Source organism: Chiroxiphia lanceolata, chromosome 2 (genome assembly GCF_009829145.1).
Source record: "Chiroxiphia lanceolata isolate bChiLan1 chromosome 2, bChiLan1.pri, whole genome shotgun sequence".
Lineage (NCBI taxonomy): Eukaryota > Metazoa > Chordata > Aves > Passeriformes > Pipridae > Chiroxiphia > Chiroxiphia lanceolata.
Genome location: NC_045638.1, coordinates 95,007,627 through 95,151,449, shown reverse-complemented (window position 1 = coordinate 95,151,449; position 143,823 = coordinate 95,007,627). Strand labels below are relative to the sequence as shown.

General features: G+C 44.4%; 3 protein-coding genes across 5 annotated transcripts; 2 read left to right on the top strand and 1 right to left on the bottom strand.

Moving 5' to 3' along the window:
* Window positions 1–25,602: 25,602 nt before the first annotated feature.
* TEX55 (testis expressed 55) lies at window positions 25,603–29,583 on the top strand. 2 transcript variants are annotated; one of them, XM_032679371.1, is made up of 5 exons: window positions 25,603–25,756; window positions 26,759–27,215; window positions 27,491–27,553; window positions 28,265–28,329; window positions 29,393–29,583. In XM_032679371.1, the coding sequence occupies exons 2-5, from the start codon at window positions 27,054–27,056 to the stop codon at window positions 29,403–29,405; spliced, it is 303 nt and encodes a 100-aa protein (XP_032535262.1). In that variant the 5' UTR covers window positions 25,603–25,756; window positions 26,759–27,053; the 3' UTR covers window positions 29,406–29,583. The 2 variants fall into 2 exon arrangements, with proteins under 2 accessions (XP_032535262.1, XP_032535263.1); XM_032679372.1 differs by lacking the exon at window positions 25,603–25,756 and adding an exon at window positions 26,006–26,043.
* An 11,199-nt stretch (window positions 29,584–40,782) lies between these two features.
* Window positions 40,783–76,678, top strand: UPK1B (uroplakin 1B). 2 transcript variants are annotated; one of them, XM_032679461.1, is made up of 8 exons: window positions 40,783–40,848; window positions 46,078–46,165; window positions 46,716–46,916; window positions 48,456–48,530; window positions 49,249–49,371; window positions 49,668–49,847; window positions 50,633–50,716; window positions 76,528–76,678. In XM_032679461.1, the coding sequence occupies exons 2-8, from the start codon at window positions 46,097–46,099 to the stop codon at window positions 76,612–76,614; spliced, it is 819 nt and encodes a 272-aa protein (XP_032535352.1). In that variant the 5' UTR covers window positions 40,783–40,848; window positions 46,078–46,096; the 3' UTR covers window positions 76,615–76,678. The 2 variants fall into 2 exon arrangements, with proteins under 2 accessions (XP_032535352.1, XP_032535354.1); XM_032679463.1 differs by lacking the exon at window positions 76,528–76,678 and adding an exon at window positions 51,359–52,735.
* On the bottom strand, window positions 59,003–119,240 carry ARHGAP31 (Rho GTPase activating protein 31). Its single transcript, XM_032679460.1, has 12 exons — window positions 118,343–119,240; window positions 82,613–82,715; window positions 81,968–82,112; window positions 77,332–77,414; window positions 76,611–76,718; window positions 74,772–74,917; window positions 72,868–73,066; window positions 70,964–71,088; window positions 68,468–68,527; window positions 67,040–67,663; window positions 66,417–66,715; window positions 59,003–65,519 (listed from the first exon to the last, which is right to left on the bottom strand). Exons 1-12 carry the CDS (start codon window positions 118,440–118,442, stop codon window positions 63,054–63,056), a joined length of 4,458 nt encoding a protein of 1,485 aa, XP_032535351.1. The 5' UTR covers window positions 118,443–119,240; the 3' UTR covers window positions 59,003–63,053.
* Window positions 119,241–143,823: the final 24,583 nt, after the last annotated feature.

Genomic DNA, 143,823 nt, shown 5'->3' with positions numbered 1-143,823 from the left:
ACTTCTCTGAGCTTCTACACTGGTTAATTATCCTCAGTAAAAAGAGTCTACCTCCTCTGATGACTTTCACGAATACATATTGGAAAACAGGTGTTTGTTCCCCTATCCCTTCTCTTCTCCAGGCTGAAGAAGCTCAGCTTCCTCAGCTTCTCCTTGTTTTCATATGAGGTAGTGAACCAAAGCCTCTACATCATTGCAACACTATTGGACCTCGATCCAGTTTAATCAGTAGAGGATGACAGCAAGCTCATTCTGATAACAGGGCATGCAAGAAGCAAGTTTTCTCAGTGTAGTATCTGCACGAAAACAGTTAAACAACTTAAAGAGTATGTAGGGCAGAAAAGGTCCAAAGAATTTCTCTGGGCACATCACCATTTGAATGACGCAGGTACTACTGAATTTGGGACTGGGTTTACACTTGTGTGTTGGGCACCTCACATGGACTCCTGATCCTCTCCCTAGTCATTCAAAGCAGCTTTTTTTCTGAAGTTATCCTCCCCCATCCAATCAACTTCCAGTTTAGGACAGCACAGATTTCTTCTGAGTATAGAAATATCAGCTCCAGTTACCACGGATACTATTTTCTATAATGATTTCCAGGAGGTGTCATCTCCAAGGATGAATCCTTCTCACTAAAGAGTAAAAAGCAGCTGGCTTTCTCTAGGAAATCAAATAGCTCCAAACCATTCTTTTCTGAGGCATCTCATAAAATGGATCTTGGTGTTATGAAAGAGACAAGAACACAGTCCTTATCTCACCCATACCTGGAGCCCAGAGCCTACTCAGACAAACTACTGAGCAGCAATAAAATCAACTATTGCTAATTCTTATTCATTGGCCCCATTCTCATTACTAACATATTGCTAGTAACAAAATCAGAGGACTGTGCAATAATGCATTCATGTTGTTGGATTGAAAGTTTAAAAGCTTCCCCATTTGATTAAGCAAATGCAGTAAATAACGTGCAATCAAGGGCCAAAATATGCCTTGGCCTGCAGCCCAATAAATGAATTCTTAAGGAGCTGGCATCTCACTTCTGCACAAATATAGCTCTCTGCTCATTACCAATCCAGTCTGAAATACTGGGGAAGGCTACAGGAAAACAGACACCTGGCAGAGATGCTAAGTTAGTTTCCTGCATATTGATTTATGCAGCGATACTTCCTAAATCACTAACAAGGTGAGCATAGGCTGTGCAGTGAACAGCAGCCCCAAGGTGTGACACAGAGGTGCACAGTAGAGCTCCTACAACAGCCTTGCAAATCCTACAGGTAGACATATGACAGCACCGTCTTCAGTGCCATGACAGCAGCATGGAGTTTTGACTGACATCCACTTCTCAGTCATTTGGCAGGGGGTCCTTCCCCACAGTGTAAAGGGGCAGCAGTCCAGTTTAAGCCTGCTTTCCCTAGGCTATTTGATGTTGAGAGTTTGGCCCACCACAAGGGCAGCTTACAGGAACCATAAGCTCCAACCCAGATAGATTTCCTCATCACCTTGGTCATGCCTATGACAAGGCACAGTAACCTGTTGCTGCCTGGGAAAGACCTCTTCCTTTACAGGCAAATGTCCTTTCTCTTCTATAGCCCTGTGTTATAGTTTCAGCTCACCAGAAGGCAGGAACCCACACATTCCTCATGAGCAAAACTCCAGTGACCCTGGTACCCAAAACCTATCATCTATAGCGTCACTGGGCACCCACCTTTGCAATGCTTCTCTTGCCTTCTCAACTTACTTCTCCTTTGAATCAAACTTGGCCTCCATGAAGGAATGGCTGTAAAGACAGAAACTGGGACATTTATGGAAATAGCAAGGAAGTCACTAAGCATGAAAGCTTAATCATCCAGTATTTCACTAGTGAGCAGCACTGCCCTCCAAAATAGTCTCAACAATATTCAGGTGTGCTCTTCCTCTTTCACATTGTACCTTTATTTCTGTTTGTACAGCACAAAGCACGCTATGGCTGACATTCAGTTATGGTATTCCTAGGCTCTACAGTTGTAGAAATAAAGAATGTGATATGCCTAATTGAAGGTGTGATCTGGGCTATAAATTAAACAGTCCTGTCAAAATTGAATTAATCATGTACCTTTCACCAGCTGAGCTGTACTCTACCCATTAATTCTTCTTCACCGTGATGTATTCCAGTGTTACAAATAACTCATCGGTTTCAAAGGTATTTCTCCCCAAACTATCCCCACTCAGGACAGACAAGATTCAGATTCAGCCTTGGGTGAGTGATGCTTTTCTAGGCATTAAATCCCTGTACAAAAAAACCCCTCTCATCTTTAATGCCTGATGGTCATGAAGGGATAGAAATAGGAGCTTCATGCTATTAGGGAAGGGTAATTCCCAGCTGCACAAAGGGGACACATGTCCTGAAAAGACTTGAGATTTTAATGCTATGACTTTTTCTGCATAGAAATGCATTTGAGTAATTTTTAAATGGTTGCACAGTTAATTCCCTTTGAATTCTATGCAGTTGGATTCACTGAAATGGAGGCAACTTTGCTCACAGTAGTAGTATTGTTGTAGTTGTGAATGCTTTAGGCTGTAGCTTAGACAAAGTTTACAGGGAAAGGAATTAAATTTTATTAGATAAGCTAAGAGATGAAAAAAATATATCAGACAATCTTTTAGGCACTCAAAGCCTTCAAGATTTAAAAAACAAAAAAAAAAGTCTCTGGATCTGAACACTAGGGAGTCAAGGAGGAGAGAATTCTTCCAAAAAACGTTTTAAGCTCACTACATTATTTCAGTGGTGGTTTTTTTCCCCAGCAGTTGGCATGTAATAGGCTAAAAAGTTATCATGGCTTCTTCAGGATGAGCCACATAAACAAGTTGTACTTCAGGACACATTAGGAACAACTCCCTTGTCAACTCATTCCAAAAAAAGCTTACCTGGTATGCAACTTGCTCTCATCCACACATCACACCACAGCAAAGGCTTTCCAGCTGACAGCAGGCACCTTCAGGTCACTCTTAGCTGAGAGACAAATGGTTATATCCAAAGAAAACCTTTGCTGACGGAGTTTTGTTGTGTTCTTTAGTTGTTTTGGGGGTTTTTTCCTAGCCATTTAAAAAAAAAAATTAATGTAACAAGTGATGATATGAAGAGAAGTATTATGTACTGAAGAAGCTGAGAGAGAAGCTAAAGTAGCAGAATGTCACAGCTTCAGCTTGGAGCAAGCCAGGATTGCTGGCCAGCCCTAACTTCCACTGCGGTTGGAAAGTACATAACATATACAATTTAATGTTTCTCCAAAAGAGAACAAGCTCAGCAGCCCTTAACCTTTGGAAGAAGAAAAATATGTTGCTTCTTAAGGTCACTAATGGCAGAAAGAACAACACCTGTTACAGAAATAACATGCCTTTAGGAGGAGAAGGCAAGAGGAGTTAACTTGGGAAGATCATGCAATACGTTTACCCACAGGCAACCTGAGCCGAAAGTTCTTTGGTCTCTTCCAAATGTAAGATATTAGCAGTCCCTGCTAACTTTGCATCCCTTGGGCTGTATAGGCATCTTAACACCACAAAGGCGGGGGGGAAACCTCTCATTCAAGATCACCTTTGAGCAGAATTAAACTCAAAGAGGCCACTGGGGACAGACAAAAGTAATGGCAAAAAGTCACATCCCTCAGTGTTTTAGATACTACAGAACTTTTCAGGCTGACTGAGAAAGCACTGCCCCAATCTGGGGCCTAGACAGGTCTGCAACAGGCTGATTTAGACTGGTCATCAGTGAGTGTCAGGCACAGTGAAACAAGGCAGAGCAGAGTCCTCACCAACATATCAAGGCAGAAAGCACTTACCCACCCTTTCCAGAAGCAGATAGTGTAGTAAAACTTATCTAGGATGGAAGCACATCAAAACCCCACCACAAGAGTCAAGCCTTTCTTTTCCATTTTTTTTCCCCCTGCTGTTTAAGCAGACCCACTGACACCAGTGTGTGACCCAACCCAATGTCACAGCTGGCCCTGTTTAAATAACGACCATCAGCAGGACTGCAAGGGAAGACTTTTGAGGCCCTGTCGCTTGTCTCTATTAACAGCATTTCCTCATTTAGCTCTCACAAGTTTCCTAGCAACATCCTTGCATGCACATTAGCACATATATTAGATTTTGCACAAGCACCTGAGGAATAGTCAGAGTTGAAAAACTTTGCTTTTATGTTGACTTGGAGGGGAAATCAATTTACTTCAAGAAGCAAACCCATTCACAGCAGCAAAGGCTACCAACATGCTTATGACATGCTTGTGAAACCATGGAGCTCTTAGTGAAGGAAGAACCCACTGTATCCAATTTCATTATTGGCATTTTCCATGTAAGAAAGCAGCGGGTTATCCTCTCCCTGCAGCTTTCAAAGAAAGCAAATGTCAATACACAACATAATGCTCTGAATAACACATAAAGAAGACCAAGTAGCCAGACAGGCAGACACTGGGCAAAGGGTCAACACATGCAATAATTCTCTTCTACACAACCTGTGTCAAACTATCTATGTGTCTAATGTCTGCCTATTTGGGCAGATGGATGTTACCCTTTTTTTTCTTCACTGCCCAAGACAGTGGTTTTCTTGCCAACACCAACTAGTCCATTGGTTCACCTTCCCCAGCACCATCTCAGTGAATCTATCAAGGAGGAATGACTTGTCCCAGGTCAGTTGAAACTTCACACTTCATGCACAAACAGTGTCTGCACACCATGCAGATGAGGATTCACCAAGCGCCCAGAGCAAAATCTCACTAACTATCAGGAACTCATCTTTGATAAATCTCACTTGCAGCAGCGACACATGGAAAAATAACACCCTGGGCTCAGGTAGGGCAGAAATTGTGCCAATTGCCTCATACCAATAACGTATACCAGCATCTCCCAGGAGGAGCAGCAGCATTTACCTACCACATCTGTGAATAACACAGAGCTGCATAATTGTCTTGGACTGAAATCACTCGGAGGTTCTTAGACAAACAAGGAGCATTCGGAACACCTCTAAAGGTGATCTGGAGGGCTTGGAGGTTACAACACTCCCAGTCCTCCTCATCCTGCGCTCCCATTTCCCTTCTCTACAGGAGTAAGTTGAACTGCAATTTTCACTTGTCTGGACAGTGATTCAGAGCACGCTTTGAAGCCCAAGTGTACCCTGCATCTTGCTCTGATAAAGCTTCACGGAGTGGAGATGTGTATGGTGTGAGAAAATTGCCTTGAGCTGAAATGCACACTTTAGGGAGAGTGCTTCGCTTTTGAGGCAAAGAAAGCCTTGTCCTGCCTGCTACCCAAAAAGGGGTCATAAGAAACATCCTGATTTGCTGCTGTCTTTCAAATGGGGTATCGAGCCCTACTAAAAAATAATGCCAGTGTGCAGAGCTCCTCCACACTTGGAGTGAAGCTGGTGCCTCACAGGGCCGTACGCAGCAGCAGGGAAGCGGAGGGGAGCTGGAGTGAAGCCACTGTTGGGGAGCGTGCTTCTCTCTGATTAATGCTCTCAGGCTGCCTGTTGACAAAAGCAGCAAGAGGATTTGTAATGCCTAAGCTTATCATCATCACGCTTTGAGAAAATCCGTCTCCAAGAAACAGTGTAAATAAGTAAAGTTTTACAAGTTAGTGGACTCGTCTAATTGAGTAGCCCTTGTAAATTAATAACATTGAAGCAAATATGCAGGGACTTTGCTGACTTTCTGGAAGATGTCTAATAAGGTCCAGGTTTACTAAAGTGCCCAAAGGAGCTGGTCCCCAAACATTTTTGTTATTTGTTGAGACACTAATGATAGCTAACTTCCAGTGGTTTATTTAAGTGCATAAGTAAAAGGACAGGAGAACCAACAGCAGGTCTTCCCTCCAGACCCAGCCAGATGCCGATCCTTCCATTCCTATACTACCTTTCAGACGTACAGTGAAGGGTGAGGGGCTCTCTCCTTCCTTCGAGGAGGTCCAGTGAAAAGCCATCCTTAGAGCACCTTTCAGAGTCAAAGTGAAAAGTCTCAGGGGTATATCTGTGTGCCACTGTTCCTTCCTAAGGGTTCCACATCTCACAGACATCATATCCTTCCACCCTGAGCAAATGCATTTAATAGTCTAGCCCCAAAACGTAAAATACAAAAAAATGCTTGGTTTCTATTTCTTTTCCACTTTTTGCTTTGTTTTCCCCTGTTCCAGCCATTAACAGTTTGGTTTCCCTGAGGAGAAGCTGTGGTTGGTGAATAATGCAGAGTGACTATACTTTTTTATTTCTTTGAATGAACTTTGTCTTTCCTTTTTCATGGACACTGACAGCAGTTCCTGCTACTATGTTCACTGTTTGAAACTATTAGGACACCCACTGTATTCATTTTGACTTTAATGGCTGTGAACATTCACGTGCCTTAGTCACATTGCTCAGAGCTTGCCCACCCATAAAATTGTGCTGGTATAACATGCATTTAGTTGAAGGTGTCCCCCCCCCCCAGCTTCTCTCGCACTCTATAGGATTGAGAAAAGCTTATGATGATCCAAGTTAAGTCTGTAAGGAAATTATGAATTAAAAAGCAGATGTAAAACACTTTTATACTGACATGAGAGAGCTCAAGGAGAGGATTGTGCTGCTTTAACTAACCCAGGGTAAGGCCGTGAGTGAGAAAGGCCTCAGGCGATCGAGAGATGCCTTCCCTCAGGTTCAGCCATGCCAGTGGAAGAGCAGATGTACCTCAGCTTCCTCTCCCTCCCTCTGCAAGGATAGAACCTACACAGCACTGCTGGGAGACCAGTTCCCAGGAATCTTCCAGATCTGAGCCATGGAACAAAAAAACAGATTGGTTGAAGTCATCAAAATGGTTGATGTGATCTAAGCTTGAGGATTCTGTACAATTCAGATGGAGGGAAACTTGCACAGCTTCCCAGGAAGATTGTGCAGGGCTGGCAACTCCCAACAGGCCAGCAGTGCCAGTGAGCTGGGACAGCCATTCTTTCCATCAGTACAGATGCCTTTCCTTACCTGTCATCACACTCTAACTAAAACCTGTTTAAATGCCATGACAGCCCACACCACTTGCAGCCCTGTCACCTGCTGTGCCCAACCTAACAGCAGGGGCAGGAAGGAGGAGGGCTTCCATCAGGTGCAGTGCCTGGCTCCTGAGCCAAATAAGCTGGACTAGGGGGTGCAAAGTACAGGACAGTGACCCCACTGCCTGCTTCACCTAAGCCAAGTCACTGACCCAGGCTGGCTACTGCTGTGCTTAAGTCCACATCCTTAAGGATATGGACTTGTCCACATGCAAGGCAAGAGAAGATGAATGCTTCCAACAATACAGCAATGGCAGATCTTCCTGAAAGTCCTGGTCTAGTCTCAGTCCTTCAACCCTGAAGCAATCTTGCTGACATGACTGAGAAGCCCTGAGACAGCTCTGAATTCCATGATTTCTGCATCTCACCTGCCTGCGTGAGATGCAGAAATACTCTGACACACAAGATGGAGCTCACTATGGGAGCACCAAGGGGCCCTGTGTGCACTTGTGTGCAATTGCTGCAGATTAGAAGGGCTGCTACTGGCCAACAACAGCCCAGCTTTCTTTTGCACAAATAGGTATAGTGGGCAAGAGACCATGATTGTCTTGCTGCCTCCTATAACCTCTGGTAGCCCTGTGCTTAGACCAACCCTGATCCTGGAGCTTGCTGGTGCAGCGCAAAGAGCCTGGCAGTGCAGAGCAACTACTTTCATCACAGCTATGAAAACCTCTGCTGCAGATGGGCCTTTGTCCCTTGTGGAGTGGCATGGCCCTCACAAAACCATCCTTCTTTTTCCTCCTCTCCATTCTCCTCTCTGAATCCCTGGTCTCTTTGCTTCTTGGTTCAGTGTAGCTCATGATCTGCTCCCTGGAGGAGTCCCAGAGAAGCACTCCTACACTGAAATCAGCGTAGAAATCCAGCTCAGAAATTAGGATTGAGAGCTCCAACACCTGCAACAGGATACGCAATCTGTGGGACCAAAACAGGAGAAATATATTCCTTTTACACTATTAGAAGCCAAACTTACTTCTGAGCTTCTCAAGCTAGAGACACCGTGCCATGGCAAGGTCTTTTTCTTAATATTTAAAGATGAGTAACATCTCTTCGGCAAGAAAGTGCCAGTCTGGCACTCTGGTAGAACAAAGAGATTCTTTTGCCAATCATCAAGCAAAAGTGAAATTGTAGTTGCTTGCATCCCAAGACAACACAAAAAATGCTCCTGAACTTTGGGTGATATTTAAGTGTCAAAGTCAGTTCTCTGCAAGTGCAATTCTATTCCAGGCCTGTGGCATCTGGAGATTTACAAGCTGATGTGCCACAGGAGAGCATAGAGAAGATGTTCATATAGGGGGAAATACACATTTACAATGCATCCACATTGTGCAGCTGCACTGTGTATTATTAGACTAGCTTCTCTTTTTATTAAATCAGATCACTGCAGAAAGGAAAGAGCTCAGATGTGATAGTCTAATGGAACATCAAAATATGAAGGTTGCTTGCTTGAAGGAAAAAAAAGGCATGACAGCTGCTGATAAATCCCACAAAACTGATCAGTATATGAAAACATTCAAGTCAATAGATATAAAGGTGAAGGAAATGGTGAGAAACAGCTGCTAAAGGTGCTCATAGATAGAATAAAAGAAGATAAAGAAGCAGTGGTGCTTCTCTGCTCCCTGAAGAGCTCAACAAAGCCCCGGAGCTCCCCACAGCCAAATCCCAGGGCTGTCCCAGCTCTCATGAAAGCCCAGCCATGCCAGTTGCTGCTGGTTTGAGCTCCTGCTTGGCTTGTTTGGGGAATAGTTCCTTGCTGTCCCCTTGGTGGATCTCAGTGCAAGAGAATTGTGGAAAAGGTGGGTGACGCAGCTCAGCCTCTTCTGCTCAGCCATCCAGTCCCCCACAGCCCCTGCCAGGAAAGCAAATCAAATTTGTCCAGGAAAGCGAGGCACCACACTTCCCCAGTTTTCATGCTACCAGCTGGTCTAATTTCTCTTGACGTTTCTTCTGTAACAGCAACTGCAATGTGTCAGGATTAATTAAGCCAAGCAGTGGGCAAGTCTCAAAGGAGAACACACATCTGCCGTGACCTGCCCCCACCTAAAAGCCAAGGACTCTTTTCTGCCATGGGGGTGGAAGGGAAAAGGGAAAAGGAAGCAGGAATGCTGAGGCATCTTCCAGCAGAAGGAGCACAGTGAGGAGCCTTGAACTGTCAGAGGAACACCAGCACAGCTACAGCACTCCAGCCTCAGAGCAAGCACTTTGCACCTTGTTATTTAGCCCTTCAGACAGACCCCAGTAGATTTTGCAAGGTGTACATTGGAGGTCTGGCAGGCAATTAAGGCTACTTCTCCCCAGATCTGAACATGGGACAGAGTTTATTGGAAGACTGCTTATGAGAGGGTCAGAGATCAATGTGTGTCTGTGGTCTGGAGGCAAGGCTGACCCTCCATTCACAGCCCAAATGGTGGCCTACCAGTGAGGAGCACAGCTATGCTTCCCACCTTCAGGCTGGGAAGGAAAGAGGATCCCCAATATAATTAACAACCAACACACCTGGTAATGACGACACAAGGGCACAGTAGCTGCTTCCTGTGAAGTCAGCTCTCCATTCCTGACTGTGGCCAGGAGAGGGGTTTGCACCAGTGTGTGCAGTGGTAAAGGATGCTCACACCTCCAGATGGCTGCAATAGCCAAGCAGTGGCACAGTATCCAGCCATTTCCCAGGGGTCCCTTTTCCAGCTGGAAAGCAAGACATGGATCAGCCCCTCAGCTTAGTGGATCTGAGTGGCAGTCATCATGGTCACTAACACCAGAAGATGACAGTTGGAAATGCTGGAATGTTCTCACCTCCCTTTCTTCTTTTTAGTTTCCTCTTTAAATTCCATCCCTGCTGCCATGCCTTCCACACTTCCAGCAGTTGGATGAGGAGCAGTAGATAGTCTGTGTTTTCAGTTCAGCATTAATTCACACAAGCTGAGTTCTGTCACTTTCATCAAGCAGCAGGTGGCTCAGTAATAAGAGAAATTCCCACAATTATCATAATTTTTTAAGCCAGGAAAGGTATATTTTAGTATAAAAAGAAACTGTCTCGGTAAGTAGCACTACATGTAAGACAGAGATGTCATAACAACATGTACAGACATAATTACCTAAATACTAGTGTTGGTTGATTACCAAAAATCTGGATCCATGAATCAGCTTTCTGCTCAACTCACTCGGTGTGATGTTGTTGTATGTCAGGGTCTGGATAGTCGCAGAAATGCTTGGCTGAATGTCTTCTAATTTTAACAGAGATTTACATTTGTCCAAAAGACTTCAACGATAGTGTATTTATTATTATGCTCTCAAAATTAATCCTCTCATCACAGACCACCAAGAGAGATTGCTGCATAACAAAGGAGGCCAACTACAGACAGAATGACAAAGAATGCACAGCAAAACCTGTAATTTATTAGTTAAAATTGTTTATTAATAATTTTTGAGAAAATCTACTGGGATAAAAACAGGATTGAGACACAATTCAGAAAAAAAAAAAGAGGGTATTATATAAGCACTATGCCATTGAGCCCACATCACTAGGTAGTAATACCAGAACAACAATCTCTAAGCTGTGTTGTACAGATGTTACAATACAGGGTGTTAAAGGGTTTGACCTTGTTTGATACAATCTGCATTCTTCAAGTGCTAAGACAAACTCTCAGATGAGATATTCAGCCATATTTCTGCTCCCTTTTTATCAAAATAAGCATAGCCATTTGGCAGAAAATATTCCAGTCAAGCCAGGCTGGGTATAGAAGAGGATGGAGAAAGCTTGGTGGTCAGTGGTTTTTTTCTATACATGATGTTCTTGCAACACATCCATTGCTGCGAATTTTCTCTCTGACACACTCCTGATGCATAGTGGCCTATGTATTATGAATACAATTATTATAACAGTGTATACAACCAATTCCAGTAAATCTCTTGTGTTCAGACATCTCTACATATACCTGGATTGAGAAATTCAAGCCTGACGTCAAATCTAAGTCCTTCCTTGCCCCACAGCTGATGAAGAGCTCCATCTCTGTCAGGGTTCATAACAAAGAGGCACTATATCTCCAGAGACACGGCACACAGTTCTCAAGGTCACTGTTTGTCCTTAGGCATACTCCATCTGCACCACACCCCACAGCTTATTGCACTTTAAGCCTGTCCACATGGTAAGTGGTTTTCTAATACCAGCCATAATTTTGCACCCAGTTGGCATGTGGAAGGCTATATTAAGCCCAGACGATTAATGCTGTCTTTGCTGAGAAGCAAGAAAATAGTCTCTGTGCTATTATACTCTGCCAGCTTTCCCAAACACTTCAGGCAACTAATTCTGAGGACTTTTTGACTGAATTGACATAAAATACATCCTTCCCCTCTTGTTGCTTTTTAAATGCTTTAGGTTAATTTTATCCTGCAGTCTCAGAGGTCATTGGCAAGAGTATGTTCTGCCTCCCACCAGGTACTTAAGGAAATTTATGAAGACAGTCAGGTCCCATTTGTTCTGGCCATCCTCAATGGGTTTACATGTCAGCATAATGTGTATGAACATCAAATTGCTGTTTGTCATCAGAAGTCCCCTGGGTCTGTCCATGGGGAGTTGTTTTGGAACAGATATAGTGGTTACTGCCTTAATAGATATAGGAAGAAAATGTGGACATCAGTAGATGTGAAAGTGGAGAGAGGCCACCTGGAAAGAACAAAGAAAGCTCTAGGAAATCCATCAGAGCAAAGTCATGAGAAGAAGTCATTTATGAGATAGACACAATGGGTGAAAGGTTTAAGAGAAAGACATTTATATATATACATACGTAATACATTTATGAATATATATATATACATATACATATATACACATTTATATATTCTTGACTTCTGAGACTGAATGTGTTGTGAACAAACCCTTCAGAAGACATTCCCATTCAAGACTTAGTTTCCAAAAACTTTCTACATCCCTACAGCGTGAAATTAAGTGGAAGGACCAGTCTTAAATACTAGGCTGATATTCCCAGGGAGTTGAAGATTATGTTTTGGCAACCATCTTGATATTGTTATTGACTGACATGGTGCACACCAAGGCGAGATTTGCAGCTCAGGACTGAGACAAACTGTATGTACTTACTGCCAGTGTGAGATGTGGCTGTCTGCAGTGTGGGTACCTACACGTGAACTTGGGTCCAAACATCTACTCACAGTCAACAGAAAACAAGTCAGTGCAGGCTGCAGGCTCTGGAGAGCCATTCAGCTGATCAGCTGTGTCTGCTTCAGCAAGAGCAGCACAATTCTCCAAACTACACTGCATGCATTGACTGGATCTCTGCTGACTGCAATATCATACCTTTCCACATACCCACATATAAGCAATGCAGTTGGATGTAAATCTTCCTGTCAGTAATAAATTTTGGAAATTCACTCACTGACAGATTCTAAGGTGAAACATGCTACAGTCACTGCATGCCCAATTGGCCTTGCCTTATCATTGTGTTCTGTTTTTCTTGTAGATTGCTCTGACTAACATTAAGTATCTGCCTTCAAAGTGTCAACTGCAAACACAACATGCCCTGATGTCAAAATGTAGGTTATTCTTTTGCAGACTCAGGTTGCTTTATAACATCATAATCAGTGAGACTTTAATTTCTCTGACTCATGTCATCCAGGTAATGGGGCTTCAGCAGTTTTGAGCAAAAATCAGTCTGAGGGCAATCAATCAGACCATTGATTTCTATGTACAAAATGAGATGTTGCTCATCTGCAACATTTTGACATCCACAAAACAGGAGATGCAGTGGTACAGAAGTGAGAACTGAGTATTTAAACCCCTCACTGTAGATAAATTGCCTCAGCAGCATTCCTCTTGTCTACAAAGGTGCCATCTCTTAGCCAATAAGCACTTTCCGTATGGACACTGTATTTTGCTGCCTGTCCTCCTGTGAGATTTGTGAATAGGCAGTTCCAGCGGTGCAAGCTTCTCACTTGGAACAGTGAGTGTGTTGATGAAAGCTGCTTTCAAATCAGTTCAATCCCTCTTGGATCAAATGATATTTGGGAGACAGAAGACCTTCTGTTAGATCAGTCAGAACAAAGTTATCTGTTTTACTGTGGTTTTCGATGTCAGCACAGTCATGTGCAGAACACAAGCAACAAAACCACTGCTGTTGTGCACCACCATCTCAACAAGAATACTAGAATCTGTGTTAGTTCCTTGGCACGTGACCTTCAAAAAGGCCAATGTATAAGGCGTTTAAATCTCATCTCTCTGCATCTGCTTCTAAGTTTTTTTTTTAATGATGGAGAGAGCTAGCAGCATACTTTCTACAGCATCCAAATGACTAAATTTTCCAGTACCGAACAATGTAATCTCTGATAAGGCTAAATTGCCCATACAGAAAATAAGAAAAGAGCAGTAAAGATATCATTCTCTTGCTACCCAAGATGTCCTAATATCAGAGATGTCCTAACATCAGAAGTAACCGTGTACTCAGTCTTTCTCATTCCTGACATATTCTGAACTGGCAAAGAAGTTCAGGGCCTCATCCTCCAGTCTTGCTGGATTGCAGGGACAACTTCTCAGCTCAAGAGCTTACTGGTTGGAGCTCATAGGAGATCACGTATTTCACGTCTGAAGACTATTGCCTTCATGAATCTCATAAATAACACAATAGAAACTTCTGTATGATAGATTGTATCCTTTTTTCAGACAGAAAATCGCACAAAATTTATATGAATGCAGAGTAGTCATTTGGCTTGTAAGACAGCTGAACATTATGGAGATCTTTTCTTGCATGTTGTTGGAAAACTGAAAGGTAGTCTACTACAAAATCCACACTACGGCTTTGGCAAAGAGGGAGGAAATAATCTGTCCTCCATATCCTGATTGAATAGGGCAATATACTGACAAGGGGGATTACAACAATGAAACATTGGAATAGTTGCTCAGTTTGGGGGGTGCAAAGTCTCTACTACTCAGATGCTTTGGGAAGAGGTTATACAGCTAGCAGGAAGGATATTGAGAAGCTCTTCCTGCCTTTTGGAGGGGGATTGATTAGGATAACTTCTCAAAATCTGTTAAGGCCTACAGTTCAGGAAAAACTACAGTATCTCATCAGGATCAAAGCCCCACAGGCAGGCATCATTAGGCCAGGCCAGACAAGATGGTGGATGCATTAGTATGAGACCCTTGGCCCACGCTGCACCAACTTCTGCATTCTAAAACATCTGCTGGAGACAACAGGAGTCCAGATATGCAGAAAAGCAGGACTGGTCCTTGATATTCAAAGAGTGAGATGCTCTAAGGTTTGCGCAGAAAAGAGCTCTCTGCCTCAAGCAAAGACATTGCAAAACCCTTCACTTGAGTTACTTGATGCAAAATATCTCTGCTCATTCGTGCTGGAGCTGCTAAATTAAGTGTGTTACTTTCTATAAATCCTTCCTGTTGTCAGTGGGTTGCCTCTTACTTACGGCCATTGTCCCTTTTGTTGCTACGAAGGAAAGAAACATAGCAGAGAGCTTTTGTTTAATGAGCCATCACATTTAAACATCATTTGTCTCAGTTGTTTTCCTTTTCTCATCTACCTTTGCTCATTAAACTCCACCCTGCATGGCTGTTAACAGTATAATCATGGGGAGCAATAGCATCACGAGATTCCTCATACCAGTGTGATGTTGATACCCCCGCTGCTTTTCCCCTGTTCACCAGCTCTGATGGGGCTGTGCTTGCCTAGCATTACAGCCAGGGTAGCAGCAGCTTCAGAGCCAGCTTACTCTGGCTGAAGGCTGAACAGCTGGAACTGTGCTTCTCCATATGGAGCAGGGTTTCGGATGGATTTTCTTGGTGCTGCCTGTGACGTTCACCTTGTCCTTTTGCACGTCTGTCACAGCCAGTTGCCAGCCCCTTGCCTCTGTGGTAGAGCAAGGGAAAGGGCCGTCAGTCTGTTCTGTACAGATGGCACATAGCTGTGGCAACACCCAGTGGGGACAGAGGGGGAAAAGTGAAGTAGAGGAGTAGTGTTTGTGCCCCTCTGCAGAGGAGCTGCGGGAGATCCTCCAGTTCCTGGTCTTCCTTCCCTGTTTAGAATCTGCAGCAGTCCCAAGCCTATCAACCTAAGCCAAGCAACTGCGGGAAGCAGCAGCCTCGCTAACAGGACAAGGATTTAGGATAAGATAGCTGCTCACTCCAGTCACTCTATGGCTGCAGGTCCTAGCCAGAGCTACAGGTAGCAAAAACAGATGTGTTTTCCACAGTTCTCATCTTCATGGGCACACTCGAATATGAGCCAAAAATTACCCTTGCATCCTCAAACCTCTTTCTGAGTCAGTTTTGGGGAGGGAGGGTACACCCGTTGACTCTTACCATGACTCATTTTTAGTATGAAGAACTATAATGAAAACTTGGAGTCAGCATCTTTTATTTACATCTGTGGCTTATGCTGCTCATCTCTTCTCATCTGTCCAGCACAGGGATACTCAGATCCTGATGGATGGCACTTTGCACCTGTGAGGGCAGTGTTAGGATCAGGAAACTGCAGCAGCACCCCACAGTACCTGCTGCTTGTCATGTTACCTGAGTGAAGGAACACATGTGATGAGTTCAGCCTGCAGTTCAGAACTGCTAAGTCCAGGTGCCAGTGGTGGGACATGACAACTGTGGAGCTGTCTGTGGAGTCTGGAATAGCCATGAGTGGGACAGTGACTCTATGGTGCTAACAGAGGCCTTGTTAACCCTGTTGGGAAGGCAGGTCCTCAAAGGAACTGGCCATGTCCTTCCATTAGCTGGCTCTGTTACGTTTATCGTCTATATCAGCCAGATTGAGGGTTTGTGTGGAATCTCATCAGATAAGAAACCAAAGACCCTAAGTTCAGTAAAGCAGGGAAGACTGGACATGAGGAAGACATTTCTGAGGAAATACTGTAGGGTCAAATCCCTGTAGAGATGGTCAAGTTTGAAGATTCTTCCCAGACCATCAGGAATACTCAGTAGACACTGTGACCTCCCACCAGTGGGAATGTTAATGTCAACCTGAAATAAAGTCCATCTGCCAGTTCTCCAGCATTTCATCCTTCCTGATCTGAAGGCAGTCAGATCAAAAGATATGCACACATCTGGATGTGCATATACTCACTCTTTGCTAAGCCACTGTATGACAACTCTGCCTGGACCTGTGGGTAACCCTGAGCGCCTTTCCTTAGGCTTAATTGGCCATTACAACTACCAAGCTCACAAGGAAAAGCATTCCTCTGGCAGAATGAGGAACCAGAGGCAGCACTTTTTTAATGGGTGGCAAGTGTGCTTCTTTGTCACCACTCAAACCACCCCACGTATACATGCACACATGGTGCTGAGCCCATATTTCTCATGCTGTGGCTAATTTCAGCAGACAGTTCAGCCTCAGAAAGTCGGAGCTGAGCATCGACTTCTGCAAGGCTTAACCCAGTGAGCACTATGAGTAGGGCTCAACCTCTTTCATAGTGCAACACTACTTCAAGTCTTACAGAGGGGCAGAAGAGTTGCAACTCCTCCATACTCACTAGATGCTCCTGATCTTCATCTCTTCTTTTTTCACCCAAGTTGGAAAACACTCTTCCAGCCTTGTTATTCATTCTGTGTACCTTTTCTTCACATGGAAAAATGGCACTTCCATAACATCATGTCAGACACTGTCACAGCAGAGCTAATTCCTCTTTTATGAAGGGCTTGATCCAGAGCCAGGGAAGTCTCTCCTTCTTCTCTTTGATTCTTGTTGTCCAGATCCAACTTATTCTTTTAAAGCTAAGCTCTTTATTCAGTAATACCCCATAGATTTTGTCATTGCAGGGAAATTTTACCAGTGTAAACTAGGTTATGAGATTGAAAACTTGGTAGTTTTACTGGTGAATATATGGATACAAATTCCTTGCCTCCTTTGTTTTAGTGATGTTTTGGAAGAGGCTTAAATTAAACCAAAAAGTCATTTATTCTAAAAGAATGCCTGCAGGGGACATAAACCAATAGTGCCTTAATTATGCCTGTATGCTCATTTTGATTGCTTTAATGTTTCTAATTACAGTGTTAACACTTCTCCCATTTGACAAGCTGGGAAGACAATTTGGCTCAACCAAGGAAGCTGGAGCATGGGTTATGGGAGATGTACATCACCTTCCAAAATGGCTTGCTCCTGCCAGCTTGGAAAGAAAGGATGCTGTCTTTGGCATTGTGTTATTTCAGCCTGTTCTTCCATTGGGGCACTGATGGGGTAGCATTTTCAATGACAATGCAGTGGCAATGAAAATGCTGCTATTGCCTCTTTTGACAAGAAAACTTTGAGGACATATGCAGAATCACAGAAAACAAAGTTGAAAGGAACTGCAAAGAATGATTTCTGCTTTCCTTGTGGGAGAAGACAAGATCCAAACTTCTCTACAGGCAGAAGGCCCCTAGCCATTTATTCCTGTGCTTAATTACTGTACCATTAGTAAAGGCTTCTTAATGTCTAACGAGATCTTCCTTCTGTTTAAGCCAATTACATATTGTCCTATCCCTCAGGAGACACAGCACTGATTATTACTTCAAAGTATGTTAAGGCAGATTCAAATTTAACAGCAAATGCTGGATTGTGAGTGAGGTATCTAAAGCCTGATACTTGCAAATATTTGGAGGGGAGCCATAGCCTGGATAATATTTAAGGGGTCTCCATAGACAGTGTAAGTGCTAAAAAACGTCAACACAGAAAATTTTAATCCAATTTGCTTAGATGGAAGAGAAGGATGGGAGCTTTTAACTAATGCCTGCAAAGATGAGTTTCTCTTATATCCAGAAGAGTGTTAATTCAGATCCCTTAGTAATGTAATCTGAACTATAATTTAATTGATAAGCAATAGATGATATTTATATCTTAGTAAATTTAATCAAAGTATTGGATGTGAGAGGGGCTTTTTCTAGTTTCTCAGCTCCAAGACTTCAGCGCCCAAGGTTTAGACACATCCCGGACAGGGGTTTTGTCATCATGCTATTCACTGCTGAGCTAAGACAGCCCATCTAAAACAGCAACAAGGGCAAGGGAAAGGAAAAAACCACAGAACTCAACAGAGTTAATCTTCAGACAAGTGTATCACTCTCTTTGTAATCAGTTCCAACCCATTTTTAGTCTCAGATTCGGAGACACACATATCCTGCGTGTGCATAGGTCCAAAAATAGAAACCTTTATATTTCCTTCCAAAAACACTGAACCCATATCTTTAAAGGTAAGTGGGCCAACTTCTCTGGAGTCAGTGCTCTCTTTTCCTGGTTAGTTCTCTAATGCCCTCTTTGACCACATCCCAAGAAGGTTACCAGTATCCATACTGCTCCCTCCTACACACCATCTTAGAAGACCACACCTTTGTAGCATCTGGCTTCCTCTGCCCTCAGGAGAGCACATCAGATCTGACTTCTGTAGGCATCAAGACTGCTCCTGGTTTTGCAGAGAGCAGTAGTTATTCAGAGTCAGGTGGAGTGCACATTTGTCCAAGCCCTGCAGATTATGACATTATGAAAGTTAAGGGTAATTACCAAAGATATGAAATGAGCACACATGAATTACAGTGTGTTAAGCCCTGCGTGGATATTTTGGGATAAAGTGACCTTGCTTTGCTTTTGTCTAATTGTCACCATAGTGAACCAAGGCCATTTTCCTTCTATATCAGAGCCCTCACACAGAGGTTTAATGCACTTAGACTTCTGCACTTTAATTCACACCTCACATTAATTTGTCTTAACTCTCCATGTAAAAAAGCCCTCAGAGGACTGATTTTTTCCTCTCTTATGTGATGGTTCACTTTGTCACTAAGTGAAATGTGTTGCAAAAAACTATTTGCAGTGAATTTTCCCTCAGTTGTGCCCACAGTGACATCTTTGTAGTGAATTGTTGCAGAACTTCTCTCTCTGCCTAAGCTTCTCTGTTCTTTTCCTCTTTCAAACACCTATACTGGATCAGCTTATAATTAGTAAAGCAGCATTTCTCTACCAGGCAGATAGGGAACTGCTGGCCTGGTCTACAGGTGAGGTACAGAGGCGACCCAGGGAGATTAACTGCTGGGCTAAGGATTACACAGGCTGTCTACATCTGAGCATAGAAATCATCTAAACCCAGGCCTCCTCGGCCCCTGGAAACATCTTTTCTCCTGCTCTCAGTGGATTTTTCCTCATTAGAAATAGTCAAAGAGCTTCTTCAAACCTCAGGATCATGCCAGTTGTGTGGGAAACAAAAAAAATAAAAATTACTGCCATATGCATGACTCCTATCCAGGGACAAATCTTTCACTCTCCCTCTCTCCTTTTCTGCCATCCTCCCTTTTTACTTAAGAGCAGTAGGAGACCTTCACATTAAAATACTGAACCCATCACAGTTGGAACAGACAAAGCCAAAGTGAAAAGGGAGGTGATGGAGGCTGAGACAATGTATTTTTAGTCATTTCGATGAATTATGGAGACATGAAGTTGATAATTTATTGAAGAAGGGAAACGGGGGACTCTATGTAAATGTTTTCAGATGAATAATTAATGTGCCTTTCTAGCATCAGGGGGTCTTTAATTAAAGCCTCTGTTAAACAAGGGAAGGCAGACGGGCCCAGCTCCTTGCAGCAGCTAATTGCACCTTTCCCATGTACAGCTATGATTCAGAAGACAAAGCATCATTTGCATCAACAAAGAAGGACAGATCCTACCAAGGGAGAATGGCAGGAGACTGTGGAGGCCAGCTGAGTGACCCCAGGGCTTCGGTGGTCTGCATCACATTTTAAATCAGCTTGGCATATGGGCCAAACGAGAAGGTGTGGGTGAGGATGGAGGGGATACTCTGGCCACAAAAGGCTTTGAGGAATGCAGAAAGCCACCCACAGCCATCTGCAGATAACAGCTTCTTCAAGAGGGACCTACTGACAGGGTTATCCAGGGTCTTCCTGTCACTGCATGACACATTTGCCTTCCAGAATCCTGTTCCGTACCATGCCTGTCTCCCTGTTCCAATGGAAGAGATGGGTTCACAGCAGAGGGGAGCACAGTAATAAGGTAGCATTCACAAGGTAGAGCAAAATGGCAAACTTGAGTCTTCCCACTACTCAGCTATTGTCCTTATCCCCAGCATCCTTCACAGGCACCACTTGCTCAGGTGAACATCACACCTGGACTCTTCCTTCTTTTAGGGGTTTCAAAGCTGATGGGGAGAGGATTGGATGAAGGATGAACATTCACTGTGGCCTTCAGTCAGAACACAGCATCCTCTCCCTCTGGTGCCATGTGAAGGTGGGATCTAACTGAAACGTTCTCCCTTACAAGGACTGGGCCTCCCAGAAGGTCTATGATTATTTCCCAAGACAAAGTATAAAATCATAATAGTTTCAGGAATAAGAATGGGAAAATTAAGGAAAGACAGAATTCCTGACCCGATTAATACTGCTGAGGAGCTTCCAGTATAATCCCAAATTTGGCTTATTTAAATGCCATGGGAACAGCAGGTAAATTTCCAAACTGGGAATGAAGTCTTGTTTTTCTTGAGAATGTTGTCTAAATTAGACACAGATTAATTAGTTTTGACACCTTGGCAAAGAAACAGTATCTCACTTTTTTTTCATTCATCCTTATCACCACTAACATTCATGTTAACACCATAAAGTGAGGGAACAAGAAAGAGTCAGCTGAAAATTTATGTTTAACAGAAAGGGTTAAAACTAAGGTAGGCTTAGCAGGTTCACAAAGCAAATATTTACAAACACAGAAGCTAGTAACATGTTTCTTTCCTGCGCTGCCTAAGATTGATCTGAAGAAGACTTCAAGCGGTTACCTAATCCGTGCCAGTCATCTGTGAAAGAGGTTTGCTTAATCTGCTACAGGTATCTCCCCACCTTCTGAAGCCATACTTGAGGCACTCCCTTCTGGCACTGAGCACAAAGACAATCCGGAGAACATCTCCCCCAGAAAGGTCTCTCTGATTTCACGAACACCTTGGTTTTCAGGAAAGCACTGAATCTTTGGGATTGAGAGCACGTGTTTTCTGTTTGCCCACACCAATTCTCTTGACAAGTTTGACATGTGCCTGCGAGCTCAGCGAAGGTTTACTGCTGTGCTTTGTGGAGGCAAGCGCTGCCAGAAGGTCTTTGGAGGATGAGGCACCCGGAGCCCCTGCGAGCAGCTACGAGGCTCTGCTGCTCTCTGCTGGGAAATGCGGGCAGAGCCCGAGTAGGAGGCTGTAATGAGGGAAGAGCTGGATTTGCCAGTATGCTCTGGCACGGTGCCTGCACGCAAACACTCAGAGCCACCTGTACAAATGTAAACACCTGAGTGCAGTCTCCTCCTCAACGTCGCTGTCCAAAACGGACCCACATCAAAGGCTGCTCGTGCAGGAGCAGTCCGGGTGTAAGCCAGCAGCCTCAGCCACCTCTCTTCCCCTTGCATCCCAGCTCTCTCTACTTTATGCGGGAGCTGGCTTTCTCCACTCTGTTGCACTTACACCTGCTTTCCTCCCAGGTTGTAATGTGGTTACTTTCCCAAAAACCCTCTGGACAGAGGGCAGAGCAACTACCTCACCACACAGGTAAGGAACCAATGTGCAGGGCAACCACATGACCCATGCAGAGTCACCAGTCAGCTGGTGACCGGATGGATACACAGAGATGTCTCACCAAGGACCCCAGGCCTCTTCCTCACAGCCTGTTTTGTTTGGTTTTTTTATCATTGCTCCATGCCACAAAGCTACTCTTTGCTTACCAGACCTCAGGAAGGCTTTAACTACATCTGTCTGCAACGGTGCAAAACCACAGGTCAGAGAGTCTCAGGATCACAGCGTGCCGGGAACCTCGAGGCCATGGCCACAGGTATTGACTGGGCTGCCGCAGCCTCGTGGATTGTGCAGCAGGTGAGCTCACTGCTCCAGCCAGCACCCTCAGCCTGGGCCCCGACAGCAGCTCCTGCACAACAGAGGAGAACAAATTCCCCAGCCTGGTGCTGACTGAGGCCCGCTGCTCCCTTAAGCAATGGTGTTTAATTTTCTAATATGTTTCATCTCATGCATCTCGTTATGATTTTAAAGTAGCAGATGAAGCTACAGGACTTTTAGATAGGCATTTTCAGGATTTGGCTATCATATATGTATATTTATAGCTCAATAAAATAAGAAGAAATATTCAAAGTAAACAGACTGTGGAAAGTGATTTCTTCCAACTCTCCACTGCAGACTTGAAAGAAACCAATCAAAGAGGCTCAGGAGTGGTTTGAGCGTAATTTATTAACCCAAAAGGGGCCGCATTGTTAACCAACATTATTTATAGTGAATGTCTCAAACATCTCTACTGAACAATTGTGTGCTACTGCAGGGACAAATGCAATGAGTTACTACAGAGATAGGGCAAAACCAGCAGCAGGTCTTTGTTACAGCTGTTAGAAGAAGCATCCTCAGGAGACAGACACTGAATCCCTAATGGCTATCTTATTTCTCTGACAATTTATTTAAGTTTTAACTTAACAGCAGGAATGATAGCCACAGTTACACAGTGACTCCCAATAAAGGAGCATATTGCTGATCTGCAGCTGGTGTTTTCTTATTTATTTCAAGGTCTTTAAGTTCCAGACTTAGCATATGGTGCCATATAAATAATGATATAATAATACGTTTTTGCTTTCCATGTGCCTGGGTAGAAAAAAGCCATGTGATTTATCTTACATGAGCATTGTATTTAAGGCATTATTTTGCTCAGAATTTTTAATGCATTTAAAATGCAGCTTCTGCTTTTTGTAATCTGTTCTTTTGAAAGAATAAACAGAGCGGTGATGTTTATTTAATAGAGTCATTCATCTTAGTTCCTTGTGCAAAATCCTAGCTTTCCAGTCCCAGCAGCCAGATCCCTGTAGTAGGCAGTGGGGTTGGAAATGGAGAGATCTGCTGTTTACCAGTGAGGCACAGATGAAAGGAACACACGGGGCTCTAGATTTACCCACAGCACAACATTATTTGAAGCCAGCAGGCAGCTGAGAACTGCTTAGTCCCATCCAGTAAAGGACAGAGAGGAGAAACCCATGGGAAAACTTCTGTAGGGAGTCATGCTGTGGAGAACACAGCACTCGGATGGCTCAGCACACAACATACACAAGTTTAATATCAAGATGAGTCCTTCAGATAAAACTGTAACTGCAGTTACCAGAGCAAACACCACCACCATAGAGTATGATGGTGTAACAGATGTAACTGTTCAGAGCTTTCCTTTTAAACCCTTGATAAACGAGCTCTGTGAGCATTACAACTGCAGAAACACCCAGCTAGAGGGCAAGGAAGATCTCAATTCACACCTCAAGTCCTTCTGGATGTTGCTGTCTTAAGTTTCTAGACTGACTGGCTGCAAAATCTCATCAAGCAAAAACTTCTTGACAGTTACAAGAGTCTTCAAAGCTGTAAGTGTTGCAAATGCGGGTTTATAACCGCACAGGTCCTTGCAGAACAATCAGAGTATTTTTAAGGGGCATAGAAGACTAACCAGTGAATATTCTACCTGCAAACACAGGCCTGATCCGTTGGTCCACAACTCCTAGAGGAAATATGGCAGGGTCCACTAATCAAAGACTGACAACCCCGAACACCAGACAGCATGCTGTACCCTCTCCCATCATGTGAGGATTGGATAATCAGTGGAGATTGAAGGAGTTAAATCCTGAAATCTCCCTGAAAGTCCACCCACCCAACAGCCTAAGACCCTTCAATGATTTTACCAATTTTACCCAGAATCTTTCAAGATCTTCCCAAGTGAACACAGACCAAAAAAACCTTCACACTCAAAGAGCCAGAAGTCCCATGCTGTCCGGAACCATCACAATCACATGGCAAAGTGGGAGAGGCCAGATGTGCTCAGGGGACTCAAGTAATGACCTGGCATCCCATGAGTGCAAACAGCTGTGCTCCAGTGCAAGATGAACTGAGTGGTCAGCATGGTTGAGGAGATGGACAGCACTGTCATAAACCTGTACTGGAGCAGTGGGGCAACTGTTCATCTTAAAAGCTCAACAGCATACCCTGAAAAACACACACAAACTGAGCTGCTCTGAATGGAAGTGACATCTGTATGTTTAGAACAGCTTTTGAAGTCCTATATTTCCCTCCCTCTCACCCCACAAAAGCCCCCATGGCAGTTTCAGCCATTGGTTTCAATCCCAGCTCTTGCAAGAACCAGAATATGTCAAAAGCTGGTTACTGTAGTAACCTAGCACAGCTTTTATCTCTATTCCTTTCATCTCCTCTTTGGGGGAAACTGGCAATCTGTTTATTTGCTTTTTCTGACGAAGTTCGTCACGCAGCACACCAACTGTCTGTGTCCGTGTAAAACTGAGAGGAAAGTACCTCTCACATGAATGCACATGTAAATATTTCTCTTGGCACTCTACTACCCCACCTCTTCCTTCCCTGCTTCCCTTTATGAGCTATTTGACATGTCCTTTTCCATCTGTCCCTCCATGCACAGCTCTTCTCTGCCCTTCTCCTCCATGGCAATTATTAACAGGGCCAACAGCAGCAAATGGCTTCCCTGGGCTTTCCTGAATCCCTCATAGGAGCGTGGGAATGTCAAAAGGACACTGGAACTCACAGCGAAGTATCTCAGCTCCTTGCAAAACAGAAGGCCAGTGGCAGGCTGGGCTATGGGCAACCTCCCTGCCCTTCCCTGTACCAAGGGAGGCCCCACAGATGGTTCTCTGGCTCTGGCACAGACCGAGAAACGTCTCCGGCTGCTTCGAGGGGAATAGTAACACAGGCAAGGAGGCGGCCGCCAGGATCAGAAGCAGAACCAAGACCAGGACCAGAGTTAGTGCCAGGACCAGGGCCAGGGCTAGGTACCGCCAACGGCATCCTGGCCTGGATCAGCAACAGTGTGGCCAGCAGGGCTAGGGCACTGATTGTCCCCCTGTATTGGGCACTGGTGAGGCCACACCTCGAGTCCTGTGTCTAGTTCTGGGCCCCTCACTACAGGAAGGACATTTTGGTGCTGGAGCAAATCCAGAGAGGAGCAACAAAGCTGAAAGAGTCTGGAGCACAAGTCCTATGAGGAGTGTCTGAGGGAACTGGGGTTCTTTAGCCTGGAGAAAAGGATGCTCAGGGGGGAACCTCATCACTCTCTACAACTGACTGAAAGGAGGTTGTAGCCACGTGGGCATCAGTCTCTTCTTCCAGGAAGCTAGTGACAGGATGAGAGGATGCCAGCTGCACCAGGGGAGGTTCAGTTTGGATATTAGATCTAAGTTCTTCACATAAAGGGTGATTAGACATTGCAATGGGCTTACCCAGGGAGGTGGTGGGGTCACCATCCCTGGAGCTGCTTAAGGAAACACTAGACGGGCACTTAGTGCCATGGTGTAGTTGACATGGTGGTGTTCCGTCACAGGTTGGACTCGATGCTCTCAGAGGTCTCTTCCAACCTGACTGATTCTGGGATTCTGGAATTTCCTCACCCACCACCCGCCCTCCCCTCTCCCCCCCTCCCCTCTCCACCCCCAGGCGCTTCCGCCCTGACCCAACATGGCCGCGCGGCACCCGCCGCCCACGTGACCCAGCGGCACCGCCCGCCCACACACGTGACGTCGGTTTCCCCGGCAACCGCCCCGGCGTCTCGCACAGCCCCCCACCCCCACCCCCAAAGCCAGCGACGAGCAGCAAAAGGGCGGGCGGCGGCGAGCCGCCCCTTACCTTGCCCTGCCCTGCGGACACGGGGGCAGCTGAGGGAGGGCCCCGGCCCCGGGAGTCGCCTTCTCTCAGGCAGCTATCAGTAAGACAAAAGGGCACGGCAGTTTTGGGTTGGATATTAGGAAGAAATTCTTTGCAGGGAGGGTAATCAGGCATTGGAATGGGCTGCCCAGGGAAGTGGTGGATTCTCCGTCCCTGCAGGTTTTTAAGATGAGGCTGGATGTGGCACTTAGCGCCATGGTCTAGTAACCACGGCGGTAGTGGATCAAGAGTTGGACTTGATGATCTCAGAGGTCCTTTCCAACCCGGCTGATTCTATGATTCTGTGATTCCCGGGCTACACCGAGCAGCTTCCTCGCCGAGCGCCCGGTATCTTTTGTCCCCAGGCTCAACACCCCCTTCTCAATTACAGGGATGGCTTCAGGCAACGCTGCTTCACCCAGACCCCCAAAACCTTGGAGCAGCCGTGGCTGCTGCCTCCTGCCCCGAGCGGGTTTGGAACGGGAGGGAGAAACCGGGCAGGACTCTGCCTGCGCTCAGTCACAGATCTGGGAATGGGAGAGCAGGGCATGGATACAGCACAGCCCACAGCCGGCTGCTCAAGGAGAGAATGGGTGAAGCCTACACAAATTTCGGTGGCTTCCTGCCAGGGAGCAAGACAGGGGATGTGCCAGGCAGGGAGAGGAGCCGGGAGCTGAGGGCAACCCCAGCACAGGCAGGTTGCTGGTGAGAGGGATCACCGACGGCCCCAGGCAAGGCAAGGTCATGAATCGGGTCTGGGATACACCCAAGAGACTTCCATAGGGACAGAACTACCTAGATGTATACTTATAGAGTCCCCCTAGGACAACTAGTCAGTAAGTGAGGATCAGGCACAGACCAATTCTGAACCTGAGCTTAAATGGAGTTCGTGGAATCAGGCAGAAAGTGCAGGTGGGGCCACTCACAGAAATTAAAGCCTATTAGTGCATGTTTTAGGAGGGGTTGCAGCATATTGGCAGAAGGTTACAGTAATGTGATGTATCTGATCTGTGGAGATGCATGTTTAAAATATTCTTTGTTCTTTATTTGTTAAATATTTTAGCAAGAGCACAACAATCATTCAGAATCCAAAGTGGAAGAATCTAGCATACCGTCAGCTGCTGGATCATCTGAGGACCAGACACCTGTAGTTGAATCCCCACCATCACTGGATGACTTACCTGGGTTTAAAACACCAGCTATCTGTAGTGGAATTGCCAGTGTCTGCAGATGAGCTGATTATTGAGAAACTACCAGGTTCTGAGGATCAGTTACTGCTCATTGAATAGTCCACATCCAGGGAAAGCTCACCTGAGATCGGATCATCTGTGGGTGAACTGCCAAGTTTTGAAGTCAAGATGTACATGTCTCACTCCACACAGGATGGTAACACATCTGAGGCTGCTGCATCATCGGCAGCAGAGACTGCGTATGAAACACCAGAGCCAACGATATTTGAAAATGCCTATCAAATGTCCATCGATTACGTGGAGAAACATAACATTATGCAGATATTTCAGGTGAAATATATATTTCCTTCTCCTTCCAGAAGCTTAGATGAGAAGCTTGGCCTAAAGTTAGCTTGAGCCAAATTATCCCTTCCCCAGATCCCTCCTTGTCCTGTGCTTTCCTAAGTGTAAACTTAGAAAAAGCAGTAGAAAAGGACCCTTGATCATCTTTGGGGTTTGAAAGAGATGCTTGCTTTTTAAAATGCGGATAGTGTTGGAGCAGAAAGTGCAGCCACCCACCTACCCAAGGATCAATAATTCTTTCCTTCTGTCTGTCTCTGTCTCAGGAGATCACAGAAAAATTGGTGTACTCTAAACCTGATGACCCCTTGCAGTTCATACTGATGGAGGTATGGTCTTGCTGAGGCTCAGTGGGGACTGCCTGTTAGGGCCACAAGAGAAAGCCAGCTTTGCTGAGCACACCAAAGTCGGGGTCAACCCAGGACTGTTTCTCTCACTGTGTATCTTCTTGGGAGGAGGAAAAGCACAGGGCAGGAGCAGAGTACTTGGGATGCAAAGGGCCGCGTGTGCTCCAAAAGGAGAGGGAGAGAAGGTACGAGAGTGTGGGTGAAGAGTTCGGTTTGGGGGAAGGATGGGATAAATGTGCCCTGGAGTTACCTGAGAAATGAGGGAAGCTTAAGGACAGATATAGGGCCCCTCTGTGACCCTTCCCCAGCTACCTCTATCCTAGACTGGGAGGAAACACTTTTTTGCCCACACACCTCTATTCAGGAGAGCTGTCTCTGCTGATCCTGCAGGGTATTAAAACACAGCTAATTCAAAGTCAGTCAAATTAGACAATAGTTTAGGAGTGAGTAGAAGTATGGGTTGCTTCTTGGGAAAAGGAGGAGGTTAGAGAAAAGAAAGTAGGCAGAGAAAGAGAGTGAATCTTTTCCTTCATTGCCCTCTAGTCAGTCAGGAAAAGCACCATCTTTGTGGTTTGCTGCTGGGTTCATGGTGTACTGAATGCAAAACCTGCAGAGGAATGGCAAGGCAGTTCTGGGCACCAGTGTGTGAGGAAATAAGCTCCCAAATGACCCTTTTCCTTTTCCTTTGTCCAGGTGCAGTCAATGATAGAAGCCAGGCAGGCAGAAATGGAGAGAATATCAGAGGAGAACAAAGATGTGTAGGTGTTTCTAGAAGAGGCCTGCACACTCCTTTGGGCCCCTACTGACCTTGCTATTGTGATATTGCATCATGCTTTTGTAGTCCTTGGCAATAACCTGAAAAAGGTCTGCATGTGTCCGTCTTTCATGTTTTCCCTGTTCTGTATGCTTCTGCTTCCCCTTGGGTTTAAATCCTGCAACCAAATATTGGTATGGAATCACAAACTCAGATCTAAGTGTGCATGGACCTGCATGCACATATGGCACACCTGGAAGAGGCAGGTCTGCTGAACTCCTATGTGGTCTGTGCATACAAATGCATTAAGTCCCATATTTAGGCCACTCCTAGACTCTGCTTTTCCATGCAGAGAAATCCCACAGCTCAGACAACACAAGCACAAAAGCAAGTAGAATATAAGAGCAGCCCTGGAAAACCCACAACCCTTTCTTTTTTTCCTGCTGCATTGGTGGCACACAGCTGTGCAGCTATGCAGCAGCGCCAGTGCCCATCTAATACTTTGATGGGCTGGGTCTGGGCTTTCCCGCTGGCCCCAGAGCTCCTCTGATGCAAGAAGCTTTCTACCTCTTCCACACACTGGGTGCAGGTGTCACACCCTTAATCATCCCTGTTGGGTACCAATCACTCTGCTTCTTGGTGTTGCCCTACTCCTATCATTGCAAGTACAGTGTATATCTTGATAACAAAAACAGTAAAGCAACAGTTGCACACACCCTTAATGGCTTCAGAAAACATTGTCCCTCAGGAATGTGGGAGGTGAATAAAACTAAACAAACCAAAACCAAGCACTGGTAGCTCAGGAAGTTCATCAGAGTCGAGGTACATTTCGCAAACACGTCATTTGAGCTGCTTTTGATTCTTAAAACACAATTCTCATTTTTATACTGTCCAAGTGTCTGTTTCCACCCTGATAAGAAACTTTGTCTTTCTTTTTTTTTGTATCTTGCCTGAAGATTATTGAAAATGTGCAACAGAGCATACTATTGTTTTGGCTTCATGTGTTGTGTATGTGCAGTAGATGCCAGATAGCGGTTTTTTTGTCACTAGACTTTTCTCTTTTTTAGGCAAGTGCTCTAATTTCCTGATGGATGGCAGTGTATTCCCAAATGACTGTCTCTATGACTATGAAGAGAACGCCATAGAAACTTCATCTATCTATTTTTAGCTAAAAGTCTGATGATTAGATTGTGTGATTCTCTGCAGCACAGCTTGGGCCCAAAAAGTCTGGGAATAACAGAGGCAAGTATTTAACATACAAATTCCATGTCTGAGAAGAGTTTCCTTTTTATCTAATGTTCTCAAAAAAAAAAAAAAAAATCAGTGACTCGTGTTTCCAGGTTAAAGGTAGGTAACCACCCCTGTCATTCTTAGAGCAGGGAGGTTTTTAAGGTTTTTTTGAGCCTAGGGGTGGCTCAAGATTCAGATTCAATCTTCGTTGGTTTTATAAGAAGCTAGGTGTAGACTTAGGCATCTAGGTCCCACTGAAGTGGTGAGATGCTTTTGAAATCCCTACTTATCCTTGGCAACTTGAAGAATCAGACACTGAGATTGTTTTTCAGCCTGATATATTTTTGATCAAGAGTTTGTAAGCAGCCCTGTGTATATATGCCCTGTCCTAACGTATCTCTGTGAAACAGGAAACGTGGAAGATGAAGATAGTGGCTGAAGCCTCATCTCTATGGTCATTTGTTGTCCTAGAAGATGGAGAAGTTGGCATGTCTTTGAATTATGTTGTAGAACAGGATTAGGGTTCTTTTGGGTACAGCCTTAACTGTGCGTTTCCTGCTTCTGTCATTTGTGTATTGTATTTTGTTGTTCTGTTTTACTAATGAAAAGCTTTTGACTTGTAATATGTTCTCAGACTATAAGTGTATGCCTTCAACTTCATGTCATGATTAAGGGAGTTATGCAAGGAAAGATCCTTAATCCCTCTGTCATGTAGGTTGAAGTGAACTGGAAAGCAGTCTTCTTACAGGTGACAGAAATTTTGAAAGAGAGGTCCTACCCAGTGTTCCTCAGCAAACTCAGGGCCAAAATTTTCCTTTGGTGGCCTGGCTACCTTATCTCATGCCAGCAAAGTTGCTGTGTGGTAGCAAGAAGTCTTCCCATTGCACATAAGATAGAGCATGTGTCTTTTCTGCTTCTCAGAAAAGTGAAACAGAAACAATGTTTTCTGTTCATTTCTCTCCTCAGAGAAGAGGTCACTCTCCTTTGGGGAGCAGCAGTTGTATAGAAATGAATGAGGCTGTACTCAGGACAGCTCTTTGGGCCTAGATTTGTCATGTGTAAATGGCAAGAGACTGAGGAAGACAGTAGGCTGAGGACAATCCTTCAGCTTTCACTGACTTAGAGGGAGTTGATCAGCTCTGAGCAAGGGCTTTGACCAGAAATCTTGGGGAACAGACCATGAGCTGAGGAGAAATGTCACTTCCTTTCCTTGAGCCTCTCAGATGATTGAATTGTGTTTTGAATTGCAGTTTTTCAAGCAAAAAGAAGCTCAGGAACTTAATTTTATGAAAACAAAAAAGCATTCTCCAGAATGTTGGCAGATTATTGTGTTTAAGCTAGTGTCACCCAGCTGTGCTTTTTTATTTGCTTCAGAGTTCTTCTGAAAAATATACTTTGGTTTTAGAAAAATCCTACTTTATAGTAAAACACTGCTGTTTGTGTATAAGAAGGCTTTCCTGTGGCAAGGAGGCGAGTTAGATTTCAAATGGAAACTTTTACTGTAATCTTAATTCCAGAGTGACTGCCCCTTTTCCATAATTTCTTTCTCAAACCATTGGATCCTTATTTCTTCTTCATAAGTGGACATTTATCAACATGACACTAAACTGTCATTAAATTTCTTGCCTTGAGTGCTCTGAAGGAATTAGCAGTTCATTGTGTGTAACTGAAACTATTCCATATAAGTCCTTATAGCACACTAGTCACAGTATATTTGAATACTCTCCAGAGTGTGCTAAGCAACGTGACTAACATCTGTTGTTTGCTCTTTTTCCTCTCCACAAGGGAGATGTCTGTGCACTGAAGTACATTCTTTCGAAAAGGGTGGTTTGTGGTTTTTTTTACCCACACCTGTGTGTTGCTGTGTGCTTCTAATGGATAAGGATAGGTCATAGAGTGAAAAGCATAGAAGTTGGAGGTAATTTGTAGTTCCCAAGGATGATTACTCCTCAATATGAGCTGGACACCGAGAAAGTACATTATTTTGAAGGAACAGATTTTTGTTTTGGTGATCCATGGACAGGCACAGAAGCGTGACATCCAGTTCATCTGCCAAATGGCGTGACCTTATGGCCCATAGAATGTTTCTGTTGTGAACCTTGTACTCCAGAAGCAGGATGCAGAGGAGCAATCAGAAGGAAAGTGTAGTCACTGTGAAATAGGTCTCTTGGATGAAAACATCAGTTTCTTTTTCTACCATCTCTGTATGGAAGTTAAAATTACTCAGATGCACCAAGCAATACTAAAGTATCCTACGTATTGCTTCTAACCAATGCAAAAAAACCCCAATGTTGCAACAGCTGATTAAAGATCCTTTTGAAAAGTTCACACAGACTCTGCTCTGCTTCTTAGTTAGGTGGAGAGCACATTTTTCAATGGCCAGCTGCTTATAGCATGAGACATTTCATTGTGACTCATTGGATATGAATCATTGCTACATAACACCAACTTCAAGCTAGTTTAATGCCACTGATTTCAAAGTTTCACAATCATGTGAAACTTTTAGGCAGCAACAACTATTGAGGGCTTTCATGTCTAAAATGGAAGAAATTAACCTCTGGGTAAAGTCCGACAAAGAGCTCAAGAGAAAGCTCCAGCTGAAGACTGGAGAACGTGGAAGAGCTTGGAAAGGAATACACCAGGGCAAATTGATCAAACCCTATCTGACATGCCTTTGTGTTGTATTCAAGGGAAATCTGCTCTTGACCATTCTTTCAGCCAGAGGAAATGGAGAAGAAAATGAAGAAACATTCCCTGAAGGTCAGGCATTAATATCCATGGCTGCATTCCTTTTTTTGGGACTGTCCTCATGGACAGAACTTATGTAGTAGCAGCACCACCAAAAGTTCATGGCCATAGCTCAACATACAGAAATGAAAAGGAGAACTTTGAGTTGTTGGGGTGACATGGATTGGATGAACACTCATCTTCTCCTGGGGAAAGGTGGCAGGTTGGAGTGTCACTGCAGAACAGATGAATTTAGGCGAAGCAGATGCAAGAGATTTCTGTATACATAATTCAACACTGGAAACTAACTGCAGACACTGCAGTAGTTGGTCTGTTTTGGAAACAGCTGGTATGAATTAGGAGAATGGCTCTTCCTTTCCCCCTTAAGGGTATCATCTCAATTCCCCATGCAACTCCTCTCACAAGTGGGAAGAGCTCACCCTCCTTTGTCAGACCTTGCTGCTTTCAGGCACTAGGAAGGACATCTCATTGGCTTATTCATCCAGGAGTCTGGGGTAAACTTTCTATCTTCCAGTGCAGAAAATAGGAGAAATCGCTGGTGTACTTCCATAAACTGCAGTGAAATAATACCATGAAAGAAATGAATTATGAGATGGACTCATTTGCTTTTTTACATTGTTACTTTGAGACCAAAAATAAGCATCTTTTTTGTTGTCACTCATTAAAGCAGCAAGAGATGGAGGAACTTGGAACTACATAAAGCTGAACTTACAAAGGTGCATGGCTATCAAAAAAGGAAGGCACTGTAGCTAAGGGAGTGCAACTCTCCGTTTACACTGGCCATAAAAACTTCACTATAAACTTGCAAGCCTTTGAGGCAAATGCCTTATTTGGAATCACCTGATCGAACCTTAAAAATCCTTATTATTGACTAGGAGGAAGGATCTATATTAGGGTTAGGGAGTTTGTAGGAAAAAGAGATGACCTCTGTCCTTCCTTCTTCCTGTCCCCCAGCTTTCCTTCTAGCATAAAACAGGAAACAGAGGTGTATACAGGCATGTGTAAGAGCACAATAGTTTGTTAATGAGAAAAATGCATGTCATACCAGCCCTTGAAGAAAAACAGTTTCCACCCTGAGGAGCTTTTGGTGTTCGGACAGTTGAGTTGATGTTAGGGAGAAGGGTATGTTACATTCAGACAAATGGTCAGAGACCCAAAGATTTTTAACAGTGGCTCAAAGTTACATAAACACCATGAATATACATCACAGCCCCTTTGAGGAGCAGAACGATGCTGGCCCTATCCCGCTATTGTTTAAGTATCCCCTTGGGTCTAGCATAATATCCTGCCTCCTTGCAAGGAGATTCAGGGGAGGGCAGCATTGCCAGTTTGCTGAAACCCCACAGTATTGAAAGCAAGTATTGCCCACTGGATAACCCAGCTTTTGGCCCTGTGGTTTGAATCCTTGGTAGGATAAGAGAGATATCTTGAGAGACTCCTTGACTGTAGTATGGTGCCATGATGCCGATATGTGTTTGGCATGGCAGATAGGAGTGCATATAGTAGAAACTCAGCCTATTGGTGGGAGCAACAGCTCCCTACATTTTGCATCGTTAGGTGTCTAAATGTTTCCAAAGGAAGAGAAAAGCACTTTAGAAATGTAAGAGCTAAGCAGGGTCCAGCATAACTCTAATAGAATCACGTTTTGTAGCTACATTTCATACACCTCTTAGAAGTTGTTCTAAGCCTTAGTGGCTTTTCAGAAGTCACATGTGAAAAACTGGCTCTTGAGTAGCAGGTTAAAAAGCATCTTGAAACAAAAAAGAGTGAAACGTAACCTTTCCTATGTGTGCCCATGAGAGGGCAGCACAGACCGACTGAGCCTTCTCTAAAGGCTATTAAGAGGCAGGGGGACTAACTCGAAGAGTTTATGTCCAGCCATGGAGCAGATACAAGTAGAGAAGAAACGGTCCGTGTAAAAGGTCTGAATTGCCCAAAGCACAACCGCATCCATTCCCCACCTGAAACTAAAACTCAGATACAGCTGTGTACTGGTTTGACTCAGTCAAACCCCAGGTGCATGGAAGGGTCTCAGGAAAGTTTCCAGTTAGTTACTGAAACCTTAAGAGAGTTTCAGAGGAAGAATATGGGACAGTGACTACAGTCCTGTCAAAGCAATGAGTTGGTGTTAGACATCAACCACATCCTTGCCAAGGCAGAGGCTGTCACCCCAGGAGCACTATAAACTCTCCCAAGGCGTGCATACTATTTATTTCCATCCCAGTGTTGCACCAGCCAACACTCGTCTGCTATTCTCCTTTCCTCATGCTGCCAAGACTCTTGTGATGCAGCTTTCAGTTGACTGTCCTCCCTCTTTCCCTTGGGTGCTCCAGCCCTTTGACAAGGTGGATGGTGGAGATGCTGAGATAAATGAGACATAGGCTTGTAGCAAGTGTGTTGGAAACTGGATAGTGACAGCCAACCATATGTAGATGGCAGTGCTCTACAGCCAGCCCCTGACAGCTTCCCACATGAGAGGCAGCTAATGCAGAGGAGGCATTAGCTCCATTAGGATGGATTTGGGAGGAATGAGATATCCCAAAACACCCTTCAATAATAGGATGGAATCAATTAGTGTGAATGGATTTCTTTGGCCCCTTGCAAACAAGCAGTAAAAACCGTTTCTTTCGAGCATGTTGTGGCTCATGACTGACACACAGAATTTTGGAGAAGAGGTTTTTAACCATAAGCAAGAACAATGCAGTCACTAGGTCCAGACAGAACAGCTTGTTCTCAGTCTGTTAGATGAAACTCGACTGAACCAGCAGTAGCAAAGGACCATCACAGTGCCAAGGCCATTTGGTAGCTGGGACCACATCCTAATGGATATATTGACACTGACATATGCAGTCTTTTAGAGGCCAGGAAGCCCTCAAATTCCTAACCAAGAGCAATACAGAGACACTGTCTAGCAGACCTTCCCCGGACATTGTCAGCTTTTTAAAACACAATCAGAAAATTTCTGTCTTCTCAAAAGTCCTTTCTTCTGTTAGAGATTTCTTTGCAAATCCCAGACAATCCTTTGCCAAGACACAATGAGATTTCTCTCCTCCTGTGAGCCTTCCCTGTGAGCACTTCACCTATGAAGACAGGCTGAGAGAGCTGAGATTGGTCAAACTGGAGAAGGGAAGGCTTAGGGGAGACCTCATTGTGGCCTTCCAGTACCTAAAGGGTGCTTATAAAAAGAAGGGAGAGGGATTTTTTATACAGACAGATAGCGATAGGACAAGGGGCAACAGTATTAAACTGAAAGAGGACAGGTTTCTGTTAGATGTCAGGAAAAAATTCTTTACTCAGAGGGTGGTGAAGCACTGGCACAGATTGCCCAGAAAAGTTGTGGATGCCCCATCCCTGAAAGTGTTCAAGGCCAGGCTGGATGGGGTCCTGAACAACCTGATCTGGTGAGTGGCATCCCTGCCCAATGGCAGAGGGGTCAGAACTACATGATCTTTAAGGTTCCTTCCAATCCAAACCATTCTATGATTCCCTCTGGTCAGGCTCCTGTTGAGAGTGAGCTGCCTGCCCTCATCAATCTCATCAGAAGATGAGATTGGAAAGAGAGCCACATCTCCTTTACTGGCACTTTTATGCCATCAAGGGTGTTGGCTAAGGAGCGTCACTCTTGAAGGGCTTGGCTCCCTTTCCCTGCCAGGAGAAACTCCTGCCAGTGGGAGGGGAGTCAGGGCAGGGCTTGACATCAGACTCCTCCATGCGTGTTTTATCATCTGCTCTCTGCGTGTACAAAAATGTGACCTATAGGTTGCTGAAAAACATAGGTGAGATCAGCTACTCTAAGATGCAGATATTTTGGTCTGCGTTTTCCTTTGCAGAAATTAGCCTCAGGCCTGTGTTGAGGCTCTCCTCTGAGTTTCTTTCATAGTCAGCAGAGTAAAAGAGGCATCCTTACGGTGAGATTTAGAGCCTAAATCTCTCTCAGTATGTGCAAGAAGGCACCCTAAGGGTCTTCTTTATTAACAGTAGTAGCAGCCAATAAAGATTAACCTTTATATACATCCACTACTTCTCTAAGCTTTTGGGTTGAGACCACTGAGGTAGGGAACCTAAGCAGCTGGTCTAATTGTTAGCAGTGGGGTACCAAGATTTAATTTGTTACTGGCTTTATCCACGCATGCAAATATCACTATATGCACTAGCCCAAAAGTCCCTGGGGAAGCAGTTCCCTGCCTGAACTCAGTTCTTTACCACACAGAGTAGCTTCCTCCAAATTGTTCTTTCTGCTTGCTCATGTGTCAGGAGAAACAGTCTCTTCTGAAAGGCTGAAAGTACAGATTTCCATGCAATCTCATGACTCCAGTAGCTCAGGCTTTATGCAACCACACAAAATTGCGAGTCTTAATGACACCAAAATACAGGCATTGTTATAAGCTCATTAATAAAGCTACCCTACAAAATTAGAAAAATATGGTGTGTCCCTTTCCTTCCCCAAAATATTTAAAAAAACCAATTCTTGAGAGTGTGCCTTATAGCTCTCTCTTTAGGAATGAAGAGTGCAATGCCATATTCATTGCTAAATGCAAAACACCAGGATTACCAGCGTCACAAGGATGCTTGTTCTCTGTAACACTCTTCACCAAGGTATCTAAGTTTTAGAGAGAAGTCACTTACCGCATTCCACATTATACTAAATATATACATACAGTTGGGCTTTTCAGCCTATATGTTTGCAGGTTTAGCTGGGGTGGCCAGCCCAGTGACCCAGTGGTTTATCCTAACCCACTATAATTAGCCCATGGTTGTTGCTAACCGTATGCCATTTGTCTCCCCACACTCAGCACTGTTTGGTAAACAATTTCAGAGACAGAGTTGCTCTCCCCTGATCTCACTAGGTGGTGTTCACTTATTTATTCTCTGCACCCCACAGTTATTCCTCTCTCTTGAGACTGAGAGTTATAAAAGTGGCAAAAAAGGGCAAAAATTTGCCAGAAGAGGGAAGTAGCTGTAGCAAAAGACACAACTCAACTGGGGAGGCAGGAGGCAAGCCTGGCAGGAGGCCAGGCCAGCTGCAAACCCGAGGGGCACAACGGACATCTGTCCCCCACAGCCCACATCCTCGACCCCCGTGCGGATACACTGAGATGGGAGAGGAGGCAGCCATGAGGAATTCCCTTCTTCTCCGGGGAGGAGCTGGCTCCTGGCCATGGCACGTGGAGGGCTTGGGTGGTAGGCACGAGCCTCAAATCCAAATCTGGCCCAGGGAAGGAAGGTCAAACTGCGGGCTGGGAAGCAGCTGTTTGCAGCCTTCGCAGGAATGCAGGAGCAGAGCTGGGTGGCAGGAACTGGGGCTGCAGCCACGGGGAGCAGTGCCCTCAGGAGGAGGTTGCCGGTGAGGTTGGGACTCTGCCAGGAAAGGCAGCAGCCCCTCCACTCATGGGCAGCACCTTTGCAGCTTGCTGCAGCAGAGATGCTCGGCTTCACTCCCAGCAGGGCTGCCATGCACTGCCACCGTGTGCTGGAGGGGCGATCATCAAAAAAGCCCCTCTCCCTGGGACAAACAGACAGTGCCGGTCAAACTGAACCTGCATATCGGTGCATGGGCTTGGCCAATGCTGAAGCTGCACTGCTGGGGGGGTGCAGGATTTCTTAAGTCCTCTCCCTCAGCCATGAGATCTGATCTTCCCATGCAACATCGCAAATCCGGTCAGGAGCCTCCTGTTCATGGATGGGAGTGGCTCCACCATGATGCTGATGAGACAGTCACAGAAATGACTCCTGGTAATCTACTACCTTAACCATAAGCTCCTTTTCCTCTCTGTGTGCTCTCTCCCTTCCTAAATCCACACTCTCATATTCTCTCAGTCTTAAACCATTATTTCCACGGTATGAAGAAAAGAAATTCAAAGGATTCAGGAAGGTGAAAAAGTATTCTGAGGTGAGGAATGGGGCCAACCCACTGGAATTACCCACAACATCTAATCAGCCCTTTTCAGCAACTTCGGGCATCCTCCAGCATGCCTTCCATGCCAATTTTGAATAAACACAGCATACTTCATGACAGGCATGTTCTCACATTGCCCTGTCACCCACAGAGCACGTTGCAGTAGCCAAGTGATAGATCTGAAAAATTTCATTTTCCACCTCCATCTGAAAATAGACCAGGCTGTGGCCTCAGCATCTGACTGTCCCTCCAGATGAAATCCCAAATGACTGTGTGTCTTCACTCTCAATCCTGCACTTTGCCTTTAACTCACACGCAACAGAGGTGTGTGCATATGTGGACCTATGTCTGGACACGCAAGGAAAGCACGTGCATGTATGGATTTCTACATGTGCAGACACACGTGTGTGTTCATGTGGCTCTGTGAGAGGGTGTGCACACTGGTCAGTCTGTAGCTTTCACAAACGCAAGAGCTTTCACAAATGTATGGGTCTGGCAATATAGAAGTGTTGGTCCACCTGCAGTATGCCAGCACAGATACAGACAAAAACACAGACACAGGCAGGCTAAAAGAGCTGCAGGCACCCCAGTGGAGGTACCCATGGGGGCACTTCCCACTGCATGGCTTTTCAGCCCCACTGCGCTCCCTTGCTCGGACAAGGTCTCTGACCCTCCTCTGCATGGGCATTCAGGCAAACTTACAGACTAACCTTGTCAGCGCACACCAAGAGAAGTGCAAAGAAACAAACAAAACTTCTCACCCGCTCTCTCCTTCTCCATATCAAATTTCGCTCCAGAGATCACCAAAAATATTCTTACCCAGATTCGAAGCCAGATTAACAAATTGTGAGCAGACAAATGGTGATGGCAGCTGAGGAGTGACCACCACCCACCCCAGCCTTACCCTCTCTTCCAGCCCAAAGAAGGATTCACTCTAACAGCCTTTTGCAGTGTCCTGGACAGGGCTACAGAGCTGCAAGAGCTCTGCTGCACCAGTGCTGGTGATTGGCAGAACTATGAACTTCACTGCCAGCTTCCGCTTCCCTCTCTCCTCTTTCCTCATCTGCTTTTCCCAAAACAGTATTTCCAGATGAGAGGTGAGGAGTGTCTTACCACAGCAGGCTTGTGTCTAATCACTGCCCAAGATCAGCCAGACTGAGATGCTCAGGAGGTGCACTGCCTTTTCCCCCACCAGCTACTCCAGTGTCCAACAACAACAATGGGAGCCTACCCTCCTGGAGCTGAGCACACCAGCTGGTGTGAAACACCTGGTCCTGCCAACACTGCCAAAATATGGGGTGGCGGCTGCACCAAAATAGACTTCACATGTAAGGAGCACAAATAGTGGGCAAGGAGATCTGAGTTATTTAAGTCTAGACAAATAAGCATCTGTATGCTTGAGGAGCCAAATGACCACTTTCTTGTGCCTGTCTGCTAGATCAGACTACAATGGCTGGGTCTTCTTTGTTTATAGCTGTGATACCTCATGGCGCTGGAAATGCCGAAAGCACTGTCCTTTCCTCGGGGAGAAATCTCACAGGTATCTCATGCAAGAGCTGAATCTCTCTTCAGTTTTCTCCAGGTACCAAAGGATCCATACAATGTTAGAACTATTTCAGTTCTCACTAATTTCACACAAAATATTTTCCAGGATGGCTACCAATGGGATATATGCATGTTATTTTCATGCTTGTTTTTGACTTGTGAAGGCTCTAACAACATGGAACTCCCCTCACCCTTCCCAAGCCCATTATTTATTTGGCTGGGTTTTGCAGCAGTAGATGAGGAACACTGAGCACAACCACCTGTGCTTTTGCCAGAGATGTGTTCAAGGCTCCAGAAACATGAATCATGGCTTTTGGAAGATTTGGACTGGAATGAGTGAGGGAGAGGAAGGTGAGAGACATTCGTTTTTTTGCCGTGTTCCTCAGCCTTAGTCCTTCTCAGTTCATCACAGGTCAACTAATATATATGTCTGTGCTTGACTTTGCTCAGTCTTAATAAGACTAAATATGTTAAAAATCCAGAGGGCCCAAGGAAATGGGATGGTCTTCCCACTTTTTGTGTTATCCACAGTGTCTTGCAGAGTAGCCAGTGCTTACACTTCTGTTTCCAAAAAAATTCCCAAACTAAATAAGATGAAAATGGACCCAACCCAAAGCACTGGATTTTTTCCCATGCAACATAATTAAATGGAAAATTAAAATTAATTTAATCTGTTTCTATTCAGTGTATTCTTCTTATACTCACGTTCAAATAGCAGTCCAGTAATCTTTTAGTCTAGCAATACTTACGTCCTTCCAATTTACCCATCATGTTTAAAGTTCAAGTACCTCATATGAGTGACTCATTCATCCACCCTTTCAAGAGTATAATAATAGAAATTCTTTAAAGCTTTGTGTTTTCAGCACAACAGCATTCCAATACGATCTAAGAATCACAGAGACACCCTCTGGTCCCAGGAGGACTGGGGAACAGGTTTGGCTAGAAAAAAAGTTTTACTCATGTGATGGGCACCCTACCAATCACACAGCACGTTCCTCAAGCGACCTGGGCTCCTTAAAGCCCAGCGGAGGTGGGAGAAAGGGGCTTTGTTGGCTTTGCAGGTGCGTTGGGATTTCTGCTGGGAAGCATCACAAGAAGAGAGAGGTGAGTGCCTTGCTTTGGTCATCATCTTCCTCTTAATAAGGCATGTGAGCCATAAGTGTCTGTTAGGAGAAAAGACAGCTCTTATGTTTAATGTCTTTTATTTTAGTTCCTGGACTGTGTTTAGTATATGAGAATCTGGTACCTGGATAAGATTAAGTGCAGTAAATTATCAAGTATTTCATTTTTCTTCCTCTGGCTTCTCTAGCTCTTTTAATTTGTTTCATATTTTTTCTCCTAAAGACTGGGTAGGAAGGAATGGAAAAATTAAACCTGTTGTAAATCTGAGTGTAAAAGAAAAAAAGAAAAAATGTTGCAGAGGAAGATGAATCTTGTAATTCCCTCTCACTTGTGAATATAGGAAAGGAAAAAAAACTCTCTTGTTTTGGCTCTGCTGAACTAATAAGGGAGAGAGGAAAAACCTACCTCCCAGCACTATTTCCGAGGTAATTATGCTTGATGATGATTTACCATCCACTCCACTGTTCACATAGGCTTCATTTCATAGCAATCTCTCTCCAAAGGAAACTTAATTAGTCTCTGACCCCTTCTTGATGCCAAGCTTTGGTTTTGCTTTATTTTTCTCCCTGGTAGCACAAAATAACTGTCTGACTCTTCCTTTTCGGAGTGTGGTTGACTCCTAAAATACAAGCAGTTCTCTGTCAGAGCTGGCTGCACTTTGGGGTAGGTGGAACATTGGGAAAAGTCCGGAGGGGCAGGAGGAGTGCACGAGTTTGTGTGCACAGGAGGTGTTTGCTTTAAAATAAGTAAACATATGATGAATTGATATTTGCAAAGCATTTGATTTCTTACAGCGCATCAAGTACAAGCTCATCATTAACATATTAAATTACATCCTCTTAAAACCTGCGTAACTCTGATGATGACCCAAGCACTTGGAAAATACCTCCTTTTTAAGTCCCTTAGGGGCTAAATTTTCCACTGTAACTAATTAAAAAAAAAAGAAGTAGGTTTATCGCTTAATGCATCAGACTCCACAGCAGGTCCGGGTGTGGGCAGGTCTGTGGCTCACAGAGGCTTCCCACAGCACTGGTGCTGGCACTGGCACAGCACCTCCAGCAGCGGTTCCACCTCGGTGACTTCTGTCCATCAGCACCATAGGACTAGCCCAGGCATCTCCCTTCTGCCTGTGGAGACATGCTCTCCCCCAGGGCGGGGTGAGCACAAGGGATGGGAGGTGTGGTGCCCGGGCCTCTGTGCTGGAGGGGTGTACAGGCAAGGACCAGGTTTCTGCCGTTGAACAGCTGGGTTTGCTTAGTTGCGCTCGAGTGGTACAGAGCCCTTCAGCCGAGGCGTGCGGAGCACATGAGTAATAAGGCAAACGCGTCCTTTGTCTCTGCCTCCTTGCACCTGGGGATGGGAATGCAACGCCCTGCACGGGGACGCTGAGGCAGCAAGGGGTGATGTGAGGCCCCTGTAAGCCCCACCACCATGCTGAGAAACCTCCATGAGCAGGGTTTAGAAGCAAATAATACTCACAGAGGTGGTTTTGGACATGCCTTTGTCACAATGCTTGACAAGCACCTCAAAACACAAGACAATCAAAATGCCACTGGCTTCTGCATGTGACAATGCCAAATCAGTTCTTAACCTGTGGCTTTTTTGTCAAGAGGTGGAATAGAGCTAGGCTAAAAAGGGGAACTCATCTGTAAAGCCGCTGAAATCCTGTCCTGATCTATAGAAATAGGGTATGGAGGCTTCAAAAGATGAACCAGCCCAATGTGTGTGAAGGGCGCACTACAGAGCCCAAATTCCACTTGAATCCAGGAACTACTGGCAGAAGGGCTTCCTTTCAAACCCTGTATGAGATTATCACCTCAAACGCAAGGGCAGAAGCCATCCTCTGCAGAAAGAAGCTTCCTTTTCATCTCCCACAGTTGTGCTGCAGGTCTAACAGAGCCCTTGTGAGAAGAAGAAGTGAGGAGAGGTCAAGAAAGCTCAAAGGGCATGGAAGAAGCAGATCTGTCTGCAACTTTTGGAGGAGCAGGGGGAGGGGGAGGCAGGGCTACCACTGCTCCTGAACTCGAACAGGCTCAGCTGGACCCAGGGAGTGTCAGGAGTATTTGAGGAGTCTGAGTGGAGAGGAGTGGGGAAAAGTTGCAGTCTGGGTTGAGACCAGTACGTCAGAAAGAGGAAGAGATATGTGCTTCAGAAGGGATATAGGGTTTTTCCATACAATGAGAAAAACAGACACCTTTCCAAAGCTGCTTGGAGTATGAAGCAAAGTGTCTGAAGTCTTGAATACCTCAGCTAAATTGCAAGGTTTTTGGGATGTGCTGAGAAACACTGGGTCAAGGCTGAAATCTCAGGACCTGGCTGCTTTCTTATGTGGAGCTTTTGGATAGTGGTTGCAGTTGAAGCTCCAATTTCCTCTGGGAGTTCACAGAAGCCCCAGGAAACTGTATTTGGGTCATAAAACTAATCTTAACCAGCCCAGGAAGAAAGCTCCTCTACCTCTAAATGCATTTGTGTCCACAGGCAGAGGCTGATGCACCTGTGTCTCTGGGGGTTGGGAGGAGGGCTGCCTACCAGTGTCACACCCAAGTTGTTGTCAGGTCACATCACAGTTGTTGTGAGTCACATCTCTGTGCAGCTTGCCTTGGGTGAGTTGGCCAAGGTTTGCCTCATGCCTATGTACTCATGTACCAGCACCTAGTGCTGTACTATCTGCTCTTGCTTAATGCAGCTTCCCTCTGAGGCACGAGGAGCAGATAGTAGGTGGAAAGCTCCAGATCTTCCACAGCTTCTCCTCTGGGGCCTGTTGAAGGATTGGCTCTCCAGCTGCCCAGCTATTGTCATGGTCTTGGAGTACCTGCATGGTCTCTGATTGGTGATGATGATACTGGACCACCTGAAATGCAGGAGTCAGACAAAGGGTTGCCATATGTGGCACAGGGGAATAAAGTGAATACCAAGTAATGGACTCTTTCAATGCCAATGACTTGAGGTAGAGGGAGAATTCACAGAAATACGGCAACATCATTACAGTGTTTATTTTTAGATCTACAGTAAAGGCTTTTCCTTCCCTTTTCCTCCTCCTGGTCTCTCTGCTTCCCTCCATGCTGCAATCCTACTGGACTTAGTTAAGGAGAAATAGAAACTTGCCACTCTCCAGCTGATACCTGTGTGGTGGTGACTGTGTCCAGTTTTCTTCACAACTACAGTAGCCTAAGAGATGGGCTAACCCCAGGAGAAGAGGATTGCTTTCTCCAACTCGTGTGACTGCAGTAATAGCTGCCCAAGGGGAGGCAGGAGTAAGCTGGGCTCTGCCTGCCAAGGAGGAGAAGAAAGCCAGCTTCTGGGGAGGCAAGAGCATGGGCCAGATGGACGACCCACATACAAGGTGTGAGCACTGTTGCTACACTGAAGAGGCATCTCACGCTCAACCATGGTATTTACATGGCAGCTGGAGCAGACCTGCTTTTCAATGTGGTAGTCAGAGTTCAAGTGCCTGCATTTGAGCAGGAAAGATTTTCTTGCTTTTTGGACTGCTCCCTGGCTTGTCATGTTTCTTATATTGCAATAACTAAAGGCTTTTCTAAAATCTCTGGAGTTTGCAGCACACAGGTCCATGAGCCAGACAGCAATCTCTCCAGCTTTCAGATGAGTAGAGGACCAGGATCCATCTCAGGTTTGCGAGAATGTGCAGTGCTGTATTGCTGAACATGTGGCCAAACATTGCTCAGATCCAGATTTGATCTGCAAAACAGTTTTTGTGACCCCCTGGACATACTCACTGGTCAGGAAGTTTGGCAGTGACAGAGCTTCAGGTTGACCTCATGAGCTTGCCATTTTCAAATACAGAGCCATACAGCTTCATATATATTGGTCTGGCCTCCAAACACCTGTTTGCGACTAAAAATGGCTTCTCACCCTAGAAATAATGGTCATGCCTACACATGCTATCACAGGAAAAGAGAAAATATTTATGTGCTCTGCTGGTATAATGGTGAGAGCACTGGAGATGCCTCTATGCCTAACCCTCAAACCACTGCAGAAAGAGTAGTAGGAAATACCTGTTTTCCATCTGTCACTGTTGGAAGTCTTGCATACCCCAAATAGGGCAGCTGCTTAGGCGGCATTGTTAGAGAGGTCTCACAATTCTCTGTTCCTCGGGAAAGTCCCCTTCATTGACACCTGTGTCTGCTTATATATTCCCACAGCTTCTTTGAAGAATCATAGAGTCAGTGATCCCAGCAAGAGACACACAAGTGCAGGTACTCTGGCAGAAGTAGGATGTTAAAGCTGCTTTTCCTGTTGTCTGCTTAAGTTGGGCCGACTTCAGCCTTTCTTTCTGGGTTTATATTTTCTTAACCACCTGGCAAATGCAGCTGTCTCTGGGTTTGGGTTTTTTCCCTCCCCCTCTCCATGCAGACACATGTTCCATCCCTTTGAAAGAAGGACTTCATAGGAGCTGGCATTTGAGCTTCTTTCTCCAAGAGGTCTCACAGCACTGACTAGTGCCTTTATGCTCCTCTCTCTGGAAGGGGATGAATTTGACACGGGGCACCTGACTCCAGACTGCAGGATATAGCATTCTCAGGAATTTGGTGGGAACGCTACTTGGCCTGGCTCCCATGAACCAGCTGCAGCCTGAGCTACTCCCTCCCTCCCTCCCTCCCTCACACCTGACATGCGGGGCTCAGCCCCAGTTTCCAACATGGGTGGGATATGGGCTACCCTTAGCAAAGTGCAGCCAAGCCCTGCACCAAAGGTATGTGTATGGGATACAGCTAAGGCACGGTGCTTACCAGTTCAGTCCCATGGTAGTGAAACAGCCAGCTGGGTGGACAGCATGTTCTGGAATAACACTGGCTCCTTTGGAAGAGGAGTGAGGTGAGGGCACTGAACTTGTCCACTGTCCATCTCGATGTAGCTGGTGTTTCTGGCTAGGTGGAAATGCAACACCATGAGCTGAGGTTGGCATGGGTGCTGTTGTGATGATGAAAACCCTACCCAAAACAAAGATGAAGACATGATGCCCTCAAAGTGGTCCCAGTCTTATGTAGCTCAAGTATCGAGGAGAGTTTGAGTTATCGGATTAATACCTGGGGAAGTTTCTCCTCTGAAACTACTATGAAGCAAAGGGTGAGAGGTGTACAGACAGGCTGGCAAGTTCTATCTATCCTTCTCCTCAAGGATAATTTCTATTTCTTTGTGAACCATATTGTACTGGTGGTCTAACTGAAGACTGTATTTGGCTTTTCCTAGGTTGCATGAAGAACTAAAGATGGCAAAAAGTGAGGACTGCATACAGATTTTGCAGGGTCTATTAGTCTTTGGAAATGTGATCATTGGGGTAAGTGAAGTGGAACAAGTACGGTGGAGGCTTCCTTCCAGTATGACACTTCTTAAAAACAGCAGTTTTCAGATGTGAAATCCTTCTTCAAGTGTGAAGTCCACACATAAATAGTCCAATAAAGTGTGAGAGAAGAGGAAAAGGAGAGCTGTTCTAGATGATCAGTTTGGTGGGAAAGGGACAGCAGGGGCTGATCCAGAAGACCAAGGTAAGTTCTAGGGGAAGAGTCCTAGAACTGTCATCAGGAGATGGCTAACATCTTTCCAGCCACCTCTCTCCATATAATGATGGAATGGTTCTGTTCATTCTTTCATAACAACATCCTCAGGTCCTAGGCCAGACCTCTCAGGTCTAGGCAGGGTGAGATTTGCCTGCAGTTCTTCTGTGAAGACACAACACAAGAAATTGTAGAGCTGGGTAGAGGAGGAGTTGAGTAGCTCCCATTTGTCAGGCAATCAAATGAAAGGAAAACAGTCTATGCCTGCTTCTGTCTCTCCTATTTCTTTAGGGAAGCTTGATCTAATGCATTTCCTACACTTGTGCTTCTCAGATGTGTGGCATTGCCCTGACAGCAGAATGTATCTACTTTGTGTCTGATCCACATGGTCTCTACCCTCTGCTGGAAGCCACGGAAAATGATGGCATCTATGCTGCTGCCTGGATTGGCATCTTTGTTGGCTTTGCACTGTTTGCTCTATCTATCCTTGGTATCATTGGAATCATTAAGTCAGACAGGACCTTGCTGCTGGTGGTAAGTATAAGAAAGTTTGCCTACCTATTGCTATCAAACTGAACAAATGCTGCTTAGTTTCCCTGATCACTTCAGTAATCAACCAATGAGCAAAGACAGCTTTTATAGCAATGAGGAGCCAAAGGTTCTTCTTGGTCATGGCTGTGGTGTCCCAGAAAATTACCCCTGTGAAGATGCATGCATAAGAAGATCCCAGACCAGGCTGAGGGAATGGATGGAGGTGGCCACAGTGGAGGTTTAAGCTGACTGGCTTGACCCTGACCTTGCCCTTAAGCAATGCAGAAGCACTTGTGCAATCACATATATCTGGGATGTGGTTTAGATCCTTGTTTCTCCCCACCCCTTACTGCTTTTCAGCTGCCATGCACCATTCAGTTTAGGAGCTGATAAGTAATTATTTCTGTACAAGGCATTAGTAAGTGTCAGTATACTAAATATGGATGCAGTTGAGAACATTAGACATCAGCAGGCAGGCAGAAATTACAGGGGTGGGGACAGAGATTTGGATAAGCCGAGGACAATGTTAAGATGTGAACAAATCTTTGTACAGTGTCTTACTTAGTCCTTTGGTCTGGCCAAACATTAGTGGCAAAACTTAGCTGATGCTTGTATGAACAAACGGTGGAGCTGAAAACTCTTGAATTGGCTCTCTCTTGGATTATTGTGGGGTGGCAGGGTGTCTGTTTTAGACAAGAGGCACTCAGAGATCTGAACTCTTGTGCCAGGGAATTTGCCAGCAAACAACTGAGGAAATAGAATTCCCTTAACTCTGAATTTTGGTGTCTTGGCTAAATCCCAAAGCTCTGATTTGAGACATATGAGAGGGTACAAGGGACAGAAGCTTGGATAAGAAGGAAACTTGAACAGAGATGAACATTATAAAATGTGAGAGTAGAAACAGACATGAGAACTCCAAAGGGAATATGGAAAATGTTAAAGGGATTGTGCAGAAAAGGGAAAAGAAGGAGTGAAATAGACAATGAGAGGTGACCCTTGGAATCTGTTTTCGTGAAGGATCTTTGCTCACAGTGTAGGAGTGTTAAGGAAATCTGATGATGAAAAATCAGGAGGATCTGAATGATACCCTAAACTGCACCTTCTGTTTCCCCAAAGTACAAGTTCTCCTGCTAGGAGTGAACAGTTTCTTGCTGAAAAGCCTATAGCTGTCAAATGGAAGGAGAAGACATGACACAAACATGGGTTGCCAGTGAGTTGCAACAAAGAAAAGGGCAAATGTTATTCTAGGACATATCAGGCAAAATATTTTCCATAAAGGCAGTGTAGTCTTAATGCCATGAGGTCCTGATGAAATCTTATCTGTGAGATGGGGAACAATTCCAGCCATTTACCTTCAAGAAAGCAGATTGCAAATTGAAACAAGCACAGGGAAAGGCTATATGAACATTCAGGGGCACAGAGAGGACTGAAGAAACTATGACAGCCTGGCCACCTTTACCTTGAGTAGGGTTTCAGGTTTAATCTTGAAAAAAATGCGTAACTGTTTCTCTAAGAACTAACTCTGCTCTCTGTCTCACACAGTACATCATTCTGATGCTGATTACTTTTGCATTTGAAATGGCTTCTTGTATCACGGCAGCAACTCACCGAGACTTCGTGAGTATTTCTTTCCTGCTGTATTCTTTTAACTGCACTGGGAAATGCAGTTCTAGGGCACACAGTTGTCCTGTTCCATGTAGTAAATGGCCTATGTGATAGTACAGTGTAAACTCATAGGACTACTGCTAAGCAGAAGACAGCCCTACAGGGAAAGACTCCAACATCATTATTCTAATCAAGGAAATAACTTTGTTTTTTCTAACATAGTTTTGTTATTTTTAACATTTTAAAATGTTTACAACCTTGCAGTTAAGGAAATAATAGCGTGGGTTAGCTGAATCATCAATACAGTGTTTAGTCTTTCAGCTACAGACTGATTAATCTATTATACACGTCAAAGACAAATCTTCAGTATTGCCTCAGGCAATGTTACTAGTGAGAGAAAGATTACATGGGTTATTGAAGATATTGGTGGAGAGCAAAATGATTTGTGGTTCCAAGCAACATATCAAATGCAACCCATAGCTTCTGCACATCTCCTGTGGTCTGACATCTGGTAGTGCCTGCTTAAGATCTATATCTTTCTTGCTCCTGGTCCTCAGATCCTGCTCTTTATTCTCTTTTGTGTCAAACCAGGGTAGAGGCAGCATTCCTGTTCTTCATCAAGACACTGAAACAAGCAAACAAACCCTCCCCAAATAACCCTATATTTGCTTTACATGGCTACTTATTTACATTGGTTTTGCATCAACCAACTGTTGGTTTTTTTCGGTAGTTCACTCCAAACCTCTTCCTGAAGCAAATGCTGGAGAGGTATCAGAAGGCAGAGCCAGCTAATAACAATGACAAATGGATGACTGAAGGGGTCACAAAGACATGGGATAAACTCATGCTTCAGGTAATAATAACAATAATAAAAGTCACTAATTACTAAATGCTCTGCAGGTCTGGAATTTCAAGTCCTTCTTGGGGCCGCTCAGTAATAAAGAGGATGGCATCTGCCTTGAACCTTAAAGAAAGTTCTGACATACTCCCCCTTTTGCTTCTTTATCAGATAGACTGTCATAGGCAGGCACTTCAAAAATCTCTCCCATAAATCTGTAGTTAATGCCTAACCAGCCATGTGCAGTGTCCAGACATGTGTGGGGCTGTGGCCTGGGCCCATAAAGACTATTCTCTTCTCTCACCCTGCAGAACCATTGCTGTGGTGTGCTGGGCCCCTCCGACTGGCAGGAGTACACGTCTGCCTTCCGCTCCACACACAACGATGCTGACTTCCCCTGGCCACGAAAATGCTGTGCCATGGATGCCCAAGGGCTTCCCGTCAACCTTGATGGCTGCAAACTTGGAGTCCCTGGCTATTATAACAGCAATGTAAGATACTCCCTGCTTTTTCCAGTTAATGTATGTCAGTCAACAATGCCTTTCTGGAAGGGAAAGAAACTGTGAATAGCCTTTCTCCTCTGCTGTAATCTCTGGGTTTCTCCTTTCTTCTGGAGCAGAAGAGCCTGGAGTGGAGTCCTGGCCACGTTGCTGAACACAGGATAAGGGGTTTTTTTTAGGATAAAGACTTTCCTGATGAATAGAGAACTATTAAGAAAACTCTCCCAATGCCACCAGAAAGAAGTGACATCTGTAACATGTAGATGGACAGCAGCTAAATCAAACTTAGCCCAAAGATGAGAGCATATAATATGAGCAAATCAGCAGTTCTTCTCCTCAAGGTAGAACTTTTCAGTAGACTAGCTACTAATCTATTCAAATAGGTTGCTGGGTCATGAGCATCAGCTTCTGCATTAGCATGCATTTCTAGAAGGCATTCAAGCTTCCAATTTTGCCTGTAGCTTCTTAATTCTAGAGGTCAATTCTGTGTCAACTGTGTTTGGTTATCTAAGTGTACTTGGCAAGTGGATGGCACAGGAAGTTGTCCTTGAAGTGTCTGAGATAGATTTCTGCATTTGGAGCTAGAAACAGGTAGGTTATCTAGAAGTTGTCAATAAGCAGTGTAGCTCTGGCATGGTTTTTTCAGACCCTACGAGATGCCCAAATTGCAGTAGGAGAGGAAGATGTCACCTCAGTCTCTCTCAGAAGTGGATGAACTTCTTGCCTTGCAGTAAAAGCTCAAAGCTGGTATTGAGTCATCCCTGGTTGTCTTACAGGGTTGTTATGACGCTATTTCTGGGCCAGTGAAGACACATGCCTGGGGTGTTGCCTGGTTTGGTTTTGCCATCCTCTGCTGGACTGTAAGTACTTTATATTTGCCTTTACTTCCTCTTCTCTTTTCTTGGTATTCCACGCCCAGCTGGGTGGAGGTGGATGACAGGACTGACGCATTTAAAATGTCCATAGATTATCGTATTCTTTCCTCACCTATCTGCCTGTAGCCTGCTCCACTAACTGCTACGTTTACAAGTTCTCCTCCATTCTGGCTTCCAGAGGTGAGGAACTAGATGGCTTTCTAGTCTGATGAGTCCTGCCGCCATCTCAACAACACAACTCAGCAAATACAGCTTGCAGATACTTGTTTGTGAAGGGTATTGGATCATCTAAACAGCAATCACGATAGATAATTCAGTTTGTAGTTTGAAGACTTTGTATGAATGTTTTAAGTACTCTTAAAAGTAAACTCTCAGGGTTCAGCAGCTTCGAGAGATAATCCCTAGTAAGATGAGTGATACAGTCAGATAGTTATGGCTGCGCATATCTTCTTTCTTCACTGTGTAGTTTCTGTGCAGATAAAAAAATTTAAGCTTCCTCTGCCTGAACAAACTTTGCTTTTCAAGAATTTCTTTTGTCCCTCCTAGCAATGAGACTAAATGAGGATGGGGGAAAGGTGGAGAGAAGGAAATGGGAGCAGAGAAACTTTAGTAGTCTTGTCTTTTCAGTTCTGTGTCCTCCTTGGTACCATGTTCTACTGGAGTGGAATTGAATACTGAAGGCCCGGTGTACTCAGTGCTGTCCTGAAATGCCGTGTGGAACTGCGTTTGTCTTCTGCTCCATTCTCCTTGTGCCATGGAGGATTTGAAGTTTTCCCACTACCTCTCCCATATATACTTTTGCCCCTCCAAAACCTGACACACAGAACTGACTGCAGGAAAGAATCTTCTTGTCCCTCCTTGCCCCTTGTTCTGCAGCCTTTATGTCTCCTGGCTGAGGCACAATCCTTCTTTCACGGTGCAAGAAATCCTTGGAGCATAAGATAAGAAGTTATCTGATTTGTTCTCTGATGATATCGGTAAAGAAAATCTCCATATACACTTGCTGCAAAACATGGCTCTCTAAAGTAAGGTTGAATTTAAATTGTAATGCTAAAGGCTCCAGCAAGGGCTATGTGAGCAAAGCTGTAACCTCTTGTGACCAAAACTGTAACCTCCCATGACCAATAAAGATGGATGCTGCAAGGGAGAGGACTACAGACCTCTCTAATATATTTTATTGTTCAGCTTCTCTTCCTGGTCTCTGTCACCCCTTGCCTTAGAACAAGGCATATTTCCTGAGAGTTTTAGTGTGTCAGCAGTAGAGACATGTCACAGAGAAAAAGTGTTGCTAGTCAAGCCCAATAAAAGGCTAGCTCACTCCTCAGCAATATGCTGCCTATAAGCAAGCCTACCTCCTGTTGCTGATGAAACTACTGCAGGTACTCCTACCTTCAGAAGTGCCAGTCCAGGAAAATCTTCACTTCCTGACAAGCAACTCCTTCAAAAAGCTCTTCTGTACTTCACACAAGATTTCACACATCTACAGGCTAGAATTCATGCAGAATACAAAGGGTCTTGTGCTGTTGTTGGCTTTGCAAAAGTGGCTGTCCCATGCCCCTAGTTTACTGTGCTTCTTGCTTTGGCTACCTGTATGTATATGGTTACATCTCCTATGTAATTCCCCTTCCATATCCCTGGATCAGGTAGGCCATAAGGCAAATAATGGCAATGAGTATCTCTTGTGAAAAATGCAAGCAAGGTGCTAACTGAACCAAATCTAGTCCTTGCATCAGCACTTACAGTTCTCTGTCAGTTCAATAGGGGCTGCTTATTTTGGCCCGGACTTATCTGCTGTCTTTCCTAGTGAACACTTCAGCAGTTAAATGTATCATGAGAAATATGCTCCTGTAGAGGATTTTAAGATGAATCCTTTGGAAGTTCTACTGGTTCATGTCCTGACACTTGCCACCTGCTTTGATTCTTTGTTTTTGTATATTCACCAAAATACTAATTAAAAAGAAGTGGAGGTGAATTTTTTCTCTTGTTCAAGATGGTGTGTTTGGGAAGGGGAAATAATAAAGGTCTGTATCTGGGACGTCTGGGGCAGGACAAAGGCAGGCTTTAATGTCCTGTAATGCCATTCTGATGCATGGTGCTACAGAAACTCTGAATAATCCTTTGCTAGAGTGCTGGGGAAGAGAAAGAGGCACATATGAGGATGAACAGCTTGAGGAAGAAATGTGGAACTGCAACATAGAAGTTTTCTGTATGAGTGTGCCTTCAGAACTGAAAGTCCTCATGGTTCAGCCACTCCCCTGGCTCAGTGGAGTGGTGACTGTCTTGGAGACCCTGGACCCTCAGAAATTCCATAAGGAAATTAGTCTTCGCTTTTTTTGTGAGACGTGAGTCATGAACAGACCATGTAAGCCATGTATGTCAGTGGTTAGAGTTTGGTTTTGAAGGTGAGGAGGGGTGGTAGGATTGGGGTTTTTTTGTGTCTATGCTGCTGAGAGCTACAGTAACACCTAAATGTAAAGAAATCTTAAGAGAATCAGTATCTGCCCAAATTAAGGAGCAATAGCAAAGACTGAGTTCTCTGCTACTTGACATGAACTGCAAATGCCTGTCAACTGCAGCCAGCAGAGAGGAGAGAAATGGGGGAGGAAGGACAATGCAGGCACACAGCCTCTGTCCTTGCTTGGCCAAACCCCTCCAATAACTCCTCAGCCACGGCAGCCATCGTGGATAGAAGCACTCCTGTGTGAGGGCCTCTTGCTTGAGTTATTTCTGAAACTCAAGTAGCTCTGCAAATGAGTGAAATAACTGGCTATAGGACTTTCTAGAGACTAGTAGTGCCTTCTGCACATGGATGTCTCTGTCTCAGATACAGCCGGGAAAAAACTTTTAGGACTGCAGAAGCAGGTAAGTTCAAATATTATTTTCCTTCTCTGGTCTTTGGCTTCAGACCGAGGGGTTTCTTCCTTTCTAATGCATCTAAATGTGGCATGATTATAGCACTGCACTCAGTATAGGGGAAAATGCTGCAAGATTTTGCAGGAGAAAAGAGACTGAAACTACTTTAAATAGACTATTTCAGTATTAACTGCTCCAACCAGTTGCAAATGATACCACTGACCTATTACATAAATGGCAGCTCAAGTCAATTAAGTTTGGGTTCTGCACATTTGTTTTCTGCTTCCTAAGCCTTTCCCTCTCGTTGCACTTCATGATTCATGTTCTCAAAAAATAAAAGCAGTAAATAAGTGATCCAGGCAATGGTGGATCTATGCAGACATGCCAAACATGGCTCAATGCAACCAGAAAATGCCAGCTTTATCCATCCTGAACTAAGGAGGAAGGAGAAGACTGGACTGATGGCAGAATGATGTTGAGCAGGGTAATGAAAAATCCTGCACAGCTTTTTCTGGTTTTTCAGCTTCTGAAGGTTGATTCCAATCTCTGCAAGTTCATTGGGATGCCAGAGGGAGGGTGAGGAAGGGATGGAGTCCATGACAGGAATGGTGGTGAACAGGTTTATATGTCGGCTGAGACTTGTAAAGAAATCTTGGTCATTCTCGGCTGTTTGGATTGTGTCCTGAAGGTATGGATGTATGTGGCCTTCAGAGCAGGCAATATGCATATGTGCATGAAAACTACTGAACAAAGACATCCTGATAAGATAGGATGAAGAAAAAATCTCCAGGTGGAACTGTATGGTTTGTTTGCAGATTTGCTCTGAGTATTTGTTCTCTGTAGGAGTGATTACTCACAGTTTTCTCTTGGCAATAAAAATGCATTTCAATCCTCCCATGGAGTGACCAAACATATTTTTGGATTATTAATTTATTGTAATATTCCCAGCTCTGAGAAATCAGTCTTGCTGAGAAGCATCCTCTGTTCAGACATGATGAAGTAACGTGGCCTCCAAGCCAACAAGAATCCCGCATCCTCATCTGCTCCTCTCCCATGTAGTCAGAAATGTAACCTGATGTTTTTCACACTGCCAAACGTTTGTGGCTGACAGTACTGAAGGCCTCTGTTGCTTCAGGCAATGAAGCAATGAGAGAGTTGCCTTTGCATATTTTGTGCCTTGACTCCCTTTTTCCAGCAGGCTTTCCTACCCCTTCCACCTTTCCCTTCACTTCTTCTGCATGAGATCTCTTTGCACAGCCTCTCTCAGCCTTATTTTAATTTACCTTGCTGGTTCATGGATGATGTACAATGACCATTATGTACCATGCTTGCATCTGGCTGCGATCTCATTGTGAAAACCAGGAACCAGGCTGCCGGTAGTGCTCGGTATCCTCTGACTCAGATGATTTATTCCCCATCCTGCTCACTGACCTGGCATCTTAGTTTTTCACATTCCTTGCAACAGGGACTTGTGCCAAGCAAATGTTTCCTGGGACCAGGAATGACCTAAAACTAGCTATAAATGAGGCCTCCTACCCCCAACGCTTGGCAGCCCCGCCCTCCTTGACAACTGGGGAAAGCCCCTGCAACATGTGGTATGCTGGGAACCTCCTGCAAGAACTCTCCCTGTAATCTCGGCCATCTATCTTTAGGAGGCTCTGCTGCAGAGGAGTTGAGAATGGCTGCTGAGGGTTAATCCTCAACTGGAAAAAAAGGTAAGGGTGTTTCCAACTGTGTTAACTTGCACCAAGGTGAAATTCCAGTATAGGCAATGTCATCTGCACTTCTTGCACATTCACTAGTTGAGATAAACCCTGTAAGAGAGCTAAGTGATGAGCAGTGAGCTGCTCTGGCTACCCAGGGCTGTTGTTAACTGTGAGAGAATGCAGGACTTCTCTATTTTTCTTGAAGCAACGCTCACCTTTAGCACACTACTGTGGCTGGCACAGAGTCTGGAACCTGTAAAGCCAAATGACTTCAAAAAACTCTCTGCAAATGAGCAGCCTAGTCCTTTTACACCTCTCTTCTGTCTCCACTATCCGATCCTTAGTCTTTAAGTAAATTATCTCACAATGCAAAAAAAACCAAAAAGCCCCCCGAAACTAGTAAAGCAGTTTGAAAGCGCCTGTTTCTTCTGATTTAATCTTCCTGATTCTTACAAAGGAGGAGGGAAAGAAAATTTTACCTGATATTTTTCATACTGGTTCCACTCTATCTTATGTCTGGGTGTTGGAGTTTTTTCCTTTTTGGGTTTTACTTACCTAGAAACTTTCTCTGTTTAATAATTATCATGTGTTATTCTCCTTTCTCCAGAACTGGTTGTTCCCATGTTTGTGTGCTTTGTGGTTCTTTCTTAAGCAGCTACAAAGTTTTCTTTGAAATCATTTCCTCTCACTGAATTCAAATATTTCCTGGTCTTTTCAGATAAGGGATTTAAATTATACAAGTATGTAGTCCCTGCAGCAGATGCGCTATGGAAGAAAAAAGGTCCCATTTTAAGATGGATGACATAATTCCTATGAGTTTTCTAGGTTTGCAGAATGTTCATCTCACACTGCAGTTTGCTAATAAGACATGAGAAAATACCTATTCTGTTTAATTATGGAGTGAAGCAAATATTCAAGTTTTAACACTCATACTGTATCTAACTTTTGAGGGCTTCGCGACTTGGGCAGGTCTGAGCTTTGCAGGTCCCATTCATTTCTAGTCCTTAACACTGAAACACTAAATGCATGTGATGAGGCATGTTCTTTCAAAAGTTTATCCTGCTCAGATGGAAAATTAACTCAGAAATCTCACTGTCTTTCTCTGTCTTGACCTTTATGGTTCTGTTCTTTTTGCTGTTGTTGATGCCTTGTGCCAGTCTCCTTCACTGGGCTAAATTTCCTTCTCTGCACTGCCTGCCTTTTCCTTTGCTGCCAGGTGACCTTTAAACCCATCCAGTGGAATAGCAGCTAGATGTTCTGTTGCCCACAGCTTCTGGACTCTGGGGCACAATGAGGATGCATGAGACACCAGTATCAAATGCTCTTTGGCACTGGGTTAGGTTGCTTCCTGATTAACAGCCAGTTTGGGAACTTGCTTAATCTTGGTTTTGGCTTAGCTGAAAGTATCCAAGATGTTGTAGCTGTGGCTTCCAATACAACCTACACAGACAATTGTCCTAAGCCAGGCAGGCAAAAGAAACTGGGTGAAATTGTGTTCAAAGACTTCCATGTGTTTAAGCACCCTGATTTAGGGAGCAGTGCTGACTGGAGCATGAGCAGGTCTACAGTGTGCCTTTTACTTTCAAACCATGGGAATGCTGTGGGGCACTTTAGGATTCTCCTCTTGCCCTATGGCCAAGTCATTGCTAGATTCTGTGGCACAAAGAATAGAAAAATACTGTTTCTTGTACAGAACTAGTAATTGGCTCTGGCTAACAACAATTTTAGAGTTCAACAAACATGATTTTCTTTCTCACTTTGTGTGCCAGTTGCCATGGTAAGCAGGAAGCACAACCCAGGCATTTCCCTAAAGGGAAACTGAAGTCATGAAGGAGGTAGGAAAGGGAGACAAGCCCTGAGTTCAGCTGCCGAGTAGGAAAAATAAAAAAGTATTTCATTTAACCTAATGATTCATCTGGTTTTTAGGGAGAACAGTGAGCAAGCTGCACTGCAAATACATCCACCGAGGCTACAGCCACAAGAACACCCCCCCCTTCCTTATTTTGTTTTTTGTTTTGTTCCCAGGATAGAAGGGGCACATACTAATAATATTCACTTCCATGCTACAGCTCAGAGATTGGATTAATGAGAGTGAGGGAACTAAATTCATAATTTGCTTAAGTTCTTGCTTGTCCTTTACAAAGCAACACAAGTGCATATATGATGCACCAGAGGCTTCATAGTAACTTCTATTCCAGCTTGGCTTCCGCTATACAAACACTGGGATCCCAAAGTTTTTCCATACTGCACTCTGCATTGCTCTGCATTATTACAGGCAAGGCAGAATTCTGCAGGAGATGTGCTAAATGGGATGACACGGTTGTACGTCACGGAAACTTAAGCATGGTAGAACTAGAAATGGTAAAAAAAAAGATAATTTTACCCTTGAAAATTTTAAAGTATGTCAGGTAACAGTAATTCTACAGAAGACTCCAAGCCCTCACTTCATCTTCAGAGCTGCAAAGCAGCTGCAGTCCTCATAACCTCCAATCAGAGAAGTGTGTGGTCAGGCCCTAACCTCTAATCCCCACCATCCAAACCCACACAAACACAATTCAGTGCCCTGGCCACTCACACAACAAAAGAGGGGCTCAAACTCCATGTCAGAGAAAGACAAAAATGTTTGCACTGCATTCATAAACCAAATCCGGGAAAAAGAAAATGTTCCAAAACATCACTAGGGCACAGGTCTCTTTCTTATGAAAACTCTAGTTTAATCTAATGGCTGAGACCTGGCAAAACATCTTTCTTTTGTGGCTTTTGTTTTTCTTTCCTTTTTAAAAAAAAAACCAAACAATTAGGCACGGGGGCAGGCAAGTCCACACAGAGGAAAAAAGCTTAACAAAAATGCAATTCATCAGAGCTAGCAGGAAAAATAATCACAAACCAGGGTTAGTGGGATTGGGACAGTCCCTTTCACAGTGTCTGACTTCCAGCCCTTCCTTTGACCTGGCAGCAAATAATATTTCAGAGGGGACCAGTGCCCACAAGCACAAGATCTAAGGTCTAGACTGCTGCACGGAGCCCCCAGAAAGCTCTTGCTTCTTGCCATCCTTCCTTTCTGGGGCTGTTACAGTCCTACTCCATCTCCAGTTGAACTCAGTAGCAAGCTTTCCATTCCTTGCTTGTAGCAGAACTAGTTATCACCAAGCCTTTTCATCAATTGAGAGCAAGCAAAACTAAAACAAATAGGGATCAGCTACAGCTTCTCCCCCCACCCTTAGAGATTTTTATTCATTTTTTCTAGAGGTGGAGACAAGCAAAAGGGACAACTGCAAAACCTGGGCATGTTTGAAAGATAATATATGCTTCAGTAGACTGCTTGCATTTTCAAGGACTTGGGAGAAGATTATGGTGGAAAGTTAAATCAGTCCTTGCACTCTGGTCTCCCCTGATCTTATTCCTCCTCTCCCTGGACAAGATCCTGCTCAGCAAGGTGTATTCAGGCCTTCTGCCCACCACAGATTAGCCAGAACTAATTAGCTACTTCGTGGGCAAAAAGCCCACATTTGATCTCACACTCTCAGTGCTGCAAAAGTTGCAGCAGAAAACAGTTCCATGCATCAGCCCAAGTTTCACAGATGTGTAAAATACTATTTACGCAATTCCTTCATTTTAATTACATTTTGTTTTTAATATATTTATATAGAATGATCTTATATATATATAAAAATTTAAAAAGTGTTCACCACAACAGGCATTTCAGAATCAATAAAGAAAGAAAAAAGATTTTTATTGCACCATTTGGACTCTGGATGAGGGAAAATGTGCAGGCTTTATGGATGCTCTCTAATACAGATCTAAGTTCCTTTGAAGCTCTAAAGGTGAAAAAATAAGTACTTCGGTCTTTCTGCAGTGATACCATGAGAAGGACATCCCAGAGGACTGAGATTTATAAGGTAAAACACAGTCCTCCTTTCTGTTTACTCTCCTGCAAATAAGGCAGCTCCCACATGAGCTAACATTAACCATGTCCCTCCTTTCTGTCAGGGGATTCTCATCTTTGCCAGCTCAGCCATTTCACTCTGAGCTACATTTAACAGAAGCTGCACAAACCCCCGACTACATGGGAAGAATAAGTGCAATTTACTCACTTGTCTTCCATTGGTAAAAGTCCACAAGCAACATATGCTGGTGATATGTCATGTCTGGTACTGGGGCCATCTGCAAACTTGGGAATAGCCTTTACACTGTTCACAGTCTCAGGAGAATTGAAATGTACTGCTGGGTCCCTAAAATGATCTTTGTGGAGCTGCAGAGGATGAGCCAGTCTATTTAGTCTTTTCAATACCAAGAACAACTAATGTAGCTCTCTGGTACACAAAACTTCAAATTCTGGGCCAGACTCTTCTCCCATAAATCTAATCTATCCCTCTTCATAATGCTTCACAGATAAACAATTAAAAAACAAACAGAACTACAAACAAACAAACAAATAAACACAAATCTCAAAACAAGGAGAAAACCCCATAAATCCTTTCTTAGAGAGATCAGGACTGACCCTAAAACTGACATCAGGGATAGCTTAATGAAGTTGGATCTCAGGAAGCTCCTGCCACACAGTCAGCACCATTCAGTGGGAGATGGCATCTGTCTTCTGGTTCTGGCCAACTATCAAACTCTGGTCCTTCAAGCTGACTGCAACTACCAGTATCAACATGGATCCATCATCAAGCATTACAGACTCCGCAGAAGGCTGAGTCTGAAGTTGAGAATCGTGACACCTGTCCAACGGTGCACCTTGCAACTAAGCATGTACTTTCAGCTCTGCAGGACCTGAGGCTTTATCTGAGCGCTCTTGGAACATCTGCTGAAGGCTGGAGATGAAATTGTAGATAAGAAACAGGATCAAGCTACAAAATAGACATATCATTACAGCATCTCTGCTTAATTAAAATCCAGGACCCGGATCTGAGTTCAAATTCTGAAACATCCTTAAAAAGTATGGTCTGGATACAGATTTTACTTGAGGTTGATCTTTAATATTAAGTAAAGATTTCTAATAATTTTCTCTTGCAGGAGTTTCACCACTTATGCCAAAAGCGCTATTACTTACCGGAATGCTGTTAAGAGCTGAGACAGTGTATTATATACAAATTGCCAGACCTCATTTCTTGTTCATACATCAACTTATATGAGAATAAGGAGGGAGGGAAAAAGTGGTTTCAGCATGCCAAGGTTTCATCACATTTTCTTTTTTCTTCTGATACATTATTTTGTGAGCTTCTTTAGCTCTCTTCCAGGTGCCTTGGCTGTCAAAACTTCTAGGAACTCAGAGAATAAATCCTTGACCAAAGTAAACTATTTTGTTGATGCAAAAAAACCCCTGGGCATCATTTCCACAACTTTGCCTTCCTCTAAACTCTTACAATACCTCATATCTCACTTTCCCAAATCATTTGCCATTAACCCAGCCATGGTGATTAAAAGCTTTCTCATGAGGCAATAATAAAGGCATTTGGGTGCCATGTTAATGCAGCCTAGAGCTGTGCTAACTATAAGGAGCATGGAGGACTGGCAACTCCCTGATTTTTATAGGAGGCTGCACAGGCATCTTATGGTCTGGGAGTAGAATTATACAATTGTCATGAAGCTGCATATTCTGGGCCTGCTGTCCACAGGTTGCCCAGCTAAAGCATAGGCTGACATCTGTGAGAGAAAATGGACCCAAACAAAAACTCCAGGCTCTCATCTGGTTTACTATTCTCCCTTAACAAAACCGACAGCATGGATTTAGTTCTCTGCTCTGTTGCCTCTTATATGGCATTATGCACACATGAGGAGTACAGTGGGGAGGATCAAAGACTGCAACTGGTGACAGGGAAAAGCCCTCTTGTTTTTTCACACTCCCTTTGCATATGGCAGGAGAAAATTCTGCTGAAGATATATTACTTGCATTTGTGGACCCAAAACTTCTAAAAACTACTCTGGCACCTCTTCCCGTTAGCAATCAAAGAGTGGAGAGAAAGCATCATACAGACTCAGGGCCCTCCAGCCACAATAACACTAATAAAGTGACAGTCAGACTAGGAGCTCATGGGTTGAGTTTACTAACCATTTGAAACTGCTAGTACTTCAGAAAAAAAAGCCCTAAACATACATCCTTTGCGAAATTCTGGCTGACCCTCATTTTGGTGGCTACAGCACTTCATAACAGATGCTTAAACTATAGCCCATGATACCCAACAGAGGGCCTACAGACTCAGACATCTCCAGGAATGATGGCCCCTGTAAGTGCCATTACAGGGACAATCTCAGTGCTGGCAGCAACACCTGTGTACCTGTCTCCTCCATAGTCACTAGTGACACTTAAATTGCAGAGACAGTCTAGGCTGAGCCTGACTTTGCAATCACCCACGGTCACAAATCAGTCAATAGATGAACCTGTGGAGAATGTAGAGTTAGAAGCTTTATAAAGGAAGCTTTAATTCTATTCCCACAGCAGCTGTTGCATATCTGAACCTGTATTTTCCTGTAACATTAATGTTCCCTTCAGGAGAGACTTTAATTCACTTCAAATCTCCCTCTCAGGACTTGTTCATGATCTGTTCTGCAGTCCCACAAATCATCCTCTTTACCACACTTCTAATCAGTCTGAAAGCGTTGAGGTCCAGGGAGGTGACAACCAGCCATACTCTCAAAGGAACAGTGTAAAATCACAAGGAGTGGAAGTTTAAAGGAATAAGAAGCACCTGGGGACATGCCACACAGTGGCAATGAAAGACCAAGGGTCAAAGATATGTCAGTCAGGGTACAAGAGGGCAATAGCCCAAGGACATGCAGATCAGGAGATCCTCTTTCTTTTCTCTCCTGTTGGCAGTGTGGAGCTCAGCCAGAGATAGCTGCAGAGGTGTCACCTGGCTTTAAGCAATGATGAAAATAGTTGATACTGGACTTTGTTATGACCATATCTTGGCTTTCATTGATACCAGCCTGAGAAGTCCCTACACTAGGCAGCCAGCTGCACACTCATTCCTCAGCCACATGGATCTTGTCTACCCGAGGAAGGTGTGGCTGAGCACACAAAACTCATGAGCAAGACTTGGAAGATTAAAAGAACAACTAGGCGTTTCCTGTACAGCTGCTTTCATTCCAGCCCTTGCACATGCTGAAAAGAGCACATCTTTGATGCAAGGATAGAGCTGGGGGCAGTGTTCAGGTTGTATGTTTGTCATTGGAACATCCTTGAGTGTCTCACACCCTGTGTGACTGTGACCTGCTCATGCCAGCTTCACCTTCCCCTTCAGCTATCCCCAGCCTCTTGCACTGTTTATTTACACTGTCTAAATCAAACAGTCCTTCACTAGTGTCTGGGAAACAACGGGAAGAGTTCCTAAACATCTGGATCTACCTCCTCAGCAGATGTTGTGCCCCTGCACCCTGGGCTGCAGTGTTTTGTAACAGGGTTTCCTTCAAGCCCTGTTTTCTAATTATACAGAGATTTATTTTTCCTTTTCTTCCGTAGGGAGGATGAGACTTTCACAGGGCTTGTTAGACAATAAGCATGAGAAAATGCAAGTTCCCTGGGACTGGCTTACAAAAAAAAGAAAAAAAAAGCAGGCAGTGAGGGACTAAGCAGAGGTGAGATAGGGAAGGAAAAGCAAGACAAAGAGACTATGACCTTCCATAGCAAAAAGCTTTGCAGGAAACCATAGAGGATTCAAGTCCATCTTGCACAAAATAACAACAGCAAAATGGCAACAGAATTGGTCTTGGACACTCCCATCCCAACCATCACAGAAAAGGAATAGGAGAAGCAGCTGCTATTCAATCTGCCTCCCACTTCGTCCATCCAGAATCACGGAGCGCCTCTGGGGCTGGTAAAAGCAGCTGGTAGAGGTCTCCAGTCTCTGGCCATTCTTGGGGATGGTCATTTTGTTCCGCAGTGTCACCCCCTCAGGTGTCGTCCGCGAAGTCTCAGACAGATCACCACAAATGGGGCTCAAAGAGGTGGTCTGAGTGGGGCTCCTTATGGGTGATAATAATACCCTGGAGTCTGCTGAAGTGGTGGGGTGGTCCATAATGGGGAAAGGGGGACTGAAGAGAATCAGACTTTGGGGCCTCCCGGGCCTAGATCTATAGGAAGGCTTGGAGAACCCTGATGGCCTCTCTATCTTTGAAGACTGTGGGTTATCTCCAGCTGTCTCCCCTCCAGAGGTGCGCTTTCGGCGCAGAACGGGGGCATCCAGAGACGGGTTATGACTGGACTGAGATGGCTCCAGTGGAGGGCCAAGGCTGCCATGCCAGGGACAGGCTGAGTCCTTCTGAGCTGGGTCACTGTTTTCTTTCTCTGCTTTGGCTTTCTTCTCTGTCAGCGGGCTCTTGGGGGCCTCCAAGTGACTCCATGCCACCCGTGGCGTTTGCCTGATGGTCTGCTTGGCTTCTGCCTCCTTCTTTTCAGCAGGTGGAGCAGCATTCTGAGCCTGCAGGGGCTGGGGGATCTGGGTGTACTGAATCTTGGGCGGTATCACAGGTACAGCTCTAGCCTGGCACATCTTAATCATGAAGGAGGTCCTGACTGCCGACACACTGACGGGGGCAGAGTTACGACGGCCAGTGCTGGCATGGGCCACTGCCAGGTAATCCAAGTCTAGATCCACAGGGGGATTGAAACTAGACCCCCAAGGAACACCTTTACTGGCAGCAGGGCAGTGTGTTGGCAGGGATGGGACAGAATCACTGCTTTTTACTTCCTTCTGCCCATATAGGAGATTCCCAGGGGCAGATGGCACGGACAGGTTCTCGAATGTGAAGAAATCTGGGGCTGGGAGGAGCGAATCCAAGTTGAGGGATGAAGGCCTAGTCTTTACTTTGCGAGGTGTTTCTTCACCTTTATTACTCAGCTGTGACTCAGGGGCAGAGCACAATGCTTTGGTGACAGTCTCTCCTCCCAGGGCAGTGTCCTGAGAGATGGATAACTCCTCCTTTGTGTTCTTTGTCTGTGAAGAACTGTCTGGGCTCTTTTGGTAGGGCAAAAACAGCTCAGGCTTTGAGGTCCAAGGGTTTTCTTTGCTCACATCCACTTTCTTTTCCTCTGGCTCTGAAAAAGGTATTCTGTAGGGTCCTGCTTCCTCAGCTGGTACTTCCTCCCTGCTGAGGGCATACTTCAGCTTCTCAGGTTTTGGAGATTCTTCTGGAGGTCTTGAGCCATTCTCATCTTGCATAGCTTTGCCCAAACTAGAAGGAGAGATGGGTTTTGTTTTGGACAGCTCACAAGTCACTGACAGAATGTCACTGTGTGGTTGCTGCTGATCAGTGGCGTCTATGAAAGGGAATGGGATAGTCCATAAACTCATCACTGTGTCTTTACTGTCCAGGGAGAGGCTGCGACTGAATCGTGGTCTAAGAGAAAGGCCTGTCTCTGCTCTCTGGCTCTGTGGATGAAACTCCTGTATCATCTTCTCCTGAATGTCCTTAGAGGTGGGGGAATGGAGAGGGCTTGTAACCCACTGGTGATCCTCCCATGGCTCCACAAGTTCTAAGCTCTGCACATTATCTGTCCAGGCATCCTCATCATCCTGGTCACCAGCATCCTGGGTTCTGCTAACAGCATGGCCCTCCTTCACCTCTGGGATTCCAGCTCCACTCAGTGCCTTGGAGGAGAATGTGTCCCTTTCATCAGTAGTCATTATCTCTTGCTTCTCCCTCTGGGTCTGGACTCTGGTAAGACCATCCTTTTCTCTCTGCTGCTGGCAAGTGCTATCTTTTTCTCTCCCTGACTCTGGACGTGCTCCTTTGGAACAAGAAAATCCATCATTTGGGGCAATCTTATTAAATTCCGATTGACTATGAATCTTCTGGTCCAGGCTAGGAGCAAGACATTCACTCCTGCTGTCCACCATTGGGTGGTGGTTCTTTGGAGTGGCTGTGCCAGTTGCAAGAGTACTCAGTTCAGGTAGGGCTGAGCCACAGCTCTGCTGTGCAACTGCATCAGACTGGCAGTCATGAGGGCTGTCTTGTCGCTCCATGCTGCTGGCACCAAATAAGGGCACCTGAGTTATTTGTGATGCTCTGCTTGAAGATGTCTGCTCAGCTAGTGTTGGACTCTGCCCTGGACCAGAGGAAAGGTGGTCTGTTTGTACTGAAGAAGAAGATTCGGAAGTTTGGCTTGTCTTGGGGGCAGCTGCTGGCAAGAGCAAGAGCTCCTCTTCAGGTTCAATAATTTTCAGTTCCTGCTGTATCTCTGGCCATAGAGGTTCTAGAAGGGCATTTGCCGCATCCTCCTCAGTCTGGAAAACAAAAGAAATGCCATGACCTGGGAACTCACAACTCTACCAGTAAATACCCCTCAATTTTCCCCAAACAGCCCTCTCAGAACAGACAGGGTCCCAGATGAGCACGTTCATGGGTACAGAAATACAGACACACATACTGCTACCAGTTCAAGGAAGGAAATACATCTATAAACAAGTGGGGTTATGGAGGAGAAGATCCGAGGTGCAGCCAAGAGGAGGTCTGGACAGATGTACTGAAACACTGAGCTGAATGAGTAGCTGGAATATTTCAGCCCATTTCTCAGCTCTTCCCATTCAGGCTCGCTTGGCCTTGCCAGAGAATACGCATTCCCAAAATGCACACAAAACGCGAATGAATAATCTATTCAAGGAGCTATGCCAACAGATCTTTAAATAGCTGTCCAGAGATGAGTATCACTGTAAGAAACTTGGTGAAAAGGCTCTGCTAGAGATACAGAGGAGGCAAAAATAGTAAGAATTTAAAAAAATTTGTGTGCAGCGAATAGAAGAATAAAGGACTGTTCAGGCTGTCCAGGACAAATGGGACAGCAAAAATAGAAGGGAAATTCAGAGACCGTGGGTCAAAATGCTCAGACATCCGGGCAGTCTCACATCTGGAGAGTCTCAGAGCAGACAGATTGTAAGGGCTGAAATTGTATAGTTACAGGAAAAGAAGACCAAAAGGGGACAGTAGGTAGTTATGTAAAGGTAAATCACCACATGGTGCTGTGGATAGAAGTGAAATCAATTCATGGTCTGTTCTTGACCCTGCTTTGCCTAGGCTGTGGACTGAGTTTTCACAACTACAGACACACAATGAAACTTTAAACAACGTCTCAGTCACTACCATGACATGGTCCCCCACCCTCATTCTCATGTCTTCTTGCTTACCACATCTCTTAGGCATGATCCTTCTTCTGTCTTAGCTGTCTCTATCTCCTGTTGATGACAGCTTCCTTCTGAAGAGACATCCTTCATACTGAGCTGTCCTTCTTCTGGGAGTGGCCCCTTATGAAACTCCGACACTGGTGTTTCTTCCAAGGTGGCTCTCTGCTCTAAGGACTCCTGGGGGCTCTTGGTGCTGCTTGTGCAGCTGCTTTGCCCACATGTCTTCTGATTTTCTGCAGCTGGCTGTGGGGTTTCTAAGGACTCAGGTTTCCTGGCTGCCACCAGTTCCTCAGGGTGAGAGCCTGGATCAGAAATGCAAGTGAAAGATGTAACTGTTTGTGACTGAAAACTTGTGTCCCAAGAAAAAGTGGTGCTGCCAAAAGCCAATACCAACTAAAAAAGATGAAGAGCTCCCCTCCAGGCACAACAGGATGTTTCTGGGAGGCCATGGGCACTTCACCAGTCTCTTTGCTGCAATAAACACACCAACCTGACCCACCCTGCTACAGCTTGGTCTCTTTTCCGCCACAAGAGCAGGCTGGAGAAACCTCCATGCCACCAAGCTGTGGGGCACCTCCAGTAGCACAACTGAGGATCCACCCCACCCCCCCCTTAACACAATGTACCTCTGGACGCTGCCACCGGCAGAGTGGGCTCCAGCTGTTTCTCCTTCCGCTCCTTTGCCAGGTCTGTCCTCGTGTGGGTCCCTGCTTCCAGAGCAGAGGGGCTTGTGCTCTCCACCATTAGGGAAGAGAGCTCCTCTAGGCTGGAAAGGGAAAGCTTCTCTTTGGTGGGCAGGCGGCAGGGCGTGCTGTTGGTGCTGATGACTGCGGATACCCGCAGGGGGACAGAGACAGCGAATGGCTCTGAGATGTTCAGGGCTTTCCTCTGGTGACGAGGAGAGGCCTCCAAGGGAAAGAGGCTGCTTGGGAAGCCTGACTTGGTGGCTGTTTCAGAGGTGTAGAACATGAGCCCTCCTTTGGCTGAAGTCTGCTCATTTTCAGCATCCTCTGCTACCCGGAAAACCTTCAGCTGCTCAGGGGGTGACTTCACCTGTAGTGTCCGGGGAGGACCTTTCTCCCCACTCAGCTCTGAGCTTCCTTTGGCCCCCATGGCAGATCCTTCCCGCTCCCACTCATTCTCCTTGCTGAGGTCATATGTGCTGCCTGTTCCTCCTGTCCGTATCTTCGTTGGAATGAAAAAGCCTCCAGTAGTCACTGACCGTTTGAACCTGCCTTTTTCATCCTCCCCTAGAGATGGGAACACAGGAGGAAGTCAATGGGAAACAAAGCACTAGCAAACAAACTTACTCTGTAAGGAGCCCTCACCAACACCCCCAGGAAAGAGTCCTGCCCTGGTTAACACATTTCCCCAGATAGATAGAGACAGTAGGTGCTGAAGACCTTCCAGCCTCTAGCCCTGGGGCCTCCTTCAAACTGGGCAGGCAGGGCTGGATAGAATGCCCTCCAGTGGAAATCACCCAAGACTGTTATTAGATACCCTTCTTAACCAGATGCAACCAAATCTAGGGCTATGCACATGCCAGGCTTTGTTGGCTTATTGCAAGCACTTTTCACTTATGAATTGGAATTTCGTGCCCAGAATAACCAAAAAAGAAATCAAGGCAATCCAACTGCTAATAAAGATGCAGCTAGACACAGTGGTAACTCTCAGGGGCATGCACTGAGATAAATGACACTGAAAAGCGTCAAAAATGCATGCACACAAAGTTGGGGGCACACATCACCGTACAAAAATACACAACATGGTGAGATAGACAAAGATACAGACTGCTGCATCCATTGAGGACAGTGAGGCAATGGAACAGGCTGTTCAGTGAAGTTGTGGATGCCCTTTCTCTGGAAGTGTTCAAGGCCAGGTTGGATGCAGCACTGAGAAATCTGATCTAGTGATAGGTGTCCCTGCCCATAGTAGGGGGATTGAAACTGGATCTTTAAGGTCCCTTTGAACCCAAACCATTGTATGATTCTATGATCCATGATGCTGAGAATGCAGAGCTGCAATCCTTCACCATTACACTACTGATGTCTCACCTTCCACTGGGAGAGAACACAACGAGTCCATGCTCTTCGCAGGCCGAATAGTTGCTTTTTCTGTGCAAAAAGAGTTTTAGAAGCAGGTATCAGATCCTGTGGCTTTGCAGGCTTCAGCCCATAAAGATCAGAGACTACACACGTATAGACAGGCGTGCCAGGCAGACATCAAATTTTCCATTTTCAAGCATTCCCCCCATGTATCTGCACCACGTGGCTTATTACCCACAACACTTGTCCACACAGCTGGGGATCTGCTAGTGCTAACAACAGCTTTGCACCTGCTGGACATGTGGAGAGCTATACTTAACCCAGCCAGTCAACACCATCTCCACAGTGAAGCAGTTAAGCATCCCAAAAGCTGTTATGTTCCACTGCCCTCCCTGATCGAGTCAGGCTATTGGTTGTGGGGCACTTTTTAACTAAACTGATATAAATGCCTTTCACCTCTTATTCCTGATAGCAAATGTTGGGTTATTTTTATGTTGCTCTCCCTGGCTCTTTTGCTGATGTGAGCATGCCCTGCCTCCAGCAAGCACTTGGGGAAATTTATGAGGGCAGTAAGAAACCTATTTTCCTGGTCATTCTAGCTGGACTTGCTTGTCCAGAAACAAGCTGCCATTTGTTACTCGACACTCTACAGGTCTGTTCCTGACAGGTTTTGGAAGCTTGTAGCTGTTACTGCTCTGAAAAAGGGAGATGAGGAAATGTAGCTGGCAAGGAAGACAAGTTAGCCTCTGACAGCCCAAAAAGGGTCTGTGGAGATCTGGAAAATGTCTGGGAGCAAAGTTTGCTGTTTACAGATTTGCACAAAGTAGGTAAAGCAGAAAGTGAGCAGGCTTGTTGGACTTCATTTGTTTATATAATTAAGGCTTCTGGCTCTAACTTTTGCATGAGCATAGGAGAAACTCCAGCTACTTTTTGCATTTATATGGAGTCCTGGCTACTTTTTGCATTTATATGGAGTCCTGGCTACTTTTTACATTTATATGGCATGATGTCTTGAGTACTGGCTCAGCTTTCCAGGAGGAACAGAATTCAAGCTGTGGAGCTCGCGTTTTGTGTGACTTATAGACTTGTGTGCATGGACACAAGCTGTGTTACATGTGCTTAGTTTCAACAGCAAGTTCATGTGTTTCCTCACATTAGGCTGTAAGCAGAGAGCACACAAAAATATAACATGGCAGTGCAAAAGTACTGCTTCTGAAAGGCACTACTTCAGTACTTAAAACTCTGTGCACGGTTTTGCATTTGTGTGTCCTGCTCACGGAAATGTACAGCCCTCTGTTGCTCAGTACTGTTCCTGGAACAAGGCTCAGCCTTCACAATCACTGGGCTCCAGTCATTCCTGGGCATCCTTGGGTTAGCACTATTTTGAGACAGAGTATTCCTTATCAAAGTGAGAAGGTGATCCCATGATCAAAATAGGATAGAGAGCTATTTTGAGGTCTACCATAGGCACCCTATGTAAAGCCATCTCTACATGCAAAAGTTGGGGAAGGCAGGGGTTCAAAAGAAGCTGGATCCAGCATTTGGCGTCACACTAATTTCTGATACAAACAGAGACTGTCATATGTGGTGATAGGTAATGTTGCCAACATTAACTATTTTATTTTAAGTCTTGCAATATTTGGTAGTGGTCCTCCAGACACCAGCTCCTGGAGTCATGAGACTATATAAATAAAAATTCCATCTTCATCTTCTTTTAAAAACTAAATTCCTTGACTTGGAGATACCAAAAAGTCTAGGACATATAAACCTAAAACATTTCTTTATGAACTCAGAAAAAAGGGTATGCTTTCTTTTAAAAACTGTGATTACTTTTAAGTCAAGTTCCTGATTTTTAGAACTTGAGTCATAATTTCTGAACACTGGGAATTGGCACTGTCATTTGATTTTCTAGGAAGCAGTGTTTAAGAGATTGCAGCTCAAAAGAGGCTAGAACTTGGGATTACAGCCAGAAGAAAAGACAACTTCTCTCTTGGAAATTCCACAAAAGCAATGGCTTCCCTCAAAGTCCTGAAAGCCAGGAGCCACAGGAACTCTTGGTGCCTTGTTTTTCACAAACACATTGAACACAGTTGGTTCTTACAGCCCTTTAGTGGAAGGACAACCCAGAAGGACAGGCTAAAAGAACAGCCATTCACCCAGTGCCATGTAAGGAACATTAGGAGGCAGAGGCTGGCTGTGCTGGAATGGACTAATCCAAACCTACATAGAATTTCCCAGTTCCCAAACTTGACAGCTGGACAAGAGGAGCCTGTTTAGGTACCAAAATGAAATATTTACTGTAGCCGTCTGGCATATCCTCCTGAAAGGCCGCTTCTTGCCATCACAGGAAAACGAGGTATGTGAAACCACACAATAAGCATGACCCCATTAGACTATCCCAAGCCTAATGGTATTAGTGGCATGTGGATACAGGTTGCCCCATGCTATCAACATCACAGGATAAAGCTTCCGAGAGAAACACTTAACTGAAAGGTGTGTTCTTACCAGAGAGCTTCTGTGCCCTTACAAAGACACTCCCATTTCGACTCAGTTTAGACTTTGATTCTGATCCAGAGCGGCCCAAGTTAAATATCGACTTCCATTTCTTGGACTTTGTGGATAATTTTCTCCTGGAAGGAAAAAAGGCTCAGGAGGTTACTGAACCCTAGAGACTTTTACCTTTTTAATATCCCACAAAGACCTCTGAGCTGTCTCCCCTCAACACTGTCCCTCTTTTCTTCCCACATCTCATTTAATTCTAAAGCATGCAAGGCATAGCTGCTATACAACCAACTCTTGGTTATACAGCTAGCAATTACTCTGCAAGTGATTTATCTGTATTACTGATTTAACCATTTCATGGATGGAAAGTCACCTAAACTTTCAGATAGCTGGGTCTGGCATCATGCTACAGCAACTGTGATTGACTGAGCAATCACCCATGCTTTTGTCCAGAAAGAAGAGGTTTCCAAGGCTTGGACTATCATGCAATACACCAAAGAAAAATTGCCTTTTTAACAGGTTTTAACGATACAATGCATGATAAATTTCAGAGAATGGATGGAACCGGTACAAGTGCTCAGTGCAAAAACTATCCTGTAAAGACCACATCTTATGATGAAAATAAAAGGACCCCTTAATAAAACTAGCTATTAATGCTTCTCAAGCCAACATTAATTTAATCATAGGTGTTATATATTCTTATGCAAGAATAATGTACTAACCAAATAACAGGAGGCTTAAGGGAATTAAATAATTTTCTCGTTATTGTCAGAGGAAGTGGAACATTGTTTCCCTGGGTCTCTTCGGAAATCACAGTTTTATGCAGAAAGAAACTGCCAGTCCTGTAGCCATTTTTTTTCCTATGCATATTTCTGCATGAAGCTCTGTTTTAGTTCCTTCACATATCCATTCTGATTCCTCCTTCAATCTCCCCTCTTCCAGAGCAAGAACTTTCTTATCTCCCTGTCTTGCTCTCCATAATGGGCTTTCTACCCCCATAGTTCTACTTTTCTTTCAGATCAGTACTCAGAAGAGTACAAATCAGTCCTACAAACAGGATTGATATCTTGGGGATAGGACTCTCTTCAATGAGAAAGGAAAAGGCACTCTAGAGGGACAATACATCCTTTTGTCTTAAGCTGGTTATCCTCTTGCCAGTATTCTGTTAGACGGCTCCTTTTTGCTTTAATATATCGAGTGACAATAAATATCTTTTCTCTGGTGCTTTATGGGTCAGTAGATTAATGAGCCTCCTGCTGCAGAGGCTGTAATCTATCAGAACCTGGCAGTAGAGTGGCCATGTATTAACAGTTAGATAGACCAAGAGATAAATACTTAGGCTGGGCCACTGTGCCAACAACTGCAGCAACCTCAGCTGAAATAGGACTTTTCTCCTGGCACAGACATAGTTGGCATAGGTACTACTATCTAAGTATCTCTCCGTGCTGGGAGTGAAAATTAGCCTTACTACTTGGCCATAATTGCAGAGGAACCTGGTGAATGATGAAGCTGAGCAGGTCAGTGGCACCAGGCGTGCCGTGGATCAGCCACCAGCAGGTGGAACTTGTAGGCGAGCTGTGCCCCAACCTGCTCCACGTTCATCCCGTGTTTAGCCAAATTCTGAGCTGGCATAAGGATGCAAAGGCAGCTAATTCCTCCCACAGGAGGCCTATGAAGTTCTGCCCTGATGGAGGGATGAGGACTAGTGGAGCTATGAATCCAGTAACTGCAATACTTCTCAGTAGCAGCTGTGCCTCTTTTGAGAAAGGCACAGAATTTTCTCTTGGTGGTGGTTGTAGATTCATGTGTGCAGGTGTGGGGGTACCACGCTAACAAAAGGATCATTCCCAATCACACTAAGGAGCCTGCATTTTTTTATTTGCACTTCAACTCCTCTTGACACTCACTTGCTGTCGGGGAGGTCAACAACTGTGTGGAAGAAGGACCCAGTTACAGGCACAATTTCAGGCAAGCTGTTCTCTCTCCTCTCCTTCCGAGCAGGGTGGGATGCAGACAGACTCCGTGCCTGTGCTTCTTCCAGGCTCACCAGTTTCATTGGCAGGGAGGCTGAGGGGAGGGTCAGACTTTTCACGACTGATGCACTCTCTGAAAAGCAAGAAAATACATTCCAGCCTGGGGTGAGGAGAGACGAGAGAAAGAATTTCATGTCTTTATTTGACTAGAACATCTCCTGTGGAGGGAGGAAAGGAGTGGCACGTGCAGGGAGAAAGGCTTTTTTTCAGATAAGTCTTTCAACTCCCCAGCGACGCTATCCATCTGAGTGTATTCCCATCAGGGGCCATGCTTGCCAGCCAAAGGCACTTCTATGTGAAAGAGATGTCTCTGAAAACCACCAGGATTCACACAGTCCCTTTTCTCCTCCCTCTTCCACCCACTCTCGCCCTAATCCGATATTGGAGCGGTTCAGTCCCTGATCCAAATCTGGTGCCTAGTTCTTTCTCTCACTTCCACATCTTTCTCCTTGTCTTGCTCCAGGAAGGGGAATTGTTCTAAAAGCCAGCAATACTTTAACTTTCTAATCCATTTCAGGGCCACAGAAACAGTGGGGCTGACAGTCTGGGAAACTGAAAGCGCCTGTTTACAGGGGCAGTGGAAGAGCCAGCCTCCCATATGCCACCCCAGCAACAGTCCTGTCCTGAACAGACTGCCCCGAGGTGTGTGAAGGAAGCGCAGGCTCTGGAGTCCACCTGGCATTTAGCTCTACTGCTGAAGCAGGGTGCAAGTTCCTGCCTCTGCAGAGGGGCTGGCTGAAGGGGTACTTTCCCACTAAGAATCAACCGAGTTCATCAGCATGTTCCTCTCTTGACTCCATATGGCCATTAAAATGCCAGCACTTCTCAAAGCTGGGCCAGTTTTGCGTCTGTGACCTGCAGTACAATCAGAAATCTTAGAATTTACTAGCCAGTGTTTCACTACAATGCTTAAAGCAGTACTGGAGCAGTTGCTCACTCTGTGCCTTCTGCCAGGGCATAGGAATGACACCTTCATCACAGTGCAGGGGTGTTACAAGTTGAGCAGGGCACCACACCAGAATCGTGGGATATAGGGACAGACTAGCACATGTTAAGGTAAAGATGGGCAGGACAAGCTGACACAGGGCTGGAAAGCAGAAAGGTGGATACTCCCCGAGTTCTGAAGGTATTACAAGTCTTTACAGTGTGTAAAACAGAAAGGTGCATATTTCTGAAATTATTTGAGGTCCATGTGGATCTAAACCTTCTCACTTCACAGCCTTTGCCAACAAAACCATCTCTAAACAACAAAACCAGCATCTCAGAAAACTGTTGATGTCCCAGGAAAAAAAAAAATCTCTTACATAAAACATCATCAGGAACAAGACATACGTTTTTGGAACAAAAAAATTAACTTTTGTCCTGGGAGTGTGACCTCTGACTTGGGTGGATATGGTGGCTGGAGGGCAGGTATTGTTGGTATGAGGATTTGTAACTGGGGGAGCCTGAGAGAAGAATTGAGACTGTGGCTGATGGACTTGGAGAAAGAGCTTAGACCAGGACTGAGAATCTGTCAGGTGGTCTTCCTTTTATGGAAAGCATTAAGCCAGATGAGATCGGGCAAAAGATGACATAGGACAACCTGAGAAAACACTGAAGGAGGCTAATATTCAAAAAGAAAATGTTGAAGAGAACAAGAATAATAAGGTATTGGGCTCAGGGTGTCTTTGGGGGAGTCTGTGGTGCTGGTAAGGGTTAATGTGCTTGAAATATTAGTTGAAAGGAGAGCTGGAGTATATGACAAGTGACAGCGTGAAGTGGCTCAGGGAGGTTGTTACCGATGTTCTCCGCAGAGCTGGCTTTTCTGTTGTTGTTGAAGATCTGATCGACGTGATTCAGGATGAACTCAATCACCAGTTGCTGTACTCGCACCTCCAGGAAAGCTGCATCCCCATTGCAGCCAACTGCCTCAATCTCCTTTGACCTGCATGAGGAAAGTGTATCAGTTCTGAGAATTGCCACATACAGCCCTTGGGAAGGAAAGACCAAATTTCTTCCTGCAAGCTTTGGAAACAGGAATGATTTCCCCACTCTTGCTGCACTTCTTGTTCTTCTTTCCTCCCAGGCCCTTATCCTCTCTTTGCCTTTTCACTTTTTTAAAAATTATTTTCCTTGTTTTCTTTGCAACCTCTGTTATTTTCTTTCCTGACTGTGTTATTTTCCCTACTTGGCTTTTACATTCTTCAACACAGATAAGATTGTGACTCTCAAACTCCATCCTTGTCTCTCCTTTCTCCTCTTTTAGCTATTTCAAAATTGGGCCTGAAAGACAACACAGGAGCTTTTAAATGCTGCTTCTAGATCCCTACTCAATGCTTCAATATCTGTTAGTGAAATCCCTTAGAACCCTGCTCAGGTCTTCCCACGTCAGTTTTTTCATATTTTTTCAACGCTTTGCCGTGTGCCCCAGTAGTCTCTTCTCTACCCCCCTGTACTCCCACATTCTCACTCTTGCTCTCAGCAAAGAAACATCCCTTATCTTGACATGCCAAAGTGTTGCTGAAGAAATTATCTCTGGGCAATGGATCCTTTGTAAAGTTAATGACTGGTGTGTTAGATAATAGCTTGGGGCATTGCCAAGAGGATAACCCTGTAAGGAGACTGCAGTTGCATTGCCTGGTCCTTCCTTTTCCTCCCTGGGACTTGTACTTATGAAAGATTGCAAAGAGAAACAGACTGGGTTTTTTTTGACAAGGATAGATGCTAGAATGAAATTGTTTCGGTAGTAAAGGTCCACTTTATTATATTCAATAGAGTCAACATTTGCTTCTTTTTCAGAACCTGCTCTGCTAGTTTTGTGATTTAGAAGGGTGAGATAACTCTTTAGAGAATGCTTTTCAGGCCTGTACCTCTCTAGCCAATGTCCTTTGCCAGCCCAGGGCTTCCAGTACCAGCTCTGCCATCACACCTTTCCTGCCCAGCTGCTGTCGTGGACTCTCCTTGCATAGTTCATTCCTCTAAATATAGGTGTATTGGATGGACAGCGAAGACAATTTCAACAGCATATAAAACATTTCTTTTTTTTCCCCAGACTCTATTTTTTCTTGTTCTTCTTAGCTCTACAACATATCAGCCAGACCTCTGCCTGAATCTTATCCAGGCTTCTTCCCAGCAGAGTACCAGGCATAGAAACATGATAAACTAGGTGGTGATCTCAGATCTGACACTGGCTGCCATTTTAAGCCCACCAAGCTCATCTCACTTTTGGGCAAGCAGATCTGGGCACAGGTCTGCAGTATTATTGCCCTGTTGCTCTCCCTTCCAAGCCTTGCTGTCTCTCACCACTCCGCTGCAGAAGCACTCGCACCATTAAAAATGTCATTAACGTTCCCCAGTGATGAGTAACTCCTCATTTTTAAATCTATACTCAACTTGCAAATAGCAACTTCTTTTTAATAAGAAACACACAAAACCACGAGTTTCCTTGGATGCTGGCAGTAAAACCTTAGATTATTCAACCTGGAAGAGCTGTTTGCTCTGCTCTGCTCTTCCCTTTAGTTGTTTAGCTTTTCCCTGTCTTTGCATTTTCCTCAGGTGATTGGGTCTTCAGGCTCAGGCACTGGCATTCACCTTGGAGCTCAGCATGGTGCTCTGGACAAGAGGACTTTCTACTGTACCTGAGGAGATTTGGAGCCCACACCAAGGCCAGGTTTCTGGTGTGCATGTTGGTCATGTTGCTGAAGGAGGCCAGGTGAGTCAGATGCTTGATCAGGTATTCCAGCGTTCTGCAGTGGTTTCACATAAAGAAAGAAAAATGTGTCAACTTATCAGTGCCTGCCCACTGGGACAGCAAGGCTCAAACCCAGCTCTGTCCCCTTCTCAAGGAAGGCAGTGCCTGCAATGGCACAACAGACCCCACAGGGCAGAGGATACACAGCATCAGCATTTCCATGGGATGGCAATGAACACCTACAACTGTGCTCTGGGGTTGCCAAGGATGGGGCATGAACCAAACTGTCCTTAGCAAGATGGGAGCAAAGAAGATGGGAGATGGATGGAAGAGGAAGCAGGATTATGCAAAGACTGAGCTGTTGCTCAAGCTCCTCCAGCAGATCATCTTCTCCTTACCACACCTAGGACACTGGCCAAGGGTGCCCTAGCAGTCAGAGCTGGGGAAGGAGGATGACAGACTGCAGCAGAGAGATCTTGTTCTGTCTCTAACAACACTTTGTTCAATGACATTTAAATGCCAGATAAGTTGTTGTCAGATTTGGAAATGGTGAGTCAGCTTTGGGGAATTGATTTCTGGAAATGAATACCATTGCTGTTTCAGGCAATATTCCCTGATGGTGAGGATCAGCACAGTGATCCTCAGCACCTCAGGGGACACGTTCTTACCTGTAATGTGATGGTGGGAGCTCCTGGATGACATTTTGAATTCTTGCCAACTGCTCGTCCTCGGGGAAGCGTGATACTGCTTCCTGCAGAGATACAAGGAAACAATACAACCTGGCAATGGACTTAGGGGTAAAGGAAAAGGGATTAAAAAGGGTCACACTAGACAGCCTCTCTCGGAGGGAATGCTCTCTTGTTACCTTACAGAGCTACTGGTAGAAGAGGTTGCTTTGTGCCCCCAACACAGCAGAGATTTCCTGCACTGTTACTTCACGTCTCAGTACATCATCCACAGACATTCAGACAAGGTGGTCAGTGTTTAGGGGAGAGGGGCATTTAAGGACTTAGACTTTCAATTATGAAATATGGGGAATTGGACTTTGTTTGTTTGTTTGTTTGTTTGGGTTTTTTTTATGATTCTTTTCCCTTTTTTTAACTTGGGCAGTGATGGGTGAAATAAAAAAAGAGGGAACAAGACAAGTGAAAATAATGGAAAAAGTAAAAAACAGTGATACATTCCCCCACTCCACAAACTGTGTTAAAAATCAATCAGGTTTTTGAAGTCCTGTGTTATGAGAACACCTTGGATATACATGTTTCATATTTTTCAAATAAGCAATATTTTGACTGTCACATGAAGATAGCTATAGGGATTGTTTGTGTGAGTTTGCCTCTTTTATGATGGGAGAAGCCTTAGCAAAATCACTGTCTAGGCAGATTAATAAATTCTTAGAGTGAGACAGAATCAAGGCTATACATCTTGTTCTTGAGCAAATCTCTACAAACCAAGAACTTTAGAGAGCCACGAAAGACTTTTGTCTGCATTCCTAGGAGTTCACTGCACTGGTATTCATCTGCTCAGCCATTCCCTTTCAATATGTGTGCTGGGGGAGGACAAACCACCAGAAAGTTCAAACAATGCATGACTGTCTGGGAACCTCCTGCCTATCCTACTGCCACTGGAGTTTGGAGCAAGTTCAAGGAAAGATGCTGCGACCCACACTGCCAGCAGAATCTGTGCCTACAGACAGACGTCAGCACTGCTAGGAAAGGAAAGGAAGGAAACAATCCTTCCCCAACCACTCGTTGCTTAAACATTATGAACCTGAATTTGCCAGCCACAACCAAAGAAGCATCTTCTTGTAACATCCACACTGATGATGCTACCCTCTCTGTTTTTGTCACTGTCTTTTTCCCAGCACCTCACTTCTCACATAGAAGGACCAGCAAAATAAACATCACCAGTTTCAAGGACAGAGATGTGACGGCAAAGAAAAACAAGCTCGCTCACTAGGTTGGTGTATATGAGATGCAGAGGTACTTGTTTTGCCCAAATAACTCCTTCTAGTGTTTTTTACACATAACTACAGGTCTTTTTCCTTTTCTTTTTTTTTTTTTAAAGCCTATTACCATCAGCCTAGAAATCCTATGTAGAAGAGCCCTTATGATCTTGGTATAAGGTTTCCAGTTCAATAGCCTTGTCCAAAGATGGAGACGGAGAGAAATAAAACATTTAACTGGCCCACCTAAAGCATTAGATTTCAAGTAGATTGTTCATGATATTTTCTCCCCCAGTGCTGATTTTCATTCCCATATTTAACTTGCAGGTCTCAAAGACCCAATGATTTGACAGCAAGTGAACACCAACTTCTCTGAGGTCATGACCTGTTCAAACCTCTGAGCAACATTTTTGACTCATATAAATTGTGCCTTTGAAATCTGAAGCCCCCTCCAAAACTGTGGATGACAGTAGCAGAATACAGAATTCAAGGAAGAACCAATAATTCCATTTATTACACACTAGTTGATCGTGGTGTGAATTTATGTAATTTAGGATTTTTTATACTCCACTAGTGACTCTGGGAGTGCATGATTCATAAACCCTGGTTAACAAGTGGAATAGAGTCCAGAGAGAAAGTAGGCTTGGCCTCCTAGAGCTGATTTGCTCTGAGGGAGTACTTGATCCCTCTATGTGCAGGCTAGAACAAGCCAAGAAGAGTCAGTTTATCTATCCTGAGAAACAACCATCCATCACTAGAATACAAAATGGCTATCATTTAGCAAATGTCGATAGCCAGTGAGGTCATGACTGGGAAGTCACACCTGTGAACGTGACATAGTGATGACCAAATAGCCACTCCCTCCCTAGTCATTAAGAATTTGACTTTCCTTAGACAAAAATCTCTGAATCACTCTGATGACTCAAAGTGCAGCCTATCCCAACTCAGAGACAGTCTGACTGAGTCAGGCTGGGCTTAACAAGTGTTCTTTATTCCTACCAGCACTCACTTGCTGAGGTACAGCTGCCACTGTTCCCTGTTCAGACACCCCACGCATACACATACTCCTAGTGGTTGGTCCTTGGGGAATTGGTCTTTTTTCTTTCTTTCCTCCTGGTATATGACTGTGCTTCCTGTCAGCTGGATTGCCAATTATAAATCCATACTGAGTAGATTACATGAATAATGGATTTTGTGGCTGAGCGGACAAACTGAAAGGCCAGAGATGAAAAAAAACAACCCTTTAGGTCAGCCCAAAGTGATAACATTTTGAGAGTTGGCATAAGATTTTTGAAAACAATTGTTCAAGGCGGACAAAAGCATCACACTCAACCACACATTAAAGAAATAATATTGTAAATTTTGGGCTGTTTAACCCTTTTCTGAAAGACATTTTATATAAGTTAGATGTGTTGATATAATGTTGAAACATTTCCTTTAGAAAGTATTTGTAGAAGAAACACTTAGTTACAGAAATGTTTTTCCTTTTGTTTTTGAATAAAGCTATTTACCAAATGTATCTACTGAAAATCTGCAAGTCATCATTCCAAAACTGCACCTTTCAGCAAACATTCTTTCCTAAAAAAGTTTCCATCTAAATCGTCATGTTTCCTTTACAGCATTTTTCTTTCGTAAATCAGTAGTGATGGCCAGAAAGACACCAGCCAAATAGCTTCAACAAGAATGAAACTCATCAGTTACAGTGAATGGTTGAGTAATGCCTTGTATTTTCAAGATCCTGTTCATCCTGACTATCTCCAGAGATCCTACCCTATATCCTCAGAATGCTTATCCCCTGAGGATACAGGTCAATTTTTCAAATCTGCTCAGAATTTTTCCTGAAAATTTGGCTATACATCACCTTGAAACCTAGACCAGTTTTACTTAAAATTTGGCATCGAAACAGCAAGACACCTAAGACTATTGCATATCTGTCAGGCAGCACAGCGAGCCACTTTCCACCCCTTGTTCCCCAGTACAGTTGTGCCCTAACAGCTACCTGACTTCTTATAGCAGGTTGCTGCTTGTCTGGTTCCATCTGGCTTTGCCCCACAGCAAGCTCCCCATCCACAGATATGCCTGCCTCTTCCTATAGCAGGCAACAGGCAATTCTCTTTGGAGAGTGTCTTCTTGTGTGGAGCCAGTGGATCTCCCTCAGTGCCTCCTGTGCCATAGCAGCATCGCTTGGAAGTGTTTAATTCAGGATAGAGGCAACGCAGACAGAAACACCTGATTTTGCAGAATGTCTTCTCTGTAACGTTTTTGGCAATGACTGTCCCCTCGTCCTCCCAGCAAATGGGAAGGAGTAGGACGACAGAAATTCTTAACAAAGGATGGATGTTTCTGACACTGAGAATACAATAATTCCCATCCCTCCACCCCAGTTATCCATAGAAGTTGGTGAATTCTTTTAGCTGCAAATGCATACCTTTGACACATAAGATTTCAACCCCAGTGATGGGATTTAAAATTGTTGGTGTCATAAAAAACTGAAAGTGAATTTAGAGTGGTAAGAAGCAGATAACTTTAACAACAAGCATAGTTTACTATGCCAGTTTTTAATAAAATATTATCTGCCATCAAAATTAGCCAACTCTTAAAAAATTCAGGCATTGTGGTGTTATTTTTCTGCTCCCCTGCTATCTGCTCCTGGGCTCCAACTCCATCCACGTATAATCTATGGTAGTTTTACAGAATCAAGTAACTACTCCCTGAATTGTAATCTCTTTAAACAAAGTTAAAGATTTCTGCTTGGCCAGTTGCCACTTTCCTCTGCCATTTGTATTTATGATGTGATCCTGACTGACCTGATATGCCATTGCTGGCCTAACCTGCGTCATCATTTGCACTCCTACAAGCTGTGTAAAAAATGCTACAGATGCAGAAAAGCTGATGCTTTTACACATGGGCTGAGAAATCAGTTTGTGCAAATGTCAGTGACAGTTGGAGGGACAGGAATGAGGAAACCACACCCTTGTGATTATGATCACAAGCCCCAGGTGACACAGAAGACTCTCAGTGATGGACAGTAATAAGGAAAAGAAAGAGCATTTGTAATTCTGAGAGGAGGTGCACAGTGGGGAGAGAGGCAGCAGGGAAGCAATGCAGTGAAAAAATGAGAAGATGAAGGGGAGGAAACAGCAGACAAACTGAGAGAAATAAACATTAAATGGTGAAAAGAAACAAGGACAGGGAAAGAGAGCCAACACAAGATGAGAAGGGAAGAACACTGAGAAGTGTTTATATGGATAGATGCACCAGAAGCCAGGACATTGGAGTGAATCCCAAGCAGCTGTCATGGAGGAATCTGCAGCACATCCACACGGCTGCAGAGGAACAAGAACAGCCAAGGGTCTCACCGTGAATTTCTTGTAGAGCTCATAAGTGAGGAGAGGGTTGGGCAGTTCCCTGAAATACAGCTTGCAGAGTGACCCCACACAGTGGATGTCCTGAAGGTACACTTCCCTTGTTAGATCCGGGCATTGGTCAGAAACAAACTCTTGTCTGAAACAATATGGAAACATAACAATATGGGTGAATAAGAGCCATAGCAGGGCAGTACTCCACCCTCAGTACTCCTTTACAGCTACAGAAAAAACCAACTGGAAAGCAGAAGTGTCTCTGCAGGCTGGCCCAGATTGTCTGCCATGTTCAGGCCTTGATGTTTCCACTAGTCTCCATTATCCCTAACATAGTCCCATGAGGGGACCCCAAACTGATATAAAGAGATTGCTTTCTCTTAAAGTGAGAGAGAACAACTCAGCATTTGTGCTGAGTCCCTCCATGCCTTTCCCATTAATAGATGCAGAGAGAGAGAGTTTTTTACTTTGTCATGGGCTTGTCCTTGAAATGTCGTATTTCCCTGTTACCAACTTCAGAGACAATTTATCTTCTGCATCAGTATAGAGCTCTGTTGGCCACAGTCTATGTCTGAGGGATTAACACCAAAAAGGTACTGAGCAGTGTCACTGAATTCCTCTGACACTCAAATACGCCGCCCTTACCTTAACTTTTGTATGTTGGATGTCACTCCTGAGAGGCGGTAGATCCCATCCACAATGCCATGAGTCTCAATGAACTCCGCACAGCTCTTCAGCACATAGGGGACTAGGAGAAGAAAGCAAGGCAAGATGCCCAATGAATACACACTGACAACTTCCACAAGTCACCACAGAGGAGACAGTTACACAAAAAAACAGCAGAGGTTCTCTGCAGATGCAGGCAAGGGTACAGCAATGGGAGAAATAACAGACCAAAAGTAGACCCTGAAAAGTGACCATGAGGATATGCTATGGTTGTGCCATGCCATGCTCATTTGCAATGACTAACCCTGAAGTCACAGAAACATTGTAGAAAGTAAGGTAGGGTTTCTCTCTCTTCCTTTTTCTTTTCCTTCAAAAAAAAATAAAAGAAGCTATTTCATTCTAATTGAAAGCATGCGGTAAAGCATGAGGTCCTGGGAACCTCCCCCCTCCCCAGTCTAGGCCTGTAGCCTTGCTAAATTGTGCCAAAAGGTCTGATTGGCTTGGATAAAAATCAGAGAAGCATTCACACTTCCATATAAGCCTACATACCCACAGTTTAGTGCTCATAAACTCCCACAGAGGGGTTATAAAGTTCAAATATTGACTAGATCTGCACACTGACTAAACCTGACATCTGCTTCAAAAGAACTCCAGCAACATAACTAGACAAAGACTTACCCAGTCTTAAAGCTGAGAGGAGCCTGAGGCACAACATTTACATCCAGACCTGGATCCAAAGTATATGTTTATTTTTTTCCCCATTATATAGGTATAAGAACCCCCCATTCTCTTGGTCAGACCAAGCCTCTCCATCCACAGTACTATAACAACCCTAGCTATAACAATAACAATAAGAAAGCCCTTCCTTATTAGGTGCTAGAAACTACTGTGTATTTAATGCAATACTTCATCCAGCCATAGGCACAAAAGTCAGTAAATGCAGAAGTTAAAAGTTCCCCATTGTAACGCTGACTCTGCTGCACTGCACATTTGGAAAGCTGTATGAAAGAAAACAAAGTCATAGACTTGACTGGAAAGCCAGGCGTAGGAATTCCTTCAGCTTTGTGGCACCACAGAGACAATGCCTCTGGCTGGACCTTCCCTGAGTTCTGCTCAAAGTTCAGGACCATAATGACATATTAACATGTGCTTCATCAGATGGCATCCAATGATAGCCTGAAGAAAACCAGCTGGTACATTACTGTATTTCTCCTGGGAGCCACTGAGGCCAGAGCCAGCTCACGGATAGACCTGCCCCTACCAAGCAGCCCAGGCCACAGAATCTGGTGAGGAACCAAGCTGGTTCCTACCTCAGTGACACACTACTACCAAGCCCAGTCACTCAGGGAAGTGCTACCCTTCTGCCTCCTGGCCCTTACCTAAGGAAGTGAAGAGGTCCTTTTGTGTGACCCTTCTCTTCCCTTTTGGCAAACCCAAATGCAGGAATACGCGAAGTGCCAGTGATTACTTGGAAGCCCAAACAATCCAAACAGACTAATGCTTCTCAGTCAAAGGAGCCTCTCCAGAACAACAGGGAAAATTTGACTTTATGAGCAAGGACTCGTAATGCAGGTACATTAGTCATGCTATGCTACACTCAAAGCCCTTGCACTGATTTTTAAGAACTTCAGGTTGCTGGACTAAGACTAACTGTTGAGCTCACATCAGAGGCCCCAGCCTACTACAGCAATGTTCAGGGGTAACCATGAGGTCACCAAGAGAAGAGGTGAAGTCTACAGAATGAAAGCTTTGTCCACAATAGTCACAGAGTTATAGTAGTTTCTCCTCAAGGACTTCTGAGGAGGCATCACATCAGTGCCTTCCAGAACAAACATGGGAAACGTTCCTTTCAGTGCCTACAACACCTGCTTCCTAGGAGGACTTAATGGTGTGGAAGGAGTCAGAGTAAAAAAATAAGTACAAAATTTCCTTAATATCCTGCCAAGAAAAGTCCAAGTGACACATCAAGAAAGAGGACCTTCCTATCTCTGAGTAAGTTCTGATTATCTGGAACTGCAGTAGGGGACTCAGATCATATGATGATGAGCATGCTAAAAATAAAAAAGGGGAAAGACAAATTACTTCAGGCCTCACTCCATTTCTGGATAGTCAGGCTGTAACCTCTTTATGGAAGGAGCTATGCATACACAGCATATTGAGATTTTCTTCTTGGTAGGGGTCTCTAGAAATAAATGTAATGCAATCAGCAAAAATGAAAGTTAGGCAGATCCACTTTCACCTCAGATCTATTTGGATGGGAAAATGGAAACCATGCGACCTGAAAAGAGAATAATTAATTGAACAGAATACATATTTGATCAGGATAGCCATGTGACAAGGTTTGTTTAAAAGTTTAACAGTCTTTCATATAGGCAAGCTTCATATGATGGTGACTAGCTGCCACAAGAATGAAGTCCTTTATTACATACTTTATTTAGATACTTTTTTAAATCTCAGTGTTAAGAATAAGAACATCAACAAAAAATGCATATACTGATATTTGTTGTGACTAATTGAACCTCTTGAAAGTAAGACCTATTAAATCACACTGGTTTTTTTGGCTGAGTTTTAAGTTTCTGTGTAATAAATTAGGTCAAGAGGTCTCAGGCAGGTAAGAAACCCCCCATACACAAACCAGAGAAGGCTAGATCCATCTGTTGAGGACTGGTAAGCAAAAACAGGGGCCTGAGAGGAACAATCTGTAGCAAATGTATAAAATTCAACCCATTTTTTAAAGTGAGTGAAGACTCCACAGTAGAGACAACCTATAGATTGCGGATAGACAATATGCAGCAAGCTCTGCCAGCATCTCTTACTGCAGCCCTGAACTCTTCCTTTTCCAGTCCTGGACTTCTCACATATCTTTGCTGGTGCCCTTCACTCATCATGTACAATGTTTCCTGCCATACCAGGTCTTTAGCTCGTATGAAGAGAAACAGCCAGTTACGCCAAACTTTGTGGCGGTTTTGTGATGTCAAAAAAAATCCCACATAGGACACTTTTCACTTCCAACTGAAAATTACAGACTTTGACCTCAAGTCCCTGGAGGTGAAGGGACTTCATCGGCTTCCTGCAAATCAAGCCCTAAATGCAGCTCTTGTATGAAACTGGAGCACAATAAATGTTTTCTTTGAGCAGAACCTGTAGCTCTGACATTCCTGAGCAGCTCTGATCTCCTACAAGGCTGAGTCTTTTGGGCACTTGGGGGAGGTGAGGTTAGAGCAGCAGTGTGCAGCTCTCTACCATTTCCAGGCATTTCCGAGGTGGTTTGATTATTTCGGACAAAACTTCTGATGAACCAAGGCTGTGATCAATCCTGAATGGAGGGAGGTACAGACTCTGGTATGTGCTTTACAACAGGACTCTACTGGCATTACAGGGCATATGTAAATCACAGACCTGGGTTTCTCTCGAAGCAGGGTCTGTACTGCAAACACAGAAAGGAGTGGGTGGGGGGATGTCCAATCTTGACACTTCTATAATTAAAACTGCTCTGAAGGCTTAGAAGTTGGAAGAGGCAGCTGGTGTCACACAGACCCCGCTTGTTCTGCCAGACAGCCAAACTGTCCTCATTTAAAACTACAATAGAAACCAGATGGAGGAGGAGAAGAGAGCATGGAGCAAGGCATCAGTGAGAAGGGAAATTGAGTTATAAACATACTGCATACAAAAGACAATACTTCTCTTCCCCTAGACAAAAATAAAACATAAAGGCTGTCACAGTAACTCGTTCCACTCACTGGATATCACCTCCAAGCCCAGTGTATGCAGACATTCACCTTCACCAGAGTCTTTTTCAAGACCACAGCTCATGCCACCTCCTTTACACGTCTGCTGCTCCTGCTAGGTCAGGTACCGTGTCTTCCTCCTTCTGATCCCTCTGGCTTCCCGTGCCAGCAATGGGCATTGAACTTCTCATCTCTCAGCACTGCTGGTATGGAGGGGGGCTCTCCCTTCTGTCCCTTCCCAGCCATAGTGGTGCCACCCACCAAACCTCCCCACCAGCAAGGAAGGTGCTCATTCTTTGCCTGTCTGACTAAGGCTTCACCTGGCACTAGACTGAGCATTTTGGCTAAGCTGGGGAGACCTTTAAGCATGTATCTGTCTGAATCACCAAGCAGCCCAAGTAGGAGAGGACGCTAGGGAAGGAGGGAGTGATCCCATCTAATGACTGCTGGGAGGATGGCTTCCTGGCCTCCCACCAAAGCCAGCAAAGAGCAAGAAAGATCCTGGTCCAGCAGGAGATGCAGGCAATATCCTGTGGCCTTCAGTGCCACCTTCTAGAAGAAACTGAGTCTCCATGGGCTCCAGAAGGACCCCAGGGAGGCGGCTGCTAAGTCAGACACCCCAACCAGTCAGTGTGAATACTGCCCAGTAAGACAGTAAGCTATCTTACTGTCTTACTGGGCAGTAAGACAGTAAGTGGATATTGTACAGCATGTACACACAACGAACTTGTTGCAGTGAACTGGACTGAATAGCAGCAGGCTTCATTTTTGACTTATCCTTCTGTGGTTTTCTCAGAGAGCTCCTTGTAAGGATAAACATTAGTGACAGAGATATTCAAGACCTCCTTACTAGTTGGTTTCTGTCACATTGAGGAGGTTCATGTCCTCTCTAATTTTATTTTAATTTTAGTTCAAGTAAGGGTAGGATAAATGCAGGCCTTTCATTTCACCTGGAACATCACCTTTTTGATGTTTGACTTGAAAGAAATAGTTTGGATTTTTTTTTTTTGTTTCCCCCCAAAATGAATACTGAATTATATAAAAAAAAAATGTTGTGGGCATTTTTATTGCATCATTTTGGGAGTTTTATGTATTAGAATTTTTTTAAATTGTCTTCAATTGCCCTCAGTAGCAGTGTATGCTTCCTATCATGCTATGTCAATAGCATGACAATAAAGGTCAAAATAGTCTCTTGTTTCAATGACTAAAATGTCTAAAGTAGGAAATATTTCCTTCTCAAAAGTAAGTGTTTCAGTCTACTAAGCAAGAGTTGTTATTTTGCACAAGCAAAAAATAACAAAACAGAACAAACCAATGTATTAACTTGGCCTCCTAATCACAGGAAAGGAACAGGGCTGTACAAATGGCAACATACTTGACAGTCAGTATCTCTGATATGACATTTTTCTGCATTTCCTGACTTTCTACTGTAAATCACGAGTTTTAAAGTTGATTCACTAGATATTTTTATTTTTATTTTTTGCTGACCTTGCCTGATTTTCACTAGGCGTAAGGTTGGCTGAGAAACAGATTCCAGAGCAGATCAAACTGTGCTTTCCTCCCTGCAGCTTGCCCAACCCCTGGTCCAGCACATCAGTCACAATTCCAGATTGGCTCCCAATGCATAGTCCTCACCAGTGGCAGCTAAGGAAAAATCCTGCCTTGCCCCCAGGTATTACTTCCTTTGCCTTCCACTGTCCCCTTTTCAGTGGCAGATGGGGATGAAAGGGCATATAGCAGCTAAAATCCCTACGAAGGGTCTCTCCTGCTCAGAGATGAAGTTGGCAGAGCTGGGGAAAGGGATGGTTTGCTCTGTCTGGACATAACTGCTACAAGGACAAAGAGAGGGCTTCAGTCTCCAGGATGCCTATGCATACTTTTCACCAGCACTAGATTAATTTTATAGAATTAAAAAAAAAAATAAACTGTCTCACCCTCAAATTCCAGTGTTGAGTCTGGCTGTTAGTGCTGAGCTGCCACAACCCCTCCATGCATACACACACCTGTATTTAAATAGCATGAGATAGCTAAACAACACCAAGCAGGCCTAAAAACAAACCAACTTGTTGCAGTTCACCCTGTCTTTTCCCCCTTAGCTGCCATAAACATAGTTTAAAAAGATGAATAACTGGTGCCAAGGTGATCCTGTCTGCATGGACAGCACAACTGAGTCACTGTATGTCACACGTTTCATATTTGTTTTCCCCTCTGCTTTTGTGGGAAATGTTCCTGCAGTGTCACAAAGGTTAACGCAACAGTGCCATTCCCTGCAATGAAAGCACTGTCCTGTACACAGTTGTGATTCTGGTGGGCAGAAATGTAGGAAAAACAGATGTCAAATCTGTCAGATGTTGCGAACCATCACCTTCCATGCCCTGCTTGAGAAATGAAAATGCTGAGTGCTGTTCGAGATGTGACATTCTGATTTCAAGTAAATGCATTTTAACACAGCCTGCAGGCCAAGTGTGAGTTTGAATGAAGTCAACCACACCACTATCAAGGGTTTTTTTCCCATTGATATTATAGCCTGCTTACATCTGACATACCTAAATAATACGTGTCAGAACACCTGATTTTCCAGAGCAGATCTGACAACTGTGGTGCTCGAGACAGAAATGAAAGAGCCCAGGGCAGACCTGGCCATTTCATAGACAACAGACATCAAAGAAAGCCTAAGAGAAAGTACTGCCAAGGCAGACATTGAATGCTGACTCTCAGCCCCAGCGGTCACTGTGCCCCTCTGAAACCTGACTTTACCTTGACATAGCTGGCAAATTCTGTCACGCAGGCACTTTTGAAAGAGGTTGTACTAAATACGAGAATAGTTTTGTTAGGAAAACATCCTGCTGTGAATTTCCTGCAAAAAAAGACCAGATAACCGAACAGGATATCTCCACTCCTAACTTTTATGACTCTGTGGTACAACCACCTTGGAAAATAGAAGCTTAAGTTCTGAATGGCAGGTCAATGTGCTGTGCATGTCCTCATCTAATAATTTAAATCCTAACAACTCTAATCCAAAGCAGATTAGGGTGGATATTGTACAACATTTTGCTCACCACAGCACAAACAACTGGGGTAAGTAATTCTGGAGGTAGGAGTAACAGGACAATTTATGCTGTCTCAGGAAACAGACTCAGGTGTAAGTCTAGAAAATATCAGAATAGTTTTGAATTGACCTCCATCTCCATAAATGCCTAGATACTGTGAGGATAAGCAGACCGTAAGACAGCGATTCTGTCATTAGCCTCAATTCTGATGACACATACTAAACACACTAACAAATCCAAAGGCTGCATCAGCTGATGGAGTGCAGGAGTGAGTAGGGGGCAATGCCGATGCTGCAGCTCAAGAGAGCTGGGAGAAGCAGCCTGCAAGGGAAGAGTGCAGTGCAGGTAAGTGTTGGTGCTGGGGTGGACAACGAGTGATGTAGGCTTCATATGAAGTCTCCTGGGTGTCTACTATCTTTCATCCAGATCAATAAACAAGCTTATGGACTGCAGGTGTCATGTTTTCTGTGTCATGTTTTCCCTTCTTCCTCTACTCTCTTCTTAAGCATGGATACTTATGAAAGCCATGCTAACCTACTTAACTGCTGGCAACAAAGCGATGAAAATATACAGACTTCATAAGCTTTTTCCTCCTCTCAACAGATTTTAATCTACACGTTTTCATTTACACGGACTTCCAAAGCAAGTCAGAAAAGAAGGAAAGTCTCCATCTTTTACCTGAGCCTGCTAGCTGACACAGACTTGCTCAGTTTCTTGCAGTCCCAAAATTACTCTGGAGGCAACTTGTAAGCCATTACACCCATTTCTTAACTGACAAAGAGGTGTAGAAACCAACATCTCCGTTGACACATGGGGATCCTTACATGGGATTCTTAGGATCCCAGAATCTGGAGAAAGGCAATACAAGGGGATCAATGTATACTCCCTACCTGGCTGTCAGTGTTAGTTTGTCTCTTAGTTCTTTTCAACTTAGACTCTAGTGTGCCAGGCAATAGGGATTCCAAGCTTCTCTTTATAAGGAAGACTTTTGGGGCTGTTCCAAAGAAATTCTGGGTACTTAGATCTTCATGTGCACGTGAAAAACACCAGTTATTAGTTAAACAGTTTTTAAGTCCTTCGTACTGTGCCTTTCACAAGCACCACTTCCATACACTGAAATCTGTAGCAATCTCTAGAGGATACAATATTTGTCTGTGGTTTCTGTGCTGCTCTGTCGTGATACTTCCCTGTTCGACAGATCCTTACTACACTTTCGCAGTGATGACATGGTGGTGAGAAAGAAACTAACTCCCAAATAAATGCTCTTGGAAGGCTTTAGGAAGGAGGTGAAGAGACAGGGTGAAGCAAGGAACTGGGTTGTTATCTCATGAACATGCTCGAGCTCCAGAAAAGTGGGATGCTCTGCAGTTCTCTCTGCTGTTCTTTCCCAGGACATTTCTGTTGTCCCTTCAAACGTGCAAGGATAAGATGGAGGTCCATCAGCATGCATGACTGTCCTACCATGCTTGCCACACAGCAAGTCATTTACAAGCATATATGACAGCCACTCCCAAGCTTTAAAGCGTGCATCCAACTGTGCCAGCTAATGCAGAATGGCAGTGCCAATGAATTCAGGGGTGTGAAAAGGAGAACAGAGGCCCATCACCTCACTGAGAGACCAGGTTATTCTTTGGTAGCAAGGTACAAAGTAACAGAGAAACTGGTCCTGGACCAAGCTCTCATATCGATGAAAAACTGCATGGTTGAATCTCACAGCACATATTTATATCTTCTCTCTCCTTTTTTATTTTGCCCTCTGTCACACTGATGGAGTGATGCAGACTGACACTAGACTGTGCAGCAATGTACTTTCACTCAGGCCTCTCACTGATCTTGCCTCTAGGGCTCTCCCAGTGAAGAGCAATATAGCAATTTCCAGAGGTTATTCCAAATGGGCTGTTTTACAGATAGTCAACAATTTAGGGCAGAAAGCAGTAAAAATCACTGGGGATCATTATATATCACAGACAGACAGATGAGGAGCTTAAATACAAACCCATAACAGCTGCAAATGAGAAGTGAAAGGCAAATGAAAACAGACTTTTGAGTAAAAGTAAATAAGGCTTTATGATGTCAGTCTGATTGAAAACAAACATGTGAAGGCATTAGCAATAATCAGTCATTATAATTTGAAGCCAAGCAGCACCAAATCCATTCCATCTTTGCTCAGTTCCTGAGCATATATTTAGACTGAGAGTTTTCATTTCCAGGTTGCCTGGGCCTGACCCAAAGAACCACACTCATACAAAAAGTCCCATTGAATTCAGCAGTATTTTCCAGAAGAGAGGAAAAAACTGATTTGTTCCACACCCTCTTACCTTTTACTGTGTCATGCAAATACTAGCAAAGGAGGCATAAGAATGATAGAAGAATTTTCACCAGCTTTACAACAGCATAAAATGTTGGTGTGAGTTTTGACACAGAATGGAGAATTAAAAGTTCTGCTGGCAGTGGAAAGTCACCTAGAAATTCTCCTTCCAGCTCTACTCAGAGGAGGCTGAAAACAGGTCAGTCTTTATTTGAAGAGGATTAAGCTGTGGGTGACTCGGACTGCTGAAGTTTTCCTGCTGAAACAAGTTGCTGTTCTACCCACCCTAAGTAGTGCCCAGGGTATAGGATCACCACAGCCTGTGGGCTCAGTTTCTGTGTCTGTGAAGCACGAAGAAAATTCTGCCAGAAGCAGCACCTGGTCAGACATGTATAATGTATAAATGTATATCTATGTATATATCAGCATATATATGTGTGTGTATATATATATATATATATTTGCAAGTATTTTTACATATACAACTATATTCATTTATAGACGTATATATGTGTGTGTGAGAGGTTTCATGTGCATTACCAGGAAATTCTTCTTAGATAAATAGCTGATTTTTAATAAGGTGTCAATCAAAGCCTAACAGTTAAAAGATGCAGAAGTGTAACTAGGCTGATGTCACAGGTCTTGGGGATACATCACCACATGCTGTTATCTCCTGCTTGTTGAATCTTGCTCAGCCAACCAGAGAATAAGGCATTGCTCGACATTTTCAATGCTTTCCTGGCCCAGGCAAAGGGCATTAAGCTACTGCATTTCCCTTCTACTGTGCTGAAGGTCTTTCTGGGTGAAGTACTTGCTCTCAGCCAAAGAAAGCTGTTGGTTTGGGGGTGTGTTCCTCAAGCATGCATGGATTTCTACATCAGCAAGTCCAGAACCAGTCTCAGTGGATTGGTTTAACACAGTAGCTTAGTTCAGAAGGGCAGCCCATGGGATATGGGTCATTTTGGCTATATCTTTTCATCTCCAGAGGCTGCAATACTCTAAAGTGTACTTTTACAGCCTTGATCAGAGGGATCATATTTTTCCTTTCCATACATCAGGGAGGGTAAAGAGCTCTAAAAGAAGCTGCTGAGCAGCCTGGCTCCAGCATCTGGATGTGGTGCTGTTCCTTCAGGGCTTCTTTCAGAAACAGCAGGGAGCACAGCACTGCTCCATCTGCCAGCCTTGTGGCACATCAGTGCTTCACATATGTTGCAAGAGGGCAGTTTGCTCGCTCTCCAGAGCCCAAGAGAATCATCAAGGACAGCAGAGGAGGCAGAATAACATTTGCAGATTGTGTCACAACGCCTCCCAACTTTCTAGAGGCTGATCCTGGGCTGGGATTGTTTAGAAGAAAATATTTCCTGCCATGTTGTTTGTGTCTACCTCCACCTCAGGATATCAGCACACAACTGCTGAGATGCACCCAGAGCACATGGAATGGTTTCTCTCAAGGCTGAGCTGCAGAGACTGTACCTCTGTAACTGCTTGCCAAAGTGGTAAGAGTATTAGAAACAGAAACTAGTTCTGTGAGGTCAGTGACAAAAGAAGGCACAATATGGCTTTTACAGACCCTAGTAAAAGAGGAAAAGAAACGAAGTTAAACAAAATATTCAGCATGGTGGTGTCTTTTTATTCCCCAAAAGGCTTCTATCCCCTCACCCAGCAGGGAAAAGTCACGAGAGATAGCCATCTATACAATACTCTTCTTTATATTCCCAAGACCCTCCTACCCCCCAGTGGTAGCAGTTGTCCCCATGTCTTTCCTCCTCCACAGAAAATCCCTCCAGTTCCACATGGGATACAAGCTTCCCTTCATCTTTCAATAAGGGTGAATCTCAGGGGTTATCAAGCTGAGGGTCATTCTCAGTGCTAACAATGGAAAAAAAAGCAATACCAAGCTGTTACTAAAGTAGTAAATCTAATCGCTTCACAATTGTGCTCCTCAGTTTCCAAGCCCCCCAACAGATTCCTGATATATTCCATATTTCACTCTTTATTTTGTTTTCCATTTGGCAAAGGACAGGCTCTGAACCAGTATGAAGAAAAACAACCTTCCCGCTGCCCCTATTCCCCCCAACTTTTTTTTTCACCATGCTATCTCTGCTCTAAGTCAGGCCAGGTAGTGCTTATCATTTCCTCTGCACAGCAAACACCAGCGTGCATGCGTTTCCTGCCAACGAGTCCTAAACCGTGAGCTGACATTGTTTTCAAGGCCCCCCTCTCTTGGAGGCAGAAGCAGCTCTGCTGCACAGTGCTTCCTGTTGATGTCAGGCCCCTCTTCCTCCTAAAGCAAATGGGCTTCCTGATGGCATCTGTGTCCTTTTCCATGAGGATTAACAGGAGCCATTTTCATACACAGTGGCCGGGCAATAAAAAAAAAAAATGGTAGTGGAGAAAGGGAGGAGCCAGGGTGGATTTGGTTTTTTCCTAGCAGTTTTGGAGAATATCTGGGACCCCTCACAATGAGGAGGAGAGAGAAGAGATAAGAGGTCAAAACAATCCAGCTATGTCTCAGGGATGCTGGTATTTGCGAGTACTAGAAAATCACTTATTAGCAGAGAACATCAGAGACTAATTACAGCTGCCAATTTCCCACTGCTAAGGAATGTAAGCTCACAAAAGAAAAGCTACAGCCACAGCCCCTCGTTCCAGCAGCACTGTCATAAGCTGTGGGAAATGCCAAGACCTTTACACCAGACTATTGCCTTCGTTTTTATTCTCTCAAATGGAGGAATCACTACCACTGCCAGCACTGTTTCATCAACAGCAGAGAAACGGGGTGACGATTGCAGAACACAACTCACACCAAGCTGAATCACTTGAGCCCTACAGACTGCCATTGTGTTAGCCACTGCCACAGCAGAGAAGGGAAAACCTAACCAGACACCATTTCACATATTCACCATTTCCCTCAGTCCATGGCATTTAAGGTTTGCACTTTTCCCATTAGAGGAAAACAGAGGTTGACAGTTTGCTGCACAGTGTAAGAAACAGTCATGGAACGTGTGACTGTAGGCTCCATCATCTTGGTGGGGACACAAAACAGTGCAGAGGACGAGAAGCACAGCAGTGCTGCCTGCTCTTTACAGTGTTTCAGCCATGAGGGTCCCACGGCCTCCTGCACAGGGCAAGGAGTCAGGTTGCCTTAGGACATCTTTCCCTGCAAGCAGAGGTTTCCCATGACTGAGGAAACAGAGACCCCCAGCATTTTCTATGTCACATCTGTACCATCATGGCCAAAAAAAGGTGGGGTGGGAAGGAGGTTTACTAAGAGATCCCTATCAATAACAGAACAGGACCTGTCCCTTAGCAGACCTGCCAACCACTGCTTCTAATGGTCCTCTGGGTTGAGTTTCAGGTATATTTCAATAAAATTTACTGTTATAATACAATTTTTTCCTTCTTTTCCTCTCTGTGGCCTGGTTACCTTCCTGTGTCACTGTAGGAACTAAGCAAAGGGTTACACTTCCAATTTCTGGCAGTAAATTGCCACAGAGGCTGACAAAATTATTCCAGCTGTGTGCAACTGTAGCCAGCAGCAGATGTGGCCCCAAGTCTGGCAGAGACAGCAGAGATGCAAGAGAGTGAACTGGGACTTATTTTTCCTCCTAAGAAGAAATTCCTCTTCAAGGTACAACTGCAAAGTCTTTATGGCTGCTGTGGGTATAAGAAGCAAAGGAGAAAAGCCCACCTACATTCTCACAGCAGAGTTGGCCAGGGCTGCTGAAGGTTACATTGCTGACATTGAAGCAAGCATTCCTGGACATGGAAGGTGTGACAAGCACAGCCAAACTCAGCTGGAGCTGTGCCACTGTTCCCACATGGCAGTGGGATGGAGGACTAGGAGAGGAGACCTCCCTGCGCTTTTTAGGGAGCTCCAGCTTACACAGTGCCAGCAGTTCTGGAAGGTGCTGAGCAGCTGGCAGTGCCAGCTAAAACCTGTGAGTACTTTGCAGGATGGGACCCCATTTTCAAAGCTGCTCTGGGAGCAAAGCCGCACTGTGATGAAGGATTGTGCAAGAGAAATAGGCTCCACTGAGCCCAAATTTTCCCATTGCCCTCTCCCTCTCTTTTAGTACGGCTTGTTATTTGTGAATGAATTACCTCAGTCCCTGTTAAGCAGTGTACTGACCAGGAAAAGGGCGTGGGGATTATGAACGGAAAAATCCTTGAGTCTTTCAGCCCTGCAGCATGGCTACAGTTACAAGAAAAACAGGATACTATGCTGCATATGGGGAGGAGGAAGAGAAAAGGAGAAGAAACTCTAATGATCTACAGAGACTAACTAGCAAGGAAGAACATGTGGTGGTGGTAAATAGGCACAGATGGCCTGAATGACCAGGAAAGAAATGAAGGCACACAATAGTGGTCTGCAAAGGGTATGAATACCACCAAGGGAAATGGCTTGTTCTAGGTGATCAAGGGGTTGTAACTACAAGTGAGTGAATGAAATTATGAGGGGATATTTAGGTAGAAAGGTAGGAAAAACCTCCTAAGACTGAGGCATAGTATCATGTAGAATTGCCTTCTTAAGGGAGGAGGAGGGAGGCATACTGCCTGGATATTTAAATTCAGTCAGATTACTCTGAAGGGAACAGTCCTGCTCAGGCTGGAGACAAAAACAAAACAATCTTGCCAGCTTTCCCATGCTGTTATCAGGTGATGCCTTTTAAGCCGCAGCAAGATCCCTTGGAAGAGCTTGCTGAGTTAATTATAAAGGAAAGCATATAGTGCCAGCACTCACTACAGCAAGGGACAACCACAACCAGCAGCTGGAGTTTAAATTGGATACTATAGCATGCGGGAAGAAGGGCTACTTGAAAATTATCCAACAGAATAATTTTCCAGTGGGAAAGTTTCACATTTCACAGAATCAAACTGTTTCACCAGGATACAGGGATTCTGTTCAATTTTTCAACCAAAGAAACACTCAAATCTATTGTTTCTAGAAGGCAAAATGTGTTCACTCCCATATCATTATTTTCAGTGTAATATAACCTTCTGGAGAATTTTTGTTTCAGGGGAGTTTCTACTTTTTTATTTCAATTCGGGATGAAAGCAAGTCTTGTGGTAGGGGAAGTGGAGTACAGTGCAAAACAGGAACCAGCTCTAATGGATATCGAGTGATACCATCAATGACTGGCTAGTGCTTGCTGCTCTCTATACACTTCTGAGGACAGCAGCACTCTTCCTTGCAAGCTGAAGCCCAGAATATTATCTGTATTTCTTGTCATCTTCCTTGCAAGCTGAAGCCCAGAATATTGTCTGTATTTCTTGTCAATGAATGAGAGAAAAAGGATGCTAGTGCCCTATGGTTTGCTTTTGACCCTCATTTGAAATCCTGCTTGTATCTCACATGCCCCATTGTGAGGATGAAAACCCAGCACAGTCTCACAGAATGTGCTTTGCTTCTGTTAGCAAAAATCTAAGCCCTTGGCAAGGAGTCATGAATTAAGAGAGGATAAGTATCATTCTCATTCCATAGGTACAAACAATGAGAAACAGAAATTATTTGGCAGCCTGAGGTCATGCACTGAGATAGTGGAAGACCTAAGGTTAGAGCCCATGGCTTTGATTTCCAGTCTGTAACTAATCAAAATGGCTAGTTTTCTTGTATCTGAACTCCAGGTAAATAGAAACTTACCTTCAAAAATTCAGAAGTTGGTAAAGCATGCAGAGATTGCAACTGATTTGTCAGAATCACTGACCCAGAGAGCTGAGTTGAAAATCTCACATAAATGTGTTTTTCTGGGAGAGACTCAATTTCCCCCAAGCTTCTACCAAGCCATAAAGAGCCTCTCTACACAAACTTCTAGCCAAAACCTGGACACACAGGCTAAAACCTCAGGAGATTTGAGTCAGAGACCACTGATCAGACTGCGGAGCAACCTTTTGGGCTGTGTGTCCCTAAAGTTAGTTTGCCAAAAGACCAGACTTCAGTAGCCCCGCGCCTGGGAATGTTTGGAACTGGACCCACACTTTGTGGCTTGGTGTCACTTCTGTAATTCTTTTCTTTTTTCTTTCCTCTTGAATGGTTGTCTCATAACTAAATACCACAACAATAGCAAAAAGCTACCAAGAGGTCATCTGGGGAGAAAGTGCAATACTTCTGACCATTTCAGGGAAGGGAGGTTGGTAGGGGGTGGCAAGAGTGGTCCAAATTCCCTGAAAAAGATGTCCTGTCTGATCACAGATCAGTTATACAAAACTTCTTACATTCCTTATCTACTGACTTCCTCCATCTCCTCAACATCCATTGGTTTCCTTTCTTTACCTTTCATTTTAATTTCATAGGGCACTCAGTTTTCAGCAGAATTTTCTTTCCATGGAAATCACACAAACCCCACCATTGGGTCCTGGATAGAGGTTTGAAATCCCTCCTCGGCAAAAAGGCACTTGGATCTGGCATTTATGATTCAGGTCCATATCTTCCAACTGCAGCTCTAAGCTGCATCAAAGACTTTTGTTCCTAGCTTTTGTTCCCAGCTTTTGTTCCCTTCTCTGTTCCCTTGAAATGTCAGCAAACATGATGGCTTTGTTGATGCCGTCAGGGTGGTCTGACCGCTTCCCACGCTGGGCATGCGGATTGGGTAGCCGTGGAGCACTCAGCAATTCACTGGGTGTCTCCTCTAGGATGTTGTTGTTCCTCACACCAAGGCAGTGGCCTGAAGCAGCAACACTGCCATGAAATCAACAGAAAACAAACCCGCCTCCAGCTGCCCTGGCTCACACAGGGACATGCAGACTGTTTGTTCCAAACTAGCAGCTGCTGATGCTGCCAGGAGGACAGGAAACCATGCTGGGAACTCAGGGCTCTCCCTGGATATTGGGATGGATATCCACCCCTTCAGACATTCCCTGCTTTGTCTGGAGTAAGTCTCCAAATATGTGCATTACTGCTGCCTCCTGAGCCAACAGACTGCAGGGCTGTCAGAGTGCACAAACCTCACGTCTGTTCTAGCTCTCTGCTGACTTCCATGTGGAAATGGTTTCTCTCACATCCAAGTGTGTGTGCCTGCACATGTGTGTGTGTGCGTGGCAGGGTAGGGATGGGATGGACAGGCATGTCATGCACCAGACACCTCCTGTGACCTCCTCAGATGCCCCTGGACTGCTCTGTGATGACCTGAGACCTTCCTGGCTACTGGTTGTTTCTTGGTGAGCACTGGATGCCCTATGGGTAGGGGCAGACAGCACTGCTGACCATCCTGACCCATGTTGCTCCCTGTAAGGTTGCAGGAGAGTCCGTGTAGGGCCCAGCAGACTCTACCTGAGCTCTGGGAACTACCTGCAAAACATATCTGCTTGCTGTCACAGCATCCCAGGGCAGTTCATGGGAGGAATGGGGAAATCAGCTGAGTCAACTACCAACAACAGGCCATATTTCTCCACCCCATCACAGGAAACACTTTAGCCTGCACGGCCCAGTAAGGATTGCCTTAACGTTACTCCTCAGCCCACTCCAAATGTTTGTACCAAGGGGGATCTTCCAGGACATTTATCCTGCTCTCTCTCTCTCTGCTTTGCCTACCAATATGCTGCAAAATTTAAGTCATGGCCTCTCAGCTGTTCTGAAATTACATGTTTGGCTTCAACCTGAAGAGCCTGAGCAGCACTGCTCTACTGCATTTCCCTGGGAGCCATTATGGTAAGTATGTGATCCTATTTAGGAATGAGCAGAGGTATTTCTTGCTCTCTGCTCTGCATCTCTCAGGTTCAGTAGGTCTTTTCCTATCACAATGATCTTTCCCAATTTTCTTCAACTGCAGCAAAAAAAAAGGGCCCTGTCCAAAGAGGAATTTTGCAGCAAGTCTCACAAAAGATCATATTTGTCTGCAGCTTGGTTTCATTTAAGGAAGGTCATTCCTTGGTCAAGAGCTCTCAAAACAGACAATGCCTTGTCTCCAGGTCTCCAGAACCTCCCATCCAGACACTGTCATCGAAGCTTTCAACTTGAGTGTTTCTCTGATCCATATCGAGCCTCACCAATAATTTCTCAGCAGTTTGAGAAGAGTTTTAGGCCAACACAACCTACTTCCCTTGGAATTGATGGTACCAGCATCTGCAGTGTCAACTGCAGAAAATAACAACAGTGCTACCTACTGTTGACAAATCCACCTAAAATTTGGTTATTTTTTTCCCTCTTGACACCATTTGTGTTCTGGTGAATTCCTTGGGCTTCCCTGGGACTAATTCATGGCTCACTCTGGTGGTAACAGGGAAAACGTGGATGTTGTGGAAGCACTTTGTCACAGGGGAGATTTGCAAGTACTCACATCACATAGAAGTTGCTTTTGATCTGCTGTTTCACTAACCTAAATCTTAAGCCCCTTTACGGCTGGGAATACTTTCTGTATATGCAGAGTTGAAGTACTTCCATACCAGTTGGCTGCAGTGTCCCAGATTTATACTAGTATCACTGAGGTCAGAAGCTGGCCCGATGCCACGCATGCTGTTTTTCCGGAGGAGCTCAATGGTAAAAGGCAGTGTGATGAAATGGAGGCAAGGCGTCAGAGCGCTGCAAGGTGCTAGAAAACCCCTTCAGAGCCCCAGCAACAAAATGAAGACACTCTTTCTCTGGCAGCATGCAAACCTCTTCTACTTCTTATGTCCCACTGTGAGAGACCTGTGTGTTGGAGCACTTGAAAGGACACATGGGGTGACGAGAGCCACATGCTACGGAAGACTTGTGGTACAACATGCAGCCAAGAAGTGTGTTCCTAACTGGATCCCTTGGCTTGTACAGCCCTGCCCCATCCAGCTTTGCCACACTGCTCTGCGCATTATCCTCTACTCCATAGCTTCATATGGCAAAATATAGCTGGGCAGGAGACATTCAGTGAGGCCAACTCTGCCTCTGGCCTATCTGAGCAGAGTAGGGAAGGGTCTGCAGGGAGACACATCAATAAAAATGCATGAAGTGCAGACACAGCCGTCAAGGTCTACAGACCAATGCCCTGGTCTCCTGGGCACAGATGGTCCCTTGTAAACTTAGAGACTGGTTTCACATGCAGCATTCAGGCCATCCTAGTTTCTAGGACAGCTCTGGGCAGAGACTGAAGTCAGTCATACTTGTATGAATCCTATACATAATGCCTGTCCCTTGATCTGAAATGCTGGGCATGATAGCAGATTCAGCTGCATAGCCTGGTACATAAACCCCTTGGTTTTGCAGTATGTAAGCAGATATTCGGGTGGATGATGTCTTGTTGGACTAGGGCTGTAAGGGGAGATGGCAAAGAGGCTGGGAGTCACAGTCAGGTGTACATAGGCAAGCTTAGAGAAACAAAGGAAAAGCAGCGAAAGATAATGATGTTCCCAGGGAATCCACATTTGAGTTTGGCTTGTCTGACCATGACCTGAGACTCCTTTATAAATTGCATCAGGAAGACAGCATTGGCCAAAAGAACACAACAGCTAATCATAAAATGTGAAGAATATCTATTATGCACTCAGCTAATGACATTTTAAAGCCTATAATTTTTTGCATCTGTAGTTTCCTGGCCTGTAGTACTTTTTCTCCTTTCCCTTGGAGCCAAGCTAGAGGCAGATTCAGATAAAAATCCTGCAGCTGAACACCCTGTAATTCAGGGAAATTGAACTCAGGCATATGTACTTCTTATTCAACCCTGATCAGAGCAGTCTGAGAGAAATCAGTGCAAAATGAACTGGGCTCCAGACAGGCACCTTCAACTCCCACTTTGGACAAGAGACAGCAGAGGCCAGTGCAAGAGCTCCAGAGTGTAATTCAAGTGGGCTTTTGAGATACACAAAACTCAAGTGCAAATCAAGTCAGCTTTGTAGGCCTGTAGACCTTCATAGACAACACAAGTAAGGTCTGTTTCTTCTGATTTCAGGTTTTGTTGGGGAAATTTCTTAACATCGATTTGGTAGCACTTGGGTAACCTCAGTCTTCTTTTACACAACTGCCTGAGCACTCCTCATTGGAATCTTTACAGAGGGTTTGAAAAAAAAAGCATTGGAAGAATATGAATTCAGGAAACAGGAATGTTATAACCTTGCTAACACAAAGGCAAAACCAATTGTGCACACACAAATTTAGAAGCAGCAACAGCAAAAAACTTTGAAGGAAAACAGCAGCGATTTTAATTATTGCCTTATATGAGTTCAGAATGTTGCAAAGTTAAACAAAGCAATTATAAGGCTAGGCATTTAAAAATACCTAATGTTTTACAGGCCACTTTGAGATGAATCAGGTATGCAAACATCTGGGGACTGCAAAATCTATCAGGAAACACAGACAGATGAGGTACATCGAGACAGGAAGGTTCAGGGCTGCCATTGGTGAGACAAGGAACAGCAGGAGATTCCCACACCTTCTTTTGGGTACGAAATGTTAGTTCTACATGGATGTGTACACTTAACAAAAAAAGGAAGAAAAAGAGAGAGCTAAAAAAGGTTTTTGCAAGCCTCATGCTGTTCTGTGTCTTTCTCACTTTGCTCTGATCTCTCTGTACGTGTCACTGGCTGGCAGGATGACTGCTTCCTGATTCATGATTTCATATTTAATTCTTTCTATATAAAAGAAATTTAAAGGAAATAATTACAAATAGTTTGGCCACACTGCATCAAGTCACTGGAAACTATTTCATTATCCCTGACATCTTCTCTTTTTTTCCTCCTTTTTTTTTTCCCCCTTCAAGGGAAAAGCTAAATGCTTTCCTAAACACTTTCCAGACTTGAGCTATTCACAGATTGCATGTGGAAGGCAAACACAGCCCAGGCCTGGAAGAAATACTCTCTCATACTGGTCACCCCAGTAGCTTGGGGCGTTGCAGGCAATGTCCTCAGTAGCATTTCCTTTCAGAGAGCTGTTGCTGCATAAAAATGCTTTGGGTGTAGCAATCCTGTGCTCATCCCACAGGCAGTTCATGAAAGAGACAACTGTTCCATGTTGGGAATTCAGAGAAACCTCTGGCCAGTAGTGGTTGCTGGAGGCACCCTGATTAAAGCCCCATTGTTTTGCCCACTCCAGCTAAACCACTCCCTGATGAAGCCCCTGTCTGTCCAGTGGTTTGGGAAGAAGCAAATAAGTAAATACAGTCGTTGCTGGGAATAACAAAGATTGGAGGAAGCAAGGAAAGAGGAAATAACAAAAGAAAAAATTCTTTAACGCATTACATTCCTTCAAAGGCATATGCCCAGGAGTTGTGTTTCTGAACTGTGTTTCTTTTGTCTTTCTTACTCCTGGATCTTGCTGTACTAAGGGCTTTGAGACACTAACAAACACATTGCAAACACAAGAAGGGGTGTTGCAGGAAAAGGGCGTTGAGATCATACTTAATCAAACTTCCTTACATTTTGATAGCTACAGTACTGCTATACAAGTCAATCATCTCTTTGCCTTTGCAGTTTTCTACAGCCAACACAGTGGAGCCACGCACTTCAGTTCATGACCATGATTTTAGTACATGGCTGATGTGTTTCAGAGGGAAAAAAGTGCCAGGCTAAGTTCATTCCCTTGCACAGGTCTATCTCAAAGGGGGATTAACTAAATGATCTAAAAGCAGGAACTTGCTGGAGGCTGTAAAATCACAGAAGTTTTGATTCATAACATAGGCTTCCAAAGCAAAAGAAGATGAGACACTACATCCTTCAGCAGGTGATGTGGCTGAGCATATTCTAACATAAATATTGAAAACTTAACCAAATGAGACAAAGCTGCTCTTGCTCACATCCATAGACTTTGGAACTGATCTGAGACTGAAGCTCATTATAACATCAGTTAGGCACCAAAAGGGGAATGAAAAAATGTAGTTAGGTTATGAAAAAATGCATTGCTCACAATGTAGTGACTCAATGGCCTCTCCATGCACTTCACAAAGCCAAGCTTGCTTCAAGGGCTGAAAGGAGTCAGAAAGTATTGTTTTACCTCTTGCCTTGTCTCAGTTTTAGGTAAGAATCTGGAAGAGGAGTTTTGGATAACAAGAGTTGTTGGCACTGTGAGCACGTTCCTTTACTCCTGCCTATCCTCCAGCTGACTGTACCCAGAAAAGTATCTCTTCATCTGCTCTACCCCTACTACTAAAGCTGCCAGGATTTTGAATTTTGTTCCCACTTACAGCCCTCTCTCTCCTACCATTCATTGGCAGTCTCTGTTTGTTCCAATACAGTGAGCTTTGCTCTCAGACTAGTTTTTCCAAGCTCCCCCTCTTCCATTTCAAGCATATTGGAATTTTCTTACATGCTTTTCTCCACTCCACCTTTGCCCCTATTCTCCATCCATTCCCTCCAGTGTCCTTTTCCTTTTCCATTTCTCTGACACACTTTTTCCCACCCAGCTGTTTCTTTGAATGCGTTATCATTAGCTTCTATCCATAAATTAAGGTTGGGCCTGGTCCCAAAACCACAATCAATTGGAGTTGCTGCTGGTGACTTGTAAGGGGCAGTCCTATCCACAAGCCAGTAATAAACCATGTCCCATGGCGTGCAAAGAGAAAGCTGTGTTATTGCATATGCTTCCTTCTAAATCAGAGACTATAAAATGAAGACTGCAGTCTTGCAGAAATTCTTTGTAGCACTTTTTTTTCTGCTTGGTTTCTTTTTTTTTTTTTTTTTTTTTTGCAAGATTAGCAGAACTAAGGACAGCATCCTGGCCAAATTTCTATTTAGGGTAATCTCTTCTGCTATTTCAGATACATGCTACATTGTTTTTTTCCATTTCCTAGCCCCAGAGGTTAGGTGGTAAATGGCTGTCGTGTTCTCTTAAAATCTAAAATGTCGCATATTGGGACAGAGGCTTTACCAGCTCAGAAGGAAGCACTAGCAACCTTCCACTCTGGGTAGTTAATGCCACTCTGGTGATACTCACACCTCCCTCTGAGGTTTGTGGTATGAGGCCTGCCTGAGACAGGCAAGCTGGGCAAGTACTATGCTTTTCTCCTCTCACTGGCATCCAGTGTGGCACTCCATAGCTGCAAGAGCCCACTTTTCAGTACTGAGTGATGAAAACATCTATGACTCTTCACATTTAATAATAATAATAAGCAACAATAGTACTGAGAACTTTGAACCGAAAAGAAGACAATACCAGTATCATTTAATCACTGAGGGGGGTAGGATGTGGAAAATAAAGGAGTGCCCTAAGGTCTCTCACTGAGTCAGGCAGTGTCAGCAGCAGAGCTTGCCATAGCCTGTGGCATGCCATCTATGTGACTCCTGCCACCTCCTTTATGCAATTCAAACTCCAATTTGAGAAACTTGGCCTTCATTTGTGTACAAGCACTGGAATCCAAAGAGAAAAGCAAAATGTGTGCTTTTAAGCTGCTTACATATCCATCAGGTCACCAACTTGTATGTGGGACACGGGAAGCCAAGTTGAGGGTGCAAAACCTCATTTCACACATGAACATCCCTGTTCCAGTACTGCCTCAGCACAGGGCGTGGAGAGGACAGCACTGCTCAGGGCACACGTGGAGCTCTTCCCAATATTTCAGACAACTGTGCTGCTGGTAGCTCGCAAAAGCACTCAGCCAAAACTGCTGACACGTGTCAAATTCCCCAGGCAGCATTACTGGCCTGGCCAAGTGAGCTCGAGGAGCCATCTGGCCAGGGACACGGAGCCCACGTGTCAGGGAGTGGCCTCTTGCTCCCCGGGCTGGGATAATTGGACATTGTTCAGACACTGAATCGCTGCTCTGTTGGGCTGCGGGCTTGTCTCGTAGGGACGAGCTAATTAACATGCAAACTGCCAGGGGAAGGAGAGGGTCAGAGATGGCCCTCACCCCTTCTTCTCTCCCATATAAACAGGAGGATTTGGTGCCACCATAACACCCCAAAGCAGAGAGGGGAGAATGGGTGGGGATGGGGAGGTGAAGGGAGAAGCCTCTTGAACGCATCCCATTCAAAGACAAATACAGGAACCCGCGTCAAACACGGGAGAGGATTTTCCTGCCACAATAGCCCACAAAGCTGCCCAGAGATCTCAGCAGCACACAGTGCCATGCTTACTGCCTTCTCTTCCTTGTCCCACATCAGCCAAGGTCCTGCTTTTCCCCACCACAGTCCAACCAAAGAGCTGAAAACACTGCAGAGACAGGACTGCATTGAATGTTCCAATCTCCACGCTGGCATCACCATGAGGTAAAGCAAGTAGCCTTACTGCTGTCAGCCTCTTTTCAAGGAGGCAGGAGTGGGGGAAAGGATAGAAACGAGGCACTTTACAAGATAAAATATCTTTCCTTGAGCACAAGACTGATGTCAAGTGCACCTGCACTATTTCTTAATCAAAACTATACAAAATCTTTTCATATCCTGCAAACATTTTCTGTCAAGAGGCAGGAATGGATTTTTCTGTTTTTTCTCATTCTCCTAAAGAAAACACGCATGTGTCTCTCCCCTTTTTCTACCAATGCTCAGTTAGATTGGCTTCGTAGGTATATAATGTTGGAAATAAAAGACTTGCTGTCACCCTTTGTCCACCTGTTAAATCCTGCCACCACCCTACAATGAGTTCAAATCTATAGTAAGATATGCATGAAAAAGCCTTGTAGGGAACCATTATTAGGGCAGGGATAAGCCTCCAAAGCACTTAGGATGCAGAGCCACAGTTCATGTCTGCCTTTAATGCCCAAGAGCTAACATCAATAATTTAATGAGTGCCTTACATCCTGAAATATTTCACAAACGGCAAAAACAAGACTCACTCCACCCAACTCTAGGCTGGGAGGTGGCAGCTGTTGAGCCAGGCAGAGCAATGCTACGTGACAGTTTAGGACACTGGATGAAAAAACAAATCCTAGCTCCAGCAGAAACTGCTTCTGTGAAGGAAAAGACAGAGCACAGCATGTACATGTATAAAAAAGCCCTATCCCCTAGGAAAAAAAAAAAGATAAGCCAGGGATTTTTTAAAAGCATTGAGGTCCTTGTTTTACCCTGTGCTCAAATGGCAACATTTCTCCAAATGATGCCAAAGCAGCAAGTTGACTGAATCGATACTACGCTTGCCATCTTCTGAATCACTCACTCCATTCCTGTAGCAGATTTTTTTTGGCCACTCCCATACAAGCACTAACCAGACATAAACCTGCTTAGGGTGTAATTGCTGCAAGTGTGGCTTAAAGCTGAACAGCAGCACACTTACTGAGCTGCCGTGCTGAGGAGCCTAAGTAGCATCCAGTTAATCTTCTCAAATCTCATTATTGCAGCAGAGTGACAGATGGGTATTTTAGCAGGCTAGAAATGAGGCCTAATTAGGACTCCTAGCCCTTCTTTGTATTTATCTCATCAGTTCTGCCCTGCCTCAAGCAGGTTTGTGAGCAGCGATGGCAGGCTGCCTCCATCACTGTGCTCTGTCTGCCACCCCGAGGACAGCAGGCACTGGGTTACCTGCACCCACCTGATCTAGGCTGCAGGAGTATCTCATTCCTCATCTAGCTTCTGGCAAGTCTGGAGGGTGAGCCCAAACTAAAGTTATTGGGATACAGAACTGAATTTCCTGACTCAGGCCCCATTTGTGGCTTTACACAGCAAACTTTGGGCAGCAGTATGTAACCCACTGTTGAGCCAGGAGGGAAGAATGATGGACTCAATGGATCAAAACCAGCTCTTCTCATTTCTCCTCCTAAGCCTGCCTTAGGCACAGACGCTTGATGTATTGACTTTGGCAACATGTGCATACTGCCATCCTGGCAGTAAAGTTATTGAAATGGAGGGGGACAGGAGGGGATAAAAAAAAATCTTCAACTAAATAGGGGGAACTGAAAACACTTGAGAGAAGGGAGAATCCTCCACAGTCCCACTGTAACCCTGAGCCATCGCCTCAGGCCTCCATGCTCTTTTTAGAGATTCCAGGACATTTGTTTTAACTTCTTTTTTTTCCCCCTGCATTCCTCCTTGTTGTAATTCTGGTTTCCAGTTGGGACTGGAATGAAGAGAACAGGATTATAGAAGGAAGTCTGTTGCTCTATTTTTCTGGCTTGATTAGAAGCAGAAGATGCAATAAATCTCACAAGAGAGTTTGTTCTCATTTAGCCTCTTGTGTATCTGAAACTACCTGACCAGGGCAAGGGTAAGGAAAATGCAGTACCAAGTAGAGCACACTGAGAAGATAAAAAGAGAAAGAGCAAAGTACTGAAGCTGTTTCCCTCTCTGATTTTGCACAAGGAAAGAAAACAATTCAGTCCCACCAACAGCTTATTTATTTCACACAAATTGCAGCACAGATGCAAGGGCTCCAGAAGGAGTCTTACCCTGCCTGATCACACCTCTGAACCTCCTGAAGTGTGACTGCCACCACTAGCAGTGGCACCATAATGAGAGATGAATAGAAAAACAAGCACTAGTTGCACATGGAGCAAAGGGTTTTCCACATGCTGGATGGCCCTGTTATGCTGCCAAGATTACTGTCTGCAATAGTACTGACAGTCACATTTGCTGCTGAGATGGGAAAATGCAGAATAACAATAGTATGAAAAATATCCCATCTTAAATATTCCCAACCAGATACACACACAGACACACACACACAGACACACACACACACACACACCCCCTTCTCTCCCAATGTTCTGTGTCTGCTAAATCAGCATTTTTCTATGAGCCAGTGACTGTAGATGGTGAGCTCAGGCACAGATCTAGCCTAGATTCTCAGCCCTGGATCCCACATGTAGAGAAAATTTATGAGCACGTTCAGCACCTTTCAGATAAAAAGGCAGTACCAATGCTGCTGTATTTAGTGAAAACCAGCAGTGGTATCCTTTAAATGAAGGTTGTACTGGAGAATCTGACCTGGTCTCCTGTCTAATGCTCTTTAGGAAATAAGTTAAACAACTTAGTTACATTAGGAACGTCTTCTGGCCATTTGAATGTTCCATCACTATTTTAGAGATGGAGGTATATCTCCGCTAACCATTTCCTCATGTGCCAGTATTTAATGACATTATAAAACCAAATACGTGTACGTTCCCAGATTGCAGAGAGCAAAGAGAGGACATGAGATTTAAAGAGACCTTTGCATTTGGGTTGGCATTTATTTTTTGTTCTTTCTTTAACTATTCTGTGCTTTATAGAACTAAACAAAGCCTCCTGTTCCAGATGATAAATCTTCACGCTGCTCCTGGCCCCAGAGAGCACAGGAGATAATAGCATTTCCAAAGGCATTTAGTTAGCTGAGCCTTGAGTGTAGAAGAGGGCAGTGAGAGGAGCTAGAGATAAATGGCTATGAAACCAACTCAGCTGCTCAGGGCATATTTCTAAGAGCAGCAGCCACAGCTGAGAATCCTGCAGAGTGATGCACGTTTCCCCTTCCCTTGCTCAATCCCTGTGCTGGAGAAGGGCGTGTAACACAGCCACCACAAAAGAAAGAAGCCTGGCCACAGTGTCCTGGTTCAGTGCACAGTGGCTTTTTGGGGAGGGAGAATGGAGTTGTTACAATCACCACTGGAGAAAAGTGTGCTGCTTCAAAGCATTATTTGTAGACTTTCTATTAAGCCAAGCTTTCAGAAGATGCAGCTTATCAATGCATTATATAAAGCATACATTAATTCATTTAAGCTGGCCCACAGCAAAACTGCAGAAATCATTAAAGAACAGGGGCTCTTTATGAAAAGACAATTCATTTCAAGCATTAACCAGGGCAGAAAGGATCCTTTACACTGTCCCAATTGCACATTAGTTATTGACTGAATTTTACAGCCTAAGCTGGGATAGCAAGGCAAATTTCTGATAAGTAACTGTATCAATTACTTAAGAACATCAGAAGAATTAGGAAGAGGGGAGTTGAGGGTGGAAGATCCTTCCCCTCTGCACCACTGAGCCCACACCTGGAGTCCTGTGTCCAGCTCTGGGCCTCATAGTACAAGGACTTACTGGAGCAAGCTCAGATGAGGGCTACAGAGATGACTAAGGGGCTGGAGCATCTCTCATATGAGGAGAGGCTGGAATTGTTCAGCCTGGGTACAAGATGGATCAGGAAGGATCTGTCAATGTGAATGAATACCTGATGGGAGGGAATGAAGAAAAGGAAGCCAATCTCTTCCCAGTGGTGCCTACTGACAGTACAAAACACATGAATTAAGAACCATGAGACTCCATCTGAACACAATACTTTTTTACTGTGACAGTAATCACAGAGGTTGTGGAGTCTTCATCTGTGGAGATATTCAAAACGCAGCTGGACACAGTCCTGGTCAACTGGCTCAAGAGCAGAGGTTTTGGTGTACATAGACTCAAGAAGTCCCTGCTCACCTCAGTAGTCATGTGATTCTGTAACATTTTTTGCTGCTGTTAAGGTAACTCTTCCTACATGGACATTAACTAACCTAAGTCAAGGCAGCCACCCAGCCAACCCAACATGACTTGGAACTCGCTCTGTCACGCACATTATCAGCTGCTGACAGCAGAATGGAGGAAGGCTGGTTTGAGTCTAGGCCAGGATGCTGCTCCCAAATGAAAACACAGCAGCTGAGGTAGAGGAACTGAAAGCAAATGCAAAAAGCATGAGTTTTGTTCTACCCCTTTTGGTGCATTGTTAAAATCAAAAGGGCCTCCGCTGGGGTGAAAATGAGGAATCTAATCCAGCTGCAATATCATATTCGAGGCAGGAGGATGAAACAGAAGAGGACTGGGACTTTCCTGTCTTCTTATGTGCCAAAAGACTTGTAGTGCTAGGGACTGAACTTCTCGCCCTCACACACAAGGATAGCATTGGTCTGGTACTTGAGTGAGGGTGAACTTTAGTATTAGTGTCTTTAACTTCATTATATGCACAGGCCACAACATCTGACAATAAGCTACATTTTAAGCCCATGGTAAGTACTTTCGTATCTGCAATCACAGTGGTGCAGAAGATTAGACAGACTGATGTGGTTTCAGATAAATATAGAAAACAGAGGACTACATTATTGAATTACGTATGAAAGTTAATAATACAGTCAGCACGGTTGCACAACGTTATTTCATTTAACATTAAATTCAATTTATGTTACACTGTTCTCTGTCTGTGGCCATTGTAAACATGCTGCAGATTCTTTTTCTTTTTTTTTTTGTTGACAATGCAAAACACATTAACTGAAGTTATCAGCAGAGAAGCTGAAGGCTCTGGCATACGAACAAAAGACAGCTGGGGCTTGAGGCTCTGGGAATGTATGGAGAGCAGCCACTAGTAGGCACCTAGCAACACTGCTTGCCCTTAAAGCAACCAGCACTGCAGCCCTTTAGCAGCCTTTGCATTTTAATAAGGTATCTGCAGGTTTCCATGTCAAAGTTTTAAGTGTGTCTGGTGCCTTGGTGGTGGTTCAGGACTGGAGGCAAATGCTGGTAGCTCTCCATCCTTTAATCACTCTCCAGATGAGAGATCCAGTCCAAGCCATGATGTGGGCAGTCCATCTGCCAGCCGCCCCAACCCAGGCCCTTCAGAACAGGGCTGGGTACGCCATTACTGACAGGCTGTTTTCATTTCCCTCATTACCGTTAAAGGAGAAACACTGGAACATAAATTTTTGGCACAACCCTGACTGACAGCAAATGTTGCTGCTGTAGCACTGCGTCATATATGCAAAGCCCAAGTTACAGATGTGAGCTTTCGAGTATTTTTTTTTCGTGTCATGAGCGCTCCAAAACCAAAACTTTAGATCCAAGCACCCACGCCAATGGGGATCTCCCAGACCTTTTCATCACATCTAAATCAGCCTGTGTTGTACATCCACCCTGTGCAGTGCCAGCATTTCATCCACCTTTGAGAGCTGTGATACCACAAGCAGTGAAGTTTGGTTCACTCCTTGGTTTCCATGTTCAGATGAAATCAGCTGTTACCAACAAAGAGAAAACATTTGCTAAATCAAAATATATTTTCTAATCTCATATGTGCAGGCAAGACGTGTGATTCATGCTGTTCACAGGGGGTGGGGGAGAAGGCAGGATCAGAGTGGGGCTCAGTGCATGCAAACGACACGTCTGCCTCCTGTGGTTCTCAGTGAGGGAAACGTAAAGCAGGAGGCAACATGGAAGAGCTCTCTGCTAATCACACAGTGCTAGCAACGCAAAGTCAATACAGAACAAGGAGCTGAGCTCACAACATGAATGTTAAATGGCAGTAACACTGTGCTACAGAGACACAAAAAATCCAGCTCCCAGGAACCAGAAACAGATTGAGCAAGTAACAAAAACATCATCCAAAACAAGGAGGAACAGCAAAGCAACAGAGGCAAACAGATGGCTTCTGCTCCTGTTGTTCCCAGTGTCTTTTTGCTCTCACTTGTTGCCATAGAGGCTGGTATCTGAAACTCAAAACGTGACGTTCTGCTTGTGGGAGCGGGTAGAGAAAAAGCGAGATTTACATTATTAATAATTTCCCCCACACTGTCCATTTTGGCAGCAGAGTTTCTCCAGCATGTCTGCTGGACATGCCTTGGCAGTCTCTGAAAGAGCAAGGAGCTGTCTTCCCTCCAAGCCCAGCCCAGCTTATTCACTGCCAATACATGTACTCACCACATGTACTTACCTCTCAGTGCCCCTCTGCCACAGCTCTCCTATACTGTACAATAGTACAGTCCCACTTCTTTTGCCCCTAAACTTCAGAGCTGTCCCTTTTACTCCTACCACAAAGACGAGGGATGCATCCTTAAATATCCACACAGCCTGCATGACTATAGCCAGGAATAGACCCCACAGAGAGCAGGTCATGGGGCTTCTCAGCATATCAGCACTGTGAAAATGTAGAACAGACCACAGCAGCACAGCACACAATAAAAAAGGACTAATGCATTTCCAAGCCAGCCCAAGAGGCCATTCTTGTCCTGTTCTCATCCCAGCCCCTGCCACTTCCTTCCTTGAATGGAGACAAGTGTTTGCATAGCCACAGAGTAAGGTAGGTCAGGGAAGAGATCAAGGTTGAAAGTAATTTGGCTACAGAAAAAGGTTTCTTTTCAGCTTGATCAGTTTTTGAGACAGAAATCCCCAGTGCCACAGTTTCTAATTTTGAGAGCAGGATGAATGTAGCCCTTCATTCTTCTGCAGCAGATTAAATGAGCGTACGGCATTTTCATTTTTCCAAGGGGACTTTAAAAAAAAAAATACCCATCTTTTTCCTCCAGTTTGCCATTAATGGTCCTTCAGCAGTTTTCCCAGGCTTTTCTGCATGCATCACTAACCAAAAGCACCTATCCAAAAGTATGGGCATGCATTTACTTTGAAATATCACCACAAGAAAGGCAGCTTAAAAGAATGTACTAAGTAAATAGAAATGCACCTTTGTGTTGTACACACTTACTTGTGCTATGGACTTGCAAGCACCCTCCTGCTCGTATCTGCATGTTCTTATCCCACAAACACATGCAGCTGCACATGCAAGTGTGAGGAAGGAAAGCCACACGACCCAGAAAAGCTGCTTCACATCTGGGTAGCAGGTTTAATGATTGGCTCCAAAGGGACTCTGTTCTCAAAGCAAACTACTTTTTTCTTGAGTGACAGGTCTTTTCATCCATTCAAGTATGGACAAGGCAGCTTCTCTGTGCAATACAAAATGTCAAAACCAGGCAGAAGATAGTGTGCTTAAGGAGCTGCACCAACACAGCCAAAGAGTATCCAATACCATCTTTCCTTCGTACAAAGCGCATTATTGCTGAAATGATTGTTACAATTTTCCCTCGGAACTACCTGCCTATCCTACAGAAAAGTACCTGCTGCAGCTCTCAACAACATTTAAGATCCTACTTGTGGAGCCAGTGCTACCATGTTTCTGAGATCACTACCACTAAATCAAAACTTTCCTTATTCTTTGATTCAAATGCAGTTGTGACAAGGCAGAAGCAGTCATTGCACAGCATAGAAGAGTATCACATGGGCTAGACATATTGCTATCTCCTTTCCCATACTACAATCCAGGGAATTGCAAGGGTTTCCTCACACTTGCAGACAACAGCTCCCTTTCCCTCCCCAGCCTCAGGGACTGCTGCTGCCTGGCCTTGCTCTCTGCCATGGCAAGAAGGACCCTCAAGTGGGGAGCACAAGGGAGTTGGTAGCTTCAAAGCTTCTCAAATGAAGCGCCCCTTTTTCTAAAGCAAAAAAAAAACAAACAAAGGCAATAAGCAGCATTAGACAAAGGGCTAGAAAGTGCTTTGGGTGCTACAGGCTCAGGATGAGAGTCATTGAGGGAGCTGTGGGGAGTGTGGGAGGGGGTTGAGAGGAAAAGCTGAGCTCATTGCATCCCAACCAGACAACATCAGGCAGGAAACAGATGTGGAAGAAACCACAGAGGGGTACAGCAACAGCAGAACTAACTCTCCAGCAAACAGGGGAATCTCAGTCATATAGAGCTGATCTGCACCAATCTAAACAAGGCATCAAATCTGAGACTTTCTGCAGTCCTGGCAGCATCTGCTAGCACAGCATTGGGATACCACCATACTAAAAAATGAAGGAAACAATTTAGCCTTTTTCTACCTGGCTCTAAGCAAATGAAGCAAAAGTAGGTGCGGATTTGAAGAAGTTCCTATGAGAAAGACTGGATTATCTTTTACCAGCACAATCCAATTTTTGTAGATGCTGTGTATATTTCTATTCTAAAAAGGAAGTTGTACCTGCTTGTGTATCTGAAATTCCAATCTGAATGTCTGGGAATATTAAACTCCATTTTGACTTAGTCCCTCTCACTTTAACAGCTTTGACTCTTACAACAGCCTCCTCTTACAACACTTCTCTATATAACCAGAAGCAAGACTGCTCTCTGTGACTGTTTTCTTAAGCAGTTCAGACTGTCCTGCTCCAACTAAAGATGGTGCACAACTGTGTGTCTTGTCTTCTCTGCTAGCCCATCCATCACTAGAAAATTATACTGTTGTTATTACAGGAACTGAAGGTGTGACGTGCAGCTCCTATTGACTTCAGTAGAGGCACAATGCATTTTTCTCCTCTGGAAATCAAGCTGGTTATCAAGAGGCCAAAACATGATTCTAATGTTAATCCTTTGAGGCTTATATCTGTCAGCCCCATTGCACCTGTACAATTCAATAAAGTTTGACACAGGAAAATGTTTTAGAAGAGGGCATTAACTTCATCCTGCATTGGTGCCTATCCATGTCCAAAGCCTGGGTGTAGACACTGCTTTCTAGTGAAGCTGATATTCCAAAAAGTCACTTGACTTTGTGTGTGGATTCAGTGCTGACAGCAACACAAGAGGGACTATGTGAAATCAGACAACTTTTACTCATTGGTATTGCCAGCCATCATATCTTTATGTCCTATGTGAGTTTGGCCTCAAACACACTGCTATTCAAGTCATTGTTTGATAATTGTAGTGGGGAGGAAATAAAGTTGATTTTTCCCCAAGTTTCTAGCCCTCTTACCAGGAGAAAGATTTGAAAAAATAACTCAGATGCACACTGAAGTTTCAGAAAACAGAAAGCAGACAAAGAACCCAGCACTGATTTTTATTTAATGTCATAGGGTTTGTGGCCTTAGTCATGATTTCAAATGCTTGTGAGCACTGATAGCAGGCTGCCCCCACAAGGAGCATGACCAGTGTCTGCATAGAGACCGTCATCAGGAAAAGGCCAAGTAGGGTCAAATGCGGTAGTGACAGGAACTGGCTTGAAACACAGTAAATTTAACACATCTGAGATTCTAACCAGCCACCAGACAGCAACATCTGTCCATCACCACTGACCTGTGTCAGATCTGAAGAATCGCTTCTAACTAAAGGCTTTTTTATGTCTCCTGAGCTACCCCATGGTACGTGCTAAAGTCTTGCCATTTGGCTGCTTTTAAATACTTGTAGTTCTGCTGCAGCTTTTATTATATTATCATAAAGTTCTTTCTAATAGAGGCTTAGGTACATGTGTCTGGTAGAGGAGACAGCAGGATCTTCAGCCGTCTCTGAAGTGGACCATAGCAAGTTATTAAACAGTTAAATGAGAGGAGAGGAAATGCTGATACCTTAAGTAGAACATAATTCGCTCCACTGGAATTTGGCAACAACAAAGGGACTAAGGTCCTTGCAGAAAGCACAAGCTGCTCTTCAACAACCACAAGCATGTAGAGACTCAAGTTGTGCCTCTCCTGCACAAAGCAACACGCAAGTAGTGCAGCACCCCCTAACTGTAAAGGCCATGTGCTCATCCAGAGGGAAAAAAGTCAGACTGAATTGTCTATGCTAGCTTTGGCCATCCCCTATGCTCCCTTTGCCAGCACCAGCAAAGCAGGTCTGTGCATCCCTTTGCCTGTGCAGGACAAGTCACACAAAACAGCACTGCAGGATGCCGTAAAGCATACTCGAGCACCAAACCACAACTGACTCGTGTCCTGCCTGTCCTACAGCATCTTCTTTTCCAGTTAACCCTTCTGGGTGCATTTTAAAACCTGCTTTCAGAAAACTCCACAAAAAATGTTTTCTGGACAGCAGCCAAAGTGCCCTTCTGCTCCTCATCACTTCCAGATACCGTGAACAGTCTTATAACTTCATTGCTTCCCAGCAGGGAACAACTTGAGCCTGTATCCCACCAGTTAAACACATAGTACTAAGTAAAGCAGACAGAAAACTATTGCTTTATGTCTCTGCCAACGTCCCCTGTTTGCAGGAGCACTTACTTGTCACTGGAAATAATTCTTAGCAGGAAAATTCAGCTGTCCCCAAATCAACCATATCTCATACCCTAAATGCTCCTCTAATTTTGTATAGTTACAGGTTACATGTTTGTGATGTCCTTATGACATCTGAACCTTCATTTTTTCCCAAGACATCATTTTGGCATACTTGGTCACATTCCTATTGATCCTGAGAGCCCTACTAGCAACAAAATTAATATCTCTAATACTCTCATTTCTTCTCTCCCTGTCCTGATGAATAGTACCAGTCTAACTTACACCTTTCCCAGTAAACCGATAACAAGTGAGTCCTTCATTTCTGGATCCCACCACACTGGGCAATGGGATCTGCTATTTAACAAATTGCAGTACTGCATAAAGGGAAAGGAACTTCATATTCTCCCGCACTGCTCCTCAGCACAGAGACATAAGTAGGTTGGAACTGTGAACCATCCCACAAATGAGATTTGAGACAAAGTCCTTCTTTCTTGTGCTCAAAACAACTATTTAAAAAAAAACCTATGAGAGCCACTGAAATGCAAGAAGGGGGTAGAAACTTGGGAAACTAAGGAGTGGGAGGAGGAGTGAATCGTTGAGATCCCTCCTCCCCGGCAAACATAGATTTTGCTCTTCTAGCCTAATTTCTACTGCAGTAACTATGTTTCTCCCTTTAAAATTCCCCTTGCTGCTTCAAGTGAATATACTGCCTGTGCCTGCTTTCCCTGAGTTGTTTTCCAGTGGTCCTGTAAACAGCTGTGAATAGTTTCTCCACCACGGCAGTTCATGTTAGCAGTGGATGGAATTCACCTATCTGCACGTCACATTGGCAAAGGGACAGCAGTTCATTAGATGTGTTATTTTTTCCTATCTCAATTAAATAATCATTAGGGGCCATATAAGTTAGAAGATACAGTACCTGTTATGGACAATCCACAGTGAAATAGAATGACTGATTTTCCCCCATTTATAAGTAAATGCACAATATAACGGTTTATCTCACTGTTACATTTACTGCCCTTTTCACTGTGCAGTGGAAAGGACTACTGTTATGTAGTCCATCCCTCTGCCAATGTGGTTCCACACTGCACTTCATCAGCCATGTTCATCAGCAAATGAAAGACCTGATTGTACAGCCCTGCCTGTACAAAGCTGACATTCCCGATAGAAGTCTTTTTTTTTTTTTTTTGCTCAGAGTAACCTGACATTGGTAAAAGTTAATTAACTCAAACTGGAACATAATGCTAAACCTGGATCATAATGCTAATATCAGGGATGGTAACAGGCACGTATTTATTTTTTCCTCTTGCTGAACGGCAGGTCTTTCTGCCTTCCAGACTCACAACGGCTTCTCTCATCATCCAACCCACTTTAAAAATCGTTCTGCTCCTTCCCTCATCAACGACCAACCATTTCAAACTCAGGACCCTCTGATTTTATTGGAGTTACCTTTTGTCTGAGCTACTGTGTTCTTATCAGATACCTGGAGGCATTGAGGTCAGGAGGAGGAGGAAAGATAACAGGCAGGGTAGTGAACACGTTAGCTGAGCTGCCCCCTACACACACCCTACTCCACCCCATAGCCCAATCTCTGTCCTGTCTTCATCCAGCAGTGAAAGGACAACATGGGAACTCCCTACAATCCTACAAAATTCTAGTCTCATGGACTTCAGCAGGATTTTGAAGTCACGGAGGAGACAACACTAAGCACAGCTCAGATTCTCAAACCTGACTCTCTAAAAGCCTGCTACTCCTTTCCACAGCCAGGCAGATGGGAGAGGGCATCACAACATATGTCTGGCTGCCTCTGTACACACTTAGACAGCTCAAGAACCCTAGCCCAGTCCTTTCCCCACACACAGTGCTACTCATGCAAGGGTCATGCAGACGCGTCACCAAAGCAATCTTGCGATCATTCATTCATTGTGAGTAATGGGACAGTGACTCCACTTCCCAGAGATAAACCAGCTCCAGGTTGTCTAACCCTTAGCTTTGGGAAAGGTCTGGTTTGCAGTCCTACCAGTTAAAAAAGGGGGACATGCGCTCTGCTTCTCTGCAACCATAGTGAGAATAAAGAAGCATTTACCATCCTGCCCAGAGCTCTCGAGATACTCCGTCAGGTCACAGCCGAATGCGCTCGCAGCTCCCTTCCTCTTGAGTTTCTGTTTGGCTCCCTTGTTCTTCATGAGGTTAGTCCCAAAAGAGGTTCGCCTCCCCTCCTGCCTTGCCCCCCTCCCCCCAACCTCACGCTGAGTGACAAAAATCTTGCTCTTCTCCTCAGACCACCGCCCGTGTCCCGCTCCCGGGGAGCAACATCGGGGGTCCTGTACAGCGTCCAGCCAGAGAAGTAAACATTAATCCCCACCAGATGTTGGGCTGCTCCTGTGGCAGAGGAAGGTCAGGGTGAGAAGAGGCTCCACAGCCAGCAGCAGCAGCGATCATAGCCTGAGCCCGGAAGGGTTCTCATCAGAGGGAAGTGGGTGGTGGATGGGTGCCCGCATCAGAGCTGGCAAGTTGGGGGCAGGAGATGGAGGGGGGATGTCTTGCCCTCAGCGCAGTCCCGGGACCCTCCACGGCCACCTTCTGGGTTTCGTCAGTTGTGCTGTCGCCACTTCCAGCAGAAAGCGTCTCAGTCTGGTCGTCCTCCTCTTGGCTTTCAGAGGAGACTGGAAGTTCAAACCGACTAATGAAAAGGGACTGGGGAAGAGTCTGCACAAGGCTCCTCTTTGGCTCCCCCCCCTTCCCCTCCTCCTGCCTTTGGACAGTTAGAGGAATGAGAAACCAGCTTCCTGTCCTGACTCCCGCTCACTCTCTCTCTCCTTTCCCCCGTTTTACAAATCCTAGGATTATCCAGCTCAAAAAAATGCTGAAAGGAAGTTAGCTGAGGAGGGGGGCGGAGGACGATTTTTGGCAGTAAAATGTGTATGTGTGTGTGTGTGTGTGTGTGTGTGCGCGCGTGTGTGTGTGTGCGTGAGAGGCTGAGGGAAAGCAGGGAAAGGAGTTGGGGGACAGGGATGAGGATAGCAGGAGGAAGAGGGAAAATTCGTCCTGACAGTCGGCAGATAACGGACTGCCTGAGAGGAAATCACTGCGAGCCGGGACGCAGCCTGGGGAGCGGTCAGACGCTTCCTGCTCTACCAACGCTCAGCTCTGCAAAGGCCCGAGGAGGGTCCAGAGAGGAGGAAAGAGACCAGGAGCCTGTCCAGTAAATCTCTGCCTCTGTTCATCTTGTTCTTAGTCACAAGGCGGCTTCCTCCCCTCAAACACGACTCTGTGACTTCAGGATTTGCCTTCCCCTACAAAGGTGCAGGCTGGAGCTACTGAACTGCAAGAAGGGGGCAGAAAGATGGGAAACTAAGAAGAGAGGGGAGGAGAGAAACCTTGAGCTCCCTCCTCCCCGGCAAGCAGAAACAGATGCTGTCCGGGCATCTAAGTTCACATACTTTTGAGTCAGCTCCCAAAAAAGGCTCCCCTTCACCAACAAAGGGGTTTAGATAAGGAGCTGAAATGACTCAGTAGCAGCAAGGTCTGCCTTCAGGCCCTGAGTCTTGACCATGTCATCTCCCCCCTCTCCCTCATGAACCACTTTTCTAGTCCACTTTTCAGTACGTGCCTATCTCTGCTCATAAGAACAGTCACTTGCACTTACTCCACATTTTTAATCCTGGAAATTCAGACTTTTTTACAGGGCTGGGTATGCCCACCAGCACACCTAGAGAGACAAAACTCACTCTGCTAAGGCTTCACTGATCCCTCTTGCGCTGTGCCAAATGTAGTTGTGTGGGTCTGGGTGGAAAAATAAACAAACAAATGAAAAACAGGAAATTGCAGATTTTCACCAAAAATCAGACCAAAGACAAGGAGAATAATTTGGTTCGAAGGAGAGTAATTTGGTTGAAAACTCTCCAGGAACAGGGCAAAGGACTCCCTTAACCCACCTCCCTCCACAACCCTGGACTCTGCACCCTTGCACAGCAGACAAACTCCATCTCCTCCCATACACCTCTACAAACTCGCCACCGCACCCCTTTATTTTCAGAGTCATTTATCATAATTATCCCCACTTTATAGCTTGATGACTGAGAGGTTGAGGGGAAAATGGTTTGCAGAAGGTGTCGTAGAGATGTCTGGCCTGTCATCTCCCTGTCCTCTTCTTCTGCTCCCAGGCTAAGGAGGAAACTGAGCTCTCACCACCAGACCAGTGGTTGTTCTCAGGAATCCTTAGTTCTCATGAAACACTTAAAACTTCCTTGAATTTATTCTGGCATTCTCACAGCACCTTGATGTTGAGTCAGCGCACAGGATCCCTCCCTGTACCGGCGTGCTGCCAAAGCCATCGCGTGCCACAGCGCATCCTGCCTGTCTGCCAAGGGCAGACTTCAGACGGGTTGGACAGACAACAGGACGCTCAGACCTGGATGTCTTGCCAGGCCATCCTCTCACTGCCTGGGTGGCTGGCTGCCTTTTGTAAGAAGATAAAGCCCTCTCCTTGCCCCCTCATGGAGCAGGCATGTCCTCCTGCACATGCCAGCCCTCTCCCACATGGCTGAGTCCCAACACTGGACCAGCAGTGGGAAAAGAGGTTCACCACAGCAAAGAACCACACCATCTTCTTTGAAGTTCTGCAGACCCCTTCCTCCACAAACCAAACAGAATATTTAATCTCACTGTGCTGGTCTCCTCTGTTGGTCTACTTAAGGTGGAGGTCACATCACTAACAGGGTCTGTGTCCACAGCATTCACGTGGGCCTTCTGCCTGGTGATCCGCTGTACTACGCTCCTGTCCCACCTCCATTGCACTGCCTCATCCTAGATATGGTTTCTGCAGTCTTCCCTTGCAAGTTTATCCAAGTAGGATGTCTTCAATGAGGATGGCTCATTTAAAAACAAATAAATTCAATAAATAAAATTAACCCCTGCATGTATAGAGTTTCCTTACGTCATCAAGTGAGGGAGCTATGGCCTCAAGGGCAGCAGGGAGAATCCCATGCAGTATGGAACCTCTCCCCTCCCTTGCACAGCCCTGATCCAAAGCCCACAAGCCCAAAGCATGGGCACTCAGCAGCACTGCTGGGTCAGCCCATCACCCTCACCCCTTGGTATTTCTTACAGGCCAGTAGGCATTTTCAGCTGGAAGCACCATTTCTTGGAGTTGGCTCTGTGGCAGTTGCCTGCAGCCACCGAGGGACGTACCATCTTTGGAAGTCATGGTGGTGGGTCCCAGTGGTTGATGAACGCTGCAGAAATTGAGTGCTGCTGTCTGATTTTGATTATCTGGGGACTGTGCTGTGCTGCCCTGATCCCAGCCAGGACCCTGGACCATGACTATCCAGAGACAGCCTGTAGGATCCAGCAGCCACCATTGCCACCGGGTGCTGTAGTGGGGAAAGGAGAGAGACTACCACCCCTATGACAAGAAAAAGCAGTACTTGAAGCACAAGTAAAGAAGAGAAGTTAGAAAGAAAACAGGGAACATTCTTACTTTATTCACAAAGGCTCTTTCAGGCACTGTACATTTGCTTTCCCTGCTGCCTTGTGCTGATGTCCAGCTCCTCATTCCCTTGGAGGGAAGAGAGAAATGGAGAAAGGAAATGGCATGGCAAGCAAGGTGAAAGAGGCATGTGCTGCAGCAAGTGAAAGAAGATATGAGGAGCTCCAGGATAGCTCTTGCCAGGCAGGCTGGTCTACTGGGGTGGCTCTTCCCGTGCCAGGATGAGGTTCAGCAAGAGGGCAGAAGGGAGGTCACTGCAGGATTGTCTAGGGATCCCGTGGCCAGGAGAAGGAGGAGGAGGAGGAGGAGGAGGAGAAGGAGGAGGAGAAGGTCAGGCAAGGTAAGCGAGAACCAAACAAGGGAGGCTTTACAAACAAAGCACTTCATATCGGAGCCTGAAATCAGTGCTGAGCCAAGGGATTTTTCTGAGGGAAAGGGGCGATATTCTCCTTCAGAGAGGAAAAAATAAGAAGTCTGGATTTGTGCAACCCAGGTCTCTGCACTAGTCTGAGTGAGCAGGACTAAGGAATAAGCCAGTGTCCCTCCTGGAAAAGCTTTCACAGACAAGATCAGGCAAAGCTGGAGAGGAAAGGAGCTCAGGCAAGTACGGAAAGTCAAACAGAGTTCAAAGCTAAAACAGATGGAAAAGAAGGGGGAATTTCTCTCCCTCCTAAAAAAAAATTAGAAAAAGAAAAAAGTGAGTCTGCAGAATAAGAGCAACGCAAAGCCAAACCAGAACTCTCCTAACAGCCATCTCCCTGTAGAGGTTCCTTCCTTGTCCTTGCTGCTGTACACACAGTGTGATGGCCAGCTGCCCCATGGTACTACAGCCCAAATCTGGAAGGTATGGCCCACGACATTACTTTAATTCCTTCCCTTTGAAACTGTAAATATAGGTCAAGACTTTAAGTTAGTCACAAAGGCCTCCCTGTCAGCAAGGGCCACAGATTCACACAGGAACGTGGGGCACCTCCCCAGCCCGCTTCACTGCTGATCGGTGGTGCCTCACCCACCCTTCGGCTTGAGAACGGATGTGGTGAACCAGTGTTGTGTGTGAATGAACACAGTACAGATAACTAATGTACAGTTCTCTCTGTTCTCACAGACAAGGTATTGGTGACACCCAAAGCAATCAGAGAGCCTGGGGAACAGCTTTGGCCATTAGGTCTAAATATTTCTTCCCCTTCCAAGAGTTGGGGGCCATGGTGGAGGCATTGCACAGGCTATTTCTGGGCACCCATCTCTCCCCTCCCTGATGCATTTCCTTCACTGTGCTTGAGCTCTTTCCTATCTATGTCCTCTAAATCTCCATCTGCCAGGCGCCACTCAGCACAGAAGAGGGGGCGTGGAAGACGCAGGGAGGGGGAGATCTGAGCCCCTAAAAATAGCCCTGCCAAGTACGTCTGTTTTCCTGACACAGACAGTTCATTGTTAGACTCTGACACGGCAGTTCACCCTCCCTCCCCACCCCTCGACATACTCTCTTTCCTCTCCTGCCCCTCTCCGGCCCAGTTTCCTGTCTACTCCCATCTCTGTGGCCAAAGCCAGAGTGTATTGTAAATCCAAAGGCTGGCGTGAAGGCTTTTGTTTCTTTGAGTACATTTCAGACCACAGACTATGGGGTTGACCCTTGGCACAGGGCACCTACCACTCTTTGTTCCTGATTTCACCAATTCCCAGCCACACAAGCCCCATGTTCTCAGCTCTCACCTCCCTTTCTGCCTTTCAGAGGACCCTCTTGACCCACATCATGACACACCTTGCTCTGTGTGTCTGTCCGCCCTGTGCAACTGTTTTGTTAGCTACTGTGCAGATTCCAGCACTTCAGTTAAAAGTGAAGGAGGCACCTCACACATGCTACTGAGTCTCCTTGCTGCTGGCTGCCTGCCCATGACATGACAGTGTAACCAGGAGGCAAACAGTCCTTTGCTCAGAAGGTTCTAGTTATGAGCCTTCATGATGATGTGATATCAGTCCTGTCAAAGGCAACCAGAAAATAATTGGAACGCCCCTTGTACCAGGAAGGTACTTTTCTCCCTCTTTGCTAGTTAGGGCACAGGGCAAGGATTTTCACCCAAGGATCAGATTAGTCACTGACATATTGGGAGCAGACATACATTTACAGAATCACAGAATATTCTGTGTTGGATACCTCCTTGATTATTGTCCCAGGTGAAATGAAATCTGAGGTACATAAGATATGTAGATGTGGTACTTAAGGATATGGTTTAGTAGTGGACTTGGCAGTGCTTTGTTAATAATTGGACTCAATTATCTTAAAGACCTTTTCCAATCTGAATGATTTTGTGATTCTAAGTAGCTTAAAATAGCATGATGTTCAGTACTGACCATACACAGCACAACTACAAAATGTGCAAATATGTTTTTAGCCAGATTACCTTCTTTTACTGTTCACAGTCATTTCAGAGACGTCTTGCATACAGAAAACAAGATGAGGAACATATCACCATTCCCTTTCTCAGAGCACAAACTTGTCTGAACCATTTGCATTGACATTTGCCTAATCCTGTGTTTGTCCAGCATCTAACATGGAGGAACTCTAATTCTTGACTAGGATCTCCGATTGTTTGTTATTTAAACGACATAAAGACCATTACAGAAAGGGTTTATATCTCTGTGTAAAACTCTATTAATAGCTCAATAATATATATGATAGTGTTATGAAGCAAACTTTCAAAGAAAAAAAAAATCTATCAGACAGCTAGCAAAATATTCCTTCATCTCAGAGGCATGTTCTGAACCTTCTCCAAGGTTCAGGACCAATGAGATGACCCATTTGGTGAGGCACAAAGATCACAAACCTCACATGATGGAGCCATTTCAAAATCACAGAGGCCTTTTCAGGAGCATCCTGCCAGCAATTTTTAGGATAACATGGAAGAGGCAACTGGCAACTCTATGCTGAGTACAAGCAAAGTAGTGTTTCATAGAGAGATATGATTTCTTCAACACATTGTCTCAATGCAAATAACAAAAATAAGGATTCTCACGAAACCAGGAAATGTTTTTGCCTGTTTTTTCCCTCCTGACCAGCTAACCAAAGAGGACTACAGAAATTAAACAACTTGCTTAAAACTACATTGTGACTCTACAGCAAAGCAAAAAGCCAAATCAACAGCACCTGTGAACAAGGCAAATACCTTAACCATCAGTCCATTTCTTTTCTTGTCTTACTAGCCTGTGAACACAAGTGATAACCTGGATTCTCAAGCATAGATAGAATCTCTAGGATCTGAGAAAACTCAGCTCACTGAGGAAGAAAATCCTGAGGAGATCTATCTATCCCTTCAGACACCCTTCGCTTAGTCACTATATCCAGCAGCTTTACTACCACAGTCTAAAGGATGGCACAAGAGTTCCAAGTATCAATCTCTTCCTCCACACTTGCAACCCACTGGTTTTATTGCAGTTTCCCCTGCCCTTTAGCCTATAGACACTGTTCCAACAGTAACGAAAAATCTGGTGAGCCAGAGGCCTATATAGCAAAAAGAGAAACTATTTTGTCATTTGGTCTCTCCTGCTCTCAATTGTGCCAAACAACAGCATTAGTAGTATTCTGTAAAAGACCCCACATATATAATTTCTGATTAGCCCAGCTCACCACCACTCAGAAGACACTGACACCAGCACCCACTTCACTACCTGTATTTCTACTTTCACATGTATCGCTCTTATTATCTGTTCTGGTGATCATGTTGCCGTGGGAGAAGGAAGCTGCGGGTTAACCTGATTGCATAAAAACAGCAGTCCATTGCACTTGCATTATTTTAATGGTGATGCAAGGCTGAGAAATAATCTATATTATAAGAACTAAGCTGAAAGGGAGAAAAGAAATGAGTTTAGGGGTTCACTCAAGCAATCATCCATTTTGATCACTTTCTGCAGAAAATAAGGGCTGTTTCATAATAATCTTTTTTTTGTTGGAAAAAACCCCAACAAATAGCTCAGGGGATGCTCACTATTTTAGGGATAAAAGCTAGCCTGTTACGTGTTATTTTTAGAAGTCACTTAAAACTTGACTTCTTTTATTCTGAGGTCTTCTCTTGATCACTTGCAAGAATCATCTTTTCCATGAGAGAGCTACGTCTTGTTTTAGCACAAGCTTTCAACTAAGATTCCTTTTGTTACATCTGAACATCTACCACAAGGATGAGTTCATATGAAGAGTCACCAGCTGTGGTGGTGATCTTCAGCTAGGACAGTCTGCTACTTCACCCCTTCTCTCTGTCTCTAACAAGGCAAAGTATAATTTGGTTGCAGGAAGGGGGAAGAGAGGAAATATAAGTTTGCAAAAGCCACACGTCCCCTTTGCAAACACCTCTACAAGAGGGCTGTCAGCTGTGATGGGTGGAGTGCTCGCAGCTGTGTCAAGCATGGCCAGGTGTTCTTGCAAGTGGCAGGCTCAGGCACAGTTGTTGTTTCTTATTTCTACTCACTGAGCTAAGTCCCTGTAGGAAATGCATTGGTGGGTCTGCACAAATGATCTCCTATTGTCTTCTCTGCAAGGCTGATCATATCCCCTCTTCCTTCTAGGCTTTTTCTTCCTGCCTTGCATCACACCTCTCTTAATGGTCAGGCATGTGCCTAGGTTAAGTGGAAAAACAACTTGCCTTTCTACTGTGCTCTCTCAAATGCTGAAGATACCAAGCAAGGAAATCAGCTATGTGGGGAGATTCCTTCTGCCTGAGATTTAAGTGTCCCCTCTCTCAGGATGCATAATATTAAAGTTCCCCATATACTCCCTCAGGAAAAGCCACGTTTCTCCTTTAACATTTCCTTACCTGTGTCCTGGCTGTTCTAGCGGAATGTGTTTTCAGTGGGGATGTGCCAAGTTGTGGAGGATGTTTTTAAACTTCTTTGGCACACTTGCTTTCTCTTTTCCTCTGCTTTCAGAAATGTCACCAGCCCTGCAGTGCTGTCAGCAACATTATTTGATTTGAATCCTACTAAGTCTCAACACCTCCAGGCAAAGGTGGGACAAAGTTATCCTCTTTCCATCACGGGTCAAAAGGGCTTGGCTTGCCACCACTCTGACACCTCATTGTCTAAATCTGTAGTTCAGATTATTTCCTGATTCATGCTGAAGTTATACTGGGTGTGAATTATAGCAGAACGTACTCAGAAGACTTCAGGCTGGAACCAGTAACATTCTCTCTGTGCTTTGTGTTTACTTACACAGCTTAAAAGGCTACTTTCATGGCTAGTGTAGCATTCTTGTAGCTGGCCACTACAACTGGGACATCTAGAGCCCTCTTCTGTGTAACTGGGGTGCTTACAGTAGAACTGGTGTCTTTTCTGTAGACTAGCAAAGTGGTTTTGTCATCTTTAGAGTGAGCTTTTGCTAAGAAGCCTGGCTCCCTCAATGCTGCCCTGCTATATTTAGACCCTCTTCTGGTGTGCCCACCCAGTGCTGTTCCCCTTGTTTGTTTCCTACCAAACAATGAGACCTGAAAGAATTGCTTGGAAAGGAGCCAATGCTCTTGCAAACGAAACTGTCAGGCGGCCAAGCTTTGCAACAGCCCTTTGTAACATACTGTACTGGGAAATGGGGAGCAGTTGTGCCTCTGCTCCAATCTCCAGCGCGGGCTTTTTCCCCATGCTAAGACCTATGTGGTATGGCCTGGCCCCAGGAACTGTCTTTGAGGAGGTGTCAGAAGACATGGGGGAAATGCCAAGAGGCAACAAAATCAGGATGGCAAGGAGCATTGTAAGATCTGCTCTCTGTTCTCTCTCACCCCTAATCCTGTATTCCTGTCAGAATGTATTTCAGTGGCAGGTTGTTCCTGGAAAGCTTTTGCTATCTGCACTGATTGTAGTGGAAGCTGGTCATGTACATATAGGGTTACAGGTGTGGTCAGATGCCCTTCTCCCTCACCCCGTTTTTCTTTTCTGTGCTCTTGTGGTGTTTGGCCACTGTTCTCTGCAACATCAGCACTGTAAGGGAAGCGAAAAAGCAGCCGCAGCTCTACTGGTGTGCAGAGCAAGAACCACGTTAAGATTCCTTTTGCTTGTTTTAAACAAGCGGAGACAAAGTTAAAAACAAAGAAGGAGGGGGGAAAACAAAAACAAACAAAAAACCACACCAAACAGGCAGAGGAGAAAATGAACAGAAGTTTCTTTTAAGACAGAGGTGTCTGCCTGCTCCGCAGCAACCTAAATGATGAGAGCCTGCAAATCACAGATTTTCATCCAAAATGGATTTTGTTCCATTACCTTAGGTTCCAACTTTGTTGCTTCTTTTGGCCTTCTGAGCCAAAATTTCTCTAGCCAGAAAAGGACATGTATATCCCTGAGGGAGATTCCAGGAACATCCTTCAGTTGGATCTGGATTGGGTTTTCCTTTAGACCCATAAGCATTAGAGAGGTCAGAGCTTAAAAAAAAAAAAAAAAAAAAAAAAAAAGAAAAATCAGATACCAACATTTCCAGCTAGGAAAGAAAGGCGCCGAGCACCAGAATGATAGTTTAGGTAAAGAGACTGATAATGTCGAAAGGTATCTGCCTAAACCACACAGGCATCTGCTAGTCCTGCCTGAGAAAAAGGCTGTAAATCTCCTGTAAGGAGCAGAGAAGGAGTACATGTGACCCCAGTGCCAGTGTCATACTCTCACTCCACTGATCACCACATACACACTGTTCTCTGGCAAATTTAAGTGATGCTGGGACAAATCCAGTGGTTTCAGTTGTAGTTACATAGCATCTTTTTGTAACAATAACAAGTATTTGCAATTTGAAAACAGAACCAACTTTTAAGAACAGCTTAGGAGGACATGTGCTGGCAGGAAAAATGCAGCTGGGGAAAAATAAATAGATAATAATATTTTGACACCATGGGCAAACAACACTGATTTATGGGCATTGTAGCACAAGAGTCTTGGAGAAACTGTGTAGATATATGGAGAGTACAGGGAACAATTCAAGTGTTACAATTCAAGTCTTACCAGTAAATCAGGTAAAAGGGAGAAATTAATGCAGCAAGGAGAGGCTGCATTTCAGATTGACCCCTAGCAAACAGTCTGTGGGATACAGTGAGCAAGACCCTACACTGTTGCACTTCAGCATATCACAGAAGACAACCTGAATAACTGAAGGGTCCCTAATAAAACTGAAAGAGTCAATTGGAAAAGTCCCTTGTCATAGGAAATAAGACAGTTATTAGAAAACCCAATATGTGTTGGGTTTCCTGGGTTGTAATTTTATTTTCATACATAGCAACTGTCTTAAAGTTGAGCTTTAAGACATCCCAACTCCTGTAGTCAGCGGGTTTCTTGTAAGACTCTCAGATTTCAGTATAAACCACTATCAAAAAAGCTACAGCCATCATTAGTATACAGGGAAATTTTAAAAATGCAAACCCTAAAAGCTTGGAAAATTTTGGATGTCAGGCTGAAAAAAAAAAAGGCCAGTTCCTGATTTAGTGCACACAGGCTGGACAAGAAATCTGCGATCCTCTCGGTTCATGTTGCAATAAGGAAGGGGCTTATTTCATACTTGCTGTTTATTGCAGAACACAGATCCACTGTGCTCAATCACTAAAGATCATTTATGGAGCCTTAACAGTCAACAGGAAATTATTCTCTTTTTGCCAAATCACTTTATCATGATGCCATTTCGAAAAGACTGTTCATCTGTTTTGGTGGTTGCTTAGGAGATGCAAGAGGGATTGATCTGCAGCCACTTCCCTCTTCTGGCTTTCCCCAAGAGTGCGCTGCAGCCCCTTACCTATAAGAAAGCCACTGGGCAAATGCCTGACTGTCCAAGGAGAATTTACACTTGGGGGCCTTCTGTGACCTGTTGTGGCAGCATGGCCAGGTGGAGGAAGTCCTGAGCTCCAGCTGAATGGGAGACAGAAAAGGGAGAATCAGGAGAAGAAGGTGGATTAGTGACATCCTGAGAAGCTCAGGGATGGCAGTGAAATGGCTGCTGAGGTGGTGCTAATTCTTTGGGGAACCTGCAACAAAAACCTGTGTTTGGTGGTTGGATGGTGGACCCTGTTCTGGGAAGAGCCTCTTGCAGAAACTTCTGTGTAGATGTGAAATGGAGTAGGAGCAACTGGAGGACTGCTGAGGGAGGAATCATAGCAGCCTTTTTTTTTTTTTTAATTGTGTTTTTAACTTTGAATGAAATGGATCCTCCTTTTAGAAAATGAAGCTGTTTGAAAAATGAATGCAAAATTTCGATACAGTGTATTAAAAGCCTACTCTCACACCAACAAAGTGAGGCCAGTCACCAGTGCAAAGTCTAGGAGAATTTTGCTGAAGTCCAAGACCTCCTTTCCCTAAAATTTGCAGCTTTTTCTGGAAGTTCTAGAAGGTTTCCTTAAATTTATTTATTATTTATTATTTTTTAATTCAATAAATAATACTCTGATCAGCACTGCAAAGTTCATAGCAAGTTGGAAGACTGGTCTCAATGTAAGTGAGGCTTGAAAGGCTGAGATCTATTCACTCTAAAACCTTGTGAGACATGTGAACCAAAAAGAAACAATTCAATTTATTACTTATAGATACTATCTTGCTAAATCATTTTTTATCAACTTGAATATCCTGCACAAGTACTGTGTAGCTCCATTTTCTAATGAAAAGCAGAATTAAAATGCTGTCTTTCTGCATCTTAATTGAATTCCAATTCTTATCCAAAAATAGCTTGACATAAATCAAAGTAAAAAAAATAATTATCATGTAAATAAGCAAAGCCATTCACTATTTTCTAACATAAGTAAATGCAAATTATGTATTTGAATAAATGTGAGTGATTAGATTGTTCTATTTACATGTGCAGAGAGCCCAAGCTAGCAAAAAGTTACCAAATTTAGTGGAAGGGCTATATTTAGTTTCAAATCAGGATGTTTTAATTACTAGCTAACAGGAAGCAACCTTTTTAGTTTAGTTGAGTTTTGTTTTGTGGTAATTTTTATAGAGTTTTGGAAATAACTACAAATATGAAGCATAATTAAAATAGATTACATCAATCATCCTTTTTTTGCTCTCTGATATTTTTAAATCACACCATCTTGAACAGACATAATCATATATCTGTCACGTGGAAACTTTACAAATGCTTTTCTAAGATACCCCAGTTTGTGTCAACTCACAGTTGTCTCCCTTTCAAACTATCTAGGCTACTCACAAATGAGTTGGAGGTGGATCACCTCTTTTCAGGTTAACCTTTGCAATAAGTAACACAATTTCTCATGTGTTTTCTGGTTTTGTTCATTCTTTATGGCCAGAGAAGAAGTGGATAGCAGTGGAGACTCCCAACATTTAGTATGTGCTTGGCAGTCTCCAAACAAAAGAAAAAAAATACAAAACACTGTTCATTATAGTCTAACACTACTTTCTGTTATTACAGGCATGTGAAACCACAGCCACTCAATACCTGAGGGTTATAAACATTTTTTTAACCTGTTTTGAAATGCCACTGCATCTGAGTACAGCTCTTACATCAAGGATAGTTAGGCGCCGCATTTCCAGAGGACCTTGGAGTCTCTGTCACCCCTGTCAGTCCTCTTGCTCTGCCCTTTCCGGGTACAATGTTTCCTGTACTTCAGCTTTTCATGCTGTCCTTGGGTTCCCAGAGCCTGTTTCTAGACTGCAGAACAATAGCAATTGCTGAAAATATGAAATGGGAGGAAAAAAAACCTCTTGGTAAAACACTCACACACTGGGAGTAGGATATAAAAATGAGACGTGACAGCTCAGCTCTGGGGCCCCAGGATCTATAGGCTGTGGATAAAAACGGCTTCTCTTTTTCTTCTACAGTCTTACCTCTTGTTCTGCTTCTGAAAAACACCAATAAGGAGCCAGATCCTCTTTGTCGTCTCTCCAAGGAAGTATATTCCTTCTGTGCCAATACCATCATACCTTCTATTACAGTAAAATATTCCGGATCCTTCTCCCTCCTTTCATTTGGCTCCTAAAGCTCAGTGAATAATTTTGTAATGAATTGTTAATTCAGCAAATCTCACTTCTTTTTCCATTTTTGGAGTATCCCAGAGTAGATTGAAATTTCCTCAGGTTCTTTATTATCTTACGTTATCTGGCAAGTTTTCTGCAGTTTCTTCCTCTCCTCCATGGGTTGACTCTGAACTTTGACTAGTTGTGGTTTCAGGCATATGAGCCAGCTGTGATGAGTGAGACCGCACGGCCTGAGAAAAATAAGAGCATAGTCACATGCCAATGTTTTACTGTAAAAAGATCATCATTATTACTTTCAGTTGCTGTTAACTTTTACACCTGTATCTTTCACTTAAGAAGGATGCTGAAAGGAGAATCATTTAAGTATAGGACCGCGTGAAATAACTTTTCCATTATATTCAGGACAGGATACAGCTTCAGATATAAAATTCAGAGAGAGAATTGGTGACTGAAAAATTATATTGTCAAGCGGCCAAAAGCCGCTTCATTTCACTGTTATCCTGGGGCACCCTGATGTTTTCCATGTCCCCATCCCTGCCCCTGACAATTTGTTGTTCGGTTGCTGGAGGCAACTCTGAAGGCAAGTGAAGCGGGTAGTGACACAGGGATAACACCAAAATGATCCTTACTTTAAACACCGTGTGGGTTGCCATAGTAAGGAAGTCCCATGAAAGACTGTCCCAACATTGGTGTAGTATGTGAAGGAGGGCCCTTAGAAGGGAAGTGCTTGTCTTGGCTAGCCTCTGGTGTTGTGTGCTGGCCACACCTTGCTGTAATGGGAGCTCTGGTGGAAAGTGCAGGCTTGCTGCATGCTCCCATCATCCCTGAACTCCTTCGTTTACCTTTCCAGTGAGGGAAGGAGAGCCAGGGCGTGGAAAGGAATAGAGAACGGCTTTTTTGAACAGACACTGTCCAAGAGCCAGAATGCTTTACAGAAAAAGAAGAAAACATGAGAACTCCACCCTTTTACCACAGAAACGTCTCAACCACATCCCAAACCTCGGCTAGCTAGAGAATCCTTCCTCACATTGAGAAGCAGGCTGGAAAGGGAGCCAGGAGAAGTGGGATGCACAGGGACTCAGAGATATTTTTAAACATGCTGGAGGTTTGGTTGCATAGTTTTGGCCTGGTTTTGTTGGCACGAGGCCTTTTCTTTGCTGGTTTTGATAGATCACACTTGCTAAGGAGGCCCTCCTCGTGTGTCAAGATGAAGTTTTCTGGGCTGAGGAGACAGCTCTGAGGACAAGTAACTAGACCCAGCAGCTTTCCTAACCATTCTAGTTCTGCAGCCTGTTTTGTTAAGGAGACCCTCCTCTCAGACCTGGTGCCATGCATACTAAAGCAGGGCTGCCAAAGAGGACCTACTGTGGGCCTTTACATAATGTCTTCAGATAAGGACTTCAGGCCAAGACTGCCTTTCCTTCCCACACAGCTCTTTGGCTGTTCTACAGCCAGAGCCTCCATTGCCTGTGTGGGAGGCAGACAGCCACCATGCTATGTTGGACAGACCATCTGTCCTTACAGAGCTATGCCTCAGGGCCTCTTACCAGCTTGGTAGCCATGGAAGAGAACCACAGGAGGAGGGAGCAGAGGAGGAACCAAACAGGGACATGAACCATGACTAACCTTTGTTTGCATATTGAGCACATGTGGAGAATGGACAGAGAAAGAACTGTGGCTATATTCAGGGCGGGAGCTTGGGTGCCTTGTACATTTCAGAGGTGTAAGGCACCTTTGCTAAATGAGAAGGCCAAAATCAGATGATTAAATCCTCCTTATTAGGCTGTGGAGGGAGGCTCTGCACTCAGTATACTTGGTCACTCTTGATCCGCTGGGAATGATGATGAGGAACTAGAGGCAGGAGAGGCCCAGCCACTTCCCCACACACGGCTGATCTCAGCCCATGTCATGCTGCGGTGATGTGGTATGTTGTGGTGATTTGGGACATCCTGTGACACAACTTGTGACAAAGCCAAGAAGGTTTAAAAGTGCTAGAGAAGAAAAGCCTCGGTGTGTTTATTTTTGGTAGGAACAGGAAGGATGCTGGTGAGGCTAAAAAGAGCCCAAGTGGTGTCCTTTCAGTAGCCGACACGTAACAAACTGTATTTTCCAACACATGGCAAAGGCAAGATTTCATCCTTTACATAATAGCTTTCATGGAAAAAGTGTTCAGTTAGATGGGACTTTCTTCACCTCCTGCTGAGAAGCAACCCTATTTGGGGTTGTCATTTCAATGTAAAGGTAACAAAAAGAAGCACACATCTGAGAAATCAAACTGATGGCAGGTAGTGAGTTCAAACCTCTACAGAGTAGCAGTGCCATGGACCTTTCCCGAGGAAGGAAACACGTCACTGGTAGTTAACACCCTTTATTAGAGACTTCAGTGTTCAGCTCATCTGCAAGGGAGCACCTCCACTGCTTCCAACTAAGCTACTCAAAGGAATTAGCAACTCTTGTTGGTTTTAGTCCATGCAAGGAAATCCTTGATCCAGATGCCAATCACAACTTCTGTGCTTCATGTACAAGTGCTGCTAAAGCTGCCGTCCTAAGCTAAAGGCTCCTCAGTTTTTCTTACTGATTTTTGTTTTAAAGCAACTGAAACTTGCTAAGAGAGAACAAAGAAATAATATAGCCTCTCTTGCTGATAAGTGAACTTTTTCCCCTATGGACCTATATTAATTTCTTCTTTCATTAACGGTGTAAGCAGGTAGATTTAATTTTTGAACAAAATCACAGTTAGGAGCTGTTAGTAACACCTGAGCCTGCCTCTCTGGGCAAAGTACCCCTATAGAAATGCCTGTCTGCGGTAACTAAAGCCCTTTAATTCAATCATTTGTAAATCATTTTCCGCTGAAGAAAAATTGAAATCTACTCTGACACTGTTGCTGAGAAGGCTGCAGCCAGGACCGGCACGTAGGGGCCTCTACCACTTAACACCGGAGGCATTTGTGGGATTTGGGACACAGTTTGACATCTAGTGGTAACGTGTGGTATAATCCCAGAGTTTACACTAGAAAGTGCAAGGGTCACAGTCCCGCATAAGGGAAACTGAGAGAGAATCCCTCCATCATCCCAGTACACGCTTGTATGCTGCATGTACAGACACACACATCAGTGTTATACATCTTCTTATCCTGCACTGACTTTTGATTAAGGGAGAAAAACAGATAAGAGGTAGACCCAGGTCATAGTATGGCCAGTCTTCGCGAACGAAGATTTGGGAAGGGTCTTTACCCTTCGAGCCTGCGCAGTGGATTTTTTAGGTGAGACACAGTGTGCGCTGAGCTGAGCCCACCCTTTAATCCTGAGGTTCATCTGCCGGGGCCGAGCAAGCTTGGACGGTGGCAGTGAGGTCCTCAGGACGAGACCCAGGTCATATTTCATCCAGAAAAGCAACACCTTTTAAGATTTGTGTTTTGATCTCTTTGCTTATGAATTCTTACATCATTATGTATGCTTTTACCACGCTAATGAAGAATAGCAGGAGGGTCTTAACCCAAGCAAAGCAACAGAAGATGTGCAAATAGTTAATTCTGAAGTGTGGTAGGAGACTGAGTTTAAAGAAATTTTGAATATTTCAGCTTCAGGTCTGATTGGTGCTATTAATGATTGCAACCAGGAGAGTCTTATGAAGCTCATCCACTGCTAGGAACTGAATAATGAATGCACTGATAGAGCAATCTTTATTAAAAGAAAATGTAGGGAAGAGCAAAATGATTCAGGTGACGTGAGCAGCAGTCCAAAGTAACGCTTCTGGAGGGCTACAGAAAGATTGAAATCTTCTCTGTTTTTTACTTCTCCACATTTCCTACAATCAGAATGGGAAAGTATCATTATCCCTTAAGAAACATGACTTTAACTCAACCTACACTCAAAATCTCCCTGGAAAATCACATATTCTCAAAAAATTTGGCTGGTTTCTAGCTCTAAGATTCAACTTGGATTGCAAGGGTAAGAAGCTCTTCTGACTTGCAAGATCCACATCTTACCACTAAAATCAACCTGTGCAGATAGAGAGTGGTCATGTAGTCTCTCTATCTGCCTGAAAACACTAGATTAAGTGTGTATGCAGGAATTAGTAACAATTTATGAGAGATGAATTTGGCCCACTGTGTACAGCTGCTGAAACAAAATGAATAAATGTTAACTGGAAATTATGTGAAGAATTCTCAAGCATTTAGGGCAATTGTTTTCTTTCTCTTTATTTTTATAGAAAGAAAATAAAAATAACCAGAATAGCAATTATGTATTAGAGGTGATAAATAACATACCCTGTCCTCGAGATGTAGCAGAGTAGAGAAATTCCCCCTCCCTCTTGGGGAAGTAAACCATTTTTCTGTGTGCATAAAGGCAGGTAGCAATGCCCAGTCTCTGTAGCATCATTACATGAATCCTATGTGCTATGGTGCAAACAACATTTGGTGCAGTAAAATTATGTTTGTTCCCTCAGGAACAATTTCTCTGTCTCTGAAGTGTGTAGTTTTAACTCCCAGGATGTAGCTCAGATGATCACCTGAAAATCGCCTTTTCAGCTTTTTCCTGGGAGAAACAAACCTAAGATTTGTGAATGTCTAACAGATACACATGGGGAGATTTCACTGACGAGGCCAAAAGCTTTGGCCAGCTTAATCAGCCTGCCTGCTTGGAGATATTCCTCTGTTCAGTACGTAAATCAGGCAAATGGCCTGGATGGCTGAAGAGTCAGGATGGCTTGATTTTCCCTGGTAGGTGGATGGGAACCAGGCTTCTTCTGCGAGTAATTCTTCAGGTTGCAAGAAGTCTCCAGGTGCAAGAGGTGGAAAGGAGTAAGAAGCATCAGTGAATGTTGGTTTGTAGTAAGGGAAATTTCCTATTTTCCCTGTTCTTGCTCTGTCCCACGGTTCATTCACACACCATAAAAAGCCCCAAGGTCTGAATGTGTCAATCAAGGCTTCAGACTCTCTTCACTGCCCTGTTATGCACTTCTCAACTGCTTGCTTCCTCAGACAGTCAAATGGGCTGGTATGGTTTCCCTAATGAGACCCTTAGTTCTCAGGACAGATACAGAGCATCTATTCCAAGTGTGGAGTAAAGTAAATCTGTACAAGCAATTTCCTAAAAGGCTTGCATTTCACTCTCTTCTTTCTATTATCAGACTTCTTTTTCTCTTTTCTTTTCTTCTTTTCTTTTTTTTTCCTCTCCTTTTCTCTCCTTTTCCTTTCTCTTTTAACTTAACCGAAGTCAAGAGCTCCTCATGGCAGGAATTATCTCTGTCTATCTGCCAGGAGGGTGCCACAAACATTTGTAGCATAAGACAAACAACGTAGTAATGTTTCTTCTAGAAACCAGGCACTACTAGAGAAAGAGGAGAAAATCTGGAAGTAACAGGACATTTATGGCAGAAGAATCAGCATTCTGACCAGTGGCAGCTCTAGTGTTTTCTAGTTGGTGGGGATCTTGAAAGAAAATTTTGTAGTAGATATGCTTATGCATGTGTGATGTGATAAATGTTTAAAGGAAGACTATCAAACAAGAACAGTGAAAAGTTATTCATAATCAAGATAATACTATCAAGCTGAATCATAGAGTCAGCCAGGTTGGAAAACACCTCTGAGATCATCAAGTCCAAACCTTGGTCCACTACCGCCGCAGTTACTAGACCATAGCACTAAGGGGACATCCAGTCTCATCTTAAAAACCTCCAGGGATGTGAAAGTATATAGGGTTGGGGATGGGGGGGAAAAACAGAAAAAGTGGCCATTACTTCATAAAAGACCTGGTAGTCTTCTCCTACATGTCCCATCTTTGCACTCAGCCTGTGTCGCTGCATGTCCACCTCCAAACCTGGGAACAGCCCGTGAAATCCCCACTGAGGACTACTGCACAGGAGCACAAATGCAGATGAACTCTAATGTTTCAACATTGTCTATAAAGTGTATAAATCTCTGATAACTATGAGTGTTCTTAACAAGTTTCCATTAATATATTTCTTTAAATAACACTTGAATATTTTGAAGAGTGGCAACTCGGATGGACACAAAAAAGCCTACGTAGGAGAAAGTTGTAAAGGTTAGTCCTTTACAAGGTAACAGCTATGTCTTCTGCCTTCCAAACATAACAACAAAATCTTCTTGTCTTGTTTGTATGATCTTGATACTGATAAGGATAGCCAGTGCTGTTCTTGTTTTGTACAATATTGTTCCCTTAAACACTTGTTGCATTTTGCAGTGACTGTACATTGCATTAAAACAAAATAACAGAGAAAGATTTTAGTGGCATTTATAAAGCACTAGTGCGTCTAGATGCTGCTGGCCCAATGCTAAGAACTGCTCTGGTCTTGGTCTTCCAAATAGGAGGAAGAAATAGGATTTTTGTTCCTGTTTGTGGAAGTTCCCCCTTCCCCTTTCTCCTCCCATCATGTCTCCTCTAACAGTCCTACAGTCCTTTCCAGCTGGGAAGGGGAAATCCTGAATACTCAGATGAATGATAGCTTCCTCTGTCCAGAAAGGGGATCCTGGTCCCCTGGTCCTGTGTTTTACACAGCAAGTCTCTCAGCCCTAAGGACATGCTATACCACCTGCACAATATCATCGCTCTATACTCTTGTTCCTCATGCTCTTGCTCCTCAGCATCTTCTCTATGCTCCTATTCCTCCGCCAACCTCTTTCATCCTAAAAAGCACACTAAAACAAACACCAGTTCATTTGCTATAGAAAAATGACTGAAAGAGCTCGTGTAGCACAGTGTACCAACAGTTCTGATGCCTTTTGCAGACACAACAGTGCAGGGACTTTTGCAATCCTTTTCTGGATATTGTTCCTACTTATCAGTAATGCCTCTTCAGCCTGTAGCTTCCTGTCACTGCCACAGCCCCTCTGTGCCCACAGAGACCGTGCATAGAGCTGGGGTGTCAGGGTGCACAGCAGCCAGTGACCACTATCCATTGTGCTTACTGGCAAGAGCCCCAGCATTGCCACAATTCAAAAACAAACCAAAACCCAGGAGAAACCTGCCCATGTGTTCCTGGGCAATAGTTTCCTTCACAGCCCGGGCATCAGACACTTACTCTCTGCAGCAGTGCTGCTCACAGGCAGAGCCCACGCGGAGGCACTGGAGGAGCAGAGCTTTCCATGCCCTCTGGCAGGTGCCTTCCTTACACAATCCCTTTGCAGAGGAAGTGCCATTATTGCGCTAGCTGGGACCTGTGCCTGCCACGTGCCCTGCTGTCCTTCCCCTGAGGTACCATTCACATCATCTTTAAAGAATTAAACTGCAGCAGCTTCAGGGCTGGAGCTCAAAATATTTTCCCAACAGATTTTCAAAGGAGATGTCAGGGGAGGATTCTTCTCCCCCAGCTGTGCTATGCCTACGTCAGACCTTGACATCTACAATATCTCTTTTTATGATCAGCCACAAGGAACAGGCATTTGAAGGGCATGGTTCATTTCTTTTTGCTGACTATAAAGGAAGTCCACAATGACGAGCCTACATGCAAATGTCTGCATTCAATCAAGGGAGGGAGATGAATTCCGTCCCAGTGCCCAAAATTTTTGGAAGCTCTAAACATTTAACCCTATTGCTTCACATTCAAAAATTATTCCACATTTTTTAGGCTGGAAGCATTTATCTTTTTTTCTGGCAAGCTCGTCTCTCCCTTCTTGCATGTTTTAAAAAAAAATCTTGGCATCATCTCAGCCTAAAATGGTGGATGCTAAGTTAATTGTCTAACAAAATTGATTAATTATTTTTTTTATCTATCTATTTATAAAACTCTTTTAAGACTATGAAGTGCTATAGAAATGCCATGTTGTTGTCAATAATTAATGAAGTAACATCTGGTGGGCACAAAGATGGATCACTGTCCCACAAATTAAGGTACACTGTGTTAACTTGAACGCTATTTTTAGGTGAGTGCAGCTCATTACAAGCCTTCACAGAACAGTTTTGCTGAAAGAACAGTTCTTGCCTCTAACAGCTTTTATTGCTGTTCTTGCTGTAGCTCAAATAAAATAGTAGCCCGATACTTTGTTTTCATCAGGATTATTATAGATACTCTTTCCTCTCTCTCTATTCTGCTCAATTTCTGGAGCCACACCAGCAACTGGGATACCTGGTCTCCTGCCAATGCTCCACCAAGCATCTGTCCTGTGAGCCTCTCCAGTACCCTCCCCAAGAGGTAACTTCTGTGACTCTGTGTGTGTGTTGGTAATGAGATACACGTGGCTTCGTTTGATAAGTTCAGAGAAATGTGTTGTGCATTTGGGTTCCAACCGATCCCTCCTTTTCAAGGCTGCAGGAAGTAAATCAGTCATGTTTTAAATGATCCCACGCTCCAGCTGCTGCAGATTTGGAAATTGTTAATGAATGCTGCTCACAGCGTTATCTGCTTGTGGCCATATGGCTCTGTAGGGAGAAACTTTCATCCCAAAGAATTCTGCACACCTTTCTGCTGTACTTGCAGCACTGCTGGAAGGCAACCATCACTGGGTTGGAGGGTGACAAACAAATCAGGTTCAGTAGCCAGTGCACTGTATTTGGGCATGAGGGAGAATTTCATTTTTATGGTTTTTATGCAGGCTGCTGGGGCAAATTTGGTTTTCTATGCCAGTATAGAGCAGACTTTAAAGGCCTTGACTCCTAATGATGTGTGGACAGCATTCTGTTTGGCATACTAATGCATGAAATGAATGCTTTTTGATGGCATATTCTGACTTAGAAACTCTCTGATTCCCTTCTCCAGGCTCAATGAACTAATGTCCATTCCTTCTCCCCATATTTCAGTACCAAAATCCTAACCCCTGTGCGTGCCTAGTGTGAGGCTTTATCATATTAAATGTAGACAAGTAAAAAAATATGGGTTAAAAGGGACCTCAAACATTACTTTTATCCACCTCCTGCCCGAAAGAGAATTTCTTATATCTGGACCATTCCTGGCAGATGTTTATCTAAGATTGCCATGATGGAAACTCACCCATCCCAGACAATCTACTTCAGTGCAGCTGTAGGCTGGAATTTTTCTTGCTGCAGTTCATTACATTTCCTTTCCCCAGCATAAATATAATTTTTTTTTTCCATATTTTTTGCAGTGGCCTTTTATGTGTTGAAGGCTGTGCATCACATCCTCCTCCTCAACCAATGTCATATTCTCTAGATTTGGCTATTCCAGTACTTTCTGTCTTTTCTCACACATCTTGATTTCTTGACCTTCGTTGGCACCCTCCTCCCAGACTCTGCCCAGTTGATCCACAAACATTTTGAAGTGCGATGCCAGTTGTCAAGATGAGATCATACCAATACTTGTGCTGAAAGATTACTTCCCAAGTTCTTAACAGGAGTCTAGCCATCAGTCTTAGTATGGTCTTGCACATTTTCATAACAGTGTGACTTTGATGATTCACAGTCTTATTTTGATCTGGTGGAAACCCTTCCCACCCACCCTTTTCTCAAACCCCTCTGTACAGGAGTGTTACGTAGATAGCAACAAACAGTTGCTTTTCAGTATCTAAGGGACTTGTTTCCCTTTGAATGCTACTGATTTTCCCCTGGGAGGGATGCAAAATCCCCTGTAGGTCTGAGATATACCTTAGAAGACCAATCTCCAAATCCTAGAAATGATTACATGAATTTGCATAGCTGTTCAAAAATAGGCTTCTCCATGTGAGGTCTTTTTAACCAGTATATGAAGTATTCACCCTGTTTTAGCTGGCACTAGCTGAACCTTAGCCCTCCTTGGAAGCAGAACAGAGCTCACTCCAGCAATGGCAAGGTCTGGAAGGGCTTGACTCGAGCTGCAGCATCTCATGGGTGTGAAAGAGAGTTTTGTCACCTCTCCTACTGCAAGGGAGTATTCTTATAGGTTAGAGGGAGTACACTTAGAAAAGCCCTCTGTTAGAAAACCAAGAGCACAGTTAGCAAATTATCTTCTCTTGTTGCTTTGTCTTGCAACAGAGAACTACAATCATCCCTTTAATATTTCACTGCAGCTTCAAGGAAAGGCCCATTTGAGTGTTGTTCCAAGGGCTTCAGGGCAGGTCAGTGAAAACAAAGGAATGATTGAACTACAGACCAGCTGAGGTGAGCTTGACACAACTGCTGATGTTTGGGTCAGGCAGTGCTTTTTTTCTGTCCGGGGGATTTTCCTTTCAACGGAGGAGGGTCCTGTCTCCAGTCACACAGCTTGCTAGGCTGAAACAGGGACACAGGGCTCAGAGAGGAACTCCTCAGGGGAGGGAGACAACTTCCAAGAGGACTAATCCACCATTTTTATGGCTGTTAGTGTGCATATGTGGCTGGAGGTGAATGCTCAGGGGAAGGTCCGTAGCAAAAGCTGGTTTGACAGCTCTTGAGGATGAGGTGACTACTCTGTGCAAAACTATGGGTGGGTTACTTCTCACACTATCATGGCACCACTGAGAGCTTCCTACCTGCCTGTGGCCGCTTTCCCCTCCTGCTGTTGCTCAGCCAAGTTCTTTGACCTCCATGCTCCCCCTCAGCGGGGAAGAAAACAGCCCTGCAGCAAAGCCAAGGACAAGGCAGAATTGTCAGCCTCTGCTGCTGGTGTCAGGGTCAGGCCAGCTGACAGACAAGGAATCATTTGAGCTCAGCACTCTGGCAAGCTAAAAGAGCAGTGCTGGGATCGATCACACAGCCCTGTAGATATTCATCATGGGTTAGATGCACTGTCCCCAGAGGATGGTGCCTCACACAAGGGGCATCCCTGTCTCAGCTCTGTAGTTAAAGAGCTGGATTGGAGAGGAGACCTGAACTGTATAGAGAGATTTGTAGGAAAGTGAATGCCCTACTATATTAAAAAAAAAAAAAAAATCAACAGAAAATCTCTAACTCTTTTAAAATGAAGCTAGTTGCTGATCTAATTCCAAATGCTCTCTGCTTGACTTGAAAGTGATTTCAGCAATGCTTTGATCTATACCCAAAAGCCACTGGGAATAGCACCAACTGTTCAAATAGGCCAAAGCCAAGAAAGGAAAGGATCCCTACGCTAAAAAAAAAAAAAATCCTGGTTCCTAGACCTCCACCAGATCCATCCTGCACCCAGGCAAGCTCACAGGCTCGTAGGAATGCTTCTGTTCGAAAACAACAATACCCTCTAGAAGGTCATATACTGTTGGGAATATTTCCCTTCTCTTTCTAGATCACTCTATCCAGCCTTCTAATTACAGCTGGCTAGATTATTTTAACAAATAAATTATCCAACTAATTCAACCCTTTATCCAGCTCATGAATCATTAGTAAACAGACTTTGCTTTTTGTTGCTCTTAGTAATTATTTCATGAGTGGTTCATGCAAATAAACTTCAGTCTGTGGGAGGTGTCTGCAGCTTGCTCCCCTCTCCTCTTCAGGCCATGTAAGTGGCTCCCTCACTGATGTGCTGTGCTTTATAGCTCTTGAACTGCGTGTCAGAATGCTTTTAATTACAAGACTTCTCTCTCCTAATGCAGAAAACACCCCTGCCACAGCTGTGTCCCAAACGTACACGCCAGGCAGAACCCCATTCACACCCGTCCTCATGAATAAGAAACAAAAGAGAGTGGGGGAGGAGTGGAGATGAGCAGCTGTGCAGAATCTGAATAAATATTCACTGATTCCCTTTCCTGCAGCATCTGCTGTCTAAGTCTCCTCCTCATGTGCAAATAGCACATGAAGTGTTATGCAGGGAAAGCTCAGAGGCAGTGGTATCCCACATTTTTCTAGGGACTGGCCCACAGAAGTTAACAAGTCCTAATCATGTTTCCATACAGAAATAAAGATTCTTCTGGTTATTTCTGCCTCATCTTCACACCTTATGTTTCAGGCTCCCCCAGCCTAACTCCCTGGGACATGCAGCTTTGCGTATCTAAAGGAGTCAGAGGAATAGCAGAAGTTTACATGCTAGAGCAGTTTTGTTCGTCATCTATCACAGTATCCTCTCCTGAAAAATGATCAGACAGATGTGTTCTAAGATGTAGTAATATAGCTGATGACATGTCTCACGTTTTCATGTATATTTTGGAAAGAAATGCCTTCCTGATGGTGATCCATTTAGATCTTGACACAAGAAAATTGGCAGCAGTGGTTGTTTACACCTACTGAGTTGTCCTGCAAATTCTGCTCTTTTGCATGGGCTAAACTCTTCCTCTCCCCCTGCCCTTGATTTCTTCCTA

Excerpts from the sequence above, each read along its gene's own strand:
- UPK1B (XM_032679461.1), top strand. The coding sequence starts at position 46,097 with ATGGCAAAAAGTGAGGACTGCATACAGATTTTGCAGGGTCTATTAGTC. Across the intron at positions 46,917-48,455 it reads ACAGGACCTTGCTGCTGGTG|TACATCATTCTGATGCTGAT; the intron begins GTAAGTATAAGA and ends TGTCTCACACAG. Across the intron at positions 50,717-76,527 it reads TTGCCATCCTCTGCTGGACT|GTGATTGGGTCTTCAGGCTC; the intron begins GTAAGTACTTTA and ends CATTTTCCTCAG.
- ARHGAP31 (XM_032679460.1), bottom strand. The coding sequence starts at position 118,442 with ATGAAGAACAAGGGAGCCAAACAGAAACTCAAGAGGAAGGGAGCTGCG. Across the intron at positions 82,716-118,342 it reads CGAGAGCTCTGGGCAGGATG|TCCCCTATGTGCTGAAGAGC; the intron begins GTAAATGCTTCT and ends TTCTTCTCCTAG. Across the intron at positions 82,113-82,612 it reads TCCAACATACAAAAGTTAAG|ACAAGAGTTTGTTTCTGACC; the intron begins GTAAGGGCGGCG and ends ATATTGTTTCAG.
- TEX55 (XM_032679371.1), top strand. The coding sequence starts at position 27,054 with ATGTACATGTCTCACTCCACACAGGATGGTAACACATCTGAGGCTGCT. Across the intron at positions 27,216-27,490 it reads ACATTATGCAGATATTTCAG|GAGATCACAGAAAAATTGGT; the intron begins GTGAAATATATA and ends TCTCTGTCTCAG. Across the intron at positions 27,554-28,264 it reads TGCAGTTCATACTGATGGAG|GTGCAGTCAATGATAGAAGC; the intron begins GTATGGTCTTGC and ends TCCTTTGTCCAG.